This window comes from Mustela lutreola, chromosome 4, assembly GCF_030435805.1.
Source record: "Mustela lutreola isolate mMusLut2 chromosome 4, mMusLut2.pri, whole genome shotgun sequence".
Classification (NCBI taxonomy): Eukaryota; Metazoa; Chordata; class Mammalia; order Carnivora; family Mustelidae; genus Mustela; species Mustela lutreola.
This window is the reverse complement of record NC_081293.1, coordinates 202,334,788-202,477,386: the sequence shown is the minus strand read 5'-3', so window position 1 is coordinate 202,477,386 and position 142,599 is coordinate 202,334,788. Positions and strand designations below refer to the sequence as shown.

General features: G+C 50.7%; 1 protein-coding gene across 3 annotated transcripts; it reads left to right on the top strand.

Moving 5' to 3' along the window:
• Window positions 1–81,956: 81,956 nt before the first annotated feature.
• On the top strand, window positions 81,957–136,126 carry VIPR2 (vasoactive intestinal peptide receptor 2). Of its 3 annotated transcripts, none has more exons than XM_059172423.1 (13): window positions 81,959–82,185; window positions 84,580–84,679; window positions 104,220–104,327; window positions 107,375–107,472; window positions 123,164–123,261; window positions 124,176–124,317; window positions 128,152–128,269; window positions 128,954–129,014; window positions 130,599–130,668; window positions 131,165–131,256; window positions 134,196–134,325; window positions 134,398–134,439; window positions 135,079–136,126. In XM_059172423.1, exons 1-13 carry the CDS (start codon window positions 82,123–82,125, stop codon window positions 135,250–135,252), a joined length of 1,296 nt encoding a protein of 431 aa, XP_059028406.1. In that variant the 5' UTR covers window positions 81,959–82,122; the 3' UTR covers window positions 135,253–136,126. The 3 variants fall into 3 exon arrangements, with proteins under 3 accessions (XP_059028407.1, XP_059028406.1, XP_059028405.1); XM_059172422.1 differs by having other exon boundaries at window positions 81,961–82,185; window positions 128,119–128,269; XM_059172424.1 differs by lacking the exons at window positions 134,196–134,325; window positions 134,398–134,439; window positions 135,079–136,126 and adding an exon at window positions 131,585–134,187 and having other exon boundaries at window positions 81,957–82,185; window positions 128,119–128,269.
• Window positions 136,127–142,599: the final 6,473 nt, after the last annotated feature.

The following is a 142,599-nucleotide window of genomic DNA, read 5'->3' as shown; positions in this document are numbered from 1 at the left end:
TGAACCAGAACTGCTGGAGCACAGATATATAGGTCTTTAAGAATTCCCAGTGTAAGGGGCACCTGGGTGGTCCAGTCACTTAAGTGTCCAACTCTTCACCTCGCCTCAGGTCTTGATCTTAGGGTAACGAGTTCAAGCTCCACTCTGAGCTCCATGCTGGATGCAGAGCCTAATTAAAAAAAAAAAAAAAAAAAGAACTCCCAGTGTCTACAGCAATAAGCCAAATCTGGAACATACATCGTTTTTAACTTTACATTTTATTGCCAACCCCGATCAACTGTTCGAGTAAAACTCAGTCTTTGGCACGTTACAGTATAATTTGAATTGCTCAAATCCTGGTCTTTATACCAGAAGTGAGGCTCAGTTAATGTTTAAGTACTAATTCCTCTCATCAAATAAAAGGGCTACAATGAAGACATTTGTTTACTGAACACTTAAAAAAGCTTTTTCCTGGTTCTTGTCTGTATTAAACATTACCTGGCCTTGCCATTTTTAAAAAAATATTTATTTATTTATTTATTTTTGAGAGAGAGCATGAGCAGGAGAGGCAGAGGGAAAAGGAGAGAGCATCTACAAGCCTGAGTGCCAGCCTGAACCTCATGCAGGGCTCGATCCCAGGACCCTCATATGTGCCGAAACCAAGAGCTGGTCACTTAATTCACTGTGCCACCCATGCGCCCCGGGGCTCTGCCTTTTCTTTTAAAAAGTAAGTAAATGTAGCGTGTGTGTCAAGCCACCCACTCTAGGTTTCCTTCAGATTTGCTATCATGCATATGCGAGAAGTGATATCCTGCAGAGTGAGCATAGGTGACAGAGGAAACACATGGCATTAATAGATACTGTCTGGGGAAATAAATGGGTTCTGGCCTCAACTTTTCACAGGCAAAGCAGCTCGGCAAGAACCACATTTGTGTGGGCCAGCTACTTCCTCTCATGTGAAAGGAACAAAGAACAGCCAAGGGTCTGGAACCCAGCAGTCAGCGTCTCAGAATCTTTGGGTTGCTTGTCCAAATGTTCTTCATTTCTGTTCTCAGAGAAGTTGAATGAACTGCAGAATTATGTGCAGCTCTCCAATTTATCTCTGACTGGCAGCCAGAAAGTCCACAATTCCTGGAATTTGCTGAACAGAATGATTTAAGGCCACCTAAATGCCTGTTTGTCTGTTTTAAGGCAAGTTTGAAATTGAAATTGATCATTCCCTTGGGAAGACAGAACTACATCCCACTGACTGCATGGTTGTTTCGAAGCATATAGTAAACACAACTACAGAGGGCTGGGTGATATGGAACCAAAATAAACCCTTTGCTTGCCTGAGCCATCAGTACTGAAATCATCTGAGGTACAGCCATAAAAGACAATATGTACACTGAATGAAATTAGACTGAAATCACTAGAGTGCCCCAGTTTTCTCTAGTATTTTCCAGAGAAATTCTATTTTGAAGGCATGGAATTTTTTTCTTAAATGAATAGTTTCCCCATCTGCAATGTGTTGGTGAGATTGTTACCTACCTCTTGGCCTTATCATGAGACTGGATGAGACAACACATGGTGCTCCATGCCAACCCCTGAACAGCTAATTGAATTTAAATTAGAATAAAAGGTAGATACATACCTCTGAAATTATCTTTTGAATCATTTGGCCATCCTGGAACAGAAGAGTGATCAATTGGTGTTTTCATGTCAATAGAATTGTTTTAAGATTTAACAAATTTCAGTGACACTAAGAACTGTGAGCAAAGTTTTCCCCCACCTGAACAGGGTACAGAACGCTACGTTTTTGTTTTTTTTTTAAGAATTATTTCCTATTTACTCTGCTTTTCTAAATTTCCTTGTTATTGTTTTAAGGGGGTGTACTTTTTTTTTTGCAATAACTATAGATTTTTAACAAGTTGCAAGTCCAATGCAGAGAATCCCTGTGTACTATGGTAAATATCAAAACCAGAAAAACAAACATTAGTACAAGGTGTGGATTTTACCCCATATGCAGATGCATACAAATGCCACCTCAGAATGAAGAGTGATGAATTCTCTCCACACAAGGAGTGATGGCCCATGGCCCCCATCTGACGCTATAATACACTGAAACTGTCAGACACCATGAGGACCATGAGATCTGACATCAGAAACCTGTAGCTCTTGCCCCAGCTTAGTCACTCACGAGCTAGTTAGCCATGAGCAAGGGGCTCAGTCACTTTCTGCCTCAGTTTCCTCATTTTACATGGGCTGGTTGTTAGTACCAGATGATTTAATAGATGTGAAAATTCTCAGTGAAGTCCAACACCATGAAAATGTCAGGGGCTGTTACTAGCTAGGAGGAGTAACACTCAGAATCCCCGAACTTTCTCCACTGAACCTCACTCCTCTAGCACAGCGTGCTGTTCCAGCTGTGACAGGTGGAACTGAGGACTCGGACTTTAACTCTCTTCATCTTAAGTAAGATCTGGGAAAATCAAGGGCCAGTTGGGAGTCAGGACTCTCTCTGGTCAGTTCGCCTTCACGAGCATGGGTTGAATAGGTCGCTTCTACCTGGTTGAGTATAGAAGTACTTAAAATCTTAGTCACCCAAAAGTGTATCTTCTATTGTCTGTGATAGTTCTGTGTAATCTCATTTGGGTCACTTTGAAATCGCTAAGTCAGCCCATGACCAAAATGGACTTTTGCCACTCCTCTGAAAACCTTTTTGTAGCTCTTATGAAACTCATGAAACTGTAAAACAATTCTGGCCAAAATTTTTGCACTAAAATTAAAATATTTGAAACTGTAACATGGTTTACATCATTAGAAAATCAAAAAACACCTGAATATTTGACTATAGGGGATTTAAGTAATTTTTCATGAACAAACTAAACATAAAAATGTAGTATATAAAGTATTTATTGACACAGGAAGATGTTCCACATGTGTAATTACCTGAAAACAGAACAGTTTATAAACTGTTTTATATTCAAAACATTTACAAAGCAAAAATTCAGTATCTATTCATAGAAAAAAATCTGAAAGACCATGCACTGTCGCTCTCGCCAGCAAGAACGACTCGGAGACTCACGTAGCGGCGAACCTTTTTTATTAATCGCTTTTTTCTTCCTCCCTCTAACCCGGGGTGCATGGGTTTTTATACAGGCAGTGTTAACCAATCAGAATGCAGTGCTCATGCACCTCCCGCGTGAGTGGACCTAAATGAACAGCCAATCATATTCAGTCCCTTACAGCTCTTATAGTAGGCCTCCTGTACTGGCTCCCGACAATGCACCAAATGGTTACAAATGTCTTGTTGTGGACTTATTTTCATTTGTTTCTCCCCAGTTCCTGCAATGACTATATGTTCTTTTTTATTACGATTATGTTCAGTTAGCCAACATGCAGCGCCCCATTAGTTCTTCATGCACCATTCAATTATTTCATCCGTTGTGCATAACAGCCCATGTTCATCACAACACACGCCCTCCTTTCTCTTACAATTTGTTACATTGTTATAAAATTTGGGTATGACAAAATTTACTCATTTTAAGTATGAAATTCAATGAGTTTTGAAAAATGTACAGAATAATGTAAGCACTAGCAATATAGAGAACATTTCCATCACGTTCCCCAAAGTATTTGGGGAACAAATACAACACCGTATCCCCAGACAATCATGAATCTGTCTCTGTCACTATAGTTTTGACTTTTCTAGAATTTCATAGAACTGGAATCATACACTATGTGGTCTTTTGTCTGTTCCTTTTTCTTCTCCATGTAACATAATTCTTTCACAATTCATTCATGCTGTTGTGTTTAAGAGTCCTTTTTGTGTTTATCAGTCCTTTGTATTGCTTTGTCATAAAATACTGTATGTATATACAATGATTTGTTTATCCACTTACCAACTGAAAGACACTTTAGTTGTTACCAGGATCGGTTATCATAAAAAAGGCTGTTATTAAACATTTGTGTACAAGGCTTTGCAAGCATCTGAAGTACAAGTGCTCTGTTAAATAGTAAGTGTATATTTATTTTTAAAAATGCCTAAACTGCTTTTCAAAGTGACTGTCTCGTTTACATTCCCAGCAGCAGTATAGGGTTAGCTATAGAGGAGAGTTCCCACTTCTTCACATCCTCTTCAATACTTGCTTTTGCCAAGTCTTTTTAATTTTAAGTATTCTAGTAGTTAGGTGATGGCATCTTTTGGTTTTTCTAACTTTCATTGTATTTTCCTAATGCAAGTGTCCTTTTGTGGTAATGTGTCTGTTCAAATCTTTTACCAATATTTTTATCAGATGTTGTGTCTTCATAGTATTGACTTTTGAGATTTCTTTATAAAGTCTACATACAAGTACTTTATCAGACATATTTTTTATTAATTTATTTATTTTCAGAATAATAGTATTCATTATTTTTGCACCACACCCAGTGCTCCATGCAATCCGTGCCCTCTATAATACCCACCACCTGGTACCCCAACTTCCCACCCCCCGCCACTTCAAACCCCTCATATTGTTTTTCAGAGTCCATAGTCTCTCATGATTCACCTCCCCTTCCAATTTACCCCAACTCCCTTCTCCTCTCTAACACCCCTTGTCCTCCATGCTATTTGTTATGCTCCACAAATAAGTGAAACCATATGATAATTGACTCTCTCTGCTTGACTTATTTCACTCAGCAGAATCTCTTCCAGTCCTGTCCATGTTGCTACAAAAGTTGGGTATTCGTCCTTTCTGATGGAGGTATAATACTCCACAGTGTATATGGACCACATCTTCCTTATCCATCCGTCCATTGAAGGGCATCTTGGTTCTTTCCATAGTTTGGCGACCGTGGACATTGCTGCTATAAGCATTGGCTTACAGATGGCCCTTCTTTTCACGACATCTGTATCTTTGGGGTAAACACCCAGCAGTGCAATGGCAGGGTCATAGGGAAGCTCTATTTTTAATTTCTTGAGGAATCTCCACACTTTTCTCCAAAGAGGCTGCACCAACTTGCATTCCCACCAACAGTGTAAGAGGGTTCCCCTTTCTCCACATCCTCTCCAACACATGCTGTTTCCTGTTTTGTTAATTTGGGCCATTCTAACTGGTGTAAGGTGATATCTCAATGTGGTTAAACTCTCTCCCTTTGCAGATGACATGATTCTTTATATGAAAAACCCAAAAGACTCCACCCCCAAACTACTAGAACTCATACAACAATTCAGCAACGTGGCAGGATACAAAGTCAATGTGCAGAAATCAGTGGCTTTCTTACACACTAACAATGAAAATACAGAAAGGGAAATTAGAGAATCGATTCCATTTACAATATCACCAAGAACCATAAGATACCTGGGAATAAACCTAACCAAAGAGGTAAAGGATCTGTACTCGAGAAATTACAGAACACTCATGAAAGAAATTGAAGAAGACACAAAAAGATGGAAGACCATTCCATGTTCTTGGATCAGAAGAATAAACATTGTTAAAATGTCTATACTGCTTAGAGCAACCTATACTTTTAATGCCATTCCGATCAAAATTCCACCGGTACTCTTCAAAGACCTGGAGCAAATAATCCAAAAATTTGTATGGAATCAGAAGAGACCCCGAATCGCTAAGGAAATGTTGAAAACCAAAAATAAAGCAGGGGGCATCACGTTACCTGATTTCAAGCTTTATTACAAAGCTGTGATCACCAAGACAGCATGGTATTGGCATAAAAACAGACACATAGACCAGTGGAACAGAGTAGAGAGCCCAGATGTGGACCCTCAACTCTATGGTCAATTAATCTTCGACAAAACAGGAAAAAATATACAGTGGAAAAAAGACAGTCTCTTCAATAAATGGTGCTGGGAAAACTGGACAGCTATATGTAGAAGAATGAAACTCGACCATTCTCTTACAGTGTACACAAAGATAAACTCAAAATGGATAAAAGACCTCAACGTGAGACAGGAATCCATCAGACTCCTAGAGGAGAACATAGGCAGTAATCTCTTCGATATCAGATACAGCAACTTCTTTCAAGATATGTCTCCAAAGGCAAAGGAAACAAAAGCGAAAATAAACTTTTGGGACTTCGTCAAAATCAAAAGCTTCTGCACAGCAAAGGAAACAGTCAAAAAAACAAAGAGGCAACCCACGGAATGAGAGAAGATATTTGCAAATGACCGTACAGACAAAAGGTTGATATCCAGGATCTATAATGAACTCCTCAAACTCAACACACATGAAACAGGCAAACATATCAAAAAATGGGAAGAAGATATGAACAGACACTTCTTCAATTAAGACATACAAATGGCTATCAGACACATGAAAAAATGTTCATCATCACTAGCCCTCAGGGAGATTCAAATATCAGACATATTTTTTTTTCCCAGCCTGAACCTCACCTTTTCAGGCTTTTTAAAAAATTCTTATTTATTTATTTTTAAATTACCATACAATTAACATACGGTATTATGTCAATTTCAAGTGTACACCATGCTACTTCAACAATTCTATATATTATTCAGTGCTCATTGTAAGTATACTTTTAATCCCCTTCACCTATTTCACCCATCCCCCACCCACCTTCTTCTTGCAACTACCAGTGTGTCCTCTACACTTAAGATCCTGGTTTTTTGTTTGCCTTTTCAGTTTTTTTAAAGTGTTTCTGGAGAAGTGTCTGTTCATGTCTTCTGCCCATTTTTTGATGTGATTATCTGTTTTGTGTGGGTTGAGTCTAGGGAGCTCTTTATAGATCTTGGATATCAGCCCTTTGTCTATAGTGTCATTTGTGAATATCTTCTCCCATTCCATGGGTTGTCTCTTTGTTTTGTTGACTGTTTCCTTTGCTGTGCAAATGTTTTTGATCTTGATGAAGTCCCAGAAATTCATTTTCGCTTTTGTTTCCTTTGCCTTTGGAGACATATCTTGAAAGAAGTTGCTGTGGCCAATGTCGAAGAGATTACTGCTATGTTCTCCTCCAGGATTCTGATGGATTCCTGCCTCACATTGAGGTCTTTTACCCGTTTCGAGTTTATCTTTGTGTACGGTGTAAGAGAATGGTCGAGTTTCATTCTTCTACATATAGCTGTCCAGTTTTCCCAGCACCATTTACTGAAGAGACTTTTTTCCACCGTATATTTTTTTTCCTGCTTTGTCAAAGAGTATTTGACCATAGAGTTGAGGGTCCACATCTGGGCTCTCTACTCTGTTCCACTGGTCTATGTGTCTGTTTTTATGCCAGTACCATGCTGTCTTGGTGATCACAGCTTTGTAGTAAAGCTTGAAATCAGGCAATGTGATGCCCCCAGTTTTGTTTTTCTTTTTCAACATCTCCTTATCAATTCGGGGTCACTTCTGATTCCATAAAAATTTTAGGATTGTTTGCTCCAGCTCTTTGAAAAATACCAGTGGAATTTTAATCGGAATGGCATTGGAAGAGTAGATTGCTCTAGGCAATATAGACATTTTAACAGTGTTTATTCTTCCCATCTGAGTAGTAATGAGTCCTAATTTTGAAGAAAGCACAGTTATCAAGTATTTCTGTTATAATTCATGCTTTTCCTGTTATATCTAGTGTGTCTTTGCCTAACTCAATATTAGAAAGATTAATTTCTTCATTTTCTTACGGTGTTAAAATTTTAACTTTAACATTTATGTCTATGATGCATTTTCAGTTTTTTTTTTTTTTTGGTATATAGTGTGAGGTAAGGGTAAATTGTTCTTATCTATATAGATACTCAATTATTCTAGTAACATGTGAGAAAAAAATATTCTTTCTCTTTTTAATTGCTGTAGCACATTTGTCAAAAAATTAATTATGAGGATTTATTTCTGGAATCCATTTAGTTCCATTGGTCTATGTATCTATCCTTACACAAATATCTCATTGTGTTGATTGGTGTAGCTTTATTATACATATTGTGTGTTTTAAATCCTCCAAATCTGAGCTTTATTAAATTTGTTTTGGCTATCCTACATTCTTGAATTTGTGTGTAATTTTACAATCTGCTTGTAAATTTGTACAAAATACTCTCTTGGAATTCTGACTAAAGTTATATTAAATCTTTAAACCAATTTGAAGACAATTGACATTTTAACGATAAGATTTCCAATTAATGACTTGACATTTCTATTTATTTAGATGTTCTTTAAATTCTCTCAGTAATGTCTGTTGTTTTCAGTGTATGGATAATGCTATAGTTTATAAAATCTGTACTTGAATATTTCAAGATTCATGATTCTATTGTAAATGATACTATATTTATTTCTACTTTAATCTCCAATTGTTTCTTGCTAGTATGCAGAAATACGATTGATTTTTTCAGATTGACCTTGCATCCTAAGACATTTCTATGCTTACTTTTTAATTCTAGTAAACTTTAAAAATAGATTCTTTAAGATATACACTGTGTAGACAGTTATGCTGTCTGTGGGGAAAAAAAGGGGGGTTCTTTAACTTTTAAAAAGTCTATATATGTTGCTTGCCCCTTTACTTCTCTAGATAAGCCCTGCAGCACAATGTTAAATGGAAGTGGTAAGAGCAGGACTACCTGGATGGCTCAGCATCAACTCTGGATTTCGGCTGGGGTCATCCTCTCAGGATCAGGAGATCCAGCCCCATATGGAAGCATGGAGTCACCTTGGGATACTCTCCCTCCCTCTTCCCCCTCCCCACAATGAATAAATAAATCTTTAAAAACAAGCAGGAAGAGCAGACATCCTTGGCTTCGTTCTGATTGCAGAGGAAGAACAGTCCCAACTATGCAGAGTGGGAGCTTTGGGGATTTTTCTTCTACTCCTGATCAGTTAGTTACCTTACAATAATATTGAATTTTGCCAAAATGTTTTCTGCATCCTTTGGCTTGATTATATGTTTTTTCTCTTTCTCTTTTTAGTCTCTTAGCATAGTGGACTGCATCAATTGATGTTTGGATGTTAAGACAAACTTGTGTACCTGGGGAGAACTGCACTTAGACATGATGGATTATCCTTTCTATGCACGGCTTATTCAATTGACTTATATTTTGTTTGAAGACTTTACCGTCTATGTTCATGAGGGCTATTCGTTTTTGGGGTTTTCTGGTTTTGCAATCTTTTTATCAGCTTTTCATATCAGAATAATGCTAATCTCATAAAATGGTAGTTGAAATGTTCTTTTCTCTTCCCTTTTTTGGAACTGTTTGTGTAGATGTTTTCTTTATTGTGTTTGTTTTAAATATCTGGCAGAATTCATCGAAGTGAATTCTGGGGTTTTCTGCTTTAGAATGTTTTACCACAAACTTAATTTTGTCTAATACGTCATGAGACATCAAAGTTTTATGTTTCTTCTTGAGTGAACTGGTGACAGTGGTCCTCCACGTCCTCTACCTGTTCCAGCTGCGTGGGTGGCGTCCGCGGTGCCCTGGCCGCCGGTGCTGATGCCATCCCGGGGCCCCGCCGCTCCTGACGTCACCGCCCCCACCCCCGCTCTGCGGCCGGAGCTGGCGCTCCTGCCCCGCACGGTGGGCAGCGGCCTCGGTGTTTGCGCCTGTGGTGGGGATCGCCTCTGGGGCGAGCGCTTTCTGCGGCGCCCCGGCCAGCAGGCGCAGGGCTGGGGGCCGCGCAGACTCCTGTGCCGCCGCCCCCCGGAGGGCTGACAGCCACAGCCAGGTCCCAGCGTGGGGCGGCCCACGAGCCGTGGCCGGAGACCTTCGTGGAGTCGGCCTGGAAGGGGCTGTGCTTGCTCTGCTTGGCTCAGCGGACTCGGGCTCACCCAGCGCCCCTAAGGAATCAGGGTCCTTCCTCCGATTGGGCGCCAGGCCGCACGCACTCGGGCTGGGGAGACACCAGCGGCTGAGACCGCCAGCCCGTACCCCATTTGGGGGGATGTGGGGGGCACACAGGGCTCTCTGCTTTGCCTTGGGAAGATCGCAGCGTCCACGGCTGGGGCCCAGACTTCCCGCCAGCACTGAGTACACCAGCAACGGCTCCAGGCCTGCGCCCCTGGTCCACCTCAGAAGAACCCTGACAGGCCGCCCGCGTCCGTCTTCGTCTCTGGGTCCCAGCTGCAGAGCATGCTCTGGGGTCCTGTCTGACCCCCTAAAACGCGAGTCTGCTTTGACCCGCCCCAAGCCAGCAGGCTGCTTCTAAGGGAGACATCCGTGGAAACAGGGTCATGGTTTCTGACCACAGATCTTCTTCTCCTGCCTTTCAAACGTAGCAGTTATTTAAAACAATGGCTTTTAAGCAAATTCTCAGTGATGAAAAATCTGGCCAGATTTCCCTCCCGCATCCAAGCCCTTGTTTATAATACTCCCTTCCGGAGCAGCGAACAAGGCCAGCCGTGTCCCTGACACGCAGGAGGGAGAATCAAGCAAGATTTTGCTTGGTAAGTTGTCCTGTGCTTGGTGGGGACTTTGTTCTTTTCGGGGTTTTTTGGTTTTTACTTTTAGGCAAAAATAAAGATGGAAGAACTTACTTGGGGAAAAAATGAAGAGGCTTGAAACATTGCCAGAAGTACCAAAACGTGACACCCAGACATGACATGCGCAAACAGTGTTAGCAAAATAATGCCAGTAGACTCACTCAGTGAAAGATTGCCACAACATCCAATTTGTAAAAAGTTCACAGTATTCATGAGGCACAAAAAGGGAAACATAATAAATAGGGACATGCCTGTAGCTGATTCAGATTTTTTTTGATTAGTGTTTCTAATTTCTTTAAAAAAAAAAAAAAAAAAAAAGCACACAATTTGTTGGCTAACTGAACAATAATGGAAAAATTTTAAAAAAATAACTACTTTAAAAAATTGAGTTATCAGAAGTAAAATTCAGTCATTTAAGTGAACATTTCTGTGAGTTCTGACAAATGCCTATGGCCATGTAACCACTGTTAACACCAGATACAGAACATTTCCATCAACCTCCCAAATTCTTTCCTGCTCCTGTGTTGTCAGCATCTCCCTCTATTCCCAGCCTCTGGCAAACCCTGATCAGTTTTCTGAACCCAGTGATCTGCCCATCACAGAGATCATGGAAGGGGAATTATAGAGAATACAGCCTTTGAGTTTCCCTCTTTCACCTATAATGAGGCATCTGGGATTCTCCCATGTTTCGTTGGGATACTATTACGATAAACCACAAGATGCCAGTAACTTACCACATTGAAGATGTATTTTTTTTATTTTTTTTTTATTTTCAGCATAACAGTATTCATTGTTTTTGCACCACACCCAGTGCTCCATGCAATCCGTGCCCTCTCTAATACCCACCACCTGGTACCCCGACCTCCCACCCGCCTCCCCTTCAAAAGCCTCAGATTGTTTTTCAGAGTCCATAGTCTCTCATGGTTCACCTCCCCTTCCAATTTCCACCAACTCCCTTCTCCTCTCTATCTCCCCATGTCCGTTAACAGGTACCTGAGTGGGTTCCTGGCCATCGAATCACCAGTCTGATGGGCACTGGGCCAGCTTCAGCTGTCGGCTTTCAATGATGCCCAAAGTGTCAAGGTCCAGCCATAAGGTGGAAAAGAACATGGAGCATCATGTGTGGAAATTTTCACGGGCAAGACCTGGGAGTAGTAGTGTCTTTTTCCCAGAACTGGTTCACATGACCAGGCCGAGGGCAGCTGAGAAATGCACAGTATTCTCAGAGGATCTACATTGGGCAGCCGCTTCTTTGGACAACCCTGGAAGGAAGAGTGTGAATTAAGGTCTACAACTAAGTTTCTCTACAACACTGGTGTGTGGTGGATACCCACTACATTTATTACATGAATGAAATCCTTTCAATTTCAATTTTGGGATTCTGGAAGAGTTTCTTAAGTATTTGCACATGTGGAAACACTTTGAGGTCTACGTTATTTATGGATCAGTATAGCATATATATGTAATTTTTATTTAAATTATGTTATGGACCTATATACAACAGGTTTTCATCTGAAAGTATAATCATGAACACTAGTAGCCACAAAAGAGAGCTGTCAGGTCACATATAATCAATTGGTTCTGAGTAATTTCGGTCGATATTTATTTACTTCTTCTTGATTTATTTTGCCATCATCTGCTAATACTTGCTAGTACACTCATGTTAGCAGATACCAAAGGCTTAAGAAAAGAATGACAAAAGAAAAATAAAACAGAACCATCAAACTACCTGCTCATTTTTTTTTTTCCAAGGAAAAGACCAGCGTTGCTCATTTTGGTGATGGAACACTGGGAACCAGCTGGCAGAACATCAGTGTTCCCCAAGACCACAGTCTGAAAGACCACTGGCTTTGTGGAAAGTCGGGTCCTAGGAAGCGAGGTCCAGGGCTGGTCACAGGAGAGAAAACAGAAAAGATCCAGCACAGCTGACAACGTGATCACAGCAGACTTGCCTGAGACCCAGGGGAAGGCCCAGTGCGCATGGACGCCCGTGCAGGCCTGAGGTCTTGAGACCAGTAACTACCAGGTCCTCCCTGGCTGTGCCTTGTGTCCTGAGCCTCAGCCTTCCACCGTCCACCGTGCGCTGGACTTTCCGCCCGGACGCCCCGCCGCACGTCAGAGCTTGGACCTGGTCGCTTCGCCCTGCGGCAGCGCGCCCTCTAGCGACCCCGTCTTTCCACAACGCTGGGGGCTTGGGTCCCTACGGGTTCCTGGAGCTGGAGCTTGGGCTCGCTCTTCCTCCACCCTGCAAGCGCCCAGACCCGGACCGCTGGCGAGTCTGCTGTCAGTTACCTTCCGGTCAGGGTCTTTCCTGTGACCTCGGTGGGCGACCTGGTCCTTGCCCGAGACGCTCCCGCGCAAACGTGCACGATCTCCCCAGATCTGCTTCCTTCCCCTCTGACGAAGCCTCTGTTTCCCGTCGTATTCTTCCTTTCAGAAATGTTTTCTTTTTCTTATTATGTTCGGTTAACAAGCTTACTGTACAACATTAGTTTTGATGCATTGTATTCTTCTTCTTTTTAAGATTTTATTTACTTGACCCAGACAGAGGTCATAAGTAGGCAGAGCAGCAGGCAGAGCGGGGCAGGCGGCGGGCTCCGCGCTGAGCAGAGAGCCCGAAGCGGGGCTCGATCCCAGGACCGGAGATCGTGACCTGAGCCGAAGGCAGACGCTTAACCGTCTGAGCCCCCCAGGCGCCCCAATGCATTATATTCTTCCTAGTGCGTATTAGTGTGTTGAAAGACTGGGAGAACTTGCTTAGCTGTGTTTAATTCATCGTTTCTCCAGCTTTCAAATGATGGATCTTCCGTTGTTTTTTGATGGTGCACTTATTAATGATCCAATGAGCAAGTGTTCTGCACAACAGTCTGGGATGTGACCCTTAGGACAAAGTCTAAATTCTTTGATTTGATATTAAAGTCTCACCACAAACTTGCCCTTATTTCCGGCACCAGTTTCATCTCTCATCATTCTGGTCCATCTCTCCTTTAAGGCTTAGCCCAGTTTTGCCTCTCCCTTCAGGGACCGCTGCCTGCTTTGTCCCGCAGTGCTGTCCTTCCAGGACTCATAGGTTCCTTTGTCTCAACGACCCACATGGGACTGCACTTGTAGGGCTGTTTCATCTCCATCAGGGCTGATAGCTCTCCCTCACTCACTCAACCCGACCTCGGCTCCGGCCACAGCAACCTCTAAGATTTGATTAGAGCCTCCATCAGCAGAGTCCCTTCTCCTTTTTGAGGGTGGCCCCTGAACAAGTCCACCGTATTCTAGCTCAGCTACTACCAGCTGTGCCCCCAAAGACATGTGACTGTTCCTGGTTCTTTCCACAGCGTACCACCCAGGAGCTGTGTGAACCCCATGGTCCCACCACTTCCTGCTGCAGTTCACTCACACTGGCTGGGACCTCCAGAGGCTATTCTCAGCGTCCTGAGTGAGATCGAGGCACACATCCCTGTGCATCTGGCTGTGACCTCAGCCTGCCGAACCCTCTCCCAGGATTGCAGGACTTCAGCCTGGGTGCGTGTGGAAGCCGAAGCCACGGCTTGAGCTCTGACTCCTTGCTTCTCTTCTTTCCCGCTTTCCAGGCCAGAAGGCTCTACCTTCATGCAAGGAGGCTTTTCTCTTCACTGCCTTCTTCTTCTCCCCAGGGTGGCACTTGCCCGCCCCCTTGCCCGGATTTCATGAAGACAGAACGACAGCTACAGGACACGGTCTTTGTGGAGTAGAATACTTTTTAAAATGCTACCAGTTTAATATCCTCACAATATTCATGTGTAATGTATATGGCAGCATTTTATAAATTATAAAGTTTGCAAAATATAAGGGAGCATAATATTAATAATAATTGTTTGGAGAAATTGCAAGTGGAAGGAAAATATTGCAAACATCTTTGCCTCTTGCTCGTGTCAGCCACCACTGTACTCTGGCCATCAGAAGGGTGGGGTGACTCTGTAGGAGAATGCCAGGTCTGCTGTCCAATGCACTTTGAAGTTCCTAAAAGTGACCACACTATCACATGGGGTCAGATGCCAGTGAGCCTGTGTGGGTGACAACATCTTGAGACTTGTGAAGAGATGTTTGTCTCCATTCCAGTCTTGTTTATGAACGTGCCATCCTAGGCCTGGGGTCTGCCAAAGAAATGCTGAATGTTAAATTTTGGAGATTCTAACTCAAAAGTCAGAATAAGCCTCTTTATCCCTTGTGTATCCCTAAAGGAAGCAGTCCTCCCCGTACAGGGACATTCTGCTGTGTCTGGTAGAAGGTTTGTCCCCGGCACCTCATGTCTTATTATGGGAGCACTGAAGCCAAATGTCTAATGCCTGAGCAAAACAGAGATTTAGGCCAAAATACCTTTCAGAGTCCAAGCTCAAGTTTCTGAAGAAGGAGATTTATTTCACTAAAATTAGCATCTTTCCAATTTAGACCACAATCTGTAAAGCATTTACTGTCACAGCCTGGAAAAAACAGGACCAGGCTGAATTGGGGTTGCTTAGTGAGAAGTGGTCAGCTCTTCTCAAAAACCAACCAAAGTTTTCTAGGGTCGTGTGATGTGGATAGACCTTCCTCACATGATATTCTCCTAAAAAAGAAGAATCAGGAAGATCTCAGGCACATCCTTAATGACCTCTGGAGTGCAGTCCCCACCTGATGATTTCATTTTGACTTTAAGTCATCCTTTAATTAATGAACTCAAGCACTGGCTGAGTTTGAGGATGTGCCAACCTGGGAATGCAAAAGTGACTAAGGGCTTCTCTTCTGGGATGTTCACAGTCTGATGGTCGGCAGAGGATTGCAACTCCGAGAGCAGACCGTACTTACAGAGGAGGTGCCAGGCAATTTCCTGAGCGTGGTTCCCGTGGCTTTTGCACAGCACGAAGACTTAAATCCACGTTAGGTTCAAACTCATTCCTGTCATCTCAGACCCACGAAAATTCCCAGAGTAGCCAAGTTCACCTGACATCAGCACTTTGTTCCAGGTACACACAGCAGGAGGACAGGCACTGAGATGAGGCAGGGCTGACCCTCCTGGTGGGGAATCCAAGGAGGTCCATGGAGGTCTGACCCAGGTCAGACCCAGTCGCTTCCACAGAGGTGAAGATTCGATTCCAGGAGCAAGACTGCTAGCATCAAGCGAGGTCCAAGCAGACTCGTTGTAAAGATTCCTTGGCTCGATTCTGAGAAAAGTAAGACCCTTGAGTTCTTTAAGTTCTCCAAGGCCAAATTCCACTGAGGCAGAGGTCAAGTACTCCCTGCTGCGTAGAAAGCGTAGCTTTGGCTCAGGAAATGCGGCTGGTCCTGACAGTTTCGGGACACGGCTTTCTTTCTAGGAGAGTTCATAGTTTTTTTTGTTGTTTGGTTTTTTTCAGTGCCAGACATCAAAATAGAATTTTGATTACATCCATTCTCAAATGTTGCTCTTAATGAAGTCTTCTGTGATGACATCATAGCAGATAATTCTGGATAAATTAGGTTAGAAAAGAACATTTTAAAGGAGTTTAAAACTTAATTAAATGGTTAAACAGGGATGAGGGATGTTGTCCCCTGGCTATAATTTCTATAGGAGTTCTCCACGACTCAGGAACTAGCACATCGAGTCAAGACACAGAAGAAACAGAATAGTACCTCCATGCAGAAAACCATCAGGCAAAACAAGGGGCCAGGATGAAAGCCGTGGCCCAAGACACTGTTATATAATGATATTTGTGAGACCTAGAAAACAGGATAAAGATGAAAGGAAGAGCAAACAGGCGGCCACACGTGGGTTGCTTTAATCAATTATTACCAAACACTTGAAGAGTTGCTGTGCACCCAGACACCTCTCTTGCCTGCTACCTTGACCAGCTCCTGTGGGGTTCACCACTACTCATCGCAGTGCCCAGAGCTAGGTCCTGACACCGGGATGAAGACTCCCCACTGACCATCAGGGCCTCCTTCTCCGAGACCTTCATCCTTGAAGATATTTTTGCAGAAACGGTTACCACTCTGCAGTTCTCAAACCCGAGTGTGCCTCAGAATCACCTGGAGGGCGTGGTAAAATGAAATTGCCAGGAAAGCACTCCTTGAGCTTCTGATTCACTAGGTCTGGGGTGGGGCCTGACAAGGTTAATATCTAGTATTATCTAATATATCTACTAGTAATAGTAATATCTAATATTCCCAAGTGAAGCTGCTGCTGCTGCTGGCCCAGAACCCACCATCTGAGAAAAGTCGTGCAGCGTGGAGAGAGATCGGAGACGAGCCATCGCCAAGCGGCTGGGGCCCAGCTCCCTCCAGGCACCAGTGTGAGCAGCCCGGCTCTGCAAGTGTCGCTCTGGAAAAGTGTCTCAGCTCAGCAGCCTCCGTGGAGGGCTGGGAGGCAAGTGGCGACTTCATTTTCATTCCTCCACCCACGCCTTAAAGTGCAAAGGACCCATTGGGGAAATTAGGACATAAGGACCGTTAACCTGTCAAAGACGTGACTTTAAAAGAAATCACGAGCCAAATACACACAGACTCTGAAAACCTGGATGTGTTTACGGTGATAGATGCCACTAGAACGGTAAAGGGGAGCGGGGCCTTTAACCAACAACCTGGCCTTTATGACTGGTATCAGACTGTGTCTTACCGGGAAACCAGTGAAAAGGAAATGCTGAACCATGGCAGACACAGTGCCACCACCGTGCTCTAAGGTCTTGGCAGAACGCGTGGAGAGCACTGGGGCACACGGCATGTGGGCCGCTTTGATGGCAAGGGCCGTTTTACCTTTCTGTGTCTCCCATTAGAGCAGGAAATCTGCTTGTCTTGTTCCCTACGTTATCCCAATACCCGGCACATGGAAAGCATTGAACAGATACTTTTGAAAAAACTTGGAACAATAACAATAAAAAATACATTCCCAACTCCCTAGAGCCCGTAATGATGCCAGTGAAGTATCTGTGATATGTATTATGTTTACCTATGTAATACGGGTTACAAAGTTATGAAAACTAACCCAAAGCCCTTTACATGATGTTGACAGGACTTAGAAATAGCCCTGGTGAAAAATGACCAAAAAATTAGAAGGCTTGTTATCATCAAGGGAGAATGGCAAGGCACATAGTAACAATTGGTCAATGACTTCCAAATCTCGTTGTGAAACATTAAAACATACAAAAGATGAAGTGTGGAGTGCCTGGGGAGCTCAGTCAGGTGAGCGGCTGCCTTTGGCTCAGGTCTTGATCCCGGGGTCCTGGGACAGAGCCCCATGTCGGGCTCCCTGCTCAGCCTGCTTCTCTCTCTCCCTCTGCCTACAGCTCTGCCTACTTCGCTCTCTTTCTGTCAAATAAATAAATACATGGACAAATCTTCCAAAGATGAGGTGTGATACAATAAATGTGTACCCACAGCTTCACGTAAAGAATTAAATATTACCAAAAGAGTAGAGGCCCTTAACGTCAACATCTTTAATCATTTTCTCTTCTCTCCCCACTAGAGGTAACACTTCACCTTGAATTTTTTATTAATAATTTCTCCATCTATTTTGTCATACTTTACCAAGCATGTATACACTTTCACACATGATAAGCATATAACTAAATGGTAAATATACTCTACTGGAAGATGCTTGGAAATGCATCCACATTTCTTCTGTCTGTAATTTTAACTCTGTCCTTTTTCAACCCAGGAGGATATCTTTATCGTTCTTCTGGGTGCACATTTAGACTCGCTTGGGTGCGAGTCAGCTTCTCTGCTCACCAGTTACCGCTACATTACTGAACACTGGTGAAGGACTAGTTATTGTCGTAAGAGGCTCGCTATGCACTGGCTCTAGTCATCACAACAGCTCGGTCAGGGTAGCTGGGTCGTTAGCCTCGATCTGCCGAGAAGGAAATCGCAGTGCAGTGGTACAGGACTGACCTCGGTCTGTCGCTTGACCCAGGCCACAGCCGGACTCTGAGCCCTGGCAGCCGGGCTCTGGGCTCTGTGCCCACACCGAACCTTGCCGTTCGTATGTTTGCCTTCTAGGAGCTTTCTTCTTCCCCTTGAAGCATGTTTTGTTCTTCTTAGTGGAAAACTCCTAAAAATATTTTCTGGTCACCCCCCTTTTGAAGGAGGGTCGTGGACGATCGCAAGGCGACCCTACTGGCAGGCATGTTCCCTGAGTTCATGGAGCTCCTTTATGCCCAGTCACTCTCCTCAGTCACGGTGTTGCTCCTGAGGGCTGCTGCTGGCCAAGTGTTCATGCCCCTGTGGTGCCCTTCTTTCCTTTAGCCAGTTTTAATGTGGCTGCTTCATCTCTTGCGTTCTTCTCTGACAGCTCTTCCTACAGCTCCGTGTGGGCGTCGTCTCTGCTCCTTCTGCTGGGGGGCTCCTGCAATCCCCAAGACCACCCTGAGTCAATGATGTGGTTCGGATACGTCATCAAGTCTGGTGCTTTTTAGCGACATCTCTTCTGCTTATTTCCACTAGCTGTCTTTAGGATTCCTGCTAACTACATGTAGGATCTTCTCATTCTACTCGCCGCGGCCTGAACCTCTTGCTTACACTGTCTCTCCGTTTCTGTTCCTATGCAGTTCTGAGTGATTTCCTCGGAGGCCTCGTCGTCTCCTGATTCTCTTCAGAGTTTTTCAGAAAACATTCTTCACTGGGTGTGGTGCATAAACAATGAATTCTGGAACACTGAAAAGAAATCTTAAAAAATAAATAAAAATTTAAAAACAAACAAACAAAAAGAATGATTTCTTTGAAATGGCAAAAAACAAAAAAAGAAAAGAAAAATGTTTTGCGATCTTCTCATCACACAAATGGAATGGGGACTTTTCCGTAAAAACCCTAAATGACCCCTTTTTACACAGACTGAACACAGCAGTACCGTGACTGCTCAACGTGACCGACCAGGTCCCACTTCTCTCAGGTGGCGAACACACTAGCACGTGGATGTGTGGATGTGGCTTGCGTGTCACAGACGGACTGCATACAACATCCTCTTTGGAGGCTGACCTGGCGTTGGCCCATCTGAGCCCGTCGCACGTCATTTCCAGCCTGTCACACTGCAAGCGACTGTCACTGCCAGGAAGTCGTCCACACGTTGGAAAACCTCTTCTCCAGTTGTACAATTTGTCAAAATTTTACGGTTGTGAAATGTCTTCAGAGTCTTTATTCAGTTCACAGCCAGCGAACACCAGAAGATGCGTTCAGAAGATCAGTGACTTTATCATTTTTCAGGGACTTGTGCTAACTTCGTCCTACTTGGGAAAACTGCGGCTGGTCATGCTTGTGATTTTCCTGCAAATACGTTACCTGACAGAGGCTCCTTACCAACTGTGCTTTACCCGACCTGGATCACTGGCCTCGCCATGGCTGTGGCAGCAGGCTTGCCCATGGTCCCACGGACTGCCCAGTGGCTCCGTCCTTCACAGTGAAATTCAGCGTTAGGAAAGAGGCCTTCACAGCCCCACACCTCCATCTCCTGTCCCTCTGCACGTTCATGTGAGGTAGTCATCCACCTTCTACCATGCTGGAAAAAAGAAAAGTAAGTTCTACGGGTATTCCTTATGTGTTTCCAAAAGAGCCGTTAGGGATGAATGACTTCAGGACTGGAAGAAGCTCTGTCTTCTCTACCACCCGCACTCCAGCAGGAATGACAAAGTGTTGGGATGTCCACTCCCTTCTCCATGCTTTTAACATTCCAAGATCTCAGAACAACCCAGAGAGAAACAACCCAGAGCTCAGGCCCTTGATCCGCGTTAAGTGCTGTTCTCCTTGCAAATCAGTCTCCTCCTCTGGGGGCCTGAGCGGCTGGAACCGCCGAGACCAACATGTCCCGTGACTTCAGTCAAACAGAAGTATGTCTCTCTGGTGCGAACCGTCCAGCCCGGGGGGCAGTGGGGCTCAGTACAGTCCCTTGGGGGTCCCTCTTGGGCTCCTTTGGCTCTCACTCCCGCCTGCCCAAGCCAATCCCAGCCACCCCTGGAGCAAGAACTGCCCCCACCCCAGGAAGGATCGGAGGGCGGGCAGCACCCCTTGAACCGTGGTGCCCTTCCCAGGGCTCCACCACAGCTCTCCTCCCTCGGGTCCCTTTCACCTTTCTCTGTCTTGCAGCCAGAGCGAAAATTTTTAAATGAAGGTTCACGCCCCCTCTGTGCCTAGTACCCTACTGCACCCACGGTGTGTATGAGATGAAGCGCAAACTTCCTGACGTGAACAACAGAGTCCCGCAGCGTCCGTCCACCTCTGCTGAGCTCTACCCTCAGTGCCCTTCTGCCGTGGCTCTCGGCACGTCTGCCACGTCCCCGACTGAAGCCAGCTCTCCACGCTGCGGCCCTTGTCCTGCTCCTGTAACACTCACCGTGCGAGCGATCTTCCGCCTGTTTTATGGTCTTGGCTTAGTATCTCTGAACTTTTTTGGTTGTCTAGACAACAACAAAAGAAGAAAATTGAGTCACGAAATGTTTTTAAATTTATCAGGACTGGTTCTATGACCCAATATATGTTCTATCTTGGTGAACTTTCCATGTACTTGAGAAGAATGTTTCCCACAGCTGCTAGGTGCCCTGGACTTAATTACGTTAAAATGATTAAGACTGTTCTTCACATTTATTACACCCTTTTAAATCAATTACTAATAGAGGATGATTATTAATAGGGTACGGATTTACATATTTCTCCTTTGAATTCTGTAGCATTTTTCTTTAAACAATTTTAAAGCTCAATTATTAGGTGCATGATTTTTATGTCTTATTGGTGAACGGACTCTTTTATCATTATGCAAAATGTCTTTATATTTTATACTATTCCTTATATTGAAGTGTACTCTCTCAGGCCAAGTTTCTTTCTGTTAGTTTTGCATGGTGTGTCTTTTTCTATTCTTCCATTTAAACCCATATTTCTCCTTGTATTTTAAAATGTGTATCCTTTAAACAGTTTAGAACTGGAATTCTTAGAATTTGTAGGTAAACACAATAGAATGCAGAGATCCCAGGGTAGTCAGTGAGTTTTGACAGCTGAATACACCTACCTCAACCCAACAACAGTGAAAGGTGTACTGTTTTCATGAAACTCACCCATGGGGTCTCCCCTCTCAGTAGCTCAGTCCTGCCTCCTGCTCAGGAACGTTGCTGTGCTGTGACTATACCCCCGGTTTTGGTTATCCGTTTTTCTGCTGATGGACATTTGAGCTGATTACAGCTTGGGGGTCTTATAAATATATGGTGTAAAAGTCTATACAAGTCTTTTTTAGACGCAGGTTTTCGTATCTCTGCTCAGTACCAGGGAGAGCTGCCTAAGTCACAGGGTAAGTGTGTTTGTAAGAGACTGCCACCCTTCCTCCAAAAGTGACGCCGAGGTCCAGATATTTATTACTCTTCCACATTAGGTACTGTTTGACTTTTAAATCGTTACTTTTTCTAGTGGGAGTGAAATTATATCTCGTGGCGGGTTCCATGTGGCTTTCCCTTGTGACTGATGCTGTCGAGTAAGTTGTCAGGGCGTAGTGGACTTTTATACATCTTTGGAAAACGTCTGCTCAAGTTTTTGCCCATTTTTAATTGGATTTTCTGTCTTTTTCTTAATGATTCATGGACGTTTCTTGTATATTGTCAGTTACATATACTGAAAATATTTTCTTCAGTCTGCAATTTATTTTTTTCATTTTCCTAAAGGTGCATTTTTATAAGCAAAAATCATTGATTTTGATTCACCTCCCCTTCCAATTTCCCCCAACTCCCTTCTCTTCTCTAACACCCCATGTCCTCTATGCTATTTGTTATGCTCCACAAATAAATGAAACCATATGATAATCGACTCTCTCTGCTTGACTTATTTCACTCAGCATAATCTCTTCCAGTCCCGTCCATGTTGCTACAAAAGTTGGGTATTCGTCCTTTCTGATGGAGGCATCATACTCCATAGTGTATATGGACCACATCTTCCTTATCCATTCGTCCGTTGAAGGGCATCTTGGTTCTTTCCACAGTTTGACGACCGTGGCCATTGCTGCTTTAAACATTGGGGTACAGATGGCCCTTCTTTTCACCACATCTGTATCTTTGGGGTAAATACCTAGTAGTGCAATTGCAGGGTCATAGGGAAGCTCTATTATGGACTCTGAAAAACAATCTGAGGGGTTTGAAGTGGCGGAGGTGTGGGAGGTTAGGGTACCAAGTGATGGGTATTATAGAGGGCACGGATTGCATGGAGCACTGGGTGTGGTGAAAAAATAATGAATACTGTTTTTCTGAAAATAAATAAATCGAAAAAAAATAAATAGAGCTTGACCTATGACCCTGGAATTGCTCTACTGGGTATTTACGCCAAAGATACAGATGTAGTGAAAAGAAGGGCCATCTGTACCCCAATGTTTATAGCAGCAATGGCCACGGTCGCCAAACTGTGGAAAGAACCAAGATGCCCTTCAATGGACGAATGGATGAGGAATATGTGGTCCATATACACTATGGAGTATTATGCCTCCATCAGAAAGGATGAATACCCAACTTTTGTATGAACATGGACAGGCCTGGAAGAGATTATGCTGAGTGAAATAAGTCAAGCAGAGAGAGTCAATTATCATATGGTATCACTTATTTGTGGAGCATAACAAATAGCATGGAGGACATGGGGAGATGGAGAGGAGAAGGGAGTTGGGGGAAATTGGAGGGGGAGATGAACCATGAGAGACTGTGGATTCTGAAAAACAAACAGTGTTTTAGAGGGGTGGGAGGTGAGAGGTTGGGTAAACCTGGTGGTAGGTATTTTGGAGGGCATGTATTGCATGGAGCACTGGGTGTGGTGTATAAACAATGAAGTCTGGAACACTGAAGAGAAATTTTAAAAATAAATAAAAAATAAAAAATAATTTTTTTAATCATTGATTTTGATGAAGTTCAGTTTATCAAATTTCACTTTTGTGATTGGTGGGGTTTTTTAATCCTTATTTTGTTTTGTTTTTGTTTCATGTCTAGATAACTTGTGTTCTTTAGAACTATGCACCTTAGGAATATGATGTCTTGATAATACAAATTTCAGTCATTTCTTATTTTATGTTATAATTTCTCCCTATTATTAAAATATCTGCAGTAGAAGTCTGCAGGACAGGAAAGCATGTTTTTAGTGGTGCCTGGAAATGAAGGTGTGTCTTGGAATCATCTTCTCTGAAGACTGCTCCTCACTCCTCTTCCTTAAATCTTTGAGCCCTAATTTGACCTATTTCCAGGGGCACAGATCAAGGAAGGAAGCCAAAAACCAAAATCTGGTTTACGCAAGAGTAAGTTTCCCTCGGAGGCAGCACATTTCCGTCTCACTTGTGCGGAGCAGTGTGACTCTGTGCCGAGAGCGCTCTTCACACGTCCCGGCCTCGCCTGACTCTACCAAAAGCCTTACAAGCATTTTCTCTAACGAGGGCACAGTTTCTCTTCTGAGGAGAACGCTTCTGGCTTCAGACTCTCACCTTTAACTTCACTTATAAGCCATCATGTGGATTCTAAGCCTTTTGTTTTTATCCTTCGAGCATGGGGAGGGGAGGAAGTAAAATAGACTAACCCAGAATTTACCATCTTAGCCATTTTTAAGTGCACAGTTGTGTTGTATTACCTACATCCACACTGTTGCACAACCATCACTACTGTCATCTCCCACATGATTTTCATTTCTGCCAGCTGGAACTCTAAGAGACTCCTCTAGGAACATGTAAGAGGAGCCCAGCAGTAGTCCTCCTTTTGTGATGGCTTCTTTCATGTAGCCTGATGTCCTCAAGGTTTATCAAGGTGCCAAACTGTCCTCCCTTCTTAAGGCTGAATAATATCCCACTTCACGCATGTTTTACACATCTGTTCTTTGATCTGTGGGTGAACACGTGAGTTGCTTTCACCTTCTGGAGGTATGAATGTGCTTCCACGGACACCTGTTCACGCCCACTTTCACTGCTGCTGGCCGTGCAGCCAGGAGTGGAACTGCTGATCCTGGGGGGGTTCTGTATTTAGTTTTTTAGGAATTTCTGCCCCACATCTCACAGCGCCCCCCTCGTTTTACATTCCCACTGGCGGGTGACTCTCTCCGCATCCCTGCCAACACTTGAATTTTCTAGGTTGTTTGATAGTAGCTATTCTTATAGTGTAAGGTAGGATCTCACTGTGGTTTTGGTTTTCATTTCTCTGGAGACTAGAGAGGTTGAGCATCTTTTCTTGTGTTTATTGAACATTTGTTTCTTTTCTCTGGAAAAATTTTTACTCAAATCCTTTGCCTGTTTCTTAATCTTTTTGTTTGTTTTTGTTGCTGGGTTGTGAGGGTTCTTTACATACTCTGGACATCAATCTCTCTTTAGAAAATTGTTTTGGACACATTTTCTCCTATTTTGTGGGTTGTCTTTTCACTCTGTTGATCGTGTCCTTTGATGCACAAAAGTTTTAATTTTGATGAAGTCTAAATTGTTTGTTTTTTCCTTTTGTTTCTTACTTTGTTTCTTACTTTGTTTCTTTTGTTTCTTATTTGATACTCGAGAAATCATTAGCCAACATCATGACTCTTCCCCCTATGTCTTCATCTAAGAGTTTTATAGTTTTAACTTTTGTGTTAAGTCTTTGATCCATCCTGAGTTAACTTTTTATGTAGTGTGAGGTAGACACCCAACCTCTTTCTCTGAAGGTAACTAGTAAGTCTCCCAGGGTCACTCATTGAGGGGACTGCTCTTTCCCAACCGAATGGTCTTAGCGCCCTCATCGAATAGCTTATATTTTTAAAAATAGTCATTCCCACCTTCTAGTGTTGATATGTCACACAAGTTTTAGATTTACTTTTGCTGTTCATTATCTTCCTCACTAGTTACAGTTGGGCACTGAGGGCGACCAGATTCGCTGTGGAGAGTCTACAGGGTAATGTTCTGTCTGTCTGTCTGTCTGTCTGTCCACATCTGTATTTACATCTTCATGCCCTGTGTTGTTGGGTCCCTCTGAATTTAGCTCCGTACGTTGTGTATTTTCATCAGCTTCAAGCAGACATTCAAATTTCCTGCCTTCAAACATTGATCCGCTTGGCCAAGTTCAACCGTAACAGGTAAACAGAGACTGATGGTGAAGATCCCAGTCCCACATCTTTAGTGTTTTGTTATCAGGAAACTCTTTGCAGAAGGAAGTGAGATCAGGCCTAATCTTTTGCTTATAAACAAGGAAAGCATTTGGTGGAATACAGCTGTGGCAGAAAGTCAAACTGCCACATTTTGTGTGATGTCAGCCCACTTAGTTCACTGAACGTGTGTCTGTCGAGTGTGTGTTACCTGCTGGGAAACGTTCTGAGGAGAGAGGAGAGAAACAGAACCAGCAAAATCCTTGTTTGCAGGGAAATTATGCTCTAGTGAGGAGCCAATGTTTAATAAAAGGGGAAAATCACACTCATCTGCAAGAAGACAAACTAAATACCTCAAAAAACCAGGCACTTGATTCTGGCCAGACCTGTCAAAGATTTCCATTCATGCTCATTTATCTCAATAGACGAGCCCTGCAGCTAGCCCTCCCCGCCCCAGAAGCATGCTCCTAGCACAACAACCACTGAATTGATTAAAAAATTTTGTAATCACTACACACAAAATTTTCAGTTCTCTAGGTCGTACTAGGCAAGACTTCCTGTGAATCAGCATGCAATTGGTTTGACAAAGCTTTTAAAAGCTCAAAAATTCAAAACTTTTCCACCAAATCCTTGAGGAGGATGAGGAGGATGCACCTTCCTCATCATGGCCTGGGCCCCACGCATCTTTCGTTGCTCCTGGCCGTCTACGCAGCAGAGACGTGTGCGCGTGAAGAGAAAACAATGAACCCAGGGTCTGACGAGCCGGCCAGCCAGGATCTGAGCTCCAGAGGCACCACTTACTCTCTGTCCGTGGAGGCGGGAGAACGAGGCCTACGTCTCGGAATTGCTGCAGGAGCTAAATGAGATCGGGGGTGCAGAAAGCAGTCAGAGCAGCTGGGGGGTATCTAGGGGGGATAGCAAGTGCTCAGTAAACATTACCCGTCACTTCTGTATCATTACTCCCGGTAAACAATGGCATGAGTCATGGGAACGTTCATGTCTGCCCGAAGTGGGGTTTTCTACGATCTCTTTGGGAGGCTCTGCAGTTAGACACAGCAGCAGAGAAGCCGAGAGAGAAACACCTCCTCTTCTCGACACTCGTTCCAGTGGGAGTTGGAAAGTTTTCTTTCATTCTGTTTTTACATCTTTATTATTTTTATTATGTTATGTTAGTCACCCTACAGTCCATCATTAGTTTTGGTTTCTTAATTTTTAATTTTTTTATAAACATATAATATATTATTAGCCCCAGGGGTACAGGTCTGTGAATCGCCAGCTTGACACACTTCACGGCACTCACCACAGCACACACCCTCCCCAGTGTCCCATCATGAGTTTTTGAGGTAATGTTCCATGATTCATTGTTTGCGTGCAACACCCCGTGCTCCGTGCAATCTGTGCCCTCCTTAATACCCACCACCAGACTCACCCACCCCCCACCCTCTCCCCTCAGAAACCCTCCGATTGTTTCCCGGAGGCCACAGTCTCTCAGGGTTCGGGTCCCCTCTGATACCCCCAACCTTCATTCTTCCCTTCCTTCTTAATTCCATTATGGTTTTCCATTAGCAGCATATTTCCATCCCCATATGTTGCCCACCTCTTCCTCTTTTCTCCCCTCAGCCAGCATAGTCACGTTTTGTCTCCGGTGACTCTGGAATGTTCACCCAGGACATCGTGTGGTGGGACTGAGTCAGCTGTGAGAACTGCGGCAACCCTGGGGGAATCAGCTCCCACCCAGCGGGAGCAGGACAGATGACTCTGCTACTTAGCAGGAAGCCAGAGAGTCTTTTGAGACACCTTCTACTTTGGGGGCTCACCATCTTCTCTGCCTCTCAGAATCAGGGACAGTGATTCCACTCCTAAACAATACCTCATCAGGGACTTTGGACGGCCTTCCTCGTACGCCGTCATCCTCCTGAGTCTCAGCTGCTTGATCTACTTAAACAATTTGGTTTATACATTTTTTTTTCTGTATTCTTAAACATTATTTTGGGAAAAGAAAATCCGCTTTTTTAAGGTAACTTATTCTCGTGTTCCTAGACTGAAATTAATTGTTGGCTGTGAACTCAAAGGATAAACTCTTCTCTTTTGAATAGAATGTTTTTTAATTATGCACTGTAGAAAATGATTCTCATGTTCCTTCATTAACCTGAATAGTTGGTGAGCAACAAAGAACATAAGAAAAAAGTCAGTGTAGGAATCTTTTATTTAAACAGTAAAAAGATATTTCTAGGAGGTGTTTCAGTATTGATCTCACAGTTTCAGTGGGAGACATTCATCAACCCCGTAACAGTCAACTTCAATTAGAACCGATGAGAGGCTGGACCCGGAATTTATAAACTTGGTTCCACTCCCAGGTAGGGCCCTGATCGTGGGGGTTGGGTCAGTTCAAATCCTTTCTCCTGCCCTTCATCTGAAACATGGAAATGATAATATATCTCCAGCTTACTTTGCAGGTTTGCTATGGGAGTTGTATAATGCAGAAACTTCCCAAATGAGTAAGAGAAAATGTTTTGAGGGAAATAGGGTGCTTTGTTCCCTGCTTTGATTTGTTTTTAGCTACCCTGTTCATTTGGAAAGTTAAAACAACATTAAGAGAGCTCATAAATTGTGGTGTTTGACAAAGTGGGACACAGTTGCAAATGTTGAGAAACACTGAGTGGAAGTATGTGCTTTGTACAAATGTTCTTACACTAAAAGCATTGTAAGCATTCTTTTGAGTGAATAAAACTACTTTTTGCTCAATAAGCAAACAGAAATTTAGACATATTATACTTTATTAACTAAGACAGAGAAGCGGTCACATAAACTTTTCAAGATTTGGGTTGGACTGAAAATTGTTCTGAGTTCCCTAAATGACACCAGGAGCTCTTTCCAGCCCCTACTGACTTGGGTGGTGGGTGTGAATGCACCAGGTGGACCAGTACTCTGGGTGGCTTGGGGGGTCTCAGAGGTGAAGGAGTGAGATGGGGTCAGCAGATGTGGTAGGGACTTGTGGCTGTGATCTGAGGAGTCCATGGCCTAGGGAGAGAGAGCACCACAGGCATTTCCTAAGGCTGTGGCCTCTGTACATTTGCTTACCATCGGCTCCTGCCTTCCTATACCTCCTGGGCCATCTCCTCAGACCAAAGTTATCCCCTTGATTATTTTATTTAATTTCTTAATTTTTTACTTAAACTACAGTTAGTTAACATACACTGCAATATTAGCGTCAGTGTACAATGTAGTGATTCAACACTCTGTCCGACACCCTGCGCTGATCACCACACATGCTCTCCTTCACCCCCGTCACCTGTTTGACTGTCACCCACCCACCTTCCCTCCGTCACCACCGCTTTGTTCTCTCTAGTCAGAGTCTGCTTCCTGATTTGCTCCCACCCCTCTCTCTGCTTGTTTGTGTTTCTTCAATGAAATCATGACGTCTGTCTCTGACTTACTGACTTCACTCAGCATAATTCTCTCCAGCTCCATCCGTGTTGTTGCAAAAGGCAAGATTTCATCCTTTTTGTGTCTGGGTAATATTCCATTGTACATATGGACCACATCTTCTTCATCCATTCATCAGCTGATGGACGTGTGGGTTGCTTCCTTAATTTGACTGTTGTGAACAATGCTGTTATAAACACAGAAGGGCACGTCGCCCTTTGCATGGGTGCTTTTGTATTTGGGGCATAAACCCCAGAAGTGTGATTGACAGATCATAGCATGTTCTGTCAGGTCCTTCTGAGGACCGTCCGTGCTGTTCTCCAGGTGACTACACTAGTTTGCAGCCCCACCAACAGTGCACTAACGTTTCTCCTTATTTTAATTGTATTTCCATAATGTCATTGGCTCCAGTCCTGCCCCTCTTTAGGAAAGACCCAACTGAAAGAGGACATGAGAAACAGTGTAAGACAATTTTCTGCTTCCTTCGCCTGTCACAGCAAACTCTTCCGTCTGGACATTGTGGTTTCGGCAGCCCTCGCGTATGTCCAGCCACTCGTTTAAAAATGTTTGTTGAGAGTTATTATAGCCCAGAAGCTGGACCAGGCTCTGAGAATACAACACTAATCATGACAAGTGGAGTTCACAATTTAGTAGGAGGCACAATCAGTTCAAAAGATCATTCTAGGGTGTGTTGTACTTATGTGGGGCTGATAAAAGGGAAGAGGCTCCTTCTCCCGGTTTGCCTTGCTGTCAGAGGGTTAGGACCCGGTTTGTTCCTTCAGTCCCCTCCTTCCCCTCCACTCACGCCCCCAGCTCCGGCCACTGCTCACATACACACTTGCTGGAAGCTAAGGAAAGGGCAACATTTTCTAGGGAATAAACAGCTGGTTAACTGGTAAATGTTGTCCAAGATTACGTTAAAAGTCACATTTATAAGTGAGAATGTGAAACCAGATTCTCTGCCAAATCACCAGTTTTTCAGCTACAGCCTGGACTTTGTCAAATCTGTTTTATTTATTAATAACTCATTTAACATCAGGCAAGATTTGCTCGTTCCAATGAACTTGAGCAAAAGCACCACAAAATCATCTGCCTTCTATGCTCTTTCATTGGCAGTAGTTTTGAGATGGTGTCACCTGGTTGTGTGGGGTGATTCCTCATAAATGCCCCTAATACTTCAAATCACCCTGCTCCTTTTATGATCATCAGAGAATGATGATTCCACACAGATTAACATTTGGGCAAGACCTGAATCCTGCAGCTTCTCAGCAGTGGGAACCTCCAGACAAATTTCCACCCAGACCACCTTGTCACTCTTTGCACTCATCCTCAATTAAGAATCTGCAACTATTCCTTAAGCCCCAAATTCCTATTATTGGCCTACTGATTTCTACATAGAAAAGACAGCAGGTCTCCAAAGAAGCTTGTGCTTGTGTCAGAAAGATGAAACAGGACGAGTGCCCCAGCACCAGCCAGCAGAGGAGCCCAGTCTCCCAAGGTAAATGTCCCTGCGGGGCTGTGGTCAGTGCCTCATAGGCTAGTTTTTGTTGCTAAGGTGTTAGTGGCTCGGGGCTTAAAGATTTGCCCAGAATAGACCACTTTTTCAAATATGAATATCTAAAAACTTTCCAGATGGTTATTCTCCCTCTACCTACAGCAACTCACAAACATTTGCGGAGCATTACAGGGCTTAGGAAGTCATGGGTCTGACAAAATTGGCCCTTTTTATGCAAATGACATTTTAAAAACATACCCATGTTCTGCTCATGCCCATCAGTAAAACACTCAAATGATGGCACCATAAGTGTTCGAATTAAGAGCAGGCACGATGTATTCTGTTGTTGGAATCAAAGAATGATGATAAATTGAACTATTGGCCCCACACTGTCCCCTCTTCCCACACACAAGCTCTGTGCCATGTAAGCTTGCCCCCCTTCCGTTGCAGTGCGTTTATTTCCTCCCGCACGGAGGCTGGGCTTGGCCAACGTCTCGCACTGACCAACAGGATGACAGCAGATGCTATCGAAGATTTGAAATGGGGCCTTGCCCTCCATGCTTCTGCCACTGCCCAGAGGAGTGTTGACCCGGCTAGCGCACTGGCAGGAAGAGAGACAAGGAAAGAAGGCATGGACCACCTGTAACTTGGGACCACCTGAACAGCCCAGGTCAACTCTCAGGCAACCTACAAACAGAGAAGCAGGGGTGAAGGTAAGAAGACTTGGGGATCATTGGTGGTTCTCCACGGGGACTGCTGTTTCCTTCTTTGCATATTCTGTGTTTTCTAAAGTTGCTGCAGTTATCATGCTAATAAATAAGATGATGCTGTGTATCTCTGCTAGTGAGCTGTAACTGAGAAGGTCCCTGAAAAATGTTGGACATTTCTCCTGTGCTGTTTGCCACAGCGCCTGCTATATTCCCAGAATACAACCTTGGAAAACAAAGCATCACAATTCTACTTTCATACTCTTTCCTCAGGTTTGAATAAGCACAGTCATAAATTAGAGTCACTGTTTTAAGTCTGAATCATGGGGGCACCTGGGTGGCTCAGTGGGTTAAGCCTCTGCCTTCGGCTCAGGTCATGATCCCAGGGTCCTGGGATCGAGCCCCACATCGGGCTCTCTGCTCTGCAAGGAGCCTGCTTCCTCCTCTCTCTCTCTCTGCCTGCCCCTGCCTACTTGTGATCTCTGTCAGATAAATAAAGAAAAAATCTTTAAGTCTGAATCATGTACCTACCACTAACAGTTGGACTTTGATTCAGAGGGATATTTTTAGTGCTTACTTTATGAGGTTGAGAGATGAATTCAGATGGTCTTGTAGAGAAAGGCTAGTAACCTACTAATGATTTTCAAGTGCACCCTAGGCTTAAGCTTTACACTTTATATAACTCATTACCTTTCTAAACATCAGAAGCAGTTTAAATGTAATGATAAGCAAGTACATTTATAATGGCAATAGACATATGAGATATCTAGGAAGAAATCTAACAAATTAGGAGCCAAATTCTTAGGGAAAAATGATATAATCTTATTAAACTTATTTTAAAATATATAAACAGAAAAGAAATCATGTTCATGGGTAGGAGAATAATATCATTAAAATTTCCTTCAAAGTAAAATACAAATTTAATGCAATACCAATCAAAATTCCAAAAGGATTTCTTTGATGGACATTAGCAAGTTGATTCTGAAATGGACCAAGTGCGGCCAAGACCAAGGCCTTTCTAGGTTGAAAATCTCTCCACATGCAATCAAACTATCAAATACTGATTGCATTTATGTTCCTGGCACAGTCCTGGGTGCTGAGGTTACTGTGACTAGTGAGATCAGCCCACAACAGTCAGGTAGTCCTGGGGAATGCTCTCAGGGAGATATCACGGGACAGCGAGGGGGCTGCCCTGGCGTTCTGGCAGGAAGTGAGGTGCTCTGTGGAGCCAATTGTGGGCTGTGATGGAAGGTGTCATGCTTATGATTATGGTCCTACAGACTATTTCTCCTGAAATCTTACAATCAGGGGTTATTCTCAATTAATATTGAAGCCTGTGGAATTTCTCTAGGCTGCTTCTGCAACAGTTTTTCCTTCTAGGAGTTCATGGATTGAATTTTTTTAACACAAAATACCTTAAAGTTAAAAAGGAATGTGTTTATAATAATCTGTAACAGTATAATTTCAGAATGTACATCACCAGAGACCTATTTGGAGAAGGGCCTGGAGATGCTATTCTAAATATAATGCAGCCAGTGGCCTCACCAGGAACACAGTTGAAGCAAATGTGCCAGCAACACACGTCCTGCTTGTCAGCAGAGCAGGTGGGTGCAACCAGGAGTCTGTCATGAAGAAATGAGGACTTCTCCCAAAGTCACCCTCAGCCGCTGGCTCACGTCCAAGTCACACTCCAACATACCTCAGTACCTGCGCCCTGACGGAGGGAGAAAGCATAACCAATGCAAGGAATGTGCACAGAGTGAAAAGTCTGTGAGCATAAAAAATAATTTTCTTTGTTTCAGGAGATTTTGCCTTTATTTATATTGTCTGACGTATGTATGAAATATACCTTTCACCTGTTATGTGTGTGCTTGTAATTAAATAATTAACAAAAGAAAGATAAGCCTGTTGAGGGGGCCAATCTTCTATCTACACTTTTATGCAAATACATAAAATTTGAGTGACAGTTCAAATTTTAAAATTACATATAGGTAATGTGTATGTCTTTTTCAATTCAGCATTTCCTAGATTAACAATGCATTCTCTAGAGACTATAAAAATGCTGGCTTACTCTACTTGAATTTTTCTTACTAGTTATTTATAAATCATGATCCATTATGTATTTCAAAATTTAATTTCTGATTCTGCATTTACCTTAATGCTTACTTCAATACCTACAAAGTATTTCCAAAGTAGAAAAATCAACAAAATTCAAGGCCTTTTAGTGCTTTTCTTTATACTACTTTGAATATAGCATTTAAGGCTGAAGAACATTTGTTACTTGACTGCATTCTCATTTATAGTCCCAGTGAAATATAAGTCAAACTGGGTCTTGCTTTGTATTGGAGACTTTGGCCTGAGTACAGAGGGTCTTAGAGCTGAAAGATGTGCCCTTCAACCCAGTTGCACAGAATCACACAGTTCAACATTGCAAGACCACTGTTTAAAAAGAAAACTTTGGGAAACTTCCCAGGTATAAGTCAGAATATTAACTACATTTAAATTTTTTGAAAAACTACAAAGGTTTTGAAAGGAAGCAGAACATGCTGGATATAATTTAACAGGTTAGGCTCACAGCTAAGGACAATATGTTAATAGCAGAAATAAAAAGTGCCAAGAAACACATTCAGAATTTTCACAATTTTACCTTGACAGTGTTTGGTCCCGTTCGGATTTGAAGGCCTAGTGAAATCAAAACCAGAGTTCTAAAAAATTTTGATTTTAGTAATTTTTGCCAATTTAGTCATGATTTTGTAGAGGGGTAAATTTTGGATTTCCTTACTTTACCATTTTTCCTTCTCTTTTTTTGAAGGACAGTTTGCTGCATGTAGAAATCAGCTGTTAGTGCTATTAAGGATACACTGGCCAGGAGAGGTCACTCCTCTCTTATTGCTTTCAAGATTGTTTCTTGGTCTCTTGATACTTTGATTCTTCTAGGTGTGTCTCTGCTTGAGTTTTCTTGAAATTTGTTTGAGTTTCTTAGATGGGTAGATTCTAATTTTTCATCAAATTTGGGCAAGAATATCCTTTCTCCCCCTTTCTCTCCTTCCTCTCCGCTGGGACTCCCGTAACGCGTGTGTAGGTGCGCATCATGGTGCCTCACGGATTTCCGAGACCCTGCTATTCGTCTTTATTTCTTTTTCTTTGTTACTCAGGGTGGATAATCTCAGTTGACTTATATTCAAATTTTCTGTTTCTTCTTTCTGACAACTCAATCTGCTCTTAGCTACTACACTGAATTTTTTTCATTTTTGTCATTCTATTTTTCAGTTTCTGACGTTCTCTTTGGTACTAGTTTATAATTTCTATCTGCTTCTTCATATTCTCTTTTTGGTAAAACATCACACTTGTACTTTCCTCTAGTTCTTTGGACCTCAAACCAAGTCTAACATTGTTCCTAAGACATGTGTACAATAGCTGTACATAGACTTAATGTCTATGCCTACAAAGTCCAATGTCTCTGATTCCTCATGAAGAGTTTCTCTTGACCTTTTTTTCTGTGATGAGCCAAGCTTTCCTGTTTGGGGGTATTTCATAATTTTTGTTGAAACCTGGGCATTTTAAAATAGTAAGATGTGGCAGCTCTAGGAATCAGACCATTTCCTTGCTCCAAAAGTGTTATGGTTCTTTCTCTTTGTTATTATTATTCTGTTGCTATTAGTTTTGTGACTTTCCTGAATTAATTCTGTGAAGTCTGTGTTCTCTGTTGTATGTGGTCACTGAAGTCTCTGCTCAAGGAGCGTTGTGGCCAGATAATGACTGAACGGAGACTCCCCTCAAAGTCTGGATCCGCAAGTTCCCTAAGCTTGGCTGTGGGGCTTCGTGTATGTGTTGGGGTCTCTTGGATGCTCTGGCAGGCACTTTACCACACTGGGTCACACATTCCATCCTGCTTGTGGAGACCCTCACGGCAGACACAAAATGAGAGACTGGGGCCCTCACAGGTCTTTCCTGGGCAGCATGGGTGTGGCTTTTTATATTCTTGGGAATTTTATATTCTTGGGAATATGCTGGAATTTCCCAAATCCCTGTGAGCATGTCATCCACAGATTTCCCTTCTGTTACTTTGGTCAGCATCTTGTTTGCCGACAGAGTTACTGCTGCCTCAGGCAGCTATTATGTTAAGTGATTGCCACTGGTGTTTTTCAACAAATGCCCCAGGGAAAAGACTGTTTACCTGGAGGAAGCTCTTCACCAGGTCAAATAAAGACAGGTCCTTGAATGGAGGTATCCCAAGAACTGCCAGACCCGTCCAATAGCAGCAGTTATCTGGGCACAGACTTGGGTCAGCTTCAAGCCCGTCCTACTCCTGGATCCAGGGGCGTCTGGTCTCTGCTCTGCTACTTCTCACAACCCCACGGCTGTGGGGCTGCCTGTTTTCAATGCCACTGCAGAATGGGTGCAGAAGGGCTGGAATAGGAAAAGCTAAAATGCCACAGAAGAGCTTACCAAGATTCACTCATTTTTCTTGAATAAAAACTCCTTGCGATGTTGCAAGGCTTTGGTTAAATTCTAGCACATTGAAGAAGTTTATTTTTTTTAAGATTTTATTTATTTATTTGACAGACAGAAATCATAAGTAGTCAGAGAGGCAGGTGGAGGGAGGGGGAAGCAGGGCCCCTGCTGAGCAAGAACCCTGGGATCACGACCTGAGTCGAAAGCAGAGGCTTTAACCCACTGAGCCACCCAGGTGCCCCTGAAGAAGTTTATTTTGACAATTTTGCCAATGTTCTCATTATTTTTACCAAAGAACAGATTTTTCAGGTCCCTACTCCACACTCTGGGAGTGCTGTTTAACCTGCACATGGAAATCTTAAAAGGTGGCCAAGATCTAAAATGCAGAGAGTACTTAGAGACGACTAAATAAGTCGCAAACACGGAAGGCCTGAAGAATAAGAAACAAAGAAATGCCAGCGGAGACGAGCACCCCTGCCTCAAGGGGACACTCGGGTCTGTGGGGCAGGTGGTGGCTGACGTGCAGGGCACAGGCTGAGCAGAGCCTCGCTGGGCAGGGGGGCTCCCCGAAGGGGCAGAAGCCACACACCTGCCACCTGCTACACAAACCCCAGCGTTGCCAGCTGGCAAAAGAGACCCCTAGAGTCCAGGTTTCCTATCCCAGAGCTGGACCCGGGGAGGTGAAGTGGGATCAGAGAGGCCAGAGTCCTTTGAGAGCGGAAAAGTCGCGCTCTGTGCTGCACCCAGCTGGAGTCCCTCCGTCGTCCACGCAGAGCCAAGAACGCCAACCCCGGCGGCAGCTTTTTATTCAAGTGACGGCCCGACACGCCAGAACACCAGGTCGCTTATCTCGGAAGCCTTCCTCTTACTACGCGACGTGCCCATTTCTCCCTGCGCTCCTCTGGCAGGTCCTTCTCTGTACTGCAGCGCTGCTCATCGGGGTCTCGGCCCAGCCGGTAGCCGGGAGCCTGCCGTGTGCGAGCCCCGGCCCAGGAGCACAGCTGGCTGGTGCGGGACTTTGTGCGGCAGCGTCAGGGGCGGCCAGGCTGACCCCGACTCGCCACGCCGAGGTGGCTGAGGAGGCCCCAAATGTAAACCGAAAGGGAACAGACTGAAGGGTAGTCGGGAGCCACTCAGCAGCAGTGAACAAGACAGAAGCCACCCTCCTGGTGGGGGCTTGTCTGCAGCTGGCTCTTCCGATTTCCTGGGGCGAAAACCTCCTGGGGGAGATTTCTAAATAACTCTGAGATGTCACAACAGCTTCCTAGCTGCGCGTCTATTTACGATCCAAGGAATTGGTTTTGGGAAAGCATAAAAACTGAGCACAGTTAGCCACAGGACACAATAAAGAGCCACCACAGGAGGAACGGTTACCTCGCGGGAGCTGTGCTATTTCAGAGAGCATAAAGTGTACCCGAACTGATATTTTATGAATCTCCTTGTCATCCTGAGTGTTTTATGGCAGTTTCCTTTTATTCTCCACCTAAGAATATGATGTGACTCACCCTAGTTCGTCAACATTGGAATTGAAGGGGGAAAATAATGTAAAATGCAATTTTCTGGAATATAAAATGCAGGCAAGAGGGTGAAGAAGAAACGGGAATAAACCCCTTTGAGTCACAGTCATTTCAGGGCAGCAGCCTCCACTCTAGACGGGGAGAAACAAACTGAGAGTTGGGGAAGGGAGGTAGGTGAGGGGAGCAGCGCGGGGGGCTGGGCAATACGGAGGGCTCGGGGTGTGCCGCGCGCTGGGTGTCGCACACGACTCATGAGCCATTGAACTCTACACCGAAACTAACGATGTTCTGTAAGGGCCTATTTAGCCAGAGCGATGCCGTCCAGTTGAACAGGGATTTTGTTGTTTATACAGTAAGACTTAAACTGACCCTGCTCCCCTTGGGGAACTTAGAAGCAAGTCCAGGAGCCCAGTCCCAGGTAACAAAGCCCAACTTACAAGGGCAGGTCAGGCCAGGTGGAGACATCCAATCAGTGGGGCGCATACTGTCTCCCTAGCTACCAAGGAGTATGGGCCCCACCCTTTGGGCACTTTTGGGCGCCAATTCTGACCAAGGTGATAGGCTGGTTCAAATATCTACTATAGGGTAAACTGTAATTCAATTGGTCACTTATGTGTGACCTAGCATGACTGTGCAGCTTTCTCTGTGTTACAATCTCATTGGCCACCTGTGTGCAGCCAGGCCCAATCGCATGGCCTTTGCCCTTAAAACCTAGTGGGTAAGGCAGAGAGGGGTCGCCTCTTTGTAAGAGAGGGCCCGACCTGTCGGCTTGACGGTCGGTTTGATTCTCGATGCTTGGCGTGAAATAAAGCTTTGCTTGACCTTCGCTGTGTGTCAGTCTCGCTCCTTTGATCACAGACCCATTATTGGGGGACCTAACAGTACTATATGAATTGAATTTAAATTTCAAAAAAAGAAAAGTAATGGTCCATTCTGTTAAGATTATAGAGGTAGGACAAGAAGAGAAAGAAAAGATTCAAAATGACAGATCACAAAATCTCTGCTATTGCCAGATGATTTGGTAACCAGAATGTGAGTTATTATGGGGAAAGTACCTCTTTGAAGAATTCTGGGAGATGGTCTTCACCCCTGAGGTTGGATCAGAAATAGGTTTTATTTCCCAGTGTCAGTCACAGAAAACTGAAACCCCAAACCACGAGGAGCCATGTGCTGACTTCAGAGGGAGTCCTACCTCCTGCTGCCTCCCCAGCTTCCAGGCAGCTGGTATCACACTCCCGAGAGCCAGTAAACAGCTGTTTTAGGGCTCAGAGGACAGCGCACTCACGGTCCCCCCAGAGCACCTGGCAGGTTTCCCAGTGGGATCAGCCGGCAGGAGTATCAGGGCCTGGCAGCACGACTGCAAAAATGAGCATGGACTGTGAATTGTTGCAAGGCTTAAAACCACTGATTTCTGTTGGGGTTTTAAGGGTTAGAGTATAGGATATAAAGATCTGTGGACTTTCGTGTCCTCGTCCGCTCAAAAGAGGACTGTGTTAGGGGTGGGCAAAGGGTCCCGGCACAGTTGTGCAGGACTAATGCAGCTGGCTCTTCTCCCCAGAAGCTGGTGACCCAGTGCAGCTGTTCCAATAGCAACAGCCCAGCCCAGTTTGGAGCTCAAGGAACAAGACAGGCCGATATCGCCACGAGCACTGGCTGCACTTCACTGACAGCTGCATTTAAACAGTCCTCTGTTCGGTACTTTTACAGCCAACGGACCCGATGCTCACCCTTCGGAGCTCCCACCCTTCGGAGCTCCCTCCTTACTGTGGCTCCATCCATACTGCTGTGCCCTTGGATGGGGAAGATCCGCAGAAAGATCGGGGTCGCAAGTCTCGAGACGGCAGTCACACTCCTCACCTTCAAGGAGCAAATGACCAGGGCCTCATCGACATGGACGTTAAAATCTCTATGCAAAGTATGTTCTGCAAAAAACATAGCTCCTCACTTTTTTTAAAGGTCACACTTTTAAAAAATATGGAAATACAATTAAGATACAATGTTATATTAGTTTCAGGTGTACAATATACCGATTCAACAATGCTATACAGTGCTCAGTGCTCAGCATGGTAAGGAGAGTCACCGTCTGTCACCATCACAATAGTATTGACTATATTCTCTATGCTGTACTTTTCAGCTCTGTGACTTCTTTGTTTTATGATTGAAAGTTTGTACCTCTTCATCCCTTTATCTATTTTGCTCATCCCCTACCCACCTCCCCGCTAGCAACCACCAGTCTATTCTCTGTGCTCAAGAGTCTGTTCATTTGGTTGTTCATTTGTTTTGTGGGGGATTTTTTATTCCATAGTAAATGAAATCAAATACCATTTTTCTTTCTCTGCCTGATTTATTTCGCTCAGCATTAACATTCAAGGTCCATCCAAACTGTTGCAAAGAGCAAGATCTCGTTCTTTTTTGTGGCTGAGTAACATTCCTTTGTGTATATGTATGTCTTCTTTATCCATTTATCTATAATTTGACCTTTGGCAAATTCAGGGGTTGAAACTCCCTTCTAAGAGGCTAGCTAATTGTTTTTTTGAATCTACACTAGCTTCAAATTGAGTCTATTCTCAGAGGGACATAGGCTTAGTACTAGAAAATGCTTCGAGCTCCTCTACAGTCATTGGTCCCGAGCAAAATCGGGTTTAACTGGCATAGGACTATTGAGTTCACAAGGAAGCATATCTTTTAAAAAAATTAAAATCAATTCCTTAATGATCAGTAATTACCCTAACTTTTTTTAAAGCAAAGAACTTAACACAGAAAGAAAAAATATACTGTAAGTTCAAATCATCTTTATACTTGCTTTCCTTTATCTGGCTCAAGAAAGTGTTTCAAGATCTACCTAATTTTTAGATTAGAAAGAGAAGTTTTGGGATAAAGTATCACTTCATAAGGTACATATTAGCTCCTGCTGGAGTCCCAAGTTGTAATACCTTAAGGTTATAATTACATCAGCAAGTGATACCCACTGGGATGCTTGCCTCACACAAACGGATAGAAATCCCATGTTGGGCAATTTCTAATCTGCAGCTGTAAATCTACCTTCAACGTGTCCCCATACCACCGTTACCAGGGTAGTTAGCCCACTGGTTCCCACAATCCTTCCCACGGCCAAGGTTTGCAGGCCCGGCATCCAGCTCTACCATCGGGAACCACTCATTGTCCTGCCTAGGCCTCTTTTTCTAGTCCCTAAAATTAGCAGGTCTTTCTCCGCACGAGGCTTTTAGGATTCTTTCTTTGAGGCTCATGTAAGTTCCAGCTTCCTTAGGAGGAATGGGGAAGGAAGCCGTATGGTTCCCGGTTCTCCACGGCGTTGGTGGGGTCAGGGGGCAGAGAGTGGGGCTGCTGTCCCGCACCTGCTCTGTCCGGCACCTGCAGGGCAGGGCTACAGTTAAAGACCATTTTTGTTCGCTATTTCTCGGGACTGACAGCTGAGAAAAATGTTTTATTTCCCTTCAACCCATTTTCTATCTCCTCAAAGATAGTTTTTGCAAATATACACCATAAATTTGACCTTCTCCCTGAACTTACTTAAAAAGTAAACTAAAAAGAAATCAAGTACGAGTGTTTAGTAAAAATCCATTTCATAGTCATCGTTGCTGGGCCAGGGCGGAGAGGCACAGAGCAAGCTCCTTCCCAGGAGAGCGGGTAAGAAAGTGACGGAACGAAATCGGGAACAGGCGCCTGTAGCGACGGGAGGGGCAGCCCGGGCGCGGCCCTGGGACACGCGGGTGGGCTGCGAGCACGGCCCAGGGGTCCCCCAGAGCCACACCCGAAGCCCCTGGGTCCCGCGCGCGTCCGAGCTCCGCAGTTTTCGGAAGTGCGGGAGCCCCGGGCTCCAGTCCAGCGGCGCGCGGCGCCCCCCGCCCGCACCCCGGCGCCCAGCGGCCTCTCGCTCTCCTCTGCCCGCGCGCACGAGCCTTTGCGATGGTTCTGGGGGCTCCGCGCACGAACTCGTCGCTGCCCGCGAGTAAGCCCTTCCCGGGGGTCCCTCCTCGGTGACCCGCGCGGCTGCCGCGCACACGGCGGACCCTCCGGACCGGGAACCCGGAGTCCCTCCCAGGGCTGTGGGCGCGCACGGCTCGGCCCGACCTTCCTGCACTGGGGCCGACCTGCGGCTCCTGAAAGCGTGTCCCAGCATCGCGGAGCGCAGGCCCGGGGGGGCACCGGCAGGGAAAACAAAGGAGAGAGCAGCAAAGCGCGGGTGGACACCGAGAAGGGCGCCCGCCATCGTCAAGGGCTCGGAGGCGTCGCGGGCGGCGGCGCTGGGGCTTCTGCGGGGCGAGCGGGCGCCACAGAGCCCTGCCGGCCCGGCCCGGGAAGGGAGAAGCAGGGGCGGAAGCCTGGGAGGCCGCTGGGCGAGGAGGGAGTGGCCGGCCCCGTCCGGGCAGCGCAACAGCCAGCAGGAGCCGGTGTTTGACTCCGGCGGTTCAGAAGCTGAGAGGGGAGACCTGAGCGTCGGGGGACCGGAGAACCTCCCTGTGGGCCTGTGGTTCCCCAGCAACGCGGCAGAAACGGAGCCCAGCCTGGACTATGCGGGTGGGTGCCCAGGGCAGCCAGAATTAGCCGTAGCCGGAGGGGCCAGTACAAGCTGTGGCCTTGGGGCGTAGCCAAGGTTAACAACAGAGGAGCAGGCCCGCCAGGGTAGGGCCGGTGGGACTGGTCAATGAGTGAGACAAAAGGTCAGGCATGGAGGCAAGCACCCAAACCAGGATGTCGAGTCAAGATCCTTTCTGTGACGATCCAGAGTAAACTAAAGCCAGTTTGCAAAAATGGGGGTTTTTTCTCACGTAACTGTGAAGTCCAGCAGCGGTAGAGGTTTCACTCCGTATTTCCCTGCCAGTTCACCCCATATCAGAATCCCTGTAATCCTCAAAGAAAAATAATGAGAAAGGTCTTGGATCTGGACCCAAAGTCCTGGGCAACTCGGAGCCCTCTGAAATGGCTGCTTGACCAGAGGACAGAGACTCTACGCTACCTCGAGTTTATGGAGAATAAAGGATGTGTTGAGGTTGGAGACCGTGCCACAGGCTTCAGAAGGGCTGACCAGCTGGGTGGTGCTGAGGAAGGGACTGCAGGCGTTCCTGGTGCCGATGTGGTCCATCCAGCCTCGCTTCTGTTCCTGCAAACCCTCACGGCTTGTGGCTTGTGGCCCTGAAAACCAGGACCCCCATCTGCCTCCAGCACCAGCAGGTGTAAACGCAATGCCCACAAGGTCTGGAGATTTTCCCGTGGATGAGTGAGGGGGAACAACACCCAAGTAGCCCCCAGGCTCCTCGGTTTCCAAGGGCGTCCAAAGGAGAAAGTTATTGCTACGGAAGACAGCCACTTGGAGAAATGGCATTAACAAACTCGCTGAAAGGCTGTGGGAGAACGCTTTCAAGTAATCACACTTTCGAAGTGTTATTTGTCTAAACCAGTGTAGTTGAAGAGAGAAAACACAGCCGGGATGCTGGTCTCTACTCTGACAACCTGAGGATGTTCTAGACGCCCTGGCTGGCCTGCTCTTCTGTTGTTAACCTTGGCTACGCCCCAAGGCCACAGCTTGTACTGGGCCCTCCGGCTACGGCTAATTCTGGCTCCCCTGGGCACCCACCCGCATAGTCCAGGCTCGACTCTGTTTCTGCCACGTTACTGGGGAACCACAGGCCCACAGGGAGAGTTCTCAGGTCCCCCGACTCTCAGGTCTCCCCTCTCAGCTTCTGAACCACTGGAGTGCTTCAAACTCTCAGTAAGAACTGGCTGGGTCACGCTAGAACCCTTTCCAGCTCTAACCGACTTGAAAGCCTTTTCCATCGCCAGTAGGCTGGATTTCTCCAAACATTCTTTTTAAATCTTCTATTAAATGTGCTTTATTTATTTATTTATTTGTTTGTTTAATTATTGTGTTATGGTAGTCACCATAAAATACACCATTAGTTTTTGATGCAGTGTTGCATGATTCATTGTTCATGCAGCACACCCAGTGCTCCATGCAATCCGCCACCAGGCCCTCCCAACCCCCCAACACCCCTCCCCTCTAAAACCCTCAAACTGTTTCTCAGAGTCTGCACTCTCATGGTTCGTCTCCCCCTCTGATTCCCCCAACTCACTTTTCCTTTCCTTCTCCTCAAAGTGCTTCTTAACATAGTTACCTCAAAGCGCACAAAAAACAAATCTCAGTCCTGACATTACTGAAGTTCTAATTGCATATTCTTTTTTCAGTTTTGTAGTTCACTGCCAAACAAGCATTGAAGAGGGATAAAATAAACCCTCAAAGAAGCTCAATTCCCTCCATCTCCCCAGCACCGCTCCCGGGGCCCCGTGGCAGGAGGGGCCGGCAGTGCCCCAGAGACGACCTCACAGGACCTCCAGCCTCGGTGCAGCTGGCGGCTGCCTTCTTTTGCAGCAAAGCTGTTCCTTCCTGCCGCTCCTGGTGTACATGCTTGTGCGCGGGACTAAATGACTGCGGATCCTCTCAGAGGTCAAATGTGTGAATAAAATTAGGTAACGCTTGTAAAACAGACACAGTGGTGTAGGCTGGAATATTCTGTGGGGTCGCAGTCAGGGCTAAGGGATCTCTTTTCCTTTCAAGTGTCTGTCTGTGTCCCTCCATGCTGCCCCACCTCAGCCAGCTTCTCTGGTCCCACAGGCTGTCCCTCTAGTCACACTGCGTCTCCTTCTAGAACTCTTCCATTGTGTCCTTCTGCACCTCGAGGCCGCCCTGCTCCCTCAGATCGCTGGTGACCTCGGGCCCACACCCCTGACACCTCTTCCCAGACAGGCAGGTGAGTACAGGGGCTCCTCCCCCCACGTGGACGGGAGGCTGTGGCCCTAGACAGGGGTGTGATCCTGGGTGAGCCACCCAGCCTCTGGCCTCCGTTGTCTGCTGCTTTAATGAGCCTCCTCTGGGACGGTCTGAGTCCGTGTGTCCCCCTCTGCTTCCACACAGCTGTCCGCCGGCAGCCTCAGTGCTCTGTGGCGAGGGGAGTCGCCCTCCCTGAGGAGCCTGGCCCTTCCTCTCCAGCCCCATTGCCCAGACTCCGCCCGCAGTCATCTCTGGCTGGGGTGAGATCTCCTCGCCGGCCTGTCTCCCGACACTCTCCAGTCCGACCCCACCACCACCCGGCTCCTGGAGCTGTTTTGACGAGTGGAACCTGACCCTGACACTTCCTGACTCGACACCTTTCCACCGGCCCCCCTCCCTGGAGGGCACGGAGCACCCCCTGGACAGGGTGTCCTCTGCTTCGGGGTCACGAAACATGGATGCCAGGCTGGCCGCTCAGGTGAGGCTCTGCGCAGGGCGCTCACCGCCAGCCGGGAACACACGTCCTCTTCCCGAACGGCATGGCTCAGAGGACCCCTCCAGCCTGTCCACAAACAGACTTGCCCACGCCCTCATTCTTGCCTCCCGAGAGCCTTTCTCATGACACGCTTCCTGACAACAGAAGCTGTTGAAACCAAAACCCATAGAACCGCGTGCTGTACTAGCCGCAAACTGACTGAAGCCCGGCGTGAGCAGCGGGCCAGAGGCCCCACCAACCCTGACCCCCTCACCCCAGCGAACTGTGCCTCGGGTCTTCCCAGCACGTGTGCAAACCCCATACTCCGTAGTGACCCCACCAACTGATAGCACAGAAGCCTGAGGAATACAAACGGACAAGTGAGGATGGGTTTTTGCTGTTTTATACTGAGGCTTTGAAGCTTTTTAAAGAATTAATGAAAGAGAGACATCTGAGTGGCTCAGTCAGTGAAGAGTGTGCCTTCGCCTTAGGTCATGATCTCGGGGTCCTGGGATCGAGCCCTGCATCGGGGTCCCTGCTGAGCAGGGAGCCTGCTTCTCCTTCTGCCTCCCCTCCTGTTTCTCATGAATAAATACATAAAATCTTTAAAAATTAATAAAAACAAATTGCTAAAAAATGGCTTAAGTCAGTACGGCAAAATTCTGTAAAAGATTTTTTAAATCATAAAAATAACAAACTATGTTGTTCTCAGATGGTTCTACCTCAATGTCCTTAAGTTCTTGCTCCGTGCAATCCGTGCCCTCCTTAATACCCACCATCAGGCCCTCCCAAGACCCCCCTCCCCTCCAAAACCTTCAGATTGTTACTCAGAGGCCACAGTCTCTCATGGTTCATCTCCCCCTCCAATTTCCCTCAACTCCCTTCTCCTCTCCATCTCCCCATGTTCTCCGTGTTATTCCTTATGCTCCACAAGTAAGTGAAACCATATGTAACTGACTCTCTCTGCTTGACTTATTTCATACAGCACAATCTCCTCCAGTCCTGTCCATGTTGATACAAAAGCTGGGTATTCATCCTTTCTGATGGAGGCATCATACTCCATAGTGTATATGGAACACATCTTCCTTATCCATTTGTCTATTGAAGGGCATCTTGGTTCTTTCCACAGTTTGGCAATTGTGGCTATTGCTGCTATGAACATTGGGGTACAGATGGCCCTTCTTTTCACTACATCTGTATCTTTGGGGTAAATACCCAGTAGTGCAATTGCGGGGTCATAGGGAAGCTCTATTTTTAATTTCTTGAGGAATCTCCAAAAATGAAGAGGCAACCCACAGAATGGGAGAAGATATTCCCAAATGACACTACAGACAAAGGGCAGGGCTGATATCCAAGATCTATAAAGAACTCCTCAAACTCAACACCCCAAAAAACAGATAATCATGTCAGAAAATGGGCAGAAGCCATGAACAGACACTTCTTCAAAGAAGACACAGAAATGATTAACAGACACATGAAAAAGTGTTCATCATCACTAACCATCAGGGAGATTCAAATCAAAACCACACTGAGATGCCACCTTATGCTAGTTCTAATAGCAAAGATTAACAAGACAGGAAACAATATGTGTTAGAGAGGATGTGGAGAAAGGGGAACCCTCTTACACTGTTGGTGGGAATGCAAGTTGGTGCAGCCACTTTGGCTCTTGATACTGGCTCAGGTCATGATCTTAGAATCGTGAGATCAAGCACCCTCCCCGCTCCCATGCCCAGTATGAAGCCTGCTTTAGATTCTCTCTCTCCCTCTGCCCCTCCCTGCCACCTCTCTCCCGCTTAAAAAAAAGAAAAGAAAAGAAAAGAAAAGCCAATCCAATATTTGCTCAATGTCTTCCTCTTAGAACCCCTTTTCAGAGGGGCGCACCCTGAATGCCCCTAGCCACAGTATGTCAACAAAGAAGGAGAAACATCAGAAGATACAGGTATAAACAGTGCTGGAGAGAAAGCCAGAGTCTGAATTACAGCCCAGATCCATCTCCTTCTGAATCTGGTTAGGTGAAAAGCCCTTATGTTTCATTCCACTCTCCTAACATAGATCTTCCAGGAGGTCTGTTCTCATTTCACTTCAGACCATGTGGTTTAAATATAGATAAGAGTTCTGGTTCTCTTAATTTCCATCTGAATATGAGTCTATTGTTATCCAAGTGAAAATTCACTGGTGATCACAGTATGTCTGTTTTAAAGATGGAGTTCATTGCCAGAGACTTCTCGGGTGGTCTCACCTTCAACCAAAGCCTTTAGCTACTATGAAAGTGTTCTCTGTGCTTTCCAGAGCTATGTTTAAGACTTTGTGGGTTATTTCTTTCAAACAATTGGAGAACAAAAGGGCCTGGGTTAACAAAACAAAATATCCCATTAGGATCCATTGCATCATTGAGTTTACGTTAACTATGTCTCTATTTTCTGTTTTAACCATAGTTTTCCTTTCAGAGAAAACACTTGTTTATTTGTTTGTTTGTTTGTTTTGCTATACAACATTGTACCTATAGTTGACAATATAGTGTGCACTTAAAAATGTGTTGAGGGTAGATCTCACGTTAAGTGTTCTCCCCACATTAAAAAAAAAAAAAAATTAAATGGTTTTTTTTTTTTCAACTGGACAGAAATTTCCCCCTTCTCTGTTTTTAATTTTTTTCAGAGTAAACACAAGAATAAGACATAAATTGGTTTTAGCTTTATTTTCCTTTTATTCTCAAATGTAAATTTGAACTCTATCTTATGACAGTGAGATGTTATAGAATAGCTTAAGATGGCAATTTCTTTAGTTAGGAAATGGGTCGTATTATTATCATTACTGTTAAGTTTCATAGATCGCTAGGTTTCCTTATCCTTAAGCAAATTCCCATTTGCTTGGGGAGTCAATGATGAGTGCCTTAGGAAGTTCTAGGATTAACAAACCTTAAAGAAAACCAACTGAAATTTTATGCCAAATGGGCAGGAAAGAAGAGTTATTTTAAATATTAAATGTGCCTTTTTGGCCCATTTATCCTGTACTATTTTCTACTTTACAGACTCATAAAATGCCTAGATGTGAAAGTGGCTGAAATTGGTTACAACGCTGAGCGCAAGGACCGTTTTCTCCACATAGTCTCATTCTCAGTGTCCTTCAAACCCTGCTGCCTCTCCCCAAGGACACATAAACAGTGCCTCACGGTCACCTGTACACAGAGCAGGTAGTCCTTCCCCCAGTGGACCACATGACGTGTTTAACTTCTGGGGAAAAATGTATTTGTCATCCCCCCAGATCCCAGAATTACTTTATTAAGATAAAATTGTTTTGGCTAATGACACAGCCTAACTACAACAACTTGCATTTATTCAGCTTACAGTATGCTAGACAGATTAAAATCCCTTTGTAGCTGCTACCTTGTATTATTCTAATGAGCGGCAAGTCCCAGGTACCAGAGTGCTCAAGTGTGTTGACTGCGGAGGGATAAATGTAGACATGGAGATAAGGAGGCAAGAACTAAACTGTTCTGTATTAAAAATGAGGGCAATGTGGAGAGACCTGAGGAGTTAGGACTGGATCCAGGGGAGATTTGGACTCTAATGGATTGAGGGGCATGTGATGGACGGAAAGACCCACATCTGGTGTCAACCCAAACAAAGTGAAACTAGGAGAAAGTCCACCTGTCACCTGTAAAAGCCAGCACTGTCTGTTCATGCTTGTGAGGTGATTCTGAGTGTGGGAGGCAGTGCCGCTCATGGCCGCAAGAGCTGGAAGGGACACTGCTGTCCAGAGAAGTCTGGGGCTGCCAGACGGTTTGGCCTCTTTGAGTGTTAATGTGCTCTCAGCTCTATGTGCTTTTCTTAAAGATTGAGGTCGATGGGAATAGTGACATTTCAGAGAGAGTGAGAAGACTTTGCACTTTGCACAATTCTTTAATGAAAGTATGAGATTGGTAAGGAGAAACAGACGACAGCTTTTAAGTTCAGGTTGTGATTTGGGGGATCCAAAAGAAATATAATTTAAGGAAGCGTTTCAAAATGTGTATGTCTGTTAAAATCTTCCTTTATCTGTCAGGAAATATAGACCCATGGATGTGCATGATTTCGCTCTCTCTTTGCTCTAAGGCAAAGTTCAAATGAACAGTTTTGCTTAGATTGAACATTTCCCCAACTGGCCTGTGCAAGCATGAATTATCCATGAGGAAACAGCACCCCTGTAAAGAACAGAGTTGGGCATGCGCACAGGTAAGAAGCAGGGGTCCTGCCCAGAAGAGGTATGAATTGAGTCTGTGACAACCTGCAAGCAAGTGCAATCATTAATAAAATGTTGTTTGTGACTACATGCCCCTGGAGCCAGAGCAACATGCAGTCGTCATCAATAGGGCCAAACCATCATCTCCAGAAAGACAAAACTGAACAAAGCAGACCCAAGGGATATAAACTGAGCTGACGGAGGGCACTTGTAAGGATTGGGTTAGGGTAGTCAAGGCTAACTCTGCCCAAAGAATTCCAATCTGAAAATCTGAACTCACCAGTCCTTGCCCGATCTTATCAGGCATATGCCCATCCTCTTCCTATGGATGTCCTCTTTATAGACACACAAGAAAAAGTGACAGGAGGAGAAAGAGACAGGTATAGTGTTGACTACACTAATGAGGAGAGTTGAAAATCTGATTGAATAGTGAAAATATTCCTAAGAAGTGAGGCTATCTCACTCAGCCTTAGTGCAAGACTTATCTCATTGTGGGGCTCATTACTTCTGAGTCAAGGGTATGGGTCATGACAACCAGGGGACTGAGAACTTGAGGATGGCCAAGAGTCAACTCTCCAAAGTACCACAAGACAGCGGGTGATCATGCCGCAGGGAATGTATCAGACTCTGCGCAGGGAAGGGAAGCCCCAGCTGGACAGAAGCAGGAGACATTGCTGTGCTTCAGAGGTGGGAAGTCAGAGGAGGGTTCGTGGGTCCGTACTCTGTGGTTTAAGGTGCACCCTGCAATGCCGAGAACTGATGGAGACTGAGGAATTTTATTTTATGCTCTTTTAGGAGTCATGTCCACAGCAAAGCTGGGGCCTTGAAAGGAGTCCTGATATGTGTCCAAGTGAACAACCTATAAACTGGAAAGCTTCTTGCCCAGGTGGACACACTGTTCACCAAAATAGTTTTCAGGAATTTTTTAAATACCGATCTATTGTTTCATAGCCTTATATTGTCAGTCAAACACCTTGGAACAAGCATGTAGGTAGGGCTGACCCAGGGGTCTCAGCATCCCCAGTCTTCCTGGTGTTTCTCCCTCTCCTCAAACTCCCACTCTCCAGAACCCCCGCTCAGCTGTCCCTCACTCTCGATCTTCCTTCCCAACCCATCAGAGATACCATCTGGAGCTTTTTTTTAGCCAGTTAAGTAAACCCAAAAAGGGGTCAATGACCAATAACTTCATAGTTCTTCTTAGGGTTAGTTACATTTAAACAAAACATCATGATGCATTTACCATTTAATTTTCCTTGTTCACTTGGCAATCTCTGCCTCTTCAACTCCTGGAGGCCCTTGTTAAAAATCTCAATTCAGCTTTAATTAAACACGATGTTTATCATCTGTTTGTCAGTTAATAAAATTTGGCCATACGACATCTCTTTCCTGATTATCTCGGACTACATTGTAACAGCGTAGAGCTGTAGAACTAGGGGACAAAAAATTCACTCCATTATCTACACTTGAAACCTGCTTTTGCTCACATGCCTGTTACCTGGGCTTGCACACACATCTCATTATCCTCTACATCCACCATTACCCCAAACTCTGAGCTACCTGGGGACACTCGCATACAGGATAATTACAAATGCTTGTGAAATGAAATCATATAGGTACATGAGGTCTTTCAGCTGATCTTTTTAGCACCTTGAGGAACTTGACTGTGTTTCCCACACCTTCAGATTATCCATTTTACATAATAAGCACCCATAATTACATGCATATTGAATGATGAACATATATATGAAAGGGTGCAGAAAACATAGACCTAAACATTACGAGATGATCCCTGAAAGATAGAAACTTAGGAAATTTTAGTTTTCTTTGTGTCTACCAAGTTTTCTGCAGCGAATGTTAATATTTCCATGATTAGGGGGAGAAAAGAATTTAAAAGCAACGTCAGTGACAACCTTATCAGCTGGAAGCAGCATCAGAGTACGACATGAGCCCCGTGGGGCCCAGAGCGGGAGTACTGAGCACCCGGGCGCTGGAACACAGGTTGCCTGGGCAACAGGGGATCCTGGGGCAGAGCTGCCTCTTAGGAATGGCAGGACAGTGACTATTTGTGTTGAGGCTGATGACTGGTCTTCAGAAACGAGGTCCTTCCATTGAGTCAGATTTCCTGTGTCACCAGGGAAACTGAGATTTTACTGAGACAAAATAGTTTGTGTAATTACTAACAAGGCCACATCAACAAATTCTAGTGGTATTTTGCTAAGAAGATTTTATCCCATAAAACTAATCAAGCTGCCAGCTGAGGTCCTGTCACTGGGTCTCTGGCAGTAGTTTCGAATTTTTCACAATGCCTTTGCTCATAAGTTTATGGGATGGGTAGGCCTGGCTTCATGTTTTATTGGAAGGCCAGTGGGCATTTGTGGGTTTCATTATATATTTGGAGTACAGAAGATGCATCAGTTTGGGGCTTTCATGTTTATGTCAAATCAAAACAATAAAAAGGAAACATACAAGAGTGATCTGCTTAACATGTCACCCTCTGGAACCAAGGCCTGGGCTCAGGGACCCCCAAGACCCACACACTCCAATTTCAAAGATCATCAGCATCTGATCAACATGGCTAGAGGTAGGCTTGTATGTTGGGGTTGGGAGAAGCTAGAGAATGTCTTGAAGGGGAAGGGGAAGACTGGGACCCATGTGGGACCCATGTGGGTCCTGGTCTAGGCTCAAGGCACCTGCCTGAACCACTGAAAAGGACTTAGAAAATCTGGAAGAAGATAGTCAAAGCATGGTGGTCCCTGCAGTGTGACCCCACCGTGTCCCCTGGGGTTCCTTCTCATGCTGCACCAAAGAAACTGAGTCCCTTTCAATTTGACTCCTTAAATGACAGCTCGAAAATAAATCATTAATGCCGCTTGGATCAGGGTTTTCCAGAGAAATAGAACCAGAGAAAAAGATTTATTATAAGGAGTTGGGCCATGTGGTTATGAGGCTGGCAAGCCCAGCTGCCTGGAGGAGGTCCACCACATTTTGGAGATCACCCTGTTTTGCTCAGAGTCCACTAATTTGAATGTCAATCGCACTCAAAACACCCTCACAGAAACACCCAAAATAACATTTGACCGAATGTCTGGGAACCCGGGGGCCCAGGCAAGCGGGCACAGAAAATTAACCACCGCGGCCCCTAACTGAGGCTTCTTCTTCGCTGGTCAGCACGGGCTTGCCAGACTCACTCCAACCAGCAGCGTCGTGTCCCTTCTCTTTCCCCGGGTTTGCTTCTCTTCACTGTCCATTCCCTTGCGGGTCACTCTCCGCTACCAAGGAGGAAGAGAAGTCTGGTACCAATCACGGGACCACGCGGAGTTCCCACCGTCAGCCGCACAGTTTTCTGGTTTTGTTTTGCTGTTAGTGTTACATTCGTCACCGTCCGTCATTACTGCTCGATGTCCGGTTCCAAGACTCACCACTTGCGTGTACCGGCCAGAGCTCCCTGCGGCCCATGCCCTCCGGAACACCCGCCACCGGGCGACCCATCCCCCGCCCCCTCCCCTCTGGAACCCCCAGTTTGCTCCCTGGAGTCACAGTCTCTCATGGTTCACCCCCCCCCCCGCCCCCGATTCCCCTCGTCTTTTTTTTTCTTTTTTATTGAAATTCAACGAGCCAACAGAGAGCACGTCATTAGCCTCTGCTGCAGTAGTCAGGGGCTCCTCAGTCCTACGACGCGCAGCGCCCATCCCACCAGGGCCCTCCTTCGTGCCCGCCCCCAGTGACCCAGCCCCCGCCTCTCCCCTCCGGCCACCTCCAGTTGGTTTCCCAGAGTCAGGAGTGGCTCGCGGTTTGCTCCCTCTGACTCCTTCCCGCGTCCGCGAGCTTCCACCAGCAGGTGCGTCTGTGCCGGGGTGAGGCTGCCGCGGGCTGCTCCCCGGAGGGCCCTGGGCACGTCCACCCTCCTGCAGAGCGCACAGCAAGCACGAGGCCCTGCGGTGGTTCACGGGAACCTCCGACACGGCAGCATCGGTCGGAAGAGGGAGTATTCGGAGATTCGTTCAGATTAAAAGAAAAAGTGAGGGGGTCTGCGTGGCTCAGTGGCTGAAGCACCTGCCCTCGGCTCAGGTCATGGCCCCGGAGTCCTGAGCCAGTGGCCGGCTCCTCCCTGGCCCCCGCTGCGCCTGTGCGCTCTCTCTCCCTCTCCCTCCTCTCTTCCACTCAAATAAAACCCTTTAAATAAACGCGAACTCCAGAAAAGGATTGTGAAACAACTGCGGTGAATCAACTCTGAAGAAGCCACCGCGCTCCTTGCCCGGTGTCCAGTGCAGACGAGCATCTGCTTCCTTAACCCAAAGGACATTCACCGCGTGTGCCTGAAAGACTGCCGCGACCTTCACGCCTCACCAGCGCGCTCCTGAGCCTGCAGCAAGGACGGAAAGAGGAATCCGAGGAACTTGGGCTTGGACCTGACGTCCCCAGGCCACCCGCCCGGTCCTGCAGTGTGAGAACCAGTTCTACCTCTTTGGCCTGCTTGTGTCTTTTCTAAAATACCCACAACCAGGGGTAGAAACCGAGGCTGGAGAGGGGCTGAGCTACTGTGAGACGACTATTAACACACGTATATGTAACCCAGAAGGGGCAGAAGGTACCAAATGTTTCTCCTAGACTTTCCCCGTTAGTATGTGTAGGGAGTGAACTCAGATAATGCCTTGAAATTTTTCTGTGATTTTGTTGTCTTTTTCGATATATGATATTGACCCCAATTACATTAAGGCATTCTTCACACAATAGTGATTGTGTTAGAATGGTGGGGAGAGTAGTAGAATTTTTACAAAGAAATATTCAGCCCCTTTAGTTCAAAAAATGAGAATTGCCGATGAATTAGATCAAGAGGACACTTACCACAAGGAGCAGAATGACGTACGGGATCACCGGGTCCACGAACTGTACACCTGAAACTAGTACAGCACTGCATGTTACTGACACTGGAAGTAAAAGTTTTAAAAATTAAAAAATAAAAATAAGTAAATGAGAAAGAAATGAGAATTGAAGTAAGATCATAGACTTTCAAACTTAGCCACTGTATCAAGAATGTATCTTCTAAATTCTGCCCCCTTTTAAGCTATGCAGGTTCCAAATGCTATGCACTGAAAAAAGATACCCTATGTGGGTCCTCACATGGCCCGAAGTTCTAGCCTCTTTCTCCTCCTGTAAGAGCGCTGATCTCCTCTGGGAGGGTCCATCCTCAAGGTTTCATTTAACCCTCATCACTACCCAAAGCTCTTCCTCCTAATACCATCCCACTGGGAGTTCCAGCTTCAACATATGAATTTGGGGAGGACACAACACACGAATTATGCACTCTGTAACAGTGACTAAAAACACTGAACATCTTCTCATTCATGGGTTGGCCATTGTATCTTGTATACCTTCTGTGAAAAATTGTCTGTTCAAATACTTGGCCTATTATTAAACTATTTGCCTTTTTTGTTGTTGTTGAGTTGTGAGAGTTCTTTTTTTTTTTTTTTTTTTAGATTTTATTTATTTATTGGACAGACAGAGATCACAAGTAGGCAGGGGCAGGCAGAGAGAGAGAGGAGGAAGCAGGCTCCCCGCTGAGCAGAGAGCTCGATGCGGGACTCGATCCCAGGACCCTGAGATCATGACCTGAGCCAAAGGCAGAGGCTTTAACCCACTGAGCCACCCAGGTGCCCCAAGAGTTCTTTTTATACTCTCAGTATAAGGCCCTGAAGAGATGTAGGACTTGTATTTTCTCTCTTCTGTAGGCTTTTCGCTCTCTCGGTGGTATCGCTATGGTACTGTTTGCAGCACACAAGATATTAGTAGTCTAATTTCTCTTCTTATTTCTTTGTCATTTATGCTTTTAGTTTTTAAAGAAGCCAGGAGATTTACTGTTCTATTTCATTCTAAGAGTTTCATAGTTTTAGCCTCCATTTGGCTATATGATCCATTTTGCGTTAATCTCTGTGTATACTGGGAAATAGGATTCCAACTGCATTCTTTTGCATGTGGATATTGTCACAGAACTATTTGTTCAAAAGATTATTCTCTCACCTATTGAATTTTCTTGACATCCTTGTCAAAAGTAAATGGACTATAAATGTGAGGGTTTATTTTGAGACTCTCAATTCTATCTCACTGGTACTGGTATGTATCTCTATGCCAAACTCACACTGTCTTGATTACTGTGGTTTTAGTAAGTTTTTGAATCTCCATTTTGTTCTCCTTTTTAAAAATATTGTTTTGGCTATTCTTGATCTCTTGCATTCCATATGAACTTTAAAATCAGTTTTTTTAATTTCTGGAACAAAAAAAAGCAACTGGAATTTTTATAAGGATTGCCTTAATCTGTAGATCACTTTGTGAAGTATGGTCATCTTAATAATATTCAGTGTTCCAATATATTAACATTACACATCTTCCGATTTATTTAAGTCTTTGAATTTCTTCAAATGTGTTTTACTTCTCAGTATGCAAGTATTGCACTTTTTTCTTAATCTATTCCTAAGTATTTTATTCTTTTTGATGCTGTACTAATGATAAAGTGGAATTGTTTTCTTAAATTCATTTTTGGATTTTTATTGCCAGAGTACAAAATATTATTGATTTTTTTAAAATATCAATAGCATACTTGACTAGTATCCTACAACCTAGCTGAACATGTTTATTAGTTATAACAGTTTTCATGGATTTCCTGGATGTTATATATTCAAGATCTGCAAAGAGGGATGGTTTTACATCTTCTTTTCCACTATGAAGGCGTTTTGTTCCTCTTTCTTGCCCAAATGCTCTGGTTAGAACCCCAATACGATGTTGAATACAAGTGGTAAGACCTTGACTTTCTCCACATCTTTGTTCGTTCTTCAAGCATCTCTAAGAAACTTCTTCTAAGTTCTGGTTCCGTTGTGCCTGCCATCAGGTACAGGTGCGGTGCATTCGGAGAGCTGCTGTGCGTTTACTCATTTTCCTTTGGAGGCACCGTACATTTTGTTTCTCGGTGTGCTTTGTGGTTTTGATGTTGTTGTTCTCAAAAGCTGTAAATTTGAACCTAATAATCTGGTAATCAGATTTTCCCCCTTCCTGAAGTTTTGCTGCTTTAGTTATTGTTTTGCTTATTGTTTTTGTTTTTCCGACAGCTATAAGCTGTGTCTGTGCCGAGGATAAGCCTGAGCTCTCGTCAGATCTTTCCAGAGCCTGCACTAGGCCCTGGGTGCACAGCCGCGCGCGCAGTTCTTCAATGTCCTGGTCTTCCAGGCCAGGCGCCCAAAATGGGGAAAAGAGAAAAATGTTCAAGGCTTCAATAGGCCCCAAAGTTCCAGAATAGTTACACCAGACAAGTTCTGTCAGTGTGGGTGTCTGTGTGGAGAGACCAGGTCCCAGGGTGGCCACTGCGGTCTTCCAGAGTCTCGCTTGTCAGCCGTGAGAGCTTCTGTGTCCCTGGGAGCTGGTCGGTCTCGTCGGAAGTACTCGGCTGTCGGCGTGCGTTTGCTCAAGCACTTCCTCCGACCACCTTTTATTTCTGAAAGGCCAGTGGTGTGTCCCCGCTCTCATTCTGACGTCAGGAGCCTGAGTCTCTTCTTTCTTCTCCATCAGTGCCCCAGAAGGCTTGTCATCTGGTTGGTCTTCTCGAAGACCTGACTCTCGGTCTTGCTGTCTGCTTTGTCGCCCCTGCAGGACCGGCGCCGCCTGATCTCTGTCACCTCCTCCTTCTCCTTGCTCTGCCTTCACCCCTCTCTTCTCCCTGTGTCTTCCGCTGGAAGGCCAAGTTAGACCTGCGAGCTCTCTTTGTTTTGCCTACAGGCATTTACTACATCTAAGATGTAGTTCAGCTGTCAGAAGTGTTGGTATCTTGTGTTCTATTTTCATTCATCTCGAAGCATTTCTAGCATCCCTGACGACTCCTTTCCTGACTCCCCTTCCCTGGTGAGACGGACGTTCTCTCGCTTCCACGCGTCTCCGTATTTCCCAGATTTCCTGCTGTTACTCATTTATTAATGATTCGTTCTAAATTAATGCCACTGTAGATGGAAAAGATGTTTTTTATAATTCAACCAGTTTAAATTTATCAGGAATTGTTTTATGGCCTAGTGTATGGGCTCAGCTGGTGAACCATCTGTTCACTTGAGAAGAATATAGATTAGCTGCAGTTAGATACAGTACCCCACGGATGTCTCTCGGAACGCGATGCTGCTCAGACCTTCTGTTTCCTTCTGCTCTTCTGTCTGGATGCTCTGTCCGGGGTTAAGTGTGGAATGCTGATGCCTCCAACTATTATTCTTGAATTCTCTATTTCTTCCTTCAATTCTACCAGTTTTAATATAATGTATATTGAAGATCTGTTGCTAGGTGAATGTATGCTATAATTCCTATGTCTTCCTGGTTGATTGACGTTTTAATCATTATACAACGTCTCTCTTTATTTCCAGTAACCTTTTTGTTTGTTTTAAAGTCTGTTTAGGGGACACCAGGGTGGCTCAGTTGTTAAACGTCTGCCTTGGCTCAGGTCATGATCCCAGGGTCCTGGGATCGAGACCCGAATGGGGCTCCCTACTCAACGGGGAGCCTGCTTCTCCTTCTCCCAGTTCCCCTGCTTATGTTCACTCTCTCACTTTGTGTCTCTCTCTCAAATAAGCAAATAAATCTTGGAACACTGGAAAAATAAAGTTAAATTTAAAAAAATATTACCAAAACACAAATCTAAAGAAAAAACCGAAATCTTTAAAAATAAAATAAAATAAAGTCTGTCTTGACTAATATTGGTAGAGCTACTCTAGTTCTTTTATATTTCGTGTATGGTTTATTTTCAACCATTCTTTTACTTGTAATCTATTTGTATTTTTCAATCTAATGTGTGTCTCCTATGGGTAACATATGATTGGATCTTTTCTTTAAATCTAATTTGACAAATTCTACCTTTCAAATGGATTATTTAATTTTGATGCTATCATTAATATTGTTGGATTTATATCTGCCATTTTGTTTTTATGTTTCTTATTTTTTGTTCATATATTCTGCCTTTATTTCCTTCTTTTGCATTAAGTGTATATAGTGTAACATTTCAATCCCTTTGTTTTTATTCATTTTAAGGGGGAGGGGCAGAGGAAGAGGGAGAAAGAGAATCTCCAGGAGACCCCACACCCAATGGGAGCTGACATGGGGCTTGATCTCACAACCCTGAGATCATGACCTGAGCTGAGATCGAGAGTCCGACGGTTAGCCACCTGAGCTACCAGGCACACCTCAACTCCTTTATTTTTGTAAAACATAATTTTTGTGTTCTTTTCCTAGTGGTTCCTCTAGGGCTTACAATATACATCGTAACACATCAAAATCTACTTCCAATTTATCCTAATTTATACTGAATTTATTCTAGTGAAATACAGAAATTTTTTCCTATGTATATCTTCATTCTTTCATTTTTTGTGATTTTTAGTGTCATATATATTATATACATATGTTCCAAGTCCAGCAATACATTTTAATAATTATTGCTTCATATAATCTTCTGTCTTTTTGTCGAAGCTGAAAAAAGAAGGAAAGACAAGCACTTTCCTGTAGAGTTGGTCATGGGAAGCTTTTCATTTATTCTTTTTGGCTTTCCCAAGTTCTTCCTGCGGACCGGAGCTCTTGTTCAGTGTCATATCCTTACTGTGATATAACATGGTCCTGCACACTCCTCCACAGTCCGACGTGCAGCTCCTGTCCAGTAGACTACATTTCACTGTGTAGTTGACTCACAAATACCATAATATAGTCATGTTATTTTATGCAATTATTTTTAGCCAATCAAAAGAAGAATAGGGAAAAACTGTGCAATGTTACCTTATTTTGTATTGACCTATATAATTATCTTTTTAGTGCTCCTTTTGTGTGTACAGATTTGAAATACTATCAGGTGTCACTCATTTTCAGCCTGAAGAACTTAGTTCTTATAGGTGGGTCTTCTTGCAACCAGTTAGTTCTCTTGGTTTTTGTTGATCTGACAATGCCTTTATCCTGACTTCATTTTTGAAAGGTAGTTTCACTGGACTTTTTTTTAGTTCCCACACTTGGAATATACCATCATGTTTCCTTGTAGCCTCTATTGTTTCTGAGAGAAGTCAACTCTTAATCTTCCCGGGGTTCCCTTGTTCATGATGAGTCATCTTTCTCTTACTGCTTTCAGGATTGTGTTGCCTTTCGTTGTCAATATTCTGGCAGTGATGTGTCTAGGTGTGGATGACTTGGCTTTTATTATTCTTTTATTTCTTTTAATGTTTAGGATAGAGAGATTAATATTTTCATCACATTTGGAAAGTTGCCAGTTATTATTTCTTAAATACTTCCTCATTTCCTTTCTCTTTCTCTTCTCACTGGTAATTTCATCGTACATATGTTGGTTCACCTAATGCAGCCCCAATTACTCGGCACTGCCGTTTATTTTTCTTCATTATTCTGCAGTTACATAATCTCTACTGACCTTTTTTCTTTTTGCTTTTTTTAATTTAATTTTTTCAGTGTTCCAGAATTCATTATTTATGCACCACACCCAGTGCTCCATGCCATACGTGCCCTCCTGCATACCCACCACCGGGCTCCCTCATCTCCTCACACCTGTCCCCTCCAAACCCTCATTTTGTTTCTCAGAGTCCACAGTCTCTCATGGTTCGTCTCCCTCTCTGATTCTCCCAATTCACTTTTCCTTTCCTTCTCCCCTTGTCCTCCGTGTTATTCCTTATGCTCCACAAGTAAGTGAAGCCATATAATAGTTGACTCTCTCTGCTTGACTTAGTTCACTCAGCATAATCTCTTCCAGTCCCGTCCATGTTGCTACAAAAGTTGGGTATTCGTCCTTTCTGATGGAGGCATCATACTCCATAGTGTATATGGGCCACATCTTCCTTATCCATTCGTCTGTTGAAGGGCATCTTGGTTCCCTCCCCAGTTTGGCGACCGTGGCCATCGCTGCTATGAACACTGGGGTGCAGACGGCCCTTCTCTTCACTTCGTCTGTCTCTGGGGTAAGTACCCGCTGTCGACCCGTTTCCAAGTGCGCTGACAGCTTGTTCTGCCGGCTCAGACCCACTACTGAGATGGTTCAGTGACGTTTTCATTCGGGTTCTTGTAATTTCATCTCCAGAATTTTTATTTCATTCTTTCCAGTGATTTCTCTCTTTGTTCATAATCCCTATTTAATGAGACATTGTTGTAATGCTTTCCTTAAATTCGTTAGGTATGGTTTCATTAGTTTTTTGAACACCTTTATAATAGCTACATTGAAGTCTTTGCGACCATCTGGGCCCCTGCAAAAGCAGTTTCTATTACCTGTTCTATTACTCTTGTATATGGGTCACACGTCCCTGTTTCTTTGTATAACTCACAATCTTTTTGTTAAAAATTGAATTTCTGTTTTAAAAAGTTTTAAATAATATATCATAGCAACACTCACTACTTATTTCCCCCTCCCTGGAGTGATTGGTTGCTAAGCAGTTTACTGTTTAGTGCCTTAGCTGAACCAATTCTCTGAAGTCTCCCAGCCAACCCACACCCAATGTGCAACTTCTGGTATCTCTACCCCACAGTGTTTTAATCTTCTAGCCTTGTTACCTAAGTTTCGCCTCCAAGCAGATATAAGTCACATTATTTTAAGGCTGTTTTTAAACCCCCTTAGTGTGTTAGACTTTAGAATATTTGCTTTATAAGATGAGCCAGATCAAGGTTCCGGTAGATTCAGCAGCCCCCTTTGTGATTCAAAAACAACTTTCCCGCCGTGTCATCACAGGATGGTAGAGGGTTAGGGAGCTCTTGGGTCTCTTTTGTAAGAAAAGTGATGCCTTCATGACAGCTCCACCCTCGTGACCTAATCGTCTCCCAAAGGCTCCACCGCCCACCACCACCACACTGGGGTAAGGATTTCAACTTTTAAATCGTGGGGGAGAACATGGTCAGTCAATAGGACTTGCATGTTACACATTCTCCAAAAAAAAAAAAAAAAAAAAAATTGTATAATAAATGTCTAGAGTATTTTAAGATTAGTCCTCCTTAAAAAAAGAATATTTGCTTTATGATTCTTCCAAGTTTTTATTTCAGAACTGCCACGTCCCAGATTCTAGGAATCAATGTTTCCATGAGAAACGATAGATGAGATCCTTCCAGGAAATGTAAAATTTTCCCAAATGGTTAAGTTCAAGGATGACTTGTCTACCCATGATTCAAGTTTGGACTTACATTTCAGTTATCTTTTGCTGAGTAAGCATCCCAAGCTTGGTGATATAAAGCAGTTTACTTTGCTCAGCCATTCTGTGGCTCGACTGTGGACAGGGTGCAGCGTGTAGGACTAGTCTCAGCTCATCCTGTCTGGAAGGACCTCAATGGGAAGACTCAAGCCTTTGGGTCGACTTGAAAGTCTGTAGGCTGAAACCATTAGAAGCTTTCTTAATTCACATATGTGGCACTGATGCTGGTCTAACCTGGTGGGTTTCCACATGGTTTGAGCTTCAAACAGCATGGCAACTGAACCCCACAAGGACACTTGCTCACAAGGGAACACCGGACAGAAACAGCACAGCATTTTGTTACCCAGCCCTAGAGGTCACCTACAGCACTCCTGCTAGCTTCAGTTGGTCAAAGGAGTTACAAGCCTGCTCAGATCAAAGGGGAGGAAACATAGATCTCACTTCTTCATGGGAAAAATATGGAGAATTTCTAGTCACATTTTAAAAACAGACACAGCTTGTTTAATACCAAATTTCCCTGAGAATTATATCTGTATCTATTACTTTTATATCAACATGGTAAAAAATAAAAATAAAAAAAAAGAGGGCCCAGAAATGTTAAATCATCACGGCCAATGCCTACTGAAGCTTCGTCAGAAATTACAGTATTAAGCCATTATCAGATGTCTTACCTCAGCAATGATTGCTTTTGCAGAGGGTTTGCAAGCCGGTCACAATTTTCTGAAAAAATTAGATACAGGACAGAGGAGTTTTGACAGGCCACCCAAAGAAGGGAGCGGGAAAGTGTGACGTGCACTCTGGCTTCCCTCGGGGACCACATGCCTTGCACTGAGGGCGCTCGGGCAGTGAAGTGTGCCCCAGGGGGTCCCAGATAGCTCAGAGAGGAGAAAGCAAGGAAAGAAACACAAGAGGTTTCAATGACCTGCTTCAAAATTGGGCCCATGACCGACCCTGGAATCAATGAATATTTTCCTGCATTCTTGAGTGGAAAATCTTCAAATGTTAAGAAACTAGACTTTCTTCTGTCTGGAAAATAAAATCATAAATCCTGGTTGTGCGTGTCAGTCCACCCACAGGAGATTCAGAGCCATTTTCTTTGGCTTGGTGTCCGAGAGTTTCTGTCATAGAGAAGGGATCCAGCATGATAGTGCTTTCCAGGGACCCTTCGGCATTCAGGAAGAGGGAAAATATCAAGATTCAAACCCTTTGTTTTATTAACAAGGCCTGAGAGGCAACGTGACTTGCTGGCAATCCCCCGGCATGAGGGGCAGTTCCAACAAGGTCCTTCCGTCTGCAGAACAGACGGGGGGAGCATTGCTTCCAGGGTCCTTCCGTCTGCAGAACGGAGGGGGCGGGGGGAGCATTGCTTCCAGCCAGGAGCGACAGGGGCCTCTAGGTCTGAGCGTTGAGATGTTTGCTGTTCAGCAGCAGCTGTGTTGGGCCTAAGTGGGCTGGTTAGGAAGGAAGGTCTGCCAAGATCTAGGTGAACATTTAGAAGACACATTAGCAGTGTTAGGCGGTTACCTTCCTCTGTCCCTAAGTTGCTTTATTCATTTGTTTGTTTGCTTGTTTTGACTCACTCCTTTGGGTTGAGCAACTTCTTTGGGTTAAACTGACTCTTTGGAGGCTGCTATAAAAAGCCAGAAGTAGAAGGCCACCTGAGTGGGCTGCCACATCAGGCTGTGACCAGCCACTAGCAGCTCAATGCTTTGTGGGGCTGAAGCCCGCCCAGGACGGGGATCTGGGGGAGAGGACAGGGACGGGAAAGTGCCCTGAGGGAGGCGGGGAACAACAGGCGGGCTCGCCACAGGGAGGGCTGAACAAGCGGCGAGAAAGAGGCCAAGAGCCTTCAGGGGACACTGAGCCATGCCTGGAGCAGCAGCAGCAGAGACCGACGGAGGGCCTGCACTGGGCCCGGACCCTTCTCGAGTTTCTGTGCGCTTCATCTCATGCAATCTTCATGCTGACCTGTTTCGGAGACACTGCTGTGATCTTCATGGTGCTGCTAAGGGCCTTTTCTGCCTTCTAGAGATTAAGGGACCTCAGCAAGTTGACACACAGGGACCAGAAAGCGTTGGGGTAACCCTAGGTTCATGCTCTGGGTCAAAGACCATGTTCTACTGCTGACGCAGTGCAAACTGGATGGTTTTCCCTACTGCCAACTCTGTAGACTACAATATCACAGAGAACGATCTTCGTAAGTGACTCTCAGTGACATCCCATGTGACAGCCAATGCCACAAGAAGGGCAAAGCAAAGGGACACACTGGGCATCGTGCAACTCATCTCCACCGTCAGCAAACCAGACCGGAGTACCAGGCCTAGCATCAGACTGGTTTCATTTCAGATGTTTCCCCAGAACGTGTTCCAGGATGTGACAGTGCCAGGAACGGACAACAGTAAATCTCCCAGGGCCAACGACCACATTCCTGCACAGTCCAGCTGCCCAGACATCTTGTGGGTATTGGCTGGAATGATGCAATTTCAGATCAGTTGCTTCTCCTTATGGTCTTTCCCCTCAGCCCCTCTGCCTCGGACGAACCCCAAGGAGGGCCCTGCTCTGCCCATAGTATGGGTTTGGTGTCTGAACTGAGTTTTGGCTACAAGCTCAAATAGAAAAGAATAAAATTTTCTTTTCAAAATGTCTCTCTCTACTGGAAATAACTGAAACTTTAGCTTGGGGGAGGGTCTTCACTGAGTCCTAACAGCTGAAACTTGCTGTGTGAGACGGAAGCAGCTCTGAATGGAGGAGGACCCCAGAGGGGAGAAAAGAGGCAGACCCCCCCCCCCCCCCGTAAGTGAGACACACAGGAGAGGGTTTCATCTGAACCAAAATCAAGTAAGATTTTACATCAGGAGTCCGGAGGTCCTGTCCGAAATGCCTGAGTGATTGTCTCCACTTCATGTTGGTTCTAAACAGCAGATTTGTGATGAAAGGAAAAGTGCTGGCAGGAAAAAAAGAATGCATTTTGATTTTCAGATATAAGATAGAAACAATTCTGATGTTCTGAGCTCATGCTGGCTAGGAGACACCATCGTGGCCCCCACTCCCTCTCTCCGGGGCATGCCTGCCTCAAGCGGTTCCAAGTCTCCACTTGGACTCTGGTGCAGAGTTCTGCCCCAGGAGCACCAGGGACCCATGGGACCTGCACGGTGAATGCTTGGCCTTGGATGGGGCACTTCTGAGGCACGTTCTATATCACCTCCCAGGGATGCCAGTGGGACTGAGCCCAGGTGCCGACAGCAGCAAACTGCTTGTAAAGGACCTTTCTCTTCCCTTCTCTGGTCCCCACGGCCCTACTAGCCCCTCGGCATATCCTGATTAAACCCCTTGCCCAGAGTCCGCTGCGTCACTATTCGTGACGTGGAGAGAAAGCTGTAGCTCCCCGCAGAGTGCTGCTATGAAACGGTGCCTGCTGTTTTCCTCAGAGAGTATTTTCTTTGGCTTTCAGTTTCGTCACACTTTCACTGACTTCCCTTGAAGTCATGCAAAATGTCTAACATATAAAGGAAAATCCACCAACTGATTGAAAAGAATCCAAAAGGTGAAATGTTAGTGATCTCAGTCTTTCCCCAAATGGACTTCAGTGTACACCATTATCCGCTTCTGTTCATAAAGAACTGCTCGGAAATGGAAATATTGAAAGAAATATTTTTTATTCAAAGGGAAGAGAATATGAAGCAGCAAAAGCGCATTAATAAAGGTCATAGTGACCTGTTTTCTAATGGGGTTCTTTAATCTCCTAAATCTACCCTTAACTTACTCTGATTCCCTTTCCTGAAATAAAGGGGCTTGCCACAGGCTGGTTCGTCCATTTGGGTGCGTAGGAAATCAATGGTTCTTTTTAAGAATAGTTATTTTCTCCAAGAAGAGAAAGACAGAAAGAAGAAGGGGCAAGGGAAAAGGAGTGAGAGGGAGAGAAAGAAAATAGGTTTGTGGCGTTGGCAGCAGGCCGGCTGGGCCTTGTCTCTCCATGAACAAATGTTTTCTAAAGTCTAATGATGGTCTCTGGATAACTGAGGTTTTCTTCTCTGACGACCAGGCAACGACTTGAATGTGGAGTCGTGGGATTCTCTCTCCCGAGAACAGGCGAGACCAGGGCCTGGCAGGGAGACACCCAGGCTTGGCCCTTGCCGGGCAGCTCCCGCCACGGTGAGTCCCCATTTGTCCGAAAGTGGCTGGACGAGCCTGTGGGCCGCCAGGGTCATTCCCGCTCCGGTCCGTCGGAGGGCAGAGGTTCAGTGGGACCCATTTGATGGCTCGCTCCTGCCGTTCTGAAACCCAGAAAAGAAACATCTTAAAACCAGGAGGGAGTGGGAGGTCGACTTTAAGTCATAGCCCCTGACAGGAGGAGCCTGGGGCTCTGTCTCAGGCCTGACCACGGACTACATCTGCGTCCCGCTCTCTTCTGTTTCCTTGTCACTCAAACAGGAAGACTAGTAACACTTACTCAGTGGGGCGCGACGGGCTTGAACGAAATACTCGTGCCCAGCACCTGGCTGCCGGGCCCTCGGGCGGAGCCTGTGGGAGGCGGCCTGGAAGAGCCAGCAGGCGGCTGGGAGCACAGTCCCTCCGGAGGGTGCCGCCCTGCACTGCCCCTGCCCGGAGCTGAGAAGCTGGACTCCAAGTCGCCGTGGAGATACCTGTGAGCCCGTACACCGCCACTTCTTCTTGCCCGGAGCGGAAACTGGTACTTCAGCAGGGCCCTGGGGCGGGTCTCCGGACGCGCTTGACACAGCCTTCCCAGAAGCTGCACCAGCCGTCTCGGAGCGGACCGCCGAGGACAGGGCACCTTGGGGCGTCGCGATGTGCTCCGGGCCCTCGTGCCCCACGGTCAGGGGAGTGGGCAGCCTGGGGTCAGGAAATCAGTCTGGGGCCCTGTGTTCCCCAGAAAGCGCCTCACCCTCCAGCCAGCAAGCGTGTGCCCTGCGCGTGGCGGGCCCTCGGCCCCTGTGGCGCTTTACCTGGTGGTGTGACTGCAGAGCCCCTGGGGGAGCCTGGCACAGGCGACGGCATCGTGGGGTCCGCCAAGCTCCTATAATCCGACGCCGGCACTCACACACATGGCCTGTGGAGCGACGATCGGAAGGGCCGCTCCCCAAGCCGTCTGCCTCCCATGGGCGGTGTGGGAGAAGCAACACGAGGCCCGCTTAGCCGTGCTCTCTGAGTTCTGCTTTTTCACGAGCTCTTCCAGCTTCTCCACACGCTATTTTTAATCCTGTCAAACACATCCGACAATCCTGTCCGTAAAGAAAACGAAAGCGGCTATGGCCTGTTTGAAGGAGGGGGCATTCTCAGGAATCGGTTAAGAGCTCTCAGTTAAATGAAGGAACACTTTCCGGGGAGTTATGGGCCGGTTTGTGGATCAACAAACCTCCCGTATCTGCAGCCCCGCGGCACCCAAGGCGGCGCATCGAGGCCTTTGAGTCAAAGCTCAGTACTAATTTCACGTACCATCTGCCCGTCCTCACCATGCCGCGAATTCCAGCGACTCACCCTGCGTGACGAATGGTCTAGTTGAGGTACGAGAGCGAAGTGTGGTCTTCCTGCGACTATGGGACATCTGTCCACCCCGTGCGCCTGCAGCAAGTCCCTGGTTCTCAGGACGTCTTTCACCCCCGCTAAGTACGCGCTCATGCTCATACGCGCGAGTCTGTTGGACCATGAGGTCTCCCATCTTTGTGATCACCTGAGGATGGGCTGGTCGGTGGTGGAACGGTGCAGATGAATCCACGGCAAATATGGCCAGGTGGGAAGCAGGAGCGGCAGAAATGTGGGTCATGGCCCGAACTTGGTGAGTCTACCACCCAGCTGGGAGGTGAAGCCACATGACCAACAGCTCTAGACACGTCACCAGCACGAGATTCAATGTCAAAATGAGGGACACGGGCTCCAGCCACGGTCTTGGTCCTGGACGGCCCATCAGACCAGGCCCAACCAGTGTTCTACTCATCACCACGTTGTGGTTTTGACACAACTGTGCTGGGTGGTGAGATAGGACAGTGATGGGGGTGCCATGAAGCTCCCTGGTTTCTGGAAATGTTCTAGCTCTGGTCCCACCGGGGCACACATACGTAAAACACACATTGCGCAACCTTGGACTCAGCTTTAGAGAGTAAAGAGAGAGAATGTGCTTCAAAGAACAGACATGTGCACCATTTAGTTGAATCCAGAAACTTGTGTATTTCTGGTAATAAACCTTGCTGGCAATACCATCACCAGCTGGAGAAGGCACCAGCTTCTGGAAAACACACCACCAGCTGCTTCTGGCCTGAACAGCTTGAAGCACTTGTTGTCTCTTACCCACCTGAGCAGGGACTTTTTCATCTGGTGTTTCTAAGCTCAAAATTTGTCACTAATGCAATAATCCCCTGGAAGACAAGTCTTGCTTTCGGACACTTTTCCACATTCAGTGAAAGCACGTAAATCCCCGTCCCCTACAATTTGGGGCTGAAGAGCATCGTGCCAGCTGGAAAGCAACGTCCCAAAGTCTCCTGATCATCTCAGCCCTGGAACGAGAGAGAAAATCGTTCAGCTTCTCTGTGAGGCATGTGGTGTGTGCCCATGTGTGTGTGTGCGTTTTTCCCTAAAGTCTGAGCTGGCACCACGATGCCCGCCCCTGGTGGGCAGAGACAAGCCTGTGGCTGGTCACGCTTCCCAGCACCTGGCTCGGTTAACGGCACAGTGGATAGACTAACAAATGTATGACATTATGAAACTTAATATAGGCAAAACTACATAAAAAATTAAACCAAGGAAAATGTATTTCTACAGGTATATATTGTTCCATTAAAAACTTCAAAAATAACTTTCATTTTTGTTTATAAAGTAATTGTTTAGAAAGTTTAGCAAAAATACACAGAAATAGGAAAAAAAATACAAGAGACCCAGATTAGAGCTCTGCATTTTAGTGTACAAAATTAGCACAAAACTAGCTCAATTGAGAGTAAAGTCACAGACAATTTGAATCCGAAGTTGACGAATTCATCCTCAGACGGTCTCCTCCTCATCTCCCCGCTCCCCCATGGCTCACGCTCCATTTTCTTGGCACGACCCTCCTCACTGCCCAATATAAGGCTCCCACTTCCCACCCAGTGTCTCTGTTTCAATGCTGACCTTGGACCAGGAGTCCTGTCCATGGAGTTCCAGGCAGCCGGGCTGGGGTCTGTGATGATTGAGCAATGGTGGGTGACTAGGGTCCTGGGGTCACTCCTTGCTGTGTCCCCTAGTAGCTTATTGTTAAGAAATGCCTCATGTGGCCATCTTTCTAATGATAGAAGAATCAACTAAATCCAATGACGTTGTCCAAATAGCTCAGAAACTTGGATCTGTGGTTTGAAAACCATCAATATGCAGCCGTCGGGCAGCCATCGGACACCCGTCTGTGCCCTTGGACCTTGGCAGCCTCACACAGGCCCCCTCAGGCAGGGCTGGTCCAGGCCTCACAACTCTGTGATGCAGAGTGCACCTGGCAGCAAGACGAGGGGCCCCCACCAAACCCAAACAGGCAAGTTAAGGACCCCTCTAGACTGTGCGAGTCAGCTTTGTCCCCCTCTGGAAATCAAGACAATCAGTCCGACCTCCTTTAGCCAAAAACAAGTGTTGACCGTGCACGGGGGCCCTGCACGTGCCCACTCAGAAGGCACTCCAGCCAGTTCATGAATTGTTTGGATAGTAACGCACGAATGTGACAGCACATCTCCACGTATGCACTTCGATGCCAACAGGAAAGTAAAACACACGTATGTCTTAAACAACTCGGACACCACAGATCTAAGAGGCCCCTCGGACCTTAGCTGTGCAGCCTCCTGCCTTTCAACCCCTCCTGGGTCCTTGAAGTCCTTGCCTTCCCAAACAGGCCCCTTCTGCCCCGCCTGCCTGGCCTTGCCCGTTAGCAGGACACCCCACAGGAGACAGTCCTTCCTGACCCGCCGGAGCCCAAGGTTGGAAGACACCTCAGCCGTCTCCTCTCGTCTCAGCTTTCTGCACGCGTCACGCGCGCATCGTACTCCAGTTCTTCAGCCTTGTATGTGGGCGATCACGTAATGTCACCTATGTGCAGTGACACACCACCGGCATCATCTTTTAGTCCCTGTGTCATTTTCTTAGATTTAATATCTGCTCCTCTAACTTGTTATGGTTGTAAGCGTGTGTCCAAACTAAGTTTCTCAGCTGCCTTGATCTTAGCCCCCAAGAGTCTTACAAGCGAGCTTCAGACACCATCACAGCAGAGCAGGCAGGCCCGAGCAGGGACATCCCAGCTGCGGACAGACCTATACAGCTCTCCTGCCTTTGGCATTTGCCGTGCCGCGATTCCCCCAGAAAGGTCGTCTCTGGTAACTGAATGGTCCCAGGGATGTTTTCCTCTTTCAGATGAACTGACACTGGTTTGCAGGGTAGGACCAGCCAAATAACAGAGTTTTCACTGGTTCTCCGTGTAAACACAGTCCTGAACTCTTGTCTTCTACAGATGCCTAACATAGAAGAAAGGAAGGCATTTCTAGCTTTGACAGCAGAGCAGGTAAAAAGCCTCATTTTGTTCTTTTAAAAGACTGCAATAAATATGAAAATGCACCTAACTCTAATTTTTAAATCTCAATTTAGCTTGCTTTCAGAGTGTTGGAGGAAGTCAGAGTCGTCGACTAGACTGCTCACTAACTCATTCTGTAAATGAGGACACTTATGTCCCAAGAGGTAATGAACATGGAGGCTTGTCTGGGAGACCTTCGGCAAAACCGAGGTTCCCAAGGCTCCTGTGCCTCAGCTACCACAGGATGAAAATAATCCCTGGGTGCTTGAGTCCGAGGGAGCAATGTTCCTTGCCTGCTGTTAGGGGACGTCCAGCCGGCCTGGTGCAGCTCTCGGGAGCTAGGAGCCAGATGCAGACCCTGGCCCCTGGCCCCTCCCCCCCTTCCCAAGCAGGCAGGCAGGACCCACAGAATGGATGGAAACTCCTGAAGGACAGAACTCATGCAACACTACCGTAATGAAAGGACATTACTGCCTCTGGTCTTGTGTTACAGAAGGGTGAGCCTAGAAGAGCCCTCATGGGCGCTCCATCCACGGATCCTGGGGGACATTATCGATTCTCCAAGGACACTGGAGTAATTACTGATCCTTCCCCTTCATTTTAGAAGAAAACTTTTATTTATGTTTTTTTAAAGATTTTATTCATCCACTTGACAGAAAGAGAACACAAGTAGGCAGAGAGGCAGGCAGAGAGAGAGGAGGAAGCAGGCTCCCTGCTGAACAGAGAGCCCGATGCGGGGATCAATCCCAGGACCCTGGGATCATGACCTGAGCTGAAGACAGAGGCTTAACCCACTGAGCCACCCAGGCGCCCCTAAAAGAAAACTTTTAAACCAAGTCCCATTTACCAGTTTACTTCTTAATTCTCCTTTCTGCTGAATAGGTGGTTAAAAACAGGACATCGTTACTTTGTGTTCCCTCAAGCTGTTCATTTTCTTCTCTTCTCCTTAAAAAACAGACACAAACCATTCTGAAAGGCAACACAGTCTTTCAGATCCTGACTTTCGCTGATGAGGCCGCACTCCCTGGTGCTGTGACGTCTTTCCCCTGTGGCCAGGACTGCTTTTATAAAAACAGGTCAGCCGGGCCTCCAGACCTCCGACACCCCTCACCCAGCCCACACCGTCTTCACCGTGGAAACGCATCACTTCTCTTCCAATTGTGAGCAGGTTGCCCCAAGCCATTCTGCTGACAGTCTTGTCAGGGAGCTTCTTGGTGGTAAAGACTGTTACGTGCCCTGGGGGATGTTCTGGACCTGCTCTCACGGGCGCTCAAGGTCCAGGAGCCGACAGTCGGAAACCCTTCTCCGTCCCATCACCCAAGCAGGGCAGCACCACCGGAGAGGGCACCGGCCAGAGGCACATTCTGCACGCTCCGACAGCCCACAGTCCGCTCACGATTGTGGTGGGCGGTGGAACCAGGGCCCGGCCTCAGAGGGTGGAACCTGGAGGGGCCGGGGGAGTGAGCGCCCGGGGAGGGGAAGCACCAGAGCCAGTCTTACCTGTAAAGGGTCCACACATCTGAAAGCCTGGCCCTGCCCCCTGGACCATCTGGCTATGAAAAGCATTAAATCCCTTGCCCGAGGCTTGGGCCCTTAGAACAGAAATACATGGATGTCAGGACACCAATGTCATTTGTGAGTCAGGGAAGAGACGAAACGCCAGGAGAGTCCAGCTGCACGTGGAGGAGACTGCGACAGGGAGAGAGGCAGGAGCAGAAAAGGACGAGGCGAGGAGGGGCCGCGCCTGAGCCCTGGGGCTCTGCCCTGCCGGAAGCTCCAGGAGCCGTAGGTGCGGACGGGGTGCACAACGGCCGGTAGCGGCTTCAGAGCCCTGACTGCACCACTGAGGGATAATGTGTGTTAAGACACAAGAGAAAGGCAGAACAGAGTTGCAGAGCGCGGGCTGCAGAAGCCAAGTAGAGTTGGGTGTGTTGGAACGTTTGCTCTGTTTTTCCCCTTCTCTCTTGCCGGAAATAATGCACAGCCTGAACTAGTTCCAAGGATTCTAGACCAAACGGAGTGAGTGCAGCAGAAGTAAAAGGCATCGTTCAGGGGAGGTCACTCTGGTCTTAATCTTCAGCCTTTCGGGTGCAATTTATTAGCTCCATAAATTCAGCCTGCCGTGGAAAATATTAAGGTTATAACTACGGAGGCTTTCCTGGTTTAAAAAAGTAGAGAAAATCTTGTCATTGATTTATAGTTAACGTGCTGATCAGTAATCAGCTGATTTATTCTATCTGAACTTAACCACATGTTACGTAAATAGTGGAGTCCACCCAATGTAGACTCTGGAAAATACTTTGAAAAATAATCCAGTACATTTATAAAAATATGCTGCATTCTACCCTACCTCTGTCCACCCTAACCTCTGGTTTGTACTTTTTTTTTTTTTTTTAAGAAAACAGCTTTCATTAGATTTCTAATTTCTAATTAAGCATGTGAGGAACTTGGAAGGCATCACTCCTGTCCTCTCAACGAGAAAAGTTGAAGAAACTGAAAATCAAAAATGTGTCTTAGTTTCATCACAGAGTTGAGGTCAGAGAGCAAACCACTGCTCCCAGAACTGAAGAGACAGGCTGATGCAGAGAATCACAGCTTCCATGAGCAGGATCCCAGGAGCAGAAATCTTTGTGGGAACCAGTGTGTGGGGGGGGGGACCCCAAGCTGTAACTGATTAACTGATGAATTCACTGTGGACAAATCTGTGAGTTAAAGCCTGCAGGAGAGCCAGGCCTGGGGCCTCACAGTGATGACTTACCTCCAGGTATGGATCAGGTTCTCACAGTGAACATCAAAGAAAAATCCCTTCATGCCTCCAGCAGTGGGGGAAGGAAAGAACCTGTTTTTAAAAACATAAGAGTCCCCTGATCTTAGTAAGACCTGCCTCAGGGGGAACGGCTAACCCTAACTCGCTGGGTTTCTCCGAGCCTAACCTATGCAGAGGAAAGGGAGTTACTCGACTGCAGCCCACTCCACCCATTCTATCCCACTGAAGGGGAAGAAAAACCTGAGACGTTCTAGTGAAGTCGATGGTCCAGAGGCACAGACTCCCCAAAAGACAGAGACCCAACACTAGGACTATAGCAGCCCTCCCTTCCCCCACCTCACCTCTGCACATCAGTAAGATTCCTATATAGCAACAGGGAAAGACACTGGAAGAACTACACATCTCAGACCTTATTTTAAAAGTCTCTAAGAAATCCAGAGACAGCAGAGCAGAAAATAACAAGGTACCGGAGAAAACTGTAGCCTGCAATATCCAGTTACAGCAAACAGAAGCACAACCCAACTCCTAGCCAGATAACATAAAAACTAATACCAAAGGCCCATTCACCTCAGTTCCCTTTACCCGGTACATTGTGTTCAACTTCTAACAAAAAAAATTACAAGACATACTAAAAGACAAAAATCACAGTTTGAAGAGGCAAAGCAAGCATAAGAAACAGACTCAGATATGGCAGAAATGTTGCAATTATTAGACCTAGAAATTAAAACAACTATGATTAATATGTTAAAGACTTTAAGGGGAAAAGTGAAGAACATAAAAGAACCTATAGATAACGTAAACAAAGAGTGGAAATTCTAAGACAGAATCAAAAGGAAATGCTAGAAAATTAAAGCACTATTAACAGAAATGAATGCATTGATGAGTTCATCATTACACTGGCCATTACTGAAGAAAGAATCAGTAAGTTTGAGGAAATGTCCATAGAAACTTCCAGAACTATAATGTAATGAGAAAAAAGAATGAAAAAGATGGAACAAAATGTCTAAGAACTTTCCAGAGCAATTTCCAGAACAAGGAATTTCCAAGAACATTTCTCTGTAACATACACATAGTGGAAGACAGAGAAAAGGAAAAAGAGAAGTCAAGAGAAGAAATATTTCAAACAATAATGACTGAGAATTTTCCAAAATTAATGGTGGGAAACAAAAATCCAGGAAATTTAGAGAATACCAAGCAGAATAAGTATCAAAAAAATCTACACTTAGACACAGGGATGAAATGGGGGCAAGAGAGACATGCAGCCCATACCCCTATTAAACATTCAGTCTTATTCATGGTAGGGGATGTGAGGGAGAAAAGCCATGTGAAATACAAGTAACAGAACATATGGAAGGGAGGGGGCACCTGGTGGCTCAGTCAGTTCAGCGTTCAACCCTTGATTTTGGCTCAGGTCATGATCGCAGGGTCCTGAGATCAAGCCCTGCATTGGTCTCTGCACTGGGTGTAGAGCCTATTTGAGATTCTCTCTCTCCCTCTGTGCCCCTCTCTCTCTCCGTGCCCCCTCCATGTGGATATATGGAAGGAGGAAGAGGAAGTGTACACCTGGGCAGGTATGGAAGGGTATGAGACATTTTGACCTCACAAGGAAGGTCAAGTGTGACTTCTATGCTTTCATAGTACTCTGAGGAAGCTGGCGCTCAGAGGCCTTAACTAGTTGATCGTGGAACCCTCAGCAAGCCAGCAGGAGACATAAGAGTCTAGCACCTAACTCTGAAGCCCGCACTCTCCCTATTGACCAAACAAGAGGTATTGAAGGTCATGTCCTGAAGAGCCTTAATGTTGTCCTAAGGAGCTTGGGCTTAGTTCTCTAATGGGTGGAAGTACTCATATTCAAATTGCAGAAAATTAAGAACAGAGAAAATCTTGAAATAAGCCAGAAAATGTGGTTGGGGGGAAGAACTTTACATATAGAGGAGTAATAAATAAATAAATAATAGAATTGGAGTCAACTTCTCACCAGAAACCATGCAAGCAAAAAGAAAAGTAGTGAAATGTTTTCAAGTGCTAATGGAAAAGAAACATACCAATAGAGTATTCTGTATCCATCAAAAGTAACCTTCACAAGTGAGGAGAAATAAAGACTTTCTTAAGCAAATATAACTGAGGAATTTACTGCATGTAGCCCTGCCTTGCTAGAAATATTAAAATAAATTCTTTGTTGAAAATGAAGATGGTATAGGTTAGAAACCTGGATCCCCATAAAGAAGATTGTTAGAGAAGGAAGAACTGAAGGTAAAACTAAATCTTGGGTGTTTTTTTTTTAATACCAATTGATCTAACAAATAACAATTTGTTCAAAATACTAATAGAAGTGCTTTTTGTTATAGCTTATGAACACATAAATTGAAAGACAAATTATAAAGGACAGAAGGATTTATTGAGGATACTCTGTTATAAGGTAGTTGTTCTACCTATAAAGTGGTATAATGTGGGGGTTTTTTACACTTTAAGGAAAAATTTACTGAACAGGACATTTCCATGCATTAACAGATTCCCCAAGAGACATATTAAAGTCTCAAAGTGTTAGAACCAGAGGAGGGCTTGAGAGATTGTCATGGCCAACTTCTTTATTTCATAGATGGGGACTTTAAGGCCTGAGAGAAAGCGTGGCCAGTCCTCACTGGGATGCAAGCCTGGAGCTGCTGACTTCAGTGTTTTTTCTTCTCCTGCTCTTTGTCACTATATCTATACAAGGATGTGTCTTTTGTCGTGGTATAGTGTTTTTTGAAAATGGATTTGAATCCAACTTATCAAAATCTGTGGGATACAGGAAAAAATAGGGCTTAGGAGGAAGTCTAAAGCATTGAAAGCACACATTAGAGAAGATAAAAGATAAAGTCAGTTATCTAAACTTTCACTTCAGGAAATTAGAGGGGGAGAAGGTAAATTAAGTCCAAAGTAAACATAAGAAAATGAAGAATTAGAACAAAAATCAATGAAATGGAAAACATTAGTGAAAAATCAATGAAACCCAAAGCTAGTTCTTTTGTAAAGTTCGATAAAATTGATAAACTTCTAGGCAAGTTCATCACTACTGATCACTATTGAAAGGATAATAAAAGAATATTAGGAATGATTCTATGTCCATGAATTCAATAACTTAGGTAAGATGAAATAATTCCTTAAAGAACACAATTTACCAAAACTCACATAAAGAGAAATAGAAAATCTGAATAAGCCTGTATCTATGAAATGAATTAAATCAATACATAATAACCTTCCCAAACAGAAAATAGTGGGCCCAGATGGGTTCACTGGTGAATTTCACCTAACATTTAAGGAAAAAATTGTACAAATTCTCTACAATCGCTCCTAGAAGATAGAAGCAGAGGGACTACTCCTAATTCACTGTATAAGGCCAGCTTTACCATAATACCAAAACTGGACAAGAACATTGTGAGAAAAGAAAACTACAGACCAATATCTCTCATGATCATGGATACAAAAATATTCAACAAAATATTAGCAAACTAAATCCAACAATTTATAAAAATACTTATACTGTACAAAGTTGTCGGATTTGTTCCAGGTATATAAAACTGATTCAACATTTAAAAATCAATTAATATAATTTATCACATCAACAAGCTAAAGAAAAAAAAATCATGTTATTACATAAAATAGATGTGGAAAAAGCATTTGACAAATGCTAACACCTATTCATGATAAAAACTCTCAATAAAGTAGGAATTGAGGGGACCTTCTTCAATTTAAAAAAGATTGGGGGGCTAGGGAGGGAACTCTACAGTTAATATCATACTTAATGGTGAGGAACTAGATACTTCCCTGCTAAAATCAGGCAGGCATGGATATCCCCTCTCACCATTCCTATTCAACATCATAAGGGAAGTTCTAGCTAATGAAATAAGACAAGAAAAAGAAATAAAATGTACACAGATGGGAAATGAAGAAATAAAACTACCTTTGTTCACAAATGACATCATTGTCTAGATTGAAAATCCCAAAGAATCAACAACACAAAAAATCTCCTACAACCAATTAGTGATTATAGCAAAGTTGCAGGATACAAGGATAATATACAAAGGTCAGTTGGGTGCCTGGGTGGCTCAGTAGGTTAAGCCTCTGCCTTCAGCTCAGGTCATGATCCCAGAGTCCTGGGATCGAGCCCTGCATCGGGCTCTCTGCTCAGCGGGGAGCCTGCTTGGGATCTCTCTCTGTCAAATAAAAAAAAAAAGGTCAGTTGCTTTCTTATATACCAGTAATGAACAACTGGAAGATAAACTTACTGTTTACATTAGCACCAAAAAACCTCTGAAGACTTAGCTAGAAGTCAAACAAAATATGTACAAGATCTACGTGAGAAAAACTACAAAATTCGATGAATGACATCAAAGGAGAAATAAATAAATGGGAAGATAGTCCCTGTTCATGGATAAAAATATTCTATATTGTCAAGAGGTCAGTTCTTCCCCAATTAATCTATAGATTCAATGCAAATCCAATCAAAATGCCAAGAAGCTATTTTGTGGATATGGACAACTGATTCTAACATTTATATGGAGGCAAAAGATCCAGAACAGCCACACAGTATTGAAGGAGAACTGACTCAAAGGACTAATACAAATCTATTAAGAGTTCAAGACTTAATTTAAAGCTACAGTTATCAGGACAGCGTTGAAAGACTATGTTAAAAGACAAGACAGTTAAAAGACTAGACAATAGACCAGTGGAATAGAATGAGAACCCAGAAATAGACCCAGACAAAAACAGTCAACTCATCTTTGACAAAGGAACAGACAGAATTCATAAGGAAAGGACAGTCTTTTCATCAAATACTACTGGAACAACAAACAAGAGTACATCCATATACAGAAGAACTGAATTTAGACACATATCTTACACCTTTCACAAAAACTACCTCAAAATGAATCATAGACCTAAAGGTAAAATGCAGAACTATTAAACTCCTAGAAGATAACAAATAGAAAATCTAGATGACCTTGGGTTTGGTGATGACTTTTTAGATACAACACCAAAAGCACAATCCAAGAAAGAAAAAACTGTGAGTGGGACTTTAGTAAAATTAAAGACTTTTGCTCTGTGAAAGACACATTAAGCAACTGAGAAGACAAACCATAGACCAGGAGAAAATGTTTGCAAACCACCTATCTGATAAAGGACTAGACTACAAAAACTTCCAAAAATATTTTAAAACAACAGTAAGAAAACAATTTTTTAACATTTAAATTAAATTTAAAACATTTTTTAATTGGCTAAAGATCTGAAAGAGACACTTCACCCAAAAAAGATATACAGATGGCAAATAAGCATATAAAAAGATGCTCTTCCTTATATGGTCTCAGGGAAATAAAAGTAAGATAATAAGATACCATTACACACCTCCTAGAATGGCCAGAATCTGGAACACTGACAAGGCCCAACACTGGCCAGCAAGTGGAGCAACTGGAACTCACACTGGTTGCTGGTGGGAACACAACAGTGCAGCCGTTGTGGAAGAGCTGGGCAGTTTCTTACAAAACTGAACATATTCTTACCATACGATCCAACAATTACACCCCTAGATATTTATCTGAGTGAGCTGAAAACTTATGTCTACACAAAACATCTGTTCATGAATATTGACAACAGCTTTACTCAGAATGCTAAAACTTGGAAGTAACCAAGACATCCTTCAACAGGTGAGTGGCTAAACTGTGGAACAGATGGACAGTGGAATGTGCTAGAAAGAACTGAGCTAACAAGCCTCAGAAAAACACGGAGGCACCTTAAATGCAGGTTGGTATGTGAAAGAAGCCTACCTAAAAAGGCTACACACTAGTAAAGAACTAAGAAAGAACTAAGAAAGAGTGTAGAAGCATTCCTCCTTTGATAATGCTGAATTTGTAGGTTTCAGGTGACATGTGAAACCTTTTTAAAGATTTTTCTCAAAGATCTGAAAAGCTGGGGTGCCTGCATGGCTCAGTGGGTTAAAGCCTCTGCCTTCGGCTCGGGTCATGATCCCAGGGTCCTGGGATCGAGCCCCGCATCGGGCTCTCTGCTCAGCGGGGAGCCTGCTTCCTCCTCTCTCTCTCTCTGCCTGCCTCTCTGCGTACTTGTGGTCTCTCTGTCAAATAAATAAATAAAATCTTTTTTTTTAAAAAGATCTTAAAAGCTATTAGCCAGGATGTTTCTTTTACAAAAACGTAGATACATGTGTAGAGCTAAGAAGCTTCTGTCCATGTATGATTTAATAAAAATAATTTTAAAGGGAATAAAAGAACACTGGCTGGAAAGGTGACGGGATGCAGGAGCCCTTCCTCCCACCCAGGTTTGCTGCGCGTGAACTACTTGGCAGACGAAGCTGTTTACAAAACTGCACGTTCCAGGTGCGGCTTACACACACTACCATGCTTCCTTTACTCTGCGGCCTCCCCAGGGACAGACCCTCTTCTGAAGGTCTCTGGGCCAGGCTCAGCAGAGCTGGAAGAACATTGAGGGTGGCTCAGCCATTGAAACCCAAAGGCCAGAGAGCTGTGAGGAGCAGCCCACATTTCAAAGTCAGATGCTAGGCCATGGACGGGGGGTTGCCAAGCTCTGTTCCAAGCTGAATTAGAGAAGGAGGCCAGCAGGGCAGACTTAGGGGAGACCCCACTGTGCTCAACATGGCCCTGCTCCACCAGGGAGCTGGGGTGCTTCCTCTCCCCCGACCCAGGTGAAGCACCTCAAGACCCATTTGGGGAGCTCGGCCTGTGTTCTCTGAAGGAAACAGCCGTGACTCTGACGCCTGGGAAGTCTGAACAGGAGGCTGCATCTGGCTGGCTGCCTCTGTCTGAAAAACAAAGGTCACGTTTTTGTCTCCTTAGTCAGCTGTCGCCTCCCAAGGACCATCTTCAGACGGACTTTCAGGAGAAATGGTCTAGAGAGGAAAGGCGATCCCAGTGGAAGGGAGACCATCCTGAGGGGCACCCTTTGCACCCAGGGGCAACAGCTGTAGGGTGTTGAGGACAGTGGGAGCACAGGAGGCCTGCAGACCTCACTGTGCTGGGGAAGTAGGGCTTCCTGACGCTTCCCACCCTCCCTCTGGAGGATGCCCGGGCTGCAGTGCAGAAGGGTGTGCGGGTAAGTCCGGGGAGGGGAGGCTCCTACCCTATGGTGCTGTGCACAGCTCCCGGCACTGGGTTCTGGCCCCGGGTTCCAGCTGGTGCAGGACGGGGCTAGGGTGGAGGAGGGTAGTGAGAATTTTAAATTAAGCAGCTGAAAGTGTTGCTAACCCACAGCACTGGGCCTTTTCTATCTAGAAAAGAGATCCTCACCAGAAAGAACCGAGGGCTGCCAGGGTGTCACAAAGCCACAGGCGTAAGGGAAGTTTACTCAAAGGAATCCATCTCATTGAATAGGTTGGTTGTGGCTGAAAATAGGAAGGGCCAGAAACGGCCTGCACAGACGAGCAGCCCAGATCCCACTGACCCATCCTGAGCCTGAGTCCACACTGCATCTGTGCACCCAGGAAGCCCAGGCCAGTCTGGGGCTGAGGGGGGCACATCCTGAAAGCAGCACTTCCCATGCATATACTTTTAAAAATGTGTGCGAGTGTTCTCCGTGGCTCATGTTTGATTTCTATCTTCAGAATCCCTTGAGAAGTAGGCCATGCGCATCTTGGGGACGGTACTGCATAGCCTGGGGAGCTGACGCAGCCTCCTGATACTAGGCAACGCAGCAGCTGTGCTCCAGGATTCCCTGAGAGTCAGGGCATCGAAGGGCCAGGGACATGTGCTCTACCCGAGAGGTGCGGAGCCAGGGCTTGGGTCCGGAAGGGCACTCCTGTGAGCTCTGCTGCTCTCCCCAGCACACCGCTGTGAGCTCATGAATGACGTGAAGTGTTCCCCAAAGCCCAAGGCTTTCTTAGGCGGGAAAAGAAAGTGCGCATTCTATGGACCTCTAGCATCCAGGCTTCTAAAAAACACTTAAATTGCAGGACAGCAAACGGTGAGTTTCCTCACAGGTCCAAGTTAACAATGGCCTCGTGCAGTGTGGCCATGACCCTCCGCCCTAGCAGGTGTGGTCCTGAGTTATTCATCTATTCTTGGCAGAAGGACTGAAAGGACCTCAGAGTTATGAGTATTCAAAGCTTATTCTTCTCTTTTGGAAAGTATTTAGTTTTGAGCTATTTCACTCTCTTCTGACCACAAAGCCCTAAAGCTTCCCTTCACTAAACCAATGGGTTTCTGGGCTTCTGACCTGCTCAGCTTCCACCGTGGGCTCAGAGCTGAGCCAGGAAAACCCAGGGAAGCCACTGGCAAAAACAGTGCCAGGCCGGGTAAGCTGTGTGGGCAAGGGGGAGCTAGCTGGCAGAAGGGGTGTCCAGGCAGGAGGTGGGGAGGGCAGCTGAAAAGTTACAGCCTCTCCCAGACGCCTCAAAACACAGTCAGGTGCGGGCGCTGAGGGCAGGTGCGGTCAGAAGAGGTGTCAGGGAGCAGGACGCACACAACACTGATTCTACCCTCCCTCGGGCCAACACAGTCTTTCATGTTCTCCAGCCTCACGAATGGGCCATACTTCTTGATGTCTGTGATGCTCTCAGCACATTCGTGGCTCCCTGGTGCTTCTGAGATGCTGCCTCTCTCCACCCTTGATCACCCATAACCGTTCTCCTAACCAGTCGCATGTTCTCCTCCAGGGCCTCCCAAAGGCAGTCAACGTCTCCTTCTCCCATTAGCCTAGGTCTCACTATGGTCGCACTTACTTCCCATCACACGAACTCCTACACATTGCCTTGAACCCAGGGTAGTACTTTTGAGGAACAGCAAAACACGGACGGACGCAGTCATGATCTTGATTCCTACAGCCACCCTCCAAGGGAGAAGGCAAGTGTCATTATTCTCATTTACAAATGGGCATATCACTCAGGAAGTCTGTTGGCTTGTCACCGGTTGAGTAGTGAGTAAAAGGGATCTTTATCAAATAGGACCCAAGGTCAGCACGCTTCTAGACCACACGCTTTACCCACCTAGAACGTCTGGTCTTGGCCTCTAAGACTGCTCCCCCACAGAGAGAATGACGGATGACAGACAGACTGCTAGACGGATGACAGACAGATGACTGATAGATATTAATTGATACAGGGGGGGTAGGGTGGTCAGAGAGGACACAAGTGATAAAAAGCCGAGGCGGTGCGACTTCCCAGTTGAATCTGGGTAGAGGGCGAGGGGGTACTTCGTCCTCTTCTTGTTCTAGGCTTCGTGTAAGCAGTTATTTTCGCACGGGAAGTTAACACCACAACAAAAATTACCCGTTTCATTTTGCATTTCTAGGTGCTTTTCTATCTGCTGGATAGCAGCCAGCTCTAGCGCTGAAATAATCCTTTGGGGTGTTCAGAGCTGAGGGGATGCTGCCGGATGTGCGCATTTCCATCTCGGGCCCCTCTGCTGCCGCCGCTCGCCGCTCGCCACTCGCCACTCGCCACTCGGGAGGACAAAATGGCTTTCCTGGTTTGGCTTGGGCAGGACCCGCCGACATGCGGGGTCCGCCCACACCCAAACGCACCCCAACTTTCTTCTTACGTTTCAGTTGCCCCGACCCAACCCCACTGGCTTCGAAGGCAGCACACCCAACCTGACTGGGTTTCTGGACATTTTGGGGGGCGCCTTCAGCTTATTTTTTAACGAGGAGGACGTAGGTAGGTGCAAACCCGCGGCGGTCCACGACCAGAGCCGTTTCCTCGTTCCCAAAGAGGGTCACTCCCAAGTCGCTCTCCCGCTGACCTCTCCACGTGCAGCCTGGAGGCCACCGCAAGCCCTTCGCCTGCCTGCGCTCGTCCCTCTGCTCCGACAGCCGCCGGGCGCGCGGGGCCGGGCTGGAGGACGTGGTGCGCGGTGGGAGCGGGCGCGGGGCGGGGACGCGGGGCGGAGGGGGAAGCGCGCCGGGCCCAGCGGAGAGCGCGCGGGGCTGGGAGGGGAGGAGCTGGGGACGCTGGGAGCGAGGCGGAGGGCGAGTGGGGGGCCGCGGGGAGGAAGGGGCGCGGGGCGGGGCCGCGGGCGCCGGGGGCGGAGTCGCCGGGCGCGGGGAGCAGCCAGGCCGGCGGCCCGGGGGGGACCAGGCGGCCTGCCCACGCGCTCCGGCGGCCCCGCGGCAGCTGCAGGGCGCGCGGAGCTCCGACCGCCGGAGCCGGGGCCGGAGCGGGGGTGCGCGCTCGGCCCATGCTGGCGTCCGCCGAGCCGGGATGAGGGCGCCCGCGCTGCTGCCGCCCGCGCTGCTGACCTGCTGCGGCTGGCTGCTCGCCCCCGTGAGTGCGTCCGCGGCCCCCGCGCTCCCGCAGCCCACGCGCGTCCTCCCTCCGCGGACTGGGGCGCGGCTCCCGCCCGCGACGCTCCTCTCCTGCGTCCGGGCGCGGGGCACCGGGGCGGCCCAGGATCCTCGCTCGTCGGGGTCCGGGTCCGGGTCGGGGGTCCGGGGTCCGGGTCGGGGGTCCGGGTCGGGAACGGGGTGGTCGGAGGAGCCCCGGGACCCTCCCCCGCGGGCCAGACGAGGGCTCGGGCGGGGAAGGGGCGGCTGTCGGTCCCGTCCGCGTGGTCCCCGGTTTGCTGGAAGCGGGACCGGGTCAAGGAGGCGCTGTTTTGGCCGCTGCTTCCCGGGGGCGTGAGGCTGGGCGCGCGGGGCGGTCACGTCGTCGCCCCGAGCGAGGCCATGTCCCCCCGAGGGAGACCGGAGTTGGCCTTGTCACGGGCGCCGCTGCGTCCCCTCCTGGGTCTCGTCGCTGCTTTGTGTTTGTTTCGTGTTTCGGCCAAGTTCCCTTCGGACGCGCGCCGCTTCCTCCGTCGCGGCTCCTTGCGGGGCGCGGGGGGCGCGGGGCGCCCGAGCACCGGGTGGTTCGCGACCGCGCGACCCGCTTCTCCGGCTCCCGAGAGCGCTGCCTTGTGTCCGGAGGAACGGTCGGCCCGGTTCTTGCTCTCCTCCCGCGCCGAGGCCCGGCTTGCGCGTCCGTCCGTGTGTCCGTCTTGCCTCCGGATCGCGGGGCTGGAGCCGCGGCCGTGAAGCCCCGGACGCAGCTGTGGGGGGACGTTGTGTCTCGTTGTTGAGGGCGTGGGAACCGACGAAAGCCCCTCGTCTGGGCTGAAGGCCACCGGGTCTGTCCTGCGGAGGAACGGGGCTTAGGGAGACCCTGTTAGGGGCGCCGGGGGGCCAGTGGGGCTGGGCGGCTGCCTTCGGCTCGGGTCACGGTCTCAGGGTCCGGGGATCTGCTTCCTCCTCTCCCTCTGCCTGCCGCTCTGCCTGCTTGTCCCCTCTCTCTCTGTGTCAAGTAAATAAATAAAATCTTTCTTTAAAAAAGAAGAAGAAGACCCTTGTTAGTCATTAATGCTTTGAAAGAGCTAGTCGTCACAAGTACCAGGATTACTCCGGCTAACGCAGCTTTGATCCCTAAGGTGTCCCAGTCAGTCGTTGCTCTGCGTGTTCAACAATGTCAGGAACCATAGCGTCTTTTTATCCCTTGACAAACAGTTTGTAAAGTGAACAAAATTTTCCCAATTCTAAAATTTAAAGACCATGGACTTGTTCATACAGGAGAAGTACAGTGTGTCCGAAACTAGGAGGTTCTACAGTGGGTGGCTGTCCAGTAGTAATGGGGCGGGGGAGGACACTTTGTATCTTTTTAAAAGTGAGGGTAATTGTGGCAAAAGTATCAGCATTTACTTCTTTTAATTCTGTTTAGAAACGTTATATCCAGTGTTTGGATAGTAGGGTCAGTGAACACAGGTGGCCGTCACCTACCCAGAGTACGACAGCCTCCCAGGGGAAGTAAGATTTTCTTCAGACCGAGCAGGGCTGTGCAGCTCCAGCCTGCAGTACGAATACTTGGGATGGGGAGAAATAAAGAAGAGAGAACGTTGGATTTTCATAAAAGCTCAGAGACTCTTTTCTTCCAAGACTGAAGCGTGGGGCTCTGTCTGTTGCCAGCGCTCACAGGCGATATCACTGCCCCCACCCCTGTCCCACAGCTTTAGTTCCGCGACAGGTCACTATGAGAAATCACCCACCTCTTGGTTGGGGGACATACCGCTCTTCCCTCTCTTCCTCTCCGTACTTACCCCTCTAATCTTTTTGAAAATCTTCTTCACACCAAACTCTAAACTTTCAGAAGTGACCTCGGGCTCTGCAAACAAGGTTATCCTATTAGAGGTCTGTCCAGCAAGTGCAGAGGCTGTCCGTAGATGAGGTGGGCTGACGTCTGGGCTAGCGTGTGGTCATTAAGAATAGTCTTAAGAGTACACATGTATGTACTGTAATTAAATCAAGGGCTATGAATGGAGGACTCAAATATTGAAAGATCATTGGATTAAAAAACTCTATTGCTGCCAAATTAGTACAAACAAAATACAATGTTAGGAAGTTGTTCATGTTAGTTATGTTAAGTTGTTGTTAACTTGTTTACGTTACTTATGTTAGTAAGTTGTTTTCTGCTCAGAAAAAAATTCTGTTAGGTTTATATTTGTGTTATAAGTCTTTTACAAAGTGATTTTTTTAATGATGTCAGAAATATGAAGGTGATTGCTTTTAAGTGAGTGTTATTTGGGGAGCAGTTTAGAACCATGAGCAGTTTGTTTTGTTTTGTAGAAGTGTTGTTTGACTTTCCTCTTATGGTGAAATTTTTAGTTACTTCCTTTTTTTAAACCTTGACCAGGTGAACAGTGTTCACCCAGAATGTCGATTTCATCTGGAAATACAGGAGGAAGAGACAAAATGCACAGAGCTTCTAAGGACTCAAACAGGAAAATACAAAGGTAAGATAGCCGCTTGGTGAGTACAGGGGCTCAGCTGGGAAACCGGGCAGGCTGATAGCTCCCCCTCACTCTGAAAATTGATGTTTTAAAGTCACCTGCATCTTCCAAAAAAAAAAAAAAAAAAAAAAGGTCTGTTTCCACTGCTGGGGGCCAGGGAATCCTTCCCATAATAAACTTTTTTAAAGTTATTTTTATTAATATATAATGTATTATTAGCCCCAGGGGTACAGGCGTGTGAATCGTCAGAGTTAACGCATCTCACAGCACGCACCACAGCACACACTCCCCACTGTCCATCCCCAGCCGCCCTATTCCCCAAGCCTTAACCCTTACCAGTAACAGGACCCGTGGTTTGACACAAGAGCGAATTACTAAAATAATTTCATGAGCATTGTTATGCTTTGCAAAAGCAACTCCATTATCCATGGAATGAGTATTTTTATCTGATTTCTCGCATTTAAAAATTTTAGTCACATCCCAGATGATTTTAGTCCAGTTAGGAATGTGGAAACACCAGAAATCAAACAGGGAAATGAGACTTTTGTTTTCCTGAAGACAGACCTATTGTGAATACAGCAGATTTGCTCACTTTACCTTCTCCAGGTCAAACTGCACACGCTGGAACCGTTTGTACTCTGGCTAGGCACATTCACAGTCTGTAAATTCAGAAGGTTCAGTGATAGCACCCACATTCTAACAGAAGCAAAAACCTTTTGTCTTTCTTCTTCATTCATTTTCAAGACAAAAAGTGAAATCAAAGACTACGTGTTAAAACAGGCTGGTGTCCTGCAGGGGGACTTGAGACCAGAAGTTACGCACATGGGCTTTGTTCTAGACCAGTGCTGCCTAGAAGAAATAGTAGGTGAACCGCATAGATAATTTTTAATATTCTAGTTACCCCATTAAAATGTGAAAAAAGGGGAGATTAATTTTAATATACTTTATCCAAAAATATCCAAACCATTATTATTTCAACTTATAATCAATATAAAATATTGATAAGAAACTTTGAATTTGTTTATACTAAGTCTTAGGAATGAGGATTTGATTTGCGCTTACAGCACATACACTGAGGACCCAACTCATTTCGGGTCCTCACAGCAGCCAGGGGCCCCCACGCGGGACAGGACGGCTTCGGACCACTACTAAGATGGGCATCCTGTGCCCTTTCTAGTCCCCTGGGGAGCCTCTACTTCCTCAGCTGAAAAATGAGATCTCTGCAGCCTTAAAGATCTGTGATTTTGGCAGTGCGTACATGGTCCCAAGGCCACATCTTCCAAATGATCTAGGGGAGCTCTGAGCAGGAAGAGGCAGATGATGTGGCTCACCCCATGGCTAAGGTGGGCTGAGCGTCCACCCTGTGCAAAGCCGTGAGCTGACCAATTAACCAGCTCTGAGGATAGATGAGACACAGGTCCTGCCAGCCTGCGCCTCAAGACAAAGCTATCATCGTGGCCACTGAGGTCCGTTCCCTTCAGCGAACATTAAGATATTTAGGAAAAATCAGTGCAGACAGGAGCCAGAATTTAGAGTCCTCTGGTGAGCGTCTGGTGAGCCCAGGCCCAGCAGCACCATCCATGATACCTCCAGCTCAGAGACAGGTGGGCCAGCGCGCTGTCTGCTGCATTCTCAGTAGGTGATGCTCGGCCATCTGAAGATCCGTGGGGAGTGAGAACCCTACCCCTCACGCCGTCACTGTGCGGTCCGGGCACTGGTGTGCTCAGAGGCTGCCCAGAGGCTGCCCACAGTGGCATTCACTCACGGGTACTAACTGTCCTCCTGGAGCCACGGTGAACAGAACCATGTCTTTGTGGGGTTCATCTTCCAGGGTTCACGGGGCTCTGTGGGGCTGAACGCAGCCATTTCCTGCTGCCTTCTTTAGGCCATACTTCCCAGCCTCTGCCACAAGCCACGGGCACACGCAGACTGTCCCAAATGAGGAAGGGAGGAAGAGGCTGCCGACACCGCTGGCACGGGGCCGTCATGAAACTGCAGACCCCGCTGTACTCCGTTTTGTCCCTGTCGACCGGTCCTTACAGCGGCACACCTGTCCTAGCCTGCACCTGGGCGACAGCTCCCCTTCCCTCGATGCCCTCACAGCTGATGCTTTAGGGAAAAACTCTGGGAATACTTCATGCTTCTTTCTTGTCGCTCTTTACTCCCCACATTCATCAAGGACATTTTGTTAACAAATAGAACACTGGCACTATTTCAGTGGGCAACAAGAAACACTTAACATTTAAAAAATAGCATACGGCTCGCGACTTTCCCTCTGCGGATTCTCCTCACAGTAGGCCTGGGGTTGGCTGGCTCGTGCACAGAGCAGCGTGGAGGGGCATCTGTAGGTCCGTGCCTGTGGCTTGCCCGACAGGTGCTATGTGATGCGAAATGGGGCTAGTTCAGGAAGCTAAGTTTTCTGCCATTATGAAACAGGCCACATTCAGGGGCTTTTAAATGTATAGGAAAGATTCTTCATTACTGGTTTTCTCACATAGATGGAGTGTGGCATTAGTTCATTCAGAGCAATGTCCTTTTGGTTTTACTCTGTTCCAAAGACACAGGTCTCACCTCTAGTCCCTGACCAACCCTTCATGAGAATAAGGTATTGGCCAAGGGCGAGCTGATGGCCTTGTGGCTGGGCAGAGCCGACGCGGGGGGCCGTGGGGATGCTGGGGGCGACTGGCAGCTACTCCGTGCAAGCCTCGGTTGTTACTGTGAGGAAATGCAGGTGCCAAATTGCCCAGCTTCCTATTTTCAGAAAATATCAGAAATGTAGACTTTACCTAAAATATTCCAGTTTATTATTTGCAACTAGTTCTTTAAAAAAAAAGTTCTGCAGGAGACAGGCAGACCTCCTGCGGGGCAGGCAGACATTGCCCGGGAGCTGTCGGGTTGCTCTCTCCGGGATGTCTGGGCCCCTCGGGCCTCTCCCCACCATCGGACGCACCTCTGGGGGGTTCGGACACCCTAAATGCTCAACAAGGTCTCCTTCGCAGGCACCTCCTGCCTGGGTTCAGAGTGGCTCAGGGGCGATCTGTATGAGATCCACATCAGACAGTGGGATGGCGACATCTAAGGGCAGAGTCTCTGAAAATCTCTGGTTCGCCATGACATCAGCTGGAGCAGAAAGAACATGGTAGTTTGGGATGAAGGTTGTAAACAGTCTTCCTTGGTTGGAGCAGTCCAGAAAGACACGCTCAGTTTTCTTGCAGTGACGAGCATCTGTCTTGGATGTTTTCTTTTATGGAAGGCTCTTATTATTAATATTAGCTCTAGAGCAGAAACACCTGCGTGTGACTCATTTTACCTTCGGGCTTACAGGAAGAGCCTGCTACAGGCCACCCGCCTTCAGGAGAGGAGCGGCCATGTGACTGTGTCCTGGGCCTCCCTTCGGCTTTCTGTGAAGGAGAACAACTTGTGTTCTAAAGTCCGTTTTTCTGTTTGCTCGTTGAAATATGCATGGCTCAAATGCCAGAGATATAAATAGGAATGCGTTACCAGAATAAAGATACTGTGGATGAGGGAAACCAGGAGCCGAAAGTGAAGGCTTTCTGACCGGCGAGAAGAGGGTGTACATTTGCTTCATGGAATTAAAAGTGAGAAGGTCTGTAGTGTCTGCTTTTAAATCCTATAGGATTAAGAAGTTGCTGTGAAAACAGAAACAAGGAAAAACTAGCTTTCATTTTAATGAGGTCACGCGGATAAATCTGATAGGAGTTCTTTTTCCTGGGCGCTGGGTCTAAAGCAAATGCAAACACAGGAATCCAGACAGAAGACAATTTCAGTTCTAAACCCTTTTAAAGAATTCACTGTATAAGAAAAGCTTAGGAGCTATTTAGGGCTTTGTTGTTTAATATTGACTCACCGATAAGACTAACCTAATCCTCCTAATAGATGTATGAGGTGCTGTGAGGCCACCAGTGCCTAAAACGAGAGTGAAAATCCAGCCCTGTTCCCCGGCGGTGGCCTGTGCTGACCTGTGGCAGGCAGGGAATGAGTCAGCCAGTCGGGCTTTGCCCAGTTTTCCTGCCTGCGCAGAGTGGAGAGGAACTTTTGTGGGACTTTGTGGTTTACACCTAGATCTGGAGGGCCTGTGGCCTGGGCCTGCGGGCCTGGTTCCCCACATAGGTGGGACCCATGTTTTCTCGACAGCCCCACACCTGGAGCTGTCCCGTTCAGGTGCACGGCTGAAGGAGGTAGGGTGGTGAATGTTAGCTTAGGACCAGGGCCATGGGAGGTGCTAGACTTAAAAACTTCCTTTTCTTTGACTTTGATCTACTTGTCAAGAGTGGTGAGGGTGAGGGGTTTGGAGTCTCCTACTTGCAAGCTGGCAGGTTAGCAAGGAGGCCTGCCAAAGGCTCGGGACTCTGGGCCCCAGGCAGACGTGGTTGCCCCCCTGGCACTCGGGCAGCTTGGGAGCCACGTTCGCATGGCTCCCTTCTCCCGAGTCCCCCGGGAGTGATGCAGGACAGCCATGGGGCGCAGTGCCCACAGCAGCCTGTGTCACAGCTGAGGAGCCCCCAGTGTTCCAAGGAGGCTTCTGGCACTCCTGCCCAGCCTTTGCTCCAGAAAAAGATGCTATCTCATCTCCGTGCTCCTTCCACACGGAAGCAGTCTCTCCGTCCAGCAGCCGCTGTGACAGGTGTCCCCAGATAGTCTGGAACAAAGCGGGTGCACGGGGGAGAAGTGTCTCCAGCTCCGGGACAGTGGCTGCTCAGCGGGGCTGAGTCCCTGCAGATTCTCCGCAGCATGGCTCTGTGACCGCAGATCGCTGTCCTGTGCCGTGCTGGCCCTGCGCCACGCTGTCCTCAAGGGGGAGACGACATTTTGTTCCCGTCACAGCCCGAGTCTTACGCAGCGCTTGGCATTTAAAAAGATGCTGAAGGTTTTGCTGAACACATTAATGAGAATCTTCACATTAAAAACTAAGTGAGGTGCCCTTGGGGCAAACAATACATTATATGTAAATTTAAAAACTAAGCGAACATGCACCTGGAAAAAACCCGTGCAGAAACACATCTAATGACAGCTTTTCCCACTGCAGACGTGCAGTTCCCTGGAGGCAGCTGCCCTCCCCACGTGAGGCCCAGGGGAGATGCACATGGCCCCTGCTCTCTCCTGCTGCTGATGGAAGTGTCGTACCCTATGTCCTTACGCCCGTCTGTACGTTGGGTTCCTTTCTTGGTTTTGACTTCAGCAGTGTACTTGCTGACGGTTCTTTGCTGGTGTAATTACCCTGCTAAGAGCTGTGTAGTATCTCGTTAGTCTGTCCCAGACCCCTGGCCTCTTAGGGTAGCTTATGAGCCACGCTCTAGTGACCGCGTTTGTTCCTGTGAGTAAAACATCCCAGCAGCATTTGACGGTGGGCTTCCAGCCACTGATCCTGAAATCGTTTGACCAATCACATCGTTCTCACAGCTTCATTTCTGTGTTCGTGTCCCACAGCATAGACGCGATTACGTCCCATTTTCACGCAGTCCTTCTCCGCACCGCTTCATCACAAGGGAACGAGGCCGTTTCGTGAATGGGTTCCCTCCCGGGAATCAAGGGGGAGGGTGTCACCTCTTCTTGGATGCCGGCCCGTTGGGGTGCCTGTTTCTGCCGAGGGGCCCAGGTAGAGCCCTGCCGTCACGTGCGCCCTCCGCTCGGAGGTGGTCCTCCTTCCTGCGGAGTGTGCGTCCTTGAAGAGCCCACCCCGTGTTGGTGACTCGCTAGTCCCGGTCCTCAGCAGACACCCAGGTCAGGGCGCACACGGCCGTCTGTCCACATGGGTCTGAAGGGAGCCGCTCGGGATGTCAGCGGGCAGTCCAGCAAAGAAGGCAGCGGCCTTTCCGGGGTCAGGACGATACCAAAGCCTGCTCCTTCCCTTTCACTCTCCCTCTGACGTAAGTTGGCCCTTGTTCTGATCCAGACTTCTCTGTGAGCTGATAAGTAAAGAGCCTGATCTGTTTCCCTCCTAGTACTGGGTCTTTTCTTTTCTTTTTTTTAAACTAGATTTCTCCTAATTCTAAACTCCTTAAAATCAGCTGGTAGCCTTAGAGAGTTAAATAACCAATAATTATTTATCGAGTTTTCTGAAAATAATGACTTAAAATTTACTTTTTAGAGGAAATGAATCTCACTGAAATAAATTCTAACCTGAATTAAATTTTGTGTTCAGACTCCTATCAGGAATCATAAACCAGAAACCCATTTCTAGCAGATAGGGCTTCTGCACACCTGGCAGCACGGTGATCACTGATCTTGCTTGGAAGGAGAAAGCTATAACCTGATGCCCATTAAATCACAGGAGGGAACTTGGAGTGGACTCGCGCTGCCCTGGTTGGACCACGTTGGCTTCTGCATCCTTCCTTCTAAGACCAGCCGAGTCTCGGCCCAGCGGCCGGCCGACCATCCCCGCTGCTTCTGCCTCTGCTTTGTGGTCCCCCTGAGCTCAGATTTCCTCCTCCTCCCGATTCCCGCAGCAGCAGGGGCGAGTTCTGCAGCTTTTCTGGTCAGTGGAAGTTGGGTTTCTCCCCCAGTGAGCCCTGGCAGCCTGGGTTCTAAGTCCACCAATGTTTGGGATCTCCTGTGCGGTGTTCACGACCCAGAGTTTGTCCCGCCTTTCCTCTCCAGAGCCCACCCCACCCCGACACCCCCGCCGGCATGGGAGCGCTTGTGAGGCAGACACAGCCCCTGTCTCTTCCTGGGCCCCTCGGCCACCGGGACCCACAACCACGAGCACAGGGCTTGTGTTCCTGTGTGAAGGACGGGTTCCGCTCCCACACGACCTCCTCGCCTTCAAGCTGGCTTTCGATCTCGCCTGTTTTTGATTATCCGCGCAGGCTGCTGTCCTTCCTGACCAGGACTTGGAGATAGGAGCTGTTCTGTTGCAAGGCTTTCTAGAGTTTTCTGAGTCAGGCACCAGTGCAGGGACTGCCTTGGAATGCTCCACGGCCAGGGTCCCTGGTTCTGAGTGTTTGCTTGTGGCACAGACTGAGTGAGAACGAGGCTGTCCTTTCCCGACGCACCTGCAGATTCCGTCTGTCATCAGCGGCCACAGCGTGTTTTTATTCAGTGCCTCCCAGGACAGAAGGCGTGAAGAGAGGTTGGTCAGGGCGTGGTCCTCCCCACGTGATTCCATGGGGAATCATGTCCCCAGTGGCAATGCTGTGGGTGAGCAGGGATGGCAGGGCTTGGAGTCAAGAGACAGTAGGATTTCTGAGAGGGAACCCGAGTGTGAACTCACAGTAACATCAGTTTACTTGCAACCAAAACCATGATAGGAAGATGCCTGAGGACTGAGGTTATCTTTCCTCAGAGTAAAGGCAGAAACAGGATGGACAGGAAAATGACCCAGAGTAATGGGTGCTTTTTGCTCGAGCTAATTGGTGATCAGCACTATGGTCATTCGCCGTAAGCTTCTTACGCACAGCGGTCCTGCTCCATGACCTTGGTCCTGGTTTCCGCTGGGCCTCCTGTGTCCTGTGCTCAGCCCTGGGATGGAGTCCCATCCAGCCAAGCCCCATGGTCTCCCTTCCAACTCATGTGGCCTTCGTATGGCTTCTGTCATGGCAGCAAACGCAGGCCCCATTCACATTAGGCGTGGGGTCCCATCTCAGGGCTCCTCAGCTTCTTGGCACATAAGCATCTGCTGGAGAGACCTTTCCTGTCAGGCATAGACTGCAAATCTCACTGGGTGCTGAGGGCAGAGGGAAGGCGCCCAGCATGCTGTGCCCCGAGACGTGGTGCAGGACCCCGTCTTGGGACAAGGCAGGGAGATGCGCACCGAGCCCTTGGCAGGGGAGCCGAGTCTTCATCGGGAAAACAATCGTCAGCCACCCTGTCGAGATGCATCGAAGTGCAGAAACCCGAGAGCGTTCTGAGCACGGCATCCAGGCTGCGGCAGACAGAGCCCAGGTCCCCGGTCCCACTCGGATGCTCTTTTTACAAAGTGACGTGTGGCATCTTAGGGTGAAGATGCTTTAGAAAAGACCTTCTCTCCTCTTTAAAGTCTGCTTCAAAGGGAAGAAGTTCCTTGATACTCCACCATCTGTTAGCCGGGACGGAGCCTCACCTCTCCTGCATCTCGTCGTTAACTGTCAGCGCGTCCTGCCTAAGCCACCTCTTTGGATAAGGGGTTCCAACGGCCCACTCCAGCCCTCGTGGACCAGTGTCTCCTGTCTTCCAGCCGGCAGCCGTGGTTTTGAGGTCTCAGGACAGGACCATCTTTCATTCCTGGTGCCTCTGGCCTGAGTTTTGTCATCCCGGCCCTGGTGGGACCGAGTCCGTCCTCGACTTCTCTGTGTGTAAGCGCGGCCCCGCCGCATGAGCCGTGGTTTGTCCGCAGGTGGAGACCTCGTGACAGGGATGACAGGTGGCCGGCACAGTGGCCGACATCTGCACCCTGCCTCCCGGGGCATCAGGCTGGCTGTGGCCGCAGTCCAGCAGCCGGAAGAGGCAGTGGCCCCCGCTCCGCAGCGGGCAGATCTGTGAGTTCGCACAGCTCTGCCCTTCCCTGCGGCCGGAGGAGAGGCCTGTTTGCGAGGACAGCGGGGGTGAGGCCTGGCGGCGTAGCGCTGAGGGACCAGGACAACATGTTTGTCCTACTGTCCCCCCAGTGAGACCCTGTGAGACCCTGGGCTCCGTGCACTGGGGCACGAAAAGATCCTCGCAAGACTGTCTCCTGGCTCCACAACACACACAGGGATTCAGAGGAGGGAGTGTTTTTCCGGGGGCCGGAGCTTGGAGAGGCTGGCTTTGGACATGCAGCAAGGGGGAGACACGTGTGTCAGGGGTGCCGAGCCTTAGCCTGGGGTGGGGGGCTGGGAACAGGGACGGGAGAGCAGAGTCGCCCCACAGCCTGGACTGCTGAGAGTGCGGAGCCGAGGGAGGGGCTCTGAGCCGTGGGTTGTGGGGTTCGAGCCACGCTTAGGGCAGCTCAAGAGGCAGAGGCTTCTGAGAGGAACAAGGAGTGTGGCCCCAGAAACGGAGAAGCCTCTGGTAACATCCGGGTGGGAGACGCTGATGCCAGCTCCAGAGGGCGATGAGAAGAGCCGTTTGCACGGACCGGGGCAACCAGCTGCCCACTGCAAAGTGGTGGTGACCAAGCAGGTCCCCACGGCTGGGTAGAGGGGGCAGACCGCCCTGGAGAGACCCTGGAAAGGCAGGAGGCCCAGGACAGAGTGGAGGAAGAGGCACCTTGGGTGGGAGCCCCGAACGCATGTGGAAGCAGAAGGGAAGAGTGGGCAGGAGGCGAGCCCAGGGGCAGACCTAAAGATAGAGGCGGGCGGGGAGGGCAGAATGAGGAGGGAGAGGGCTTTATGCACAGGACCCACAGGAGGCTGCCCTCCTGGCTGGATGGGGGGCTGGAGGGCTCACCAGAACCAGGGCCCACGGCACTGACTGGTGGACACCCCGGGCCCTGGGTGACTTGCATACCTGTCCTCTTGTCCTGCAGACCTTGCTCAGGGCCGTGCCTCCCACCCAGCCCAGGAGGGGGCCCCCACAGGGTCTGGCCATAGAGCAGCTAGAGACCCTGTTGGCGTGGGACCACGGGGCCCAGTGTTCCTGTGCCTGGGTGGGTCCTTGCACACGTGGTCACACCCCGCTGGGCGTCTGCCAGGCTGTGTACGAGTGTGATTTGTCTCACTCATCCTAACACTGTAGGTCTACGTCCTGGAGTGATCCCAAGTCACCCAAGTCCTGACCATGAATCCGTGGAAGATTATCCTGGGGTAACACGGCAGGATTCCCTGAGCTTCAAGTCTCTGCATATCTGCCTGTGCCTCTCTGGCCCGCGCAGACATTCCCGCGGCCTCACGTTGTCACAGAGATTGGGAGGAAGGCTTTTGAAACTCTGAACCTTTAAGGAAAGAGGGACACCTAGGTGGCTCCGTCAGCGGACCGTCCAACTTGGTTTCCACTTGGGTGGTGATCTCGGGGTCGTGAGATCCAGCCGCACGTCTAGCTCTGTGCTCAGCAGGAGTCTGCTTGGGATTCTCTCTCTTTCCCCCACTCTGCCCCTCCCCCGGCCCATGGGTTCCCCCCACCCAAAATTACAGAAATAAAATCTTTAGAAAAAAAGAGGAAATAGAGGCTGTTTACGAAAGGTCACGGCAGCAAGCGTCGTAGTGAGGGAAGACGTCAGCGTCTGCACACGATTTATCACGCTCCGGCGTCCTCACAGATGCCGTTTTAGGGCCTACCTAAACTGCCCGAGGCTGGCCAGGCCTGGCGGCCCGAGGAGGGGAGTGGGTGCTGCTCCCGCCACGGGGGGACTGGCAGCCCGTCCCTGAGCAGCAGGGCCCGCACAGAGTCCCACTCGCAGGCACTGGGTTGGCTCAGGCTCAACTTGGAAGACAGTCCGTGCTCAGGATTTATTGGACTCGATGTTTTTTTTAAATATATAGGTTCAAACTGGACCTCTTCTTTGAAAAATCCTTTTGTTCATTTCACAGCCTTGGTTAATTCTGGACTTGGAGTGTAGGTTTGGTGTGAGCTCAAGTCCCAGAGTAGGACTCCCTCTGACGGAATCCACCTGCGCTGCCAACCCCAGAACACAGCTCTCTTGCCCCAGACACAGACTTTCAAAGGATCCATCTTCACAGGGCAGTCCTGCGGCCACGGCCCAGCTGACGGCATGTGCAGACCTGAGCTGTAGTTCTCGTCCCGGCTCCTGAGGGGGGAGAACTGCTCGCAGCACCCTAATTGGGCAGAATATGGGCGTCCCCTGGCATTGTCTGTGAAATACCCCTTGGACACCCTAAGCGTCTTCCGCAGACCCGGTGTGCCCCGGCCGGGGGCCCCGCAGACGCCCTGAGAGAGTGGCATGGCCCCGACCGCGGTCAAGGCCTCCCTAGTGGTTTCTCTCAGGGACCAAGGCTTGACCTGTCCTGTGGCCCGTGTGCAAGTCAGGAACGCGGAAGAGCCAGCCCCAAGTGATGTCTCTGCGGGCACACTTAGTCCCCTGCGGCGCTTGCTAGTGGGAGGAACCCTCGGTCATGGCCCTCTTGGTGCGGGGAACCACGTGGGGCCTAGCAGGTGCGCAGTCTGCACTTGCGGAAGAAATGACTACTTGTCTCTGTGGTTGCTGCGAGGGCCTGGCTCCTTTCAGCTACAAGCTGTGCTGCATCGGGAAGGAAGAGAAGTTACGTGGGAGCCGGCCCTGTCTGGCGTCAGCCCCGAGGACGCCCCATGCAGTTCCGGCTGCTGGTCTGCAGACGTCTCCCGCAGCTCCCTCTGGCATGGGCTTGTCTCTGACCCACACTGATGTCTCTGAGACAAGCACGCACGTCAGTTCTGACCTATCATCGCTTTGGGGGGTCTCCCCTCAAAAGGCTCCTTCCCGCTCTGCTTCTGCCCACAGCTGTCAGGGTCGTCCTTCCCAATGGCGGCACTGTGCCCAGCTCAGCGAAGCCACGGAGGCTGCGCGCCGTGTCCCACCGGTGGGCATTTTACGGGCACACGATGTAAATGCTCATCCTTAGAACGACAGGAAGAAGGAATCCCTCGTCTGGTAGGACTCGGTCGTCACTGCTTGTGTTCAGATTAACTGGGTCCGTGGGGCTTAGAGTAACAGGCCACCCGGACAGGGAGTGTGCAGAGATATCCGAAGAGGAGACCCGAAACCGAGCAAACCGAGGGAGGGGCTGGCGGGAAAGTTTACAAGCGAGAGTGTGTTTTGGAGGCTTCAGGTCCAGCGGAGGGTTTCCCGGATCATGGTCACAGGGTGAGGACGTGGGACCCTGCTCGTCGTCAGCCGGCGGCGTCTTGGACAGCCTGGTTGGCTTCTGTGGGGCGGCTTGTTGGTGGCAATTGCCAGGGCCACCAGGAAACCGAGGCCTGAGTGTCCATGAGTGGTAGTCCTAGGGGCCGGTCTCTGAGCAGAAAGTCCCAGCAAGGGAGGGTTGGGACGGTTGTCAAGTTACCCCCTGTTGTAACTGCGGCCGCTCCCCAAAAGCTCCAAAGGCAGCCTTCGGGCCAAGAGCAGAAATCACAAGTAGCCCAGCCGACCACAGTAACCTGAGGCCTCAATGTCAGAGGGTCACTTCAGGTGTGCTGACCAGCACTGGGGGAATCAGAGGGTCCGCATCCGGCCTCTCAAATCCTGGATGCTCCCTGTGTCTGGCCTCTTAAGTGAGGGGAGAGTTCTGGTCACAGCGTCTCCCGGGATCTGGGACCCTCGAAGCTTGCCTGTGAGCTCCCCTGCCAGTGAGCACCTGGTGAGCAAGGACAAACCGCTGTCCTGTCAGGAGGCCATCTGCAGCACAGCCCTGCAGCCAGCCCTGTGGGGCCAGTGGGCCGGAGGTGGGCAGGGGTCAGCTTGCCTGGGGCTTCGGGTGCAAACAAACAGCTGGGTTCACAGACAAAGCTCTTGTAAAAAGGGTTTTTTCCAGCTCAGTTGGTGAGTCACCTTGAGCTTCTGGTTCTTTCATTTGGTAACAGGCACAGAGGGGGCTGGAAAGGGGAAACAGATCATTGGCTTTGATGACCAAAAAGAAGATAATTCATTTTTTAAAAGACCATTAAATTAGAACTTTGCAGCTCAGAGGACTCATGGCCAAGCCCTGGGTGGTTGTAGAGCTGTGCCTGTCAGGGTCCCTCTGGTTCTCAGTTCAGTGGGAGGGACAGAGAATGCAGTCCACACGGCCCAGGCCTTCTGGCGGCCCGCAGCGTGTGAGAACCTGCTCTGTGCCGCTCCTGTCTTGCTCCTCTTCCGTTCGTCCTTCTGCTGCAGGAACACTGGGTGTCAAGCGGGGGCCCTTGTCTTCAAGGAATAAAAATGACTGAGCCGTCAGCAGTTCCCATCAGGGCACCGGCCAAGACCTCATCCCGCTCTCTGACTTCGTGCTTGCCCTCCGCCCTGGAGCCGCCGCAGAGCAGGGGTGCACGGGGATGGGGGCCGTGACTGGAGACAGAGCAGTGCCTCTTCCTGTCCGACTGTCCAGAGAAGCGGAGTGGAGGTCATGGCCAGGAGCACCCACAGGAAGACCAGTCGTGCCTTTGAGGAGGCCGGCTCTGAGCCTCCCGAGCCCCAGAGACGGTGTGGGCAGCCCCCACCCGAGCCGCTGAGTCCGGCCCCGCCCACCCTGTCCTCCGCCACGGGCTGCAGGCCGCCAGGTTGGCGTGAGTCCCCCTGGAGTAAGACAAGTGGGACAGCAGATCTGGGAGGCTTGGGACGTGTTTCCGAGGGTCTCACGACCTGAGACAATCTGGCAGCTTCGATGCACAACCTCCCATCCACAGAGCAGAGGTTTTCAGAGGAGCTGTGACTTTCTTCCCGACCCCGGCACCCCGCCGTCTTTTGGACTGATCCGTCCCGACCCTGTGGGTCCTCGAACTTCCACTTCCCTTTCTCCCTGGCCGAGCCCTGGTACTTACCTGAAGGGACTGAAATGGCAAAGCGACAGACAGAGAGGGACACTTCTTGTTGTTCCTCCCCATTCAGAGACGTCCAAAGACCCCGAACCAAAGCACAGGCCACAGGGACGGCTGCGCCGCTGAGCCCACCCCCCACCTGCCATGGGCTTGAGCCCGGAGCGCAGCCCCTGTGGAGCGGGCACCCCTGTGGAGCCCCAGCGTGGTCGGAGGCTGAGCCCTCCTGCCGGCCCTTCAGGGGACCCCAGCCACCGCAGGTAAGTCGCCTCGAGGCTGTGTAGGCCAGGGCTTGGGGAGACACGCAGGCCATGGAATCGGGCTCTCGGGCAGCCTCGTCCTCTGTGAGATGCGCCCCAGTGGCCTTCGGCGTTCTGGGACGTGAACGAGTTGTCAAGCCCACAGAGCCGAGGGTGTGCGCAGCCCGGAGGACGCCGTGTTTCCTCCACTCGACCGCGATCAGCGTCCACATTGTGACACCGCCTGCTTCTCCTTTAGTGGTCGTATCTGCGGGCGCGGCTGGGCTCGGCTCCTACGGTCTTGGAGACCGTCAGGGGAGGGTCCCGGAGCCCCGTTCTGTGCCAAGCGGCCCGGTGCCATGGCAGCCTTGGGAGAACGTGAAGTGCCTGTCACAGGGTCAGTGCGTCTGGGTTCTCAGCGTTTCCTGGTCCGCCGCTGACGGGACCACCCGCGTTCTCCTCCTAACTGGGAGAAGCTGCGGGTTAGGAAGGGCAGGCGCAGGCTCGTGGGCAGAGCCGGCTGGGAGGTTTGCTGGTCTTTCTTGAGCAAGGGTTAAAAGAAATGAGAAGTAAATGCGGTCTCGTTGTCTATGATGAAGGTCCTTGGACCAGCGGCTTCTTCTCACGGGGGACTGAGGGAGCCACTGAGCCGAGCGGGTCCCAGTTGGAGGTTCTCCTCCTGCTGCTAAATGGCAGTTACTTCCCAGCGCCTCCCACCCACCCGCTCCCGCCCCCTCGTTCAGGCCGCCTGCACGACAGAGACGGCCAGCGGTGGGGAGGGCAGGCGCGGGGGATCTCTTCTCCCGGCGGTGTCTGTCTCGCGGCAGCCAGCTGTGTCTGGCGTCCTCACTCGCACGGACGTGGCGGATCTGAGTTTCACGTGGGGCCCGTGGAAGCCAGTACACGGGCTCTGGCAGACATCCCTTCACACCCAAGCAATGGGAGTTCCTCTAGCGCGGCTGTCTGCCTGGCTTTCTTCGGGATCCTGGCTGCCGTCGTCCTGCGCGGCTGTCTGCCTGGCTTTCTTCGGGATCCTGGCCGCCGTCGTCCTGCGGGAGCTGCCTGTGGACAGGCACTGACCTCCCACAAAGCCTGGCGGAGAGGTCCTCACTTGCGGGCTGGGAGGAAGAAAGGCGCCCTTGTGGGCGGCTCTGTCACTTGACACATGTGGGAACCACGAAGTCCATCCCTCAGAGCCAAGCCCCCCCGGGTTCCCTGAGCTGTCCCTCTGACCTGGTATTTGTAGGGACTGGATTTCTCTCAGGGCAGGAAGGTGCCCGCAGCACCCCAGGACCCTCGCACAGAGAGGGCAGCATCATGTGTCTGGCCGTGGTCACAGCCTCATCTGGAACCTAAGGCAGAGCGTTTGCTACAAACCCTGAGAGTCCACACGCAGAAGGGGAGACTGTGTCTGTCCCACTTGAGGCTTCAGGAGGAACCTGGCCTCGGGCACATGCCTTGGGCTCCGTGCAGCACTCTCAACACAGTATCTCGAACATGGAAGACCGAAGTGTGGGGAGCACGTGCCCTCAGGTCTTGGGAGGGCTGGTGGGGACATGGGCCCTCGAGGGTGAGAGCAGTGACAAGCGGAGATGAGAATGTGTGGCTCCGGACCGGTGAACGTTTGTGAGTGTTCACGAATCCATTCCCTACAGAAAGTGTAACCTGAAAGGGATAAGGTTCATGTTGTGCTTTGCCTGAGAATTAGTGGGTGTTTATGTCTTTGAGAAAATGAGAACAAAATCCCAAACTCGAAACAACGCACGCGGCCTCCTCGGTGGGAGTTCCGACTTGGAGACAGAACTGGGTTTGAGGGGATTCGTTTCTCAATTACGTCAGATTCCTCCCCCCTTGGACAAGATAGCCTCAAGTCTCAAGTCTCAGAGTTTGTTCTTTGTGCTTCTGGGACCTTCCGGGAGCACGTTTCAAAAGCAGCCTGTCCTGCGCCATATCCATCGGCATCGTGTATGGGCTCGCTGACAACGCTGTGAGGTTTAAGAAAGCTCCGTGGGTTTTCTGAGCAGCTTAGTCTAGAGTGTTGTTCACTCTGGGCGACCGGACCTGCTTTCCCTTGAAATGGGCAGGTCCCCTCCAGGTGGCATGGCCAGGCTCCCAGGGAGGGCTCTCCCTGCCGGCCCGTCGCCTCCTCCGACGCCCCCTCAGTCCTCTGCTCGGCAGCTGCTCGGACAGCACGCGAGGCGCGGAGTCCCAGCAAGGCACTTGGTCTGAGAACCCTGGCGTGTGTGCTTCGAGATAACTAGCAAAGGCGAGTTCCCGCCGAGCTGCTGTCGGGCTGAGGTGAGAATGACGCCTGGGGTCAGCTCCGGAACTCGAGCTGGGCAGGATTTTGCAAGCCTGGACGCTCCACGTGGGAAGGCCCGATGAGGCTCCGGGGGCGTCTGCACGGGAGGGACACCGAGGGGCCCAGCAGACAAGTCCGTACTCGAGGGAAAAATCCTCTGGCTGGGTGCTCCCAGTTGAAGGAACACACACACACTTTTGTGTTTTAAATTAATAGATGTTTAAGGCATTTTTTCTGGCTTTTCGATTCACCAAGCTACTAACCATCATTTGATTAAGAGGGTTTCTCCTCCATCTTCTTGGTAGGTTTTGAAAGACAGAAAGTATTTGTGGGATAAGTGAAAAACACATTTTTTACCAGAAGGTTCTCACTTGTATTTATTCATAAAGTATCTTAGAGCGTTTATGAGGACTCGTTCGGCGGACAAACCACCGCATGGAGAAAGTCTCTGGACCCTTCACCCTCCACTCTCGGTTCAGCTACGACGGGTGCTGGGCGTCCTCTTTGCTCTGCGTTTCTTCATCATGCGCAAGAGCAGCTCGTCAGTCGGTTGTCGGTGGGCCTCGACGCAGCTCGGGGTCAGTGCGTCCATGAGAACTTCCCGTGACGATCGGGGCTGCGTGTGGAGGGAACCGTGCTGCCGTCGCCGCCGACCACGCATGGCCGCTGCAGCTGGGGAGCCGGTCTGTTACTGTGTTTGATTTGAACTAATTTAGACTTAAATTGAAAGGGTCCTATGCAGCCAGTGGTTGCCCTGCCGGAAAGTGCGGTTGTAGGATTTTTCTCAGCTTCATACCGACGTGGTCCGCTGGGTTCTTCTTCCATTACCTGCTGCGTCAGCCCGGAGTCCTGGCTGGCGCTCAAGGACAGCAGTGATCGCGAGGTCCCGTCCGGTCCCTGACTTTGGGTGCACACGGGTTTCCTCACTTCTAATCATACCGCTCCTGGAAACAAGTGCCTTCGTTATGCTAAAGCAGTCTCCTTACATTACCTTCTTCTTCGAGTTCTGGAGAATCAGGAGACGCTGCTCCGGCTTCTGGGCGGCTCTTGGAGTCCGCTGGTGTGAGCAGGTGCGGAGGCCGCCAGGACGCGACACGAGCAGAGGCCGCGTGCGACACGAGCAGAAGCCGCGTGCAGCCTGAGGGCTCCCGGGGCCTCACCGCGTCTACACCAGCCTTTTCTCCCAACTGTAACGTCTCTGCTCATCCTGCTTCTCACCAGGCTCGGCCCCTGCGGCCACACTTCTGTCCCCCTCCAACCTGCCCTCCAGCACAGTCATGTCACAGTTGTTGGCTTATATTATTAGGGTCGCGGCTGACCACGTAATCGTCGTTTTTGGTATAACTTTGGGCTTTTCCGGGAACACTAAGTGGCTAATTCTCCTGCTCCTTCATTGTCTGTGTATCAGTAATTAAGCATCACACTTTGCACCAGGACAGCCAGTAACTCTCAAGACAACTGGACACGCAAAGTCCTCGCAATGTGCTATTTCCTTCTTAGAGCATCTCTCCTGGGTGCTCCGTCCTCTGGCCTGAGCTGGCCTGGCTGGTCCGGGGCCTCCCATGGGCTCTGCTGCAGTTGGGTGACATCAGCTCAGGCTCCAGAAGAACCTGGCAAGGGCAGGAAGAATGCAGGTCTCACTGCTCAGAGTGCAAACTTGACGTGATGCTCCCAAATTCTTCCCCGCGCCGAGCTCGGTGTCCCGTGTCCAGAGCCCTCCTGGTGGGAGGGAGGCCACCTGCTTCTTCCTCCTCGCCCTCCACAGGCCCGGCGGCCTCTCCCTCATTACTCAGCACAGGAGTGTGCTTTCTGTGCTCCAAGCTGACCGACATCTCTGAGCGCTGCCCTTTCAAACTTGACGTCATTTTGTGGGATTGGGACGTGGAAGAGAGGAGTTCTGGGCTCCACCGGCTGTCTCCTGCCTGCAGACGGGCCACGTGTGTGAACACCTCCATACCGGCCCCCGGCCCTCACCCGCACGTGCCCCTGGGCTGGGCCTACTGCTCTCCCTGCTGGGCTGCCGGCCGGAGGCTGGTTACTCCCAGGTAACGTCCTGCACAGCCGCAGCGTGGGGCCCGGTAAACCCACAAAGGGAAGGCTTGCCGGCACCTGAAAGGCTGACCCGTCCGACTCCCGGCGCTTGAATCAAATCCCGCTGTGACGTGAACACTGACGGAAAGGAGCCCGTCGATCTAATGTGTGTCCCTCAAGGTTCCATTATTAAAGCAGAAATTGTGGTCTTTGTGGTGAGGATGCTTGGACCCTCCCGATAACCAGGGGCCAGTGCTCAGACACGCTGCTTTCCCATCGGTGGGGGCTCAGCCTCTGCTTGTGTTTCTTGGGACAGCTGGACACCTTCACCGGTCCGCCAGGGGCTCTCTGCTGGGAGCTCTGGCCCTGGCCGGGCTCAGCTGCCACGTGTCTCCTGCGCTGACATCAGACAGTGTCACGGGGGTGTCACTGAAGGGCCTGTCTCGGCCTGGTCTCTGCCGCGAGGTGCACATCTGAAGTCACTCGTCACCCATGGTCCTTGCTGACTTCTGCATATTTCTTCCAAAGCAGTATTTCTTTACATATGTAAGAATGTTAACACACTATGAATTTATGCACTCATTTAATCATTGGCATATAATTAAATTTTTAGAATAAATATATTTTCACTTTTATTTTAAAACCTTTAGAAAGTACTTTCAAGTCAAGTCAAAGCTTGACTTGCAGCCACTGTATGGGAGGTATCTGCGTCCTTAGAGTAAACACTCCCGGGCTCCGGGCAGGACCGTGGAGACCCGCCGGCGCCGGACACCAGCCGCACGGGACCCAGCGGCTTGTGGAGCCGCTGGTCATTGTTGCCTCCTAGGCTAGAACGTTGCTCCTGCAACACTGATGTTTACGTGAAATACAGCACTTTAAGTGTCGTAAGATATTGTAGAAACACCTGGGACTTGGGGTAAAAAGCCCTGGGTTCAGGTGTGGATTCTGTGCTAGTTTGCGAGAAGTTTCCTCTGGGACGACAGGCGTGTGTCTGCAGGCCTCGCACAGGGCGGGTGTTCGCCGAGACCCAGTAAGAGATCTGCAAAAGTTACACAAATTAGGTTATCTGATACCTGCAGGGGGGTGACTTAAGACTTCACCACTCAGATGCCGTCTTAACTGTTAAAATCAAGTGAGCTTTTCAAATATTTAAATTTGCATATCACCCTTGAAGTCAGACACACTAAAAGCACACAGGTACGTTCATCCTGAGACCCTAAGCCTTCAGGACTCACACAAACCCCCATAGGACCCATGTGGTCACACTGGGGGACACGCCTCAGCTGGAGAAAAGTAACTGACCATTCTCGGAGCAGTCAGCCACGTGCAAGACGCCTGGGGACGCTCAGTTACCTTCTGCCACACACCCGGCGACTCCTCCAGCCTGAGCACAATTAATGCAGAGCTAAGAGTACTCCCCATCGTAGCGCTGGCGCAGGCTTCTTCCACAAGCAAGCAATTTGTCAGACAACTATCTGAGTAACGGGCTATCTCCTTGCAAAGCTTTAAAACCCACGACTTGCTGCAACGGCCTGGGCATCCCCAGGAGCAGCGATGCCTCTGCTTCCCTAGTGCTGCCTTAGTCCTTCTCTCTCTCTGTCTCTCCCTCCAGCCTGCACTGGTGTCTGGGACAACATTACCTGCTGGCGCCCCGCGGACATCGGCGAGACCGTCACCGTGCCCTGTCCCAAAGTGTTCAGCAACTTTTACAGCAAACCAGGTACCGTCTGTCCGCATTGTGGAAGCCTGCGCAGAGGCTGCGGTTGGCTTCCCCGTTGAGGCTCCAGGAAGCAGCTTGCCGGTCTCCTTTACGAAGGGAGTCGGGACAGCTGTGCCTCGTGGGCTGAACTGGTTTTAGGAGCAGGGGAACGGAGAAGCTCGGGCGAGAGCAGGTCTCAGGCAAGCGTGGACCCATGAGCCCCATACAGGACAGACGGGGCCTGGGCACCAAAATGGGGGGAGGTGGCAATGCCCATGAGGGCCAGTGGGCTTTGCGCACCGAGAACACGCATGTGGTTCCATGCTTTCCTCCATGTGTGGCTGCCCGGAGCTCTCAGGGAGCCTTCCCCACAGGTTCTAAGGAGCCCTGATGCTCAGGGCACTCAGGGACGGCGGCCAGCCTCTCCTGGAGCCCAGACGGCTCCTTGTCCACAGGGGACATCATATTCATCGCAACTGACTCCTCAGGTCCCACGGTCTCTGTTTCCGGGTCCGAGGGGGCTGGCCACGAGGGGTTGCCGCCTGTCCTAGGCCAGCTTTCTGCACAGCGGTGCAGCCTCTCAGCTTGTCCCCAAGAAGGGGGTTCTGTTGCACTGTGCTTTTTGTTTTACACGATCCAGATTTTTATAATATGAGAAAATCTGTCTGGAAAAATGGGCAAGAGAAGATACATCTGGAAATTAGAAAGTCCTGATATTTGGCGTTCTCTAGAGAACTGTTTTCATCTCGAGCAAACATTACAGGGTAAAGACACTGAGAACCAGAATTGTTGAAGCACCTTAAGCAGAATGCCGGGGCACAGACTGGCATGAGAATAAGGAGGTTCGAAAGAAAAAGGCTTTCTTTCATCTCTGTGACTGGCAAGGGGGGACCTTTCCTTGGTGAGTCAGTCAGTGGCACAGGAAGAGAGGACGGAAGTCGTGCTCAGTCACAGTCATCTTCAGCTCAGAATCACTAAATCACCTCGGAGAAGCTGAAGTTTAGAAAATATCCTGTGCGTCAATAATGTTTCTACCAAATGGTTTGAGCTAGAATGTTCTCCCAGAAATCCCAAGCGAACTAGCATAGACCCAGGCCTTCCCTCATCAGATGGCTCTGGCTGCTTCGGCGGGCAGCCAGGGGTTCACGCTGACAAACACAAGAGCTCTGGCTCCTGGGGCGTTGGTGTGAGCGCCCAGCCTCTGCGAGACAGGAGCCGTCGGGGCGCCCAGTGCCCGGGGCCGCTCAGAGCCTGTCTGTGTGTGGAACCCCTGGGCATCCTCTGCTTTGGGGAACGAGAATCCCAGGCTGTCTTGGGTTAAACGCTTGATGCTCTTTTCTTGTCCAAGCCGGAGGAGGACGCGGCCTTGCTCTCATGGGGGCATCTCTCCCACCAGAGATTTGCAGGCGTTTCCCTAAGTCACAGCTGGACAGTCTGTCGTTCAGCCCGTCACAGAGATGTGACGCCGGAGGTGCTCACACAGGCTGTTGACAAGTCACGGCCCACGTGGAAGGCTTGGAGCATTCATGCAATCACTTGGAGGAACGTGGGCGTGATGCAGAGCCGGGGGCTGAGCAGGGCTGGGTCCGAGCAGACAGGCATCAGGTGACAGTGGACTGAGGCCCCAGAAACGAAATTCGGCAGAGATAAAAGTCTCGACATCCAGCGAGGACCCAGTGCAGCACCAGAACGAGTCTCTAAAAGGGGCGGAAGTGAGCTGCGGAGTGAAGGGGCAGGGGACAGGCTCGGAGAGGAGCAGGACTTGTTCTGAAGGGCCGAGACCTCGCGGTGCTGTGGGGGCAGAGAGGGTGGGTGTGCCCCGCGTCGGGGACAGAAGGGGCCGGAGCACACGCCCACCTGTGCTGCAAGGACGCACGCAAGCCCCGCGATGAGCCGGACGTCGGAGTCCGACCCCACGCATATTATCACCTCAGCGTGAGTGTGCTTGGCTCTAGATTCTGTCTGACTGATCACACAGGCCACCCCGGGGTTTTGAGTGAGTAAACCTACTCCACCACTCAGTCATTACAGAACATTGGGTGTGTTACTGAACCTCAGTGTCATCTATAAAATGGGAAGCGTGATGCCCGCCGAGTCTGCTTCACGGCGCTGGCCCAAGACAGGCAGAGACGACCGGAGTCGGGCTCTGCTCTTCGGAGAGCCCCGGGGGCCATGAGTCAGGGAGGAAGTTGGTGGCTGGTCGGCCGCTGAACTCCCAGCGCCAAGGGTGGGAAGCACCTTCCCAGGCCTGAGCGTCCCACTGCCTGCCCCGCGAGCTCCCGCCGTCACCAAGGGTCCGGCCCTCAGGTCACTCAGCACCACATCTTCCTTTAAATTTTATTTATTTATTTATTTATTTATTTATTTATTTATTTATTTATTAGAGAGCGTCTGCGGCAGACTCCACGCTGAGCGCGGAGCCCGACACCCGGCTCTGTCCCAGGGCCCGGAGGTCATGGCCTGAGCGGAAACAGTCCGAGGCTCAACCTACTGAGACACCCGGTGTCTGACACCTTCTTTTAGAGGGAACGTGGCATTCCTGAGTTTAACAGACGTGTTTCCGTTAATTAAGACCAAAAGAAAGTGGTGCCAGGAGACAAGCACTGCCTTCATTTCAAGCGGTTTGCGGGTCTACATCAGGGACAGCGCTGCCTGTGGGGTCACGTCCCGGGCGGCCGAACGAGGGAGCTGGCCGGGGCAGGGTGCAGGGGAATGGCCGACTCTGGAACGGCTGCGGTTTGGTGATCACGCTCTTTCTGGGCAGAATATGAGTCTGTCACCTTTCCTTGCACTCCTAAATAATCAGAAACCAGCCGTTACAGCCACCTCGCTGGGCCCCGTGACCAGAAGCTCACCTGCGAGCCACTGAGGCCCCTCCAAACTCCACTTCCGTGGGTGGGGAGCCCGGGGGTGGCAGGGCTGAAGGCGCACGCCGTGAAGTGGCTGAACAGGCTGAGGCTGAGCTCCTCGCTGCCAGAGAGAGGAAGCATATGGGGCCGTGCCCGCCGTCACCCCTCAGGCCAGCTGTTGGGGACCTGCAGGCCTGACGCCCGCACTCTGTCTTCCAGGAAACATAAGCAAAAACTGCACGAGTCACGGCTGGTCAGAGATGTTTCCCGACTTCGTGGACGCGTGCGGCTACAGTGACGCCGAGGACGACAGCAAGGTAAGGGCCCGTGCAGGTCCCGTGCTTCCCAGACCCTTTTCCGGAAGCGACCACGGAACGGTGTCCTTGAGCTGCCGGACACAAACGCCTCCAAAGAGCTGCTTCCTCGTGGCCAGTGTGGGCCGCGTTCCTGTTTCAGTCCTGGGCCTGGCACCTGGCTTCGGTCTGGGGTTCTGTCGTTTCGGAGGCAGGAGAGCCTGACTCTGTCGCTGGCCTCCAGGGAGGCTAAGTGGCTCTGCGGGCCTGAGAGGAGCGTTAATGAGCGCCATTCTGCCGATGCGTTTCTTTGGTCTGTTTAGGACTCTGCCACAAAGCGGGCTCTCCAGAAGCCGTGCAGTGGGGTTTCTAGCCGCGAGCCAGCAGCAGGAGAAGCGCCCGGCTCTGGAGCTTGCAGCCGTTCCCGGCTGGCCGTGCCCAGGGTGTGCTGATGGCCGGAGTGTCACAGAAGGCCCCAGAGGTGTGCGCAGGGGAATCCCTTTCTCTGGGAACGCGACTGTTCAAATGATGTGTCGACTGGAGCCTGCTCAGCTCCGCTGAGCCCCAGGGCTGGTCTGGCGTGGCCTTCTTTCCAGCTCGTTCAGCCAGCGACGCTGTGGGATTGTGGTTTTACTGGGTCTGCCACCAGGAAACCAGGTCACCGTCCTCCCCTCGGGCCGCCTTCCTTCACGTGACCCCAACGCCGCGTTAGCGACAGGCGAACGCCCTATCAACGTGAAGGCCTGGTGTCTCGTTCCCCGTCCCCTGCAGCCCCACTGGGTGGGAAGGTGCTGGAGGCCCTTGGAAGAGCCTCAGGGAACAGCCAGCTACTCCCGCACCTTGCTCCCCCTTGCCTCCAGCCCTGCACCCGCCTCCCCTCCGTGGAGACTGCTACTGGGTCACGGTCAGGTCCACTTCTTGGGGGAGTAACACACCTTTCGTGCCCCTCTTGTACAGTGGGACTGTCTTTGCTCTCCTCACTAAGATTCACGGTTTGCAGCCAATTCCTTTACAAACAAATCTGTAAACTTGAAGAAGGAGGAACCTCGCGCTTCAGCCAGTGTCTCACTAAGCGAAGGTTAAGTTTCCTGACACAGGGCCCGCGGTCCGTGGGAACGATGCTGGCGTCGTTGGTGTGGCCGAGCGCGTGCTGTGGGCCGCGTCGCTTACCCGTGTCATCACGGGTGCCCTTTCCCCATTGAGGCAGGACGGACGCGCGGACGCAGACGCACTTACGGAACAGGCGTCCCTCAATGCTGTGTTTCCGCAGGAGCAGCGCCGCCTTGTCTGTGGGGCATGTTTCCAGAGATACTTGCTCACTTCGTCTCTCTGTGTCACGTGGCGCTCGTTCTGGCAGTAGTTCTGATGTTTTCCTGGGATCCTTGTTCCAGTGACCTGTGACCACTGAGTAGCCTTCGCTGCAAGCTCGGAGGGTAATTAGCATTTTCTAACAATAAAGTAGTTTTTAACTAAGTACGTACGTCGTCTCCTTGGACACGATGCTGTCGCGCGCTCAGAAGCGACGGTCTCCCTAAGCCTTACAGGCGTCAGGACACCAACCAGTTTGCTGGACTCCCTCCGTCACAGCTCCTGCGCTCGGCGCTGGCCCAGAGCAGACCGGCCCCCACGGCACGTGTGACAGCCCGGTGCTTCGGTGCGTGTACATGAGCGCACTGTGAAGTGATCTCTCGGTCAAACAATCACCCGTCACCCCACATATTTATTTATTTTGGTTTTGTGGGGGTGAGACACGGACCTTATTACTCCCTTAGAGCTGAGAGTCTACAGTTTTTCTAACATCGCTCACGACCCCCACCCCCGGTCTTCCGTCTGCATGACCACCCGCCTTTCAGACGGAAACGCTGAGCTTCGATTGTGACCCGACGTGGTCAGGGCCTGGCTCGGTTTCTGTCGTGCGATCCCAGACGCGTCTGGGTCAGATCTACCCGCTGAGCCTCCGGTGAAGCCTTTGTCGGCACCTTTGCTCTCCGGCCAGCAGGCAGCCACCATGGGGCCTGCGTGTCCCTGCTGTCCGGGGAACCGTGGGCCGGATGTGAGGACACAAGGGGTGGTTCACACCCTCGGCCGGGCTTGTGACCAGGGAGGCCTAGACGCAGAGCAGCTCCCAGGATCGCTCCAAGGACACATGCTCAGCATCGAAGGCCGCAACGCGCCCTCTCGGCTCCTCTGCCTTCTCACCGGCTCCGACCATAGCCTCCAGCTCCGAGCCGCAGCCTCCTGGTGGGGGAATCGCCCCACGTCGGGCGTGGCACACCGGTCACGGCATCCTACACGGCAGAGTGAGAGTCCACGTCCTTCCTCTCGTCCTGACGGGATTCTGCAAGAAGCCCCAGTGGGACGTCAGCTCGCGGGTCACCTGTGGGGCAGGCAGCGCTGGGGCCGGCAGACGCCGGGTGTGGCCTGAAGTCCGTGACCTGTTCACATCAAATCGGGATTCCCAGCACGTTTTCACAGGAAGACGCCTGGGGATGTCAGGTTCTAGACTCGTCCCAAACTGCTTTCAGCTGTTCCACGGGACCAAACCAGGAGACCATCCTGGCGGCATTCTGAGACTAGGTCTTGAACAGGTACAGAGTCGACCCCCAGCCTCAGGACGGTTCTGGAGCAGGACGAGTTCACAGGCCCTGTCCTGCCGTCCCTGCGTTATGACCAGGAATGGGGATTGCCCGTCCTCACAGTGACCAGGAGCGGCTTCGGGACAGCTGCCCGTGACACCCGCTCCCAGGTGACCCTAATGGGCGTGGTCAGACCATTTCAGGGGCAAGAGGACAGGCCCCGGTGACAGGGACGGCCTTGGCCCTCTGGCCAGGAGTCGGGGTTGCTCTGACACAACCCTCATTCCTCTCTGCCGGTGCCCCGGACCCCTGGCGGGTGGACGCAGAACATCCCAGTCCTCCAGGCAGCACTTCTTCAGGCCGGTGGGTCCCGGTTTGAGGGTGGGCCCGTCCTCATTCGGTCGTTTCTTGGGAACCCCGGTGCTGTGAGTCTGTCCCGTTATCACGAGCCCAGCGTGATCGTGGGCAGGGCTGAGAGCTGGCGTCCAAGGCCACATGGGCACACGTGACCTGCCAGGCTCTGCCGTCGGAGGCCTTCCCAGGAAAACCGGCGGACGACGCTTCCCGCCCCCAGAGGCCTGCGGCCGGGCCGCGCCTGCGTGAAGCGCGGTGTCGCTGCTTCTCCTGCATTTCCGTCCAGTCTGAGGAGCCATTTTTCCTCTTGGTTAAACATTTCAGAGATTCTACAAATATCATGAATGCATATTCCCTACTAATGGCTGAGAAAGTCAAAATATTTTCACATGGGGACGCGAAGACAATGATGGCACAAAACCAAAGTGAGTAACGTTCCTTCCTGACAGCGGCTTCCGCCGTTCGCACGCTCTGAATACTTGCTTGTTTAAGGAATCCTGCGGAAGACGAGAACCACGCGGCGTGGCGGTCATGCCGGGGCCCGGCGGGGCTGGGGCACCAGCTGGGTCTCCTCGGGCGGCCAAGGGGAGGGCGGCCCTGGCCGTGAGCCCGGCACACTCTGCTTCCGATGTCATTCCTCATCTCATCAGCAGCGCACCAGCCTCCCGGTTTTATGATTTTAATTGGATTTCCTGCTGTCACACAGCCAGACTGTGCTCTGGGTGTTGTGCGTACAAACTTCGCTGGTTTCTGAATTAATTAAATTCAAGAAAAAAATTAGCCTCCACAAAAGCCACAGGCTTGGCTCCATGTGGTGAGGGAATCGAAAGATAAAATGAAGTCAGGGGAGGCCCGTGAAGGGATCCGAAGCCCCGGGGCCGCTCAGAGGGTTGCGAGAACCCCTGCAGAAGCTGCTTCTCACCCCGCAGCAAGGCAGCCCGCGAGTCCCAGGGGGCTTGGCTGGCCTCGCATCACGAGCCGTGGTGAGACCGTGAAGCCCGCCAGGCTTGGCTCAGCCTCTCTCTGTCACGAGGTCCTGGTTCCGGGTCCAGGCTTCCTTGCCTCTGACCCTTTCCCCCCAAAACCACCTTCAGGAGCAATTTCCTCTCAGGCCTTTGATTTTCGAATCTTTGCACAAAGTGCTTCCTCCCAGTAAGGGGATTTGAGGAGCCCCCCGGGGGCCCACAGAGGTCACGCCAGGAGCGGCCCTCTGTCCTTTCCCAAGCCTCCCCCGTCCTGGGGGTCTGCAGGATCCCTGCTCACAGGAGCTGGGGGTCTCCTGGGCCGAAGAAGCGGTCCTAGGGTCCTGCTCTCCGCCTCAGGGGGGACTGCCAGCGAGGGTCCTCCTCCTGGAGCTACCGGCCTGGTCGTCCGTCCCTGCGGGCCCGGCCCTCTGCCCTGGGGCTCCCCAACCACGGCAGTCTCTTGGCCTTTCTCCTGCGTGTCCTGGGCAGTCCTGAGGCCCCAGCCCAGGACACTCCCTCAGGCCAGGCTCCCTGCCTCAGTTCCCCATCCCGTCTCCAGGGATGCTGAGAGCTGGTGAAACATGGAAACACCTAGAAATTCAGCAACCACAAGTGTCCGTGGCGTCGGAGGTTCCTCCTCTCTCCTGAGTACCAGGAGTCTTCCAGACGAACACAGAAGGACCCAGAGCAGCCCCTGCCCCCTCGGCTCTGTGCTGGTCAGCATGCATGACTCTCCCCTCCAGCGCATGTCTGCCCTTTCAAGGGACAGCCCCCGATGACACCCTGGCGTCCTGTGTGCCACAGACACGCAAGACAGAACCCTCCACGTGTCTCCTATATTGTATATTTGCTAACACGGTTCTTCAAGAAAGAGCGCTTCAGCTAAATTTAGCCGACAGAGCTGTCTGGCACGTCAGCCTCCCCATGCATCAAGCGGATACATTTCTTCCATATTATGCCATATTTCTAAAAATATTTTTGCTCTCTCCTCTCAGCTTCCAGACACACCAGTAACTCTTGCTGCCTAACCACTGGTGTGGCCTCCCGGGGCTCCCCACTCTGACAACAGAGACCCCAGGGCTGGGTGTCTGGCCGCACCGTTTCGCTCAGCCCTCACAAGGGCGTGTGCTGCTACCCCACTGCCTGGCGGTGTGGGGGAGGGGGCGGCGCGGGGGCCTGTCGCCCAGGGATGTGCTGAGTAGCTGCCTGGGAGACGCGGGGCCAGGAGGAGAGCCCTGGGTATGGCGTGCCAGCTAACCTGACCAACTAACCTGACTAACTAGCTACGCCAACTAACCGGAGATCTGGGCCCCTCTGGCCCGTGCTGGCTCCCCTTACAGGTCCCCGTTTAATCCAGCTTCTGACCCAGCTCTGGCGGCTGCGTCTGCTCTGCTTCCCGTCGCACGGCAGGAGCGAGCTTCCCACTGTGGCTTTCAGGGGCGCGTGAGTCCCGCACTGGCGGATGGCTCAGGGGACCCTGGGAGCCAGGCCGCCAGGCGGGCGCCGGAGACACTGGGCTCGGAGATCCAGCGAGGGCCCAGAGCGGGCAACACCGTCAGGAAGCCTGGGTCAGAACACCGGAAGCAGCGGCGGGACCCGGAGCTGCAGCCACAGGGACAGGGCCCGAGCTCATGGGAACGGCTGACTCGGGTCTGGGCAGAAATCCGACCGTGAGCAGGGGCGGGTTCAGAAGACAGGCACCATTATGGGCTATTTTCACGCTACTTTTAACTGAACCGGAGACAACGATGTGTGATACTTGCTGAATAAAGAATGCGTCTTTCCAAGGCCAAAAAAGAATGTGGATGAGAAGTTAAGAAATATAAAGACAGACTGTCACAGGGAGAGAGACCGTGTAGTCTCCCAGGAGACGGAAGACTCTGCCACGAGCCCAGGGCCCTGCTCCGGGGAGCACAAGGCCTCCGTCCTGCGAGGACTGGCTGTATCCACGGACCTGGGTGTGTCGGGCAGACTCGGGTGGCTGGCTGGGGCCCCCGGCAGCGGGTCGAATGACACCAGACGGGTCTCGACCCGGAACAGTGCTCTCGAGAAGGGTCTGACCTCCTGGCCCCCTGCTTCCCTTGGGCTTGTCCGTGAGCAGCCTTGCCGGGACAGATAGGCGAGGTGGCCGGCAGTCTGCAGGGCCGGGATGCCAGCTGCCCTGGCCATGCCACAGGCGGGAGCAGGACAGAGGGTCCCCGGCAGTCGGGGAACAACCAGCTCTTCAACGAGTAGTCCGACTGTTTCTCCGTTCGATGTTCGCGTCTTAGGACTGACTGAAATAATGGAACAAAGGGGAGGGTCGACGGGATTTGCTCCACTGGGTACGAGCGAGCTCTGTCAGAGGCCTAGCAAGAGGAAGAGGAGGTTCGACGGAGCTCCCTGCTGACGGATGGTCACCTCGGTGTGCTTTGCGGGGTCTGCAGCTGGACGTGGCCTGAGAGCCATGAGAGCCGCTGACGAAGGACAGAAGCTCCTCGGGTCCAGGAGGTCCTCGTAAGAGCTCTGTTCTCCCTTTAAAAGTCTCTTTGTTATATTTATGACTTTCTCAGAAATAAGAATATGTTACTTTTGTACTCAAATAAAATCTAATTTTAGTCCAAAAAGAAAAACCTCTTAAAAGTATGCCAGGTTTGTCAGATCATTTCTCAGTTACATTTGCCTTTTAAGTCGGGGCTTTGTTGGGAGGTGAGGAAACCCAACTGTCCCACTGCGTCCGTGTGGTGCCGTTCGTGCACAGAGGGTGCGGGGGCCCCACACACGTCCCCCGTTCTCCAGGCAGAGTCTCGCCACGGCTGCGGTGCTGGCCGTGAACCGCCGAGCTGTGTGGGCACCAGCCAACCAACCAACCGCCGGCTGCGCGGGCTCCCCGTGGCTCCTGAAACGTGATGGAAGTGAGCGTAATCTCTAACCTCAGCACTGTAACCCCGCTTGGGAAACGTGCCGTTTTTGCTGCTACCCGTCTGCCGTCTGGGCCCCAGTGCTGGCTGGGTCCTGGAACCAGCTCGTCGTGATGCGTGAGCGGCTTCCAGTCTGGAACATTCCTCAGTCTTTCTGCTGTGCGGGATGTGTTTCTGAAGAATACAATAGATGGCCTGATCTTGGAGACGGCGTCAGCTGAGCTCACTCTGACATTTCTAACAATGACACTTGGGTGTCAGGGGAATTAAATGCTCCGTATCTACGGCTCTTTACCTCAGAAATGTCGTATTTGGATTTTAAAAGAAAGTCATTTCTCTCCTCTGAGCCCTCCACACCAACGAAGGAACGCTCCGCGTAGAGACTCAAACGAAGGGGCGGCCCGGCGAGCTGAGTGACGTGAGCCTCCCCTTCAGATGTCGCCCTGTAGCCGCGCAGGGAGAAGCGGCGAAGTCAGGTCACCGTTATCCCCGCGGGCCCTGAGAGAAAGAGCAAAGCCGAGGTGCTCTGGGAAAGCAACGTTTATTCAGAGCAGGAGTCTGGGACAGTCTCGGACGTCAACCTCCCCTCCACGGGGCATCTTCCAGGATGCCCTCCCAGAGGAGAGGAGGGCGTGGGGCACTGGCCACAGGTGTGTATGCACACACACACGGGCATGTGCACACGCACAGTCACACACATGCACGTGTACACCCATGCACACACATGCGCATACGCACGCCTCAGCTCCTAGATCATTAGCACTGAGCTCTCCGTGGTGCGCGCTGACCCATGGAGCCCAGCTCCCACGTGGAGGCAACACGTGTCCCAGATGCCCAGATATCTCTGACGGCTACAGGCAGGACCCGTGCCTGTTTCCTCGTGACTCTGCAAGCACATCCACACCTAGAAAAGGCCCTGATTTACTGCTCAGAAGCAGCCACGGGGAGGCTCTGGCTGCGGGCCCTGCCTTTCCCCTGCAGGGCCCGTCTGGACTGGACGGGAAAGAGAAGCCCCTTCTCCAGCCGGTTCTGACCTTTTCTGTGAATGCAGCCCATGGACAGGCTTGACAAGTGTTTCCTCACTTCGATAAGGAGGACGTGGATCGTTGGATTAATAAACTTTAAGATCTTTTTCGTTGTAACAACGGTTTGCATTATAAAATCAGACCAAGTAACATAAATCACTTACTAAGGGCATTTAGGAAGCCCTGTGTGGACAGTCTCATTTAATCCCCGACAGGCCAAGGGACGCAGCACGGTTGTTACCATTTCTGGCCGGGAGAAGCAGACGTGGAATGTAGGCCCGAGCCGGGGGCACCTGCTGTCCTGTGTGCGGTGTTGATCCCAGGAGCACAAGCCCAGGTCCCCAGGCACCACGCTCCGTGCTTCATGGGGAGTGTGTCTCCGTGACTTACTGAGCATCTGTACGTGTTCTCTGGTGGGGGCTCTAGTTTTTCCAAAATGGGTGTTTTTTTTAAAGGGGTTCTCTTTTTCCGGTTGGGTTTTGAGAGTTCTTCGTGTGTTTTGTGCGCCCGTCCTTCATTGGGGTGTCCCCAGCCTGTGCACGTCTTCCTGCTCTCCAGCATGGCTGATCGCGGAGTGGGAGTCGGGCTTTAATGCGTCTGCATATTAGCTACTCCCTTCTCGGACCGTGTCTCTGCAGCCGCAGCTCCATCGCGGAGTGGGAGTCACGATCATATGCGTTATTTAATGCGTCTGCGTATTAGCTACTCCCTTCTCGGACCGTGTCTCTGCTGCCGCAGCCAGGGTGGTCTCCTTCTCCCCTCGGACGTCCAACAGCAGTTTCCTAGGTTCGTGTTTCTCGGGAGGACCTCTGACCTATTCCGCATTCATTCCGGTGCCACTGTGAGCTCTGAACCTCCAGTCCTGGTGGGCGCACGTTGCCACGGGTCCTGGCGGCATGTGACTGGATTGCTTCTGCCCCTTTGTCAAACGCCATGGCTCTCTGTCTGGGCCCTGTTCTCTCTCCCTACCCACTTGCCGCGCTCGCCCGTGCCGGGCCGCCTCGATGGCCGCCGTGGAAGTAGTCGTCAGTCTCATGACTCTGCCCCGGCAAGCAGGGACTCCCGTGACGGCGCCCGGTCCCCCGCTGTGGGGCAGCCGCAGGTCCTGTGTCCTTCCCCTCTTGCTGATCCAAGAAAGGTGGTTGGTTTTTCAATTTGATTCGTTCGTTGTCAGCATGAAGTGGCAACTTCCACACCCCTTACAGGCAGCACTAATTCCTCTTAAAGAATAAAATCAAAACAAAAGAGTAACCGTGGCCCTCGTGGGGGATGGCACCGTGGGTTTCCGGCCGGCAGCTTCAGGGCCCATATCCTTAAACATGCTTCTCCCCTCCTGGAGTTCATGTCCCTCATCTGTTAACGGGGACTTGCTTCTGTCCCAAGGTTCTTGGGAGAACTGAATGAATTTCGTGTCACATTTTATTAAGTGGGGAGCCCTCCACCAAGGTTTTGAGTATCGCCACAGTCGCCTGAGCAGAACGGCTTTAGTGGACAACGTGGGGCTCAGAAGACACTTGCCCAGGAAATATCAAGAGGAAAACCTCCGCTTGCGACGTTTTACAACAGGTGGTTGTGAGCTCTGCCCTGAACCTCGAGACGGGGTGCACGTCTTGGGAGTGGGACTTTGATGTCTTGCCGCGCACTAGGGGAATAAATGGATCCTGGGACCTCATTCCCCATAAATCGGGGGTGGTTTCTAGTGATCTCTAACACGTTTGTTTCAAAGAAAGCCTTGGGGCACCGAGGTTAGGCCCCTGACCCTTAGTTTTGGCTCAGGTTGTGATCTTGGGGTCATGACTTCAAGTCAGTGGGAGTCTGCCCGGGATTCTCTCCCTCTCCCTCTGCCCCTCCCCCGCGAACAAATAAATAAGTCATAAACAAATTAGTAAAACAAAGAAAGCCTCAGGTTTCCACTTTTTATGGCAAGAACAGGCACGTCCTTGTCATCTGACAGAGGGCTGCTAGTCCCCAGGCTCCTGAAATCCTGCCGCAGCCCCAGAAACCACGCCCCCAGGTGACGTCCCCTGGACTGGCCATCACACTCCAGCGTGTCCTGCTGCGTGAAGCAAGCACAGCCCTTAAGCCTTGCTGGCCGCTCCACGAGGGGGTCGGACTTCGTGAGCCCTGGAGTCGGGAAGGAACAGAGCCAGTGTCACTAGTGGTGGTCTTGTCCCCCGACGCCCCTGCTCCACCTGGCTGGCCGCCCCCACCACCCCCCCCTGGAGCCCCAGGCTTCTCCTCCCCGCCGAGCTCTCCTCCGGCAGCTCCACCACCCACGTGTTCCTGCCCCAGCTCGGCTCTTCAGTCTGAACTCGGAGTGAGACGCGTAGGCCAGCTCTCCCGCATCGTTTCCCAGCTGTGTCTGGGTGCTGTTCACCCGACAGGACTTCATGCGCCCTGAGGACGGGAACTGTGCCTTCCAGTTCAAGGGGGACCCGTCCTAAGAAGAAGGGTCTGCGTGTCCGTGGTGTTTTCTCTGCCCCTGATGCAAAGGTGCTTGCTGATGCGCAGGCAAACTGTTCTGCGAGGGGTCTGGGAGACCATTGTTTTCCCAGCGGGGTGTGTGATGAAGGCATCGTGGGTTCAGGAGAGAGCGCCGCGGAGCTCCTGTGTCAAGTTCGCTGAGGGGAGAGGTGACAGGCGGCGCAGCTTTTACCAGAAAGCTTCTGAGACTGTGCTGGCGTGAGTCAGAGGTCTCTGGTCTGGCCAGCAGTCTCTCGGCGCCTTCGGGCAAAGTGCACAGCTGGAAACCCAGCACACAGGCAGGGCAGCACGAACATCTCACAGAACCGCATTCTCCAGGCTACTCTCCTTCAAATGTGGGTCGCTGCCCACTGAATTGGTTGCAAACCCTACGAACGGCTTGTAATAGGGTGACTGTATTGTATGTCCGCCAAACCTGGCCTCTTGAGGGAGAAAGGAGGAGCTAGTAATGAGAGCTCCAGACGCCAGATGCAAGCCAGGCCTGAGCCAACCGTAGTCCGTCGTCACCCTAGTTATGACCCACTGTTTGGGCGACACTGGCTGGGCCCTCCGCGTTCGTGAGAGGAGCTCTGTCTGCTGGCAACACCTGCACAGACCTGCACTCGTAGACAGTGAGAAGAGGGCATCACTTTGTCCACACACTTGCTGGGCGGCTCAGGAGGCAGGTCCCCAGCACAGGCTGGCAGGGAAGGACCAGCCTGGCCGCCGTCTTGGACGTCGCCCCCTCCCAGGCAGGGCTGCCGAGCAGAAGCTAGGCGGGAGTTTGCTGGCCCAGCCCGAAGTGACTCAGGGCGGAGGGTCCCCACTGCCTGCCCCTCACCCTCGCTGGCTCCTCACAAGTACTGAAGTGTTGAGAAGGGGAAGTTTCCTGGACTTCTTTGTCTTCCTGATTTGTGGTGATGGTGGTGAGAGACTTTCCAAGGAAATCAACCTCGACGTGTGATCACAACACATGGCCGTGTATCTGCAAGGGACTCAGGGTGGTCCTCCTGCTCCAGGGTGTGGAACTTGGCCATCGGTCACATGTGCTGTGGCTCTCAGGACCCGAGTGGTACTGACAGCCGTTTCTGTGCAAGGAAGCATCACGCCAGCATTGCCTGGGAGCGAATGCCTCCAGCAGCCAGGCTGCCCCTTCCAGATTTTCCCCCTGGCCCTGCCGAGGCCGTGCATCGTAGGGACTGTCCACGGGGGAAGGAAGACCACATTAAAGATATCATATGATACACAAAGCGAATGTTTTCTGGTGATGGAAAATGAAATCCCAGGTTCCTGACGCATCTAACATCCAGGCCCCCTTCCCCTGAGATCTCTTTAAACGGAGCCGCCCCCTTGTCCCCGACCACCTGGCCCTCCCGGGGTGGCAGCCCAGGCCCTGCCTCCTCAGCTCCCTCAGCTTCCTGGCACAGCCACCTCAGACATGGTCGCGGCCCTCACGAGGTCCCCTGAGCCCCGGCTCGCGCCCCACGCCAGGCTGGGCTCCTCTGTCCTGCATCGTGCTTGCGGCTGAGAGAGGAAACCCACAACATCCATCAGCGGAGAAAAGAACCCTCTCGATCGGCCTGCAGTGGCCAGATCCACGAGCTGACTGGGCTTTCAGGTCTCACCCTTGTCTGGGGATGGCGGGGACTTAATAATCTAGCAGCTGTTCTTCTGGAGCAACACCACTTCGCCCCACACAGAAGCAGAGGCCCCCTCCGGTTCCTGCCGGTGCCCTGTGAATGGAGGCCTGCGGAGGGCACAGTCGTAGGTGGGCGGGCCTGAACCCTCTGTGGTCTTAGGAAAATTGGGAAGAGGGGCAAGAGGCAGGTAAGAGCCCCCGAGGGACAGAACCTTGTTCTGGAGGAAGTCTGTGTCCGCCAGGCAAGGAGAAGCCGGCCTCGTCCTCGGCCCTGGGGTCCCCACGCTGGGTCCTCCCCACCCAGCTGCCTGCTGTATTCAGTGACTTCTCCACGCCCTGACGTTGCCCCCGACGCTCCTGTGAGAAGCCTTGGGGAAGCCCCGGAGGGCAGGGCCCTGTGCCGTCAGCTTCTGGGAGGAGCTGAAGCGAGAGTCCTTACCAAAAAGGGAGTGGGGTCGCTGCTGCCTTTCCCGTCGTATGGGCCAAGGACAGAGCCGTGACGCAGCCCAGGGCTGCAAACCCAGATCCATCCGGCACGTGGATGTGACCCCAACCCGCTGAGCACCCACGTGCCCCGTACACACTGCCCGTGAGCCTCAGCTCTCCTTCCTGCCGGGCAGAGGTCGTCACCCTAACCTCCGGGTTCACCTCGGTCTGAAGATCTGACGACATTGGGGGGAGAGCTGAGACCGTTAACTTCCGCGATCTCTGGTTCCCAGCAGCCCGCTGGGGGTGGGCGAAGCGGGCAGGACGGGTGCCTGCGCTCACGGGGCTCCAGCCACCGCCGTGTGACCTGGCCAGGGCAGGACAGAGGCTGGGAGGGCAGCTCCTTGAGGAGGGGCCCCTGAGTAGAGTGCTGCGTGCTGGGCAGGGGAAGGGCGGGACCGCGGAGACGCAGCGCTGGCGGCCTCCAGGCAGCAGTGAAGGCGCAGGTGGAGGCCGCCGTCTGGTTAGAGGGGCCTCAAGCACGAGGAGGGGTCTCCAGCCACCTCGGTGTGGCCCACGGCTCTGCCCACCAACAGAGGGGCCCTGCAGAGGGTTTTAAGCAAGCGCCAAAAGGGTCACGTGTACATTTTAACCCTGCCTGTGGTGTAGACCCGAGGTTCGGAAAGGAACCACATCGGAATCACCGCAGGGTCTGGTTCGGGGCAGGCAGGGGTTGATGGCCTCTGGGCGTTTGCTTTTGGACACGTTCCTGAGGGATGATGTCACTGCCGCTCTGGGGTCACACCGGGAGAACCACCAGTACACAGCACAGCAGCGTGACCCCACGTGGACCAGAGCACACGTCTCCGCAGGTGGGGGAACCAAGGCAGGAAGCTGGACTGGGAATCCGAGGCTGGGAAGACCCTGGAGCCTCGACCCAGACGCCCCGTGTAGACCCTCCGTGCAGTTCTAGAAGCCACTTCTAATGAAAATGAATTTATCTATTTATTTGAGAGAGAGCATGAGTGAGGAGAAGGTCAGCGGGAGAAGCCGACTCCTCGTGGGGCTGGGAGCCCGATGCGGGACTCGATCCTGGAAGTCCGGCATCGTGACCTGAGCCGAAGGCAGTCGCTCCACCAACTGAGCCACGCAGGCATCCATGAATTTATTTTTTAAAGATTTCATTTATTTATTAGAGAGCTAGAGAGAGAGCACAAGTAGGCAGAGCGGCAGGCAGGGACAGAGGGGGAAGCAGACTCTCCCCTGATCGGGGAGCCTGATGCAGGGCTCGATCCCAGGACCCCGGGATTGTGACCTGAGCCGAAGGCAGAGACTTCACCCCCTGAGCCACCCAGGCGCCCCCTAATGAAAATCGATTTAAAGTTGCATCAAAGATGGACATTTCCACACAGTTCTAGGGCCCATGTTCTAAACATGAATTCTTACTCTTCAGTTCTGTCCCCACCGGCAGCGACATGGGTCGGCTGTACACAGAAACCCCAGAAGTTGTTCGTCCCTGTCCTCGAGCAGAGCCCCAGACCGTGTCCTTGTGATCCGCCCGTTCTCTTAGAAGTTGGCTGGGAGAAGCGTCCCGCCTGTTCACACAGCGCGTCACCCTGCGGCCGTTAGCCTTGGCTCTGGGTTGCTCAGCCCTGGGGCTGTCCTGCGTTCTGTTCTGGTGAGACTTCCCCGGAGCTGCGCGCCTCTGAGGCCTCGAGCTTGTCCCAGAGTGTGCTCGGGCGAGAAGCCCTTAACAAAGGCAATTTGCAAATAACCAGACCAAACCTTCTAAATGACTGAGCACATGAGAAATGTGAAACCTAAACCACTTTAAGCAAAGTAATACAGATTAAAATGTGGATATTCTTGTTTTGTTTTTTTTTACATGGACACAGAAAAAACGTCTTAATTCATACCTCTCTCAATTTCCAGTTCACGTGCTGTGTCCTGGGGTAGTCGTCCAGGAGTGAAAATGTGCCTGCAACTCCTCGTGGGTGGGAGCCTTCTCTCACTCTCCCTGTTCCCAAGGCACCTCGCTCGCTGGTTCCCAGGAAATGCCCGGTACATGTGCCGAGCAGGGTGAATTAAACTAATGGCAATGCCAACTGTGTTCAGCAAGAAATAAAAATCTTCTGTACGAAATTGGAGGTAAAACAATTCCCAGCACAAATCACTCGAAAATGCTAGATGGAGTGTAACCGTGTTGCTTGAAAATGCACAGCTGAGATTTCAAGAAAGTAAAGAATCGTAGGCACATTGCCGAGCCCCGGTGCGGCCCGCAGGGGCAGCTGGTTCCCGGGGCAGCAGCCGGAGCATCTGGAGGAGCTGGGGTGAGCCACGCGCAGGTGTGGGTGGCGGCGGGCGGCTGGAGCGGAGAGCTGGACGGAACGTCTGCCCGTTGCAGTGATGGGGAAGGTCTTCCTCCCGCCTCTGCTTTCCAGGAGGAAGATAAGAAGGACGCGCCCTCCTGCAGGCGGGTTCCCCATCTGGGTCTTTGAGAGGCTATACCAATTTCATTTTCTCGTTAAATATTAACGAGAAACTCATTTTTTCCAAACTTTGCAATTTACTTCTGAAATACGTCTTTACCCATATTGAGTCTTCAATAATAAGGGTAATAAGGAGACAGAAACTCTCCTCCAAGGGCATCACCTTGTTGTAAAGAACAACACTGGGGCTGGACGGGGTGTGGACCAGCCTGCAGGAGACTGGCCCACAGGTGCCCCATGAAGCTGCAGGAGCAGGCCTGTCCCTCCTGCCTCGGCCTGGACCTGGGTTTGCTCACTGACCCCAGGGCAGGGGATCAGCTCGGTGCCTCCCTAGCGGGCACCATCCCCTCAGTAGGGTTTATACTAAGCTGGTGTGAACAGGGCTATGGAGAAATCAGGGCCAGTGTGGAACATCCACTGGGTCCACACTCCTGGGCCAATGCAGCATAAACCTGGGTAGGTCAGGACATACTTGCAAAACCAGCCCCCTGTGGTTTCTGGGACTCTCTCATGGGAAGCACCCCCCCAACCCCTGTCTGGTATCAGCTTATTTTAAAAAATATTTTTTAGAACAATTTCAGCTTATTTTTAAAGAGTCCCCCGTAATGAACAACCCATATTCTTGACATCGGCAGTTTCTCTCAGATTTGTAATGTGTGATCAGACGGCAAAGTGGGGGACCCTCAGATCACCCCTCTCCCTGCTCCACAAAGAGTCACTCAGAATGAATTTTAAGGAAATAGGCGGACATTTAAAGAGGTGAATAAAGCGTTTGGGCTCAGAGTGGAGGTGGGCTGGTGCTGTCTGGCGTGCCCCGGGCCGGGCAGCATCGCTCCGGCCCAGGCTGACCACCAGCATCTCTCCGTGCCTCTTCGCAGATCACGTTCTACGTTCTGGTGAAAGCCGTTTACACGCTGGGCTACAGTGTCTCTCTGATGTCCCTTACCACCGGGAGCCTCATTCTGTGCCTCTTCCGGTAAGTATCGGGAATGAGCCATTCTGCTGAGACCAGGAATTGTAGGTTTAAGCCAGGTGGGCCCATCCGAGGAGGAAAGAGATTCACTGTCTCCAAGCCGGCTCTCTCTCCGTTACACCCGGAAAACTCCTTGGAGAATCCCATGTGGAACACCAAAACACGGTGCTAATATTCACATTTCTGTTTACCTAGTCCGCATTTCTTATGTAAAGACACGATGCCGACTTTGGATAAGAATTCAGTTCAGCTGCTGCTACTGAACACCTAGCCGTTGCACAAATCCTTTGAAAATACAGAAGCCGTGAGCCTGCCCCTGCCATCCCGCAAGCGGGGAGAAATGCTCCTACGCTTTGGGCGTCGTGTCCTGACGGCTCTGAATCAAAAGTCAAAGTCAAAACAAAGACCAGTCGGGTTTTCTGCAGAGCAGAGTGGAAGTGGAACAGGGGCGTTACAAACCAATGTTCTGAGCACTTTTTAGAGAAGCAGATATCACATGAGGTGAAGTTCACAGGCAGGGCATTCGACACGGGTCTTGCAGGAAATTTGCTGCAAAGATGTTCCCTTCACATCTGTGGAGTGGGCACAGGCCGCCGCGGCCCTGTGTGCTTCCACTCTTGCTCTGAAGTCCTGCTCCAGGGCCCCAGCCTCAGGAGATGGAAATAAAGGACCAAGTTTTACCTACAGAAATAGTTCCCGTAATGCAGAACTGAGAACATCCGACACATTCAGTAAGGGACAGTAACGTCCATAAAAACACAAGAAGCCTTAAGATTACATCTGATTATTAAAGTGTTCATGGCTCCCTCCACCCCACCCCACCTCACACTTCCTCCCCTCACCCCTGCCTCTCCCTCCCCCACCCCACCTCACCCCTTCCCTCCCCTCACCCCTCACCCCTGCCGTCATCACCGCAGGAAGCTGCACTGCACCCGGAACTACATCCACCTGAACCTGTTTGTCTCCTTCATCCTCCGAGCCGTCTCCGTGTTGGTCAAGGACGGTGTGCTGTACTCCAGCTCGGGCACAGGGCACTGCCCCGACCAGCCGTCCTCCTGGGTAAGGCTGCCCCTGGGAGCAGGGTCCTCGCACTGCGGGGACGGTGGCCGGTGCGAACCGCAGCCCCACAGACCTCCGTCCTCGCCACCCGGGCCCTTGGTCCCTGCCACCTGACACTGGGATGCCGTCTCACAGCTCGTGCTCGGGGCTAAGGGCAAGGGTCAGGCTGAGCAGCATAGGGGCTGCCCGAGGGGCTGGGGCTCAGAGCAGGTCCAGGTTGGCAGGTGAGACTGGGATGTGTCCCAGGCACCTTCCTGGGCTGGGAGGTCGTGGGCCGCGAGCGCTCACCCCCGAGCAGAGCCGGGAAAACATGAGGGCGCCACCCCCACGGGAGCTGCGGCGGCAGCTCTGGGCTGGAAAACCCGGTGTGGTAGAGAGGCACAGTGCCAGTGTCTTCGCCCCCCATCTCCCAGATGCGAGAAAGAGAAGCAGCCGTGGACTGCCGGGGGAGAGTTCCCAAGGGGGGCCCGAGCCCCTGCAGCCCCCACCAGGAGCCCCGTGGCCTGTCTGTGACCACGCTGGGCCCAGCTGTCTGCCATGAGGAGGAACACGCTAGTTACTTCTACGGCTGCACACTCCTGTGCCAGGCTCCCGCCCAGGCCACGCTGGTGCTGAGTGTGGCCTGCGGTGCTGGGCTGGGCTGCGCGCTGACCGCGCCCCTCTGACACGGGGGTCTGTGCGAGTCCTTCCTAGGGCTGCCTCGGGACCTCTGGCAGGCACCCGGGCCAACCGGCAGTCGGTGTGATCACAGCTTCCCGGACAGCCCTCTCTGCACGAGGAGCCGGGACGCTGGCCACTGCCCCCTCGGGCTCTGGGCAGCTGGATCCATCTGCTGGGCTGTTGCCCGGGATGGAACAGACTTGAGTTAATTCAGTTTTCAGACAGGAAAGCCTTCTAGAACACCGTAGAACACCAGCGTTTCGCAGGCCTGCCAGTAAATAGATTTCTGGGGACAATCTGTTCATGACATACTTGGACTGAGTCAATCAGCAGAGTTTGTCGTAATAAAAGTAACACAAGACCCTTCACCCGGCAGACCCCCAGCTCCACGTGGGAGTCAGAGCTCCTGGGGTTCTTGCCTCACAATGAGGTTTCTGACGTGGGCGACAGGGGTGAGCCCCAGTGCCACTCTGGGTTCTTCTTTTGTTGAGAAGCCTCCTTTCCTTTCTCCAGGGAGCTCAAATCTCTGCTCAAAGGAGCCCCCCCTTCCTGAGCTTCTTATTAAGGGGCTGGTGAGTCTAGTGGGACACAGACCCCACCATCCAACCCAGGCCTGTGCTCCCAGCCATGCAGACGAGACCCGGCGGGCTCCTCCCTGAGGGGTGGGGGAGTGACAGCAGCCCAAGGGCCCTGCCACGGCCACCCGGCACCACCAGCCCCTACGCTGAAGGTCACTGACCCCCCTCCCACCTGGGGTTGGGGCTTCACCTCCCCACTTCTCGACAGCCTTCCAGTGCCAGGCTGGATGCTGCTGGGGAGGCCCTGTGATTCAGAAGAGCCGCTGGCCCATTTGTGCGGGAGGACGCAGGGCTCCTGAGCGGGATGGGGCTGCGGTCAGCATGCAGACAGCACGTGTCCCACACATCCTGGCACTGAAGTTGTCCAAGGATTCAGGGCTAAGGACTGAGGTGTGAGAAGCAGGGGTCAGGTGCAGAGTCCCACTGCCCAGTTCCCAGAGGGGTCCCCAGACGCTGCACCCCTCCATCAGGATGTCACCAAGATGTGCACCCACAGAGGCAGGAGGTGGGGGACAGAGGCAGGAGGAAAGGAGGGGACTGGGTCTTCCCCCCCTTGTTCCCAGAGAGGGCAAGGTTTGGAGAAAGTTAGAGAGACAGGCAGACCTCAGCATGAGGACCAGAGAAACCTCTTTTCTTGCAGTTGCATTTTTTGGACATTTTGGTTCTCAGCTGGGTACCAAACCAACGTTATTCTCACAAGCAGGGGGCATCTCCCCCAAGTAGGCCGAAGGGTCTGTTTCTCAAGGTATTTGGAGGAGCCGAGCACTAGGCAGAGTCTATTTCCTTCCAAGAGGAGGCTTCCCCTCCACGGGACCATTCTCCCCAAGTACCCTGGACACAGCGCTGAGCCCTGGGCTCAGTGTGTCTCCTCCTGGCTGCCCCGGGCGGGCTGCAACCCCAGCAGCTGATTCTCACTGAGACCAGAACGGACGACATGTGGAGTCGATGGGGACTCTGAGAAACCTAGCTTCGGGCTTTCCGAGGTGCTCCCCGTGAGCCTGAGCCCCCGGGAGGGGTCAGGTGGGGTGTCCATGGTGGCGGCCGTGGCCCAGCACATGTCACATGTGGAACCACCGCGCCAATGATGGGCACCACGACTCCCCGCAACACGAGTCTCTGCGCCTGTTCTGGCTCTGTCCGACTGGCGCCGCCATGCAGGCTGCCTCGAAGGGCTCTGTGCTCTACAGCTGTGATGCCGGTGACTGTGCGGCTTTCCCGAGAGTCGGAGCCGCTGTGGGCTGTGTCTGCCGCGGCTTCCCTGGTGTCCCAGGGTCGGTGGGCTCCGAGCACCTCCCCTCGCACCCCGAGCACACGCCCGCGTCCCGGTGAGTGGCCCTCAGTGAGTCCCAGGCTCACCGCGGCTGGTTTTCCTGATCCCACAGTGCGTCGTGAGTGCGTCTCTCCACTTAGGGTGCGGGGGCACGACGTTCGGGGGGGACCTACGTGCCAGCCCCACTCCCGGCCCCTCGGGCCTCAGGCACTCAGCCTCAGGAAGCAGGAACTGGTAGCTGCAGCCCCGCAGACAGTGGGGCTCACCCGACTGCAGACAGAGAGACCCGGGATGAGGTCGGCGTGGGAGCGCGGTGAGCGCGGGAGGTGGGGGCAGGTGCCACAGGTCGCCTGGCGGAAGCTCCTGGCTGCCCCGGGCGCCGGCATGGAAGGGCTGCCGTGACTTTCCCGTCAGCACCAGCGCCCCCACACATGCGCGCCAGTATATCCACGCACGCACGTATAAAAGCACATGTGCATACACACGTGTGTGCAGCGTGCCCACGTGTGTCTGTGGGGTCTGGTATCAGTACAGACACCACGTACAAGGTGCACGCTGTGCAGACGGACAGGACTCCTCCTCGTGTGGAAGTGTGGCCGCAGACACGCTCACGTGTCCACGTGAAGAGACACCCACATACGTAAAGTGGCCTCTCTCCGCGAGGGAGTGTCTGCCTGTACACGTATGCAGTTTGTACGTACATGCATGTCGTGGTGTCGGGGGGCAGCAAAGCTGCAGGAGAGAAATGAAGTCCCGTTCTTCAGCACACGTGCACAAACTCGCTGATTAAAATCCTCAATTTCATGTTTTCTCAAGAGGCTGAAACCGCTGTGGGACTCTAAGAAGGTCTGCGGGGTCTGGTTCCTCCCAGGAAAACTCTCAAGATGCCGGGAACATAGCATGCTCGAGGGACTCTCTCATCCTGCCCTTTGTTGTTCTGCCTCTTGCTGAGTGGGTGTCGAGGGCCACCGGAGGAGGGCGAGGGGCGGGCAGAGGACAAGGACACGGACGTGCGGCGGCGGGGGGGGGGGGGGGGCAGGCGGCGGGACTAACCGCTGCGACGCCACAGCCCACGGCTGTGCTGTCCGAGCGGCCGTGGTTATCCTCCAGGGAGTTCTGCCCCAGGGCTGGGGCTGCCGAGGGCCTCGGTGAGCACAGCGCCCGACGCCACTGTTCGGGCCCCTCGGGTCCTTCCCGACGCGCGCGTGCCTTCCGTCCTAGAGCTCCTCCGCCCGCCGTGGACTGTTGTGTCCGACGGGGTCTGTCTCTCCGCCTCTGTCTCTGACATTCCAGGTCGGCTGCAAGCTGAGCCTGGTGTTCTTCCAGTACTGCATCACAGCGAACTTCTACTGGCTGCTGGTGGAGGGACTGTACCTGCACACCCTCCTGGTGGCCATATTCTCCCCCAGCCGGCGTTTCGTGGCCTACCTCCTGATCGGATGGGGTAAGGACTGTTTCCCCTGTGCATGCCCGATGCCCCAGCAGCTACCTGCCAACGCTCCAGGTGCCTGATTTCCACTGCTCTCACCTAGAAATGCAGACCTTTCAGCTCAGAAAAACCCTTTGCTGCGCCGTAGGATGCCCTTCTGGTTAGATTAGGAAGAGCCTTCCTGGCACGACTAGTTTCCTGGAGGCAGCACCCTCAGATTTCTAGGAACCAGGAACCTAGTTTAAAACTGCTATAAACTTCCTGTGCTGGAAAGTCAGAAAGAAGTGCCGTGGAGGAGGAGGGCAGGGAGCCCTTCTCACAGGAGGTCCCGGCAACCCACCAGTTAGCAGGACCTTCATTGGCCAGAATTGGAAGGGGCGCAAGCAGTGGTCCCCCTGGGCGCGCGGCGAGGGCCCCCCCTGCCGTCATGGTTCCCATACTCCACAGCAGCACTTAGGGTGCACGGCGAAGCTTTGCCGGCGGTGGGGCTTCAGCTTGCGAACCCACGTGTATCATCACTGCTCTGTAATGAGCATAAGCGTCGGAGCGATTATGAAGCATTTCCACTTGACCCGTCCATCAGAAAGCCGCGGTTCCTGCTGCCCCTGGTGGATGAGGGTGCACACTTCTGTCCCTTGGGGCGGTCCCTGTTAGCTCGTGTGGGCTTGTGGATAACCAGGTGACTTTGGTTTATGGCAGGCATCCCCACCGTCTGCACAGCTGCATGGACGGCAGCCAGGCTCTCCTTAGAAGACACAGGGTGAGTGCTCTGTCCCGCCTCTGCCCATAAAATGGGGTGGACCAGTCCCGGCCAAGTTGCCGGCATCGGCATCGTTAAGTCTTTGGAAACTAGAAAGAAGCTCGCTCTCTGGGTGGAAGGAGGGTCTGTGCTTGTGGCTGCCACTGAGCGAAGAGCTCCACCGGCAGTGTCTGAGCAGCCCGCCCACGGGAAGCCCTCAGACCTCGTGACGGTTCGCTGGGGCGACGGTACGTGGAGAAGGTCCGTGTGAGGGAGGCATTGAACCAGGTCCTGCCGCGGAGCTGGGATTGCGATGAACCGGGCGGAGGCGGGAGCAGCACCTCCGGGAGCGGAAGCCATGTTCACAGACAGGAGCCGAGCAGAAGGCACGTACCGTCTGCCAGGGGCCAGGTGTGGAGAGGTGACAGCTGAAGACGAGGTTAAAATGGCCAGCAGGAGTGCAGCTCTCTGAGATAGTTCTCTAAAACGCAACAGAGCAGGGTCTGAAGTTCTTCTGTTTTCTGTTTTTAACCAACCCAGTGTACAGGGTCAGGGCCCCAGACACAGGCACCAGGATCAGGGCCCCAGAATCAGGCCCCAGGCTCCCACCATGAATGTTGCACCTCGTGAAGGGCTTTCCGGGTCTACCAGTGCTCTACGAGTGGTAACAAACCACCCTAAAACTCAGTGGCTTACATAATTGCAGTTTCTAGGGTGTGTTCCTGTGCCCGGGCAGCTTGGACAGACTCCCGTGGCCTTCTTCTGGCCGCTACCCGGCTTGCTCCCACACTGAGCCCCTGCTGGGTTGGCCGAGGGCTGGCGGGGCGGGGGCAGCACCAGCTGGCAGGCTCCCTTCTGTCCTGCAGGTTCCAAGCGCTCCCCATCTTATTGCCAAAACCCGCTAGGATTCTGAGGCGAGGGCTGACCTCTGCCCCTGCTGGGAGGGGCTGCAGAGCCCCACTGGGGGTGGGGGTAACAGGGAAAGATGGAGGCGTTGCAACCCACCCCCAGCTCGCTACTGGAGACAGCCCTGACCCTGGAAACCGGAGTGAGAACATCGCTGGACAGACATTCCTAGCTGTGCCTGCCTCAGTTCCTCCAAAGACATTTTAAACCTTCATTCAAGACCCAAACACAAACCATTCAGGAGGGGAGAAGAAATTAATTTTCAGTAGAAAAACTCCCCTTTGTCGGACGCCGGCCGGAGTGAGCATGAGACCCCCGCTCCCTAGTTAGGGGCCTTCCGTGCGGCTTGGTGTCCCGTTGTCCTGCTCCGGGAGTTCTGCTCTGGCTTCACGTCTCTGTTAGCAGACGTCCGCGTCAGGAGGAGTGAGGTCACTGGCCAGGGGCGGATTGCAGCCAGGTCCCTAAGCGAGGAGCAGCTCTGCTCTCACAGCGGCCACCCGCCCGTCCCGGTCCCGCGTGCGCCATCCCACAGAGGGGTCTCGGAACGCACCAGGCCCAGAGGCCCGCGTGGCTGGAGCGCCAGCCTGGTGTGGCCAGCCCTGCATAAGGGGCGCGTCCACAGGCAGTGCGTGGACCCTCCTGCCCTTGCTTTGTGCATGAATCGGAGGTGACATGGTTTTCCTTCTCTCTTTTCTCTAGTTGCTGGGATACCAATGACCACGGTGTCCCCTGGTGGGTTATACGGACACCGATTCTGATATCGATTATAGTAAGTCATCTCTGTATGGAAACGTGAGCTATCCATTGGGCTGCGCGCTCGGGCAGAGAGGGAGCCCACGTCGCTGTTTTACATATGAATAGCCTAGTCCCACGTGGCCCCCTGAGAGACGCAGTGGCCCAGCTCCTAAGGTCTGCCCTGGACTCTGTCCCCCTCCGGGAGGAAGGCTCAGTGAAGGGGGAGGGAGTGGGGAGAGAGAGGCAAGCTCTCCAGAGGGGCGGGGAGGAACCCTGCAGGGAGGCGGGGCCAGCCCTGCCCCGACTGGAGGAGTCACCTTGTCCCCTCCGCTCTCAACTCTCAGGACTGAAGCCCCTGCAGCCAGGGTCCTGAGATGCTGCCGGGAGACCCAGTCCGCTGGGGTTCTGAGGGCAGCCCCCGCCACCAGCTGGGCAGGGCAGAGCGCCTGTTCCAGGCTGGGCTGCAGACAACCTGGCCACACCCACCTCCCCACCGGGAGCTCACACACACGTGGTCTCTCTTTGTGCAGGTCAACTTTATCCTTTTTGTTAGTATCATACGGATTTTACTACAGAAGCTGACGTCCCCAGATGTCGGCGGCACTGACCCATCACAGTACAAGTGAGTCTGTGTGTGGGTCCCAGAGCCCAGCTGCCCTCACAACCTCCCGTGGCCTGGAAACCCAGAGTCGGGGAGGACGTGCCTCTGTGCACACAGCGAAGGCCCGCGTTCACCCCTGTGGGTGCGGGACCGTGCTTATGGCTGGGGCGGCGGTGTCTTCTCCCAGGCCGGTGACGGCGGCTCCGATCGAGCCCCTCCCCTGTTTCAGCACGGACACCCTCTAGGGTTCACGGAAGCCCTCTGCCCGCTTTCCTGTTTCGTAATCTGACTTTTGCTCCTCGGTCACACATTCTCTGTATTTCATGCTTGACTCTTTGTTCCCCATCAGACCACATGGTTCCTGCCGGCATCGAAGGCCAGGCCTCGTCCTGGATAATAATTCGTGGTTTATTGGCCAAATGATTACATGATGGATTTCATCATGTCCGTTCAGTGGGAAAGAGATCAGAGGTCAAGTAATGCCACAATCATCCGGCTAATTAATGAGGACCTGGAGACTCGATAAAAGAACGTGAAGATTCTATAAATTTCTGTCCAGAACTTACAAAGGAAATGCCCACAACTTATTATCAAGTAGAACTAGCTCAGCATGGGGTGGTTGGTCCAGCCAGTGGGGGCCCCAGACTCAGACAGACAGCTGGAATCACAGCCGCCTGGAGCTGTGCGACCCTGGACCGGTGACCTGACTACAGCCAGGGGTGGGCCTGGCATTGGTGGCCAGGGGCCCTGTGCTGGGCTGACACACCAGCTGCAGGCCGGGGGGATGTGACCTCACTGCTCTGGGCCTCAGTGTCCTCATCTATAAAGTGGAAATGATGATCATCTCTAAGGAGGGTAAATACAGTTAGTACTGGAAAGACATTTAGTGCCGGCACCAGTAAGTGTTGTGGGGAAATCTGTGCACAGACCCTTCTGACCATGCCCTAGGCTACACACAACCCGAGGCATCCCTTTCTCTGCTCTGTCGACTCAAGGAAGCTACACAGAAGGCCAGACCTACAGACGAGATTCCACATCAGACCACAAAGGACAGAGCCATGTCGTCCCTTGCAGGCAGCACCTGTCCTGGCCCCTGAGCCCGCCCGCGCCCACGGCAGGGACAGGACGGCTCTCCGTTGCTCTTCGAACTCAGTTTTTATTTTCAGCTGGTCTTGTTTAGCTTCTGTGCTGACCTTTTCTTTGGGGTCTCTGGGAGTGTCCATTCAGTACGTCTTAGAGATACATGTTTTTATTTTAGAAACAAAATTAAGTAGGAAAATATAATCTGTTCTTTTCCCAGGATGACAAAAGAAACAGAGTCTGCAATGTTGCCCTCTGGTTGTATCTTGATGTCTTTTCTCTGGAACTATCTTTATAACAGTAACAAACGTCCCCGAACAGGGTCCCAGAGGTCCAGCCTTGCTAGAAATCTGTCTCCAGAAATGAGCATGATAGTGATTCCACATGTACCTAAGGGAATTCAGGCAGACTTTGTGCCTCACACTGAACTGAAGGGCACAGCTCCCTACACAACCACCTTCGGCTCACCAGGCTAGCGCTGAAACAGGATGAAATGCAGCAACCTTGTGAGGTTAGATGTTTGGATCTGCAAGGGGACAGCGGTGTGACGCCCACTGATGGGCTGTCCTTGTGGACGGGGCTGGACCACGTCCTGCTGCACAGCGACCGGGCTTCTGGGGTTTGCATGGACGGCCCACTTGTAAACACCGCAGGATATGGTTCGTTTGTGGGGAAATCAGGAGAAATGGACACATTTCTAGAACGTACATCCCAGGCTCTGAGTGCTAGGTTCGAGGTCAGTGCCTTAAAAATATGTTAAGAAGTTCGTGACGTTTTCTAAGCATTGGGTTAAGGCCGAGGAAGAGGAGGAGGCGGGGCAGGGGCGGAGTGGAGCCTTCCCGCTGGGTTCCTTCGGGATCAGGCCGCCGGGTCCCTGCAGAGGCTACCAGATGTTCATTTAGGGGCCTTGATATGCACACACTCCACCGGGTGGCCTGACTTGGCCTAGGGCAGGATCCTCCCTGACGAGCCCCCGGGGACCCCAGTGCCCCTGACGAGCCCCCGGGACCCCAGTGCTCCTGTCCATGCTGGAGCTACAAGGACGAGATCTGGCCACAGGCCAGGACGACCCAGGACACTTTAGAGCGGCCAGCGCGGGCCCCGCTGCGGGGACCTGGTTTAGTCGCTGTGAGGAGGCAGGCTGGACTGAGGACTCTAGAAGGTTCCACGGATGACTCTCACACGCAGCAAGGAGAGGCCCCAGCTCAGAGCAGTGGCTCTCCAGTGGGATCCAGACAGCAGAGGCAGCATCTCTAGGAACCCGAGAGCCAGCCCCGCGAAGGTGGGGCCAGCAACCGGCCTTCGAACGGGACCCCCAGTAGAGAAAGGAGACGGTTTGCCGGGGCTTGGGGAGAGCAGCTAAAGGAAAGGGGCCGTGAGCTCGGCGGTCTTTCTTCCAGGCGTAGAGCCCAGCGAGCAGGAAGCTGCGTGTCCATCAGGGAGGGCAGTGACTCCCCGACGGACAGAACAGCTACATCGGGTCCAGGTCAACCAACCCCACGGAGCCGGGGGCACCCAGACCCCGGGGCGCCCGTCCCGCTGCCACACGGTGCTCGGGGGGCTGCCCCCCTGCTGAGTCTGCTCCTGTGAACACAGAGTCAGACTTGACGACCCGAGCGGGGAGGCTGCCCTCAGACGCAAGTCCTTGCTGGGGGCCCGGCAGGAGGTCTAGGAGGAACCTTGCAGCGTTAGGAGGTCCTGTTTGTCACCGGGCCAGCACGTTCTGCCCGCGGCTGGGCGGGGGAGGCTGGTTTTCCTCGGTCTGTGAGCAGCAGGGCTCCGAGGGTGAGGCCCTGGCCCTGGGCCAGCAAGCCCCCCCACCCCCGCCACTCCCGGAGCCCAGGGGCCGGCCCCGCGCTCAGCGTCTGTCTGTCCCGCAGGAGGCTCACCAAGTCCACGCTGCTGCTCATCCCGCTGTTCGGAGCCCACTACATGGTGTTTGCTGTGTTTCCTATCGGCATCTCCTCCAAGTATCAGATTCTGTTCGAGCTGTGCATGGGGTCATTTCAGGTGCGTGTGGGAAGGGGCAGTTCCTCCTCCACGAGTAGGGGCGCGGCTCTGACAGTCCTTTCTCGTTCGCAGGGCCTGGTGGTGGCTGTTCTGTACTGCTTTCTCAACAGCGAAGTAAGTGCTCATCACAGCTCGGGGGAGGTGTGTGGGTTCCCTGACGTGGCCCCGCGACCTGCAGGAGAGCTCAGGTCTTCTGTCCTGGCAGCCCCATTCACCAAGCCTGCCCTCCCACAGGGAGAAAGCTCCTGGGAAAGCTCCCCGGCCGGCAGGCGGAGAGCAATCCTGCCCTTGGTGTGGCTCAGGCCTTACTCCTTGAACCCGGATATCGGGCCACGCAGACCCCCATGGGGAGGGGCGGGCCCAGGGGTGGGAGCCCTGCTCCCTGAGCTCCCTGCCCACAGCCAGTGAGGATGCACGTGCGTGAGGCCCCCAGAGCAGAGCCCTGGTCTGCTTGTTCCCGTGTGCCTTCCCCTGCCAGGCCTCATGTGGCCCCAGCCCCCAGGCTTCCAGCCCTGCGCCTCTCCCTCCCTCAGCTCAAATGCCCTCCGGGAGCCTGCTCCCCTTCCGCTGCTCTGGGGGGTCCCCGAGTCCTGACCCCACCTGGCTCCGAGCACCCTTGCCTGCTGCTGCCCGTCATGGTGCTGGCCGCCTGGCCGGCCGCATCTTCCGTACTGCGGCTCCCCCAGAGCAGGGCGTGTGTCAGCTCCCACGTCCGCCTGACCCCCGCTTCCTCGTCGCCTCGTCCTCGCCCAGGTACAGAGCGAGCTGAAAAGGAAGTGGCGCAGCCTGTGCCCCGGATGGCCCTGCGGCCTGGACCACGGGCTCCACCGCGCGTCTGTCTCGAGGAACGACTCAGAGAACGCCCTGCAGTTCCACCGCGGCTCCCGTGCCCCATCCTTCCTGCAGACGGAGACCTCGGTCATCTAGACGGGTGCCCCATTGCAGATGGACAGATGTGGGCAGCCGCAGGCCAGGAGAGCCTGCGCGGACAGATGTGGGAGCCCCAGCGGGAGAGCCCTGGCGGGTGACTCAGGGGTGACTCCACAGAGCTGGTCTCTGCCTGTCCCCTCCGTGGAGCTGGGGTCCCGTGGGCACCGGCTAGGACTTCAGTCTGATCCCTGTTAAACGTCAGTGTGTAGGCAGTTTTCCTCGTAATGCTGTTTGGCCAAGTAGGGGGACCTGTTTTCAGAGAGAACAGGGAGACGAAGCGGTCTCTGAAACGGGACACTGTGGCCCAGAACTTGGCTCCATCCACTCCACCCTGGAAGGAATGAAGGTGGGTTTCTAATGGTGCCAGTTCTGGGCAGGGGGCAAAGGCCTGAGCTGGGGGCTGGAGCGTCCCCCTGCATAACCCCCAGCTCTGGCCTCCCCTGCCCAGTCCTCAGTAGGACAACATTCTCATCTGCCAGACACAGGGACGTGCAGCAGAGCCTGCCCCTGCTGGGTGCCCCTGCTCGTCCCCACCTGGCCCAGGGCCACCCCTACCTGCTGGTCCACCAGGAAAAGTGCAGAGAAGGCTGTCAGTTCACAACGGCAGCGAGTGGCGTGTCACCCCGCAAGGGCACCCGAGCCTAATGAGACTCCCCCTGAGACCACGTCAGGCCTCCTCCCCCCGCAGGCGTGAGAAGATTGGGTAACCTGCGGCCCAGCTTGTAGGACCTGGTCATCAGGGCAAGTACGACACCAGGCATTTTATCTGGAGCAGAAAGCTATTTTCCTTTTAATGAAATAATCTTTTAATGAAAATAATTTTAAAGTCCATTTCTGCTTAAACGGAGGTTATTCAAACAAAATATAAAAACGTGTTGAGCGCTTCTGTCCAACCGTGGCAAGCAGCAGCCCCGGTTTCCAGGTCCCCTGATGTCTGCAGATTCGGGAGCTGGTCTGAGTGCTGAGCAGCTGCAGAGACGACAGGCGGCCGGCGAGGAGAGGGAGTCTGCCCCCATGCCGGGCCGGCCTTGCAGCACCGGACAGACGGACCATCTGCCCATACCCCGTCCAGCTGCCCCAGCTGCTGCACTCAGCAGTCCGACCCCATTTATGTTCCTGGCGCCCCCAAACCTGAGGCCATGAGGTCTTCTTCCTGAGGCAAAGCCTGGACAAACAGGGACAGCAGAGCGGCTGTGTGCAGAGGTCCCTGAGCTGGGGCCTCCACCTCAGATGAGTCACTGTCCCCAGATCCCCATGACCACTGAAAGCCCGACCCGGGCTTACGTGGGGCCACGGCTCGTGCTCAGCCGGACGTGCCTCTTTCTTGCTGGCCTGCGCCGAGGCCCCGCGGGCGTGGGCGGGTCTGTCTTGCCTGGGAAAGGGGAGGAGGCCGGGAGAGCGAGCGTCTCCTAGGAGCAGCGCGGGGTCAGCACACTGGTCCTGACCTGCTGTAGTGTGGGGCGGCGTCCACAGTCACTGGGTGCAGCACTTCAGGAAAACCTAAGCTCCTGTCCAGAGGCTCTAGACTGACTGGTCTGCAGGTCCCGGGCCCTCGGCTCCCACGCGGAGGGCAGACTCACCGTGCTCAGCGGAGGCCGTCCCCGTGCCCCGAGCTCTCCCTGCAGGCCCAGCAAGCTGCACGGAGGAAGGCGAGTGGGATCCCCGTGGCGCCTTCAAGGCCCTGGAAGCCGCCACCTCTCCCGGGGCGCTGAGGCCGCCGGCCAGGTTGCCCTCCTCAGGGCACCCAGGGCAGTGGAAGTGGCCACCCAGCATCCAGCAGCTCCGGCACCCACCCTAGCCGAGAAGCAGGGGCAGGGCTGACACATATGTGCACGCTCATGTGTGTCTGCGAGTGCCCCGACCCCGTGCGCCTCGGCCCGTAAGATCTGCATCAACACCGTCTGTGCTCAGCCCGCGCTCCCCTCCGGAGGAGCAGGGCAGGCCGTGGAATGCAGACTCTCAGAGCCAGGTTGGAGGCCCACCGGGGAGGTGGGCAGCCTCGGCACAGCGCCGGGTTGGGGGGGAGGGTGTCCCCGGGAGTCCAGGGAGGACCACGGTCCCGACGCTCAAGGAAGACAGCGGTGTGGGCTTGTGCACCCGCCACGCTGAAGGAGACCCTCTCCACGGCGGGCCTGCTCCTTTCTTACCAAAAATGCAGCTTTTAAGGGGCCTTTTTTCAGGTTTTCAGGTAACAGGCAGAACAGTCACTGGCCCGGGCTCCCCGTCCCTCCCTCCCGATACAAGTCGAGGTATCGCACGAGCATTTGTGCGCACGCCCAGGGACTCCCCCAGAACAGGGTCTCCCACGTGCTGGGCACAGCCCAGCGCAGTGGACCAGCGGCGGCAGGTACAGCTCCCTCGGTGGCAGCTGGGACGGTCCCCAGCCACCAACCCCAGCATCGCTGACATTTCCTCTTTTCCGGGCCCCAGTCTGCCGGCCTCCAGGCAAGAGCCACAGGAGCACCTGCCCCTTGGTTCTGCATTAATGCGGAGCCTGATCCCCCATGAGACGGCTGCCCCCAACCCCCGGCCCCCGGCAGGCGTCCCCCACCCCCAATGCAGGTCTGCTGCTCTTTTACAAACCTGCTTCTTTATTCCTGGGAAACAGGGGCCGAGACTCCGCAGAGGCCGTGGGTGGTTTGTGTCTCAACGGACAAGCACGTAAAGAGGCACCCCTCGGCCTGTGGACCTTACAAAGGATTTAGGGCATCTTTTATACAGAAAAGTGTTCTTTGGAAAGAAAGACGCTCACTTCCTTCATGGTCACTAAAGGTTTCCTAGGGAAGTAGAGCGGGCAGAGGCGGTCTGCAGATTCGCTCCTCAAAACGAAAAACAGTCCCACCTTCTCCAGATGCCCTAGAGCGAGCCCTGAGCGGAAGGTCAGAGGTCGTAGCCTGAACACCGACCCCTCAGCTAGCACAGGACCTTTGCTAAAGCTGCTTCTGTTCAACACCCAGAACTGAAGGAACAACAGGGGAAGGAAACGAAACAGTGGGGTCACGTAAGATGCCAGCTCTGTGTAAGATTCCGGCTTATGCATACCCTCTCCTGGGTGGAAGGTTGTAAGTGATCAAGTCAAAGACAGCAGTCTATAAACCCGACACCTCCGAAACACGAGATTTTATAGTTTCAATAATTATAATTATGAATCTAGAATACGCAAATGTTGTTTTCCAAATCACGACGTAAATAACTACAATTCCTTTCTGATTTGAAAACACACTCCACTAAAGCCTCATTTCAAGGTCACTCGTAATTCCGCAGAGTTTCACGCAGCATGAGTAGATTATGGTCTCCCAGGTCTGCCAACCTGCAGTGAGAAAACCCTTCTCTATTATAGCTCTATGGAAGCTGGAGGTGTGGGTCATGATCTCTGTACACTTCATCCCAGTTTTCGTGTGTGAAACACGCAGGCACACAGACACACGCGCGCTGAGATAGGACGCGTCCCCGTGGGTGTGCTCCCGCCTGCCCCCCTCCCGCTGTCTGGGTAGGATTTTGTCTGGCTTCACACACGCTTCTCCTCTCTCCCTCCTTGTCAGACAACCTCTGGAGCTTTGAGATGGGGACCTGCGCTCCAGGCCTTCCCCTGGGCGGCGTTGATGACACAGCCCAGGCGCAGCTCTGCGCTGAGAGCGAGAACTAAGGAAGAAAGAAGACTGGGAGCTACCAGCACGCACAAGGGGCCTCTGTGGAGTAAGAAAATGCATGAACTGCTCAAATTCCTGGAGATGCACAGATTGTGCTTTTGATCACATGTCACACTTCCCTGAGAATGAGACCACGGACCGTAGATCGATACGTGTATCTGGTCTGCACTGTGTCCTAACCCCCATGTCCACTGTCCGCCTGTCCATCTGGCCATGTGACTGCTCATGGCTCTGCAAGACAAGAGTTCAGCAAGGCAAAGAGGGTTTTGAGGAAAAGACAGCATTAAATGAGGTTACAGGGGATATGTGGAATTTATAAAGGGAACAACTTAACAATAGGGTGATGTGGCTAAAGCCGCTTGCCAAGGGGCCCCGCTCCGCTGTGTCCAGGAAGGAAGCCGAAGGTGCAGTCAGGCAGACAGGCTCCAGACGCCCCTAGCAGATGAAACAGGCTTTCTTCTGAAGACTGGGAGCTTCCCAAGGCTTTGGAGCTGGGGAATGACGAGGCAGAGGCTGTGTTTCAGAAGCGAACTGATGGCTGGGAAAGAGGCTGTGTCGTGGAGCATCTGTGAGCTTGGTCCGCACAGGAGGGGAAGGTGGCACAGGCTATCGAGGCCAGGAGCCGGGGAGCCACACCTGTGGTGGGACAGTTTGCTGAGAGGCAACACCAGGATCACAGGAGAGTCCCCGGATGCCCACATGACAGTGAAGCACGCTATGGGCCAGAGGTCGCCGCGTTCACGCCGTTTACTCTGACGATTTCAGAATAAAATGAATGCGAGGCTTTCTCAAATAGTAGTCTGGCTGACGGAACCAGCAGCCCCAAGGAGGGTGTCCGAGGGCCAGGCGGGAGACAGGCTTTCCCTCCGATCTCCTCTGTTGACAAGACAGCATCACAAACCCACTCACATCATAAGAGACATGGAGGAGAGACTCTGGGGATCACGTGGGTTTGTACAACCCCAAGCCACGCTGATTCTGAACGTGCTTTCGGTGATGTAAGAAACCACAAAGAAAGAGAGCTACACATCGAAATCTGCGCAACTAGATTCAGGCCGAAACAAAGAAAGAGCATCCAGAGTGAATCTGAGTCAAACCCAGAGAGCAATTCTGGGCGCCATGGGGTCTCCAGCTCAACAGACCATACATAGCTCGAATCTGGGACCCTGAGGCGACCACCCTCCCTGACCTCCACTTGCTGTCAAGCTAGATACACAACAGGCTCCCGTAAGCAACGTCAAAATGTATGCTTATGGAAGTTAAACCCCAGAATCCTATTTGGGGCATTTGGGTATGTGGGGCTGTGAGGGGCTGTGAGGGGAGGGTGTGTCAGTGAGAATTACCCTCCAGACTCAGTAGCTGAAGTTCAGGTCAGATTGCCAGGCCGATGTCAGGAATCGTGAAGTCAAGACAGAGGCAGCCAGGGGTGGAGGGGAGGTCAGGGCCACAGGAAGGGGGACGTTTGTTAAATGTCTGACCTGCAAAAGTTCAGTTAGCAGGACAGTTATGCCCCAGACACAGGCAGGCTAGGTGGGTTCTGACCCGTCTCCGACGGCACCATGCGGGGGGTGGGGGGCAGCAGCACTGTGCCGAGCAGGGTGCTGTTGAGGAAAAGCACGAGGCTGGTCCAGGGGTGCCTCGAGGACCCTGTGATCAGGGATTCCCAGTCGATCCCACAAGGTGCGTCCATATTACAGCCCATTTTCCCAGCTGGGCCAAAGCGGATTACTGAGGATGGCATGGAAAGCCACTCCACACCCTTATGGCACCCCCTCAACCTTGGCTTGCCAGCCTCACTGGTCAGCATCTCAGCCATATGATGTCCCTGCAACAGAGAGACAGTGTCCACCCAGGTCAACACAGCCCACAGACATTGCTTGGGCCCCAAGGTGAACACATCCCTGGAGCTGTCCCCACAGTGCCCTGCTCTCAGCCACCCGCTGTCTGCTTGCTACTGTGAGCTGCCTTGAATTTGGGGATGGAGGCCAACAAAGCAATACATAAAAATGCCAGCCCTCCTGCAGCCACCCAACCGGTCCTGCACTGGCCAGTCACGCTAAGGTCTTCCTGGGGTCCCCATGCAGTCCCCTCCTGTTTCTGGGCCCAGGCCAGGATGATTTCCTTCCATGAAAGACAGCTCTCCGGATGTGAGTGTCCAGCAGAGGAAATCAGGAAAGGACACCGGCTTCAGTCTCTTCAGAGTTTATGCTGGGGACCTTTTCAGAGTCTATGCTGGGGACCTTTAAGCAGAGTGAGATCCAGGTGACACTTCTGCTCCTAAAATGTCAGGGCTGCTCTAGGGAACACCAGGGTTTGTGGTGGTTTGGGGTGAACTTCTTGAATAATCTGCCTCAGCCACCTTCCCTGCAAGACTATGGCCTCCTCACAGCCCTCCTGCCCATTTCAAGGGCTCATACCTGCCCACAAGCGTATCCCACAGCCCCTTCAGCACCCCCTTGACCCATGTAGATAGAAGTCCCTGTGAAGACATGCAAGTGGGTTGGTTTGCCAGAGGTAACCAAGGACACGTCACTGCACGTTACTGTGGAGCTCCCGCCCGCCTGAGGGTGGTCTAGGTCTGGGTCAGCCGGGATGCCCAGGAACCCTCCGTGAGCAGGGCAGCAGGCTCCTGCTCCAACAAACACACCTGTCTGGAGATGGTGGCTGGCAGACCTGAGAGAGAGCTCCCTGGGGAAGCCACAGAAAGGAGCCTGTCACTCCAGGAAGGTGCTGGGCCCTAGGGGAGAGCTCAGAAGGAAGCCCCGGCATATTTTCCTGGTGGAGAAATGACCTGCACCAGACAGCCTGTTGGGAGGGCTTTGGGCCATGCGAGAGGAACTGAGAGAGAAAATAACCTCCAGATGCCCCAGGGCCTGGAGCACACAGGGAAGCATATCGCAACAAACTTCTTAAAAATATATGTAAGAAAGAGCAGATCCTGCTGGGAAGATGGCAGAGTAGGAGAACCCTGGGCTTACCTCTTGCAATGTGGCCACCTAGAGAGTACCTACATCCACATAAATAACCCAGAAAGCAACCCAAAGCCTGGCAGCATGGACTCTCCATAGCCAAGCATAGACAAAAGGCCACCACGACGCAGATCTAGCCCCTCTAATCACTTTTGGCAAGGTTCCATCAAAGCAGTGCCACCAGCGGGTGGTGTACAAGCAGCCCAGATGAGGGCCAGCATCACTCCAAATTGATTCCTGCCCCCAGGAAAGGGGAGGACTACCACACACACCAGTCTGACTGCGGTCTCAGCAGTGGGCTGGGGGCAGGCAGCTGGTCTGACTGCAGGCCCCACCCAGCAGCAAACTCTTCTCAGGGACCACACAGGGGAAGTGCCACAGTTTGGTGCTACTGCATCTCTGGCAAACACCTACTCTGACTCAACTCAAGCCCAAGGCAGCCCCCAACCAGCCCACTAACACCACGGGCACCAGAGTCTACCCACAACAGGCAGAGAGCCATCACAGTCTAGAGTGAAGGCAAATGGAGCTACACCACAATGGCAGGACACCCCTGTAGCAACACACATAGGAGATACCCCTGAAGCACCATTTTCTGGTGAAAAGGAGATGTTGCCCTGTGGGGCACTAAAGGGCCTCTTCCTCACAAAACCACTATTTCCAAGTGTGGGAGACATCGCTGGCTCTCCTAAAACAGAGAAATAGAAACAGATATAGACAAAGTG

Coding starts and splice junctions, on each gene's coding strand:
- VIPR2 (XM_059172422.1), top strand. CDS start 82,123: ATGAGGGCGCCCGCGCTGCTGCCGCCCGCGCTGCTGACCTGCTGCGGC. Junction 129,015..130,598: donor CTCTCCTTAGAAGACACAGG/GTGAGTGCTCTG, acceptor TCTTTTCTCTAG/TTGCTGGGATACCAATGACC. Junction 131,257..134,195: donor ACTGACCCATCACAGTACAA/GTGAGTCTGTGT, acceptor TCTGTCCCGCAG/GAGGCTCACCAAGTCCACGC.